The sequence below is a fragment of the Ascaphus truei genome, chromosome 4 (assembly GCF_040206685.1).
Source record: "Ascaphus truei isolate aAscTru1 chromosome 4, aAscTru1.hap1, whole genome shotgun sequence".
Lineage (NCBI taxonomy): Eukaryota > Metazoa > Chordata > Amphibia > Anura > Ascaphidae > Ascaphus > Ascaphus truei.
Window position 1 is genome coordinate 418,500,907 of NC_134486.1, and position 144,179 is coordinate 418,645,085.

A 144,179-nucleotide genomic window follows, 5' to 3' on the forward strand; every position below is an offset into this window, starting at 1 on the left:
TTTTTGGCTTAAATGTGAAACGTTATGTTTGGCAAAAACCAAAACTGCATTTAAACAGGAGAACCTCAACCCAAGCATCACGCATTGTGGGGGGAGTGTGATGGTTTGGGGCTGCTTTGCCAACACCTGGCTACTGTATGTAGCCAGGTCCCCTCTGGCTCCCCAGACCTCCGTTTTCACTCCCCTTACCTCCGTGATGCAGGGGAGTGTGACTGGCGACAGGATAGCCGGGGGCTCCGCCGGGCCCTCTCCAAAGGGCGCCGCCATTTTGTCTATGCACGCGGAGGCTTGTGCATGCGCAGAAGCATAGGCGGAGCAGTAGCCCCTGCACTAGGCCAGGTTATCCCCCTAGGCCCCAGTTAGTCCCCAATCCTATAACCTAGATTGTGGTTGTTACAGGGACAGGCCCTTAGGTAAGGACCCTGTCCCTTTAGTTATTTGCAACGTTCAGGGATACAGTTCATCTGCTGCACAGCCCTGATCATCATGTCTGGGGTCAGACCACCACTTAAGATAGAGACGATCTTCACGGTGGGATCGCCCAGTGGGATACCACCCCACGCGGAGGCGGATTCATCGTGGGATCAGCGGTTCCACGCTGTCTTCCTTTCCGCGCGCCTGGGTGTGGACACACCCGGAAGGTACTTTCCTCGCAACACGTGCACCAACCCCCTACTCAAACTAGAGTGCAGTGCTGTCTCACACTTGGGTGGGCTTGGGACACGGGGCTGGGGAATACGGTGTGGGGTTAGGGCCCTGTGAGGCCCAGTGTTAAAGGGGGACACTATTGTCATATGGTTATATTGTTATATGGTTCTGTGTGCATATAGTAAACTGTTTTATCCATACCCTGGTGTACGTGGTTACTGTATGTGGGTCCCGTGTCAGGGGTTATTCTACACTCTAGGATCCTGCACAGGTGGAGGCGCTGTAAGCACGTTCCAGGATACACCCCAGGCTCCCAGTGGCGGAGGTTCATTCCTCCTGTGAGCCTGACAGGTATTGCACCCACACCTGGTAATGCATGTAGATTTCCCCACATGGTCCCTATCTGCAATTTCGGGGGGTTGGTGGGGGGGGGGGGGGAGTGTATTACATGTATACAGTATAGTGTTTTATATGGTCTATGCATTATGCCGCTTGTTTGTACAGTATGTGTATCTTTATGTATATAGCGCTATCCATGTACAGGTGCAGCTACGAGTATCCGGACACTTGCTTTGGAAAATCTGGGGCAATCTCCCAGTAATGCTGCAGCATTTCTCTGACATTTCGGGAAGAAAGACTAATGGCCCGTCGGATTAACACAGCGGGGGTCCCTGGTCAGTTTGAATGGGACTGCTGGGGACCCCCGCTGTTTGGCTGCATCTTAATGTTTTTCATTTATATAGAAAAAGGACGCAGTATACGTTTGTCAGTAACAAAGTAGTGGTGCTGGTGGAGTGCGGGTGTAACTATAAAAGTAATGGTACTCTGGGATTAAGTAACGGTACTCTGGGATTAAGTAACGGTACTCTGGGATTAAGGAATGTTACTCTAGTTTTAAGTAATGGTACTCTGGGATTAAGTAATGGTACTCTGGGATTAAGTAACGGTAATCTGGGGTTAAGTAACGGTACTATGGGATTAAGTAACGGTAATCTGGGATTAAGTAACGGTACTCTGGAATTAAGGAATGTTACTCTAGTTTTAAGTAATGGTACTCTGGGATTAAGTAATGGTACTCTGGGATTAAGTAACGGTAATCTGGGGTTAAGTAACGGTACTATGGGATTAAGTAACGGTACTCTGGGATTAAGTAACGGTACTGTGGAATTAAGGAATGTTACTCTAGTTTTAAGTAATGGTACTCTGGGATTAAGCAATGGTACTCTGGGATTAAGCAATGGCACTCTGGGATTAATCAATGGTACTCTGCGATTAAGTAATGGTACTCTGGGAATATGCAATCATACTCTGGGATTAAGTAACGGTACTCTGGGATTAAGTAATGGTACTCTGGGATTAAGCAATGGTACTCTGGGATTAAGCAATGGTACTCTGGGATTAAGAAATGGTACTCTGGGATTAAGTAATGGTACTCTGGGAATATGCAATCATACTCTGGGATTAAGTAACGGTACTCTTGGATTAAGTAACGGTAATCTGGGATTAAGTAACGGTACTCTGGAATTAAGTAACGGTAATCTGGGATTAAGTAACGGTACTCTGGGATTAAGTAACGGTAATCTGGGATTAAGTAACGGTACTCTAGAATTAAGGAATGTTACTCTAGTTTTAAGTAATGGTACTCTGGGATTAAGCAATGGTACTCTGGGATTAATTAATGGTACTCTGGGATTAAGTAATGGTACTCTGGGAATATGCAATCATACTCTTGGATTAAGTAACGGTACTCTGGGATTAAGTAATGGTACTCTGGGATTAAGCAATGGTACTCTGGGATTAAGCAATGGTACTCTGGGATTAAGTAATGGTACTCCGGGAATATGCAATCATACTCTGGGATTAAGTAACGATACTCTGGGATTAAGTAACGGTACTCTGGGATTAAGTAACGGTACTCTGGGATTAAGTAACGGTTCTCTGGGATTAAGTAACGGTACTCTGGGATTAGATAATGGTACTCTGGGATTAAGTACTCTCCGGACCGGAACCGCGATCATTTCAGCTCCGGAGACCCCCTGTTTCCCAAGATAATTACCTCCTTTGGGGGTGCCGGTATCTCTGGTTTAAAGGTCTGTGTCACGCTGGCCAATAAGAAGCCGTGACATCATCCATTGTGTATTTCTATTGGCCCGCGTGACATGTAAACCCTCCCTATAACTCCTCCTATTACCCCATATAACCGCTCCCTATGACTCCATATAACCCCTCCCTATAACTCCTATTACTCCAAATAACCCACCCCATATAACTCCTCCTTTTACTCCATATAACCCCTCCCTATAACTCCTCCTATTACCCCAAATAACCCACCCCATATAACTCCTCCTACTACCCCATATAACTCCTCCCTTTACTCCATATAACCCCTCCCTATAACTCCTCCTACTACCCCATATAACTGCTCCCTATAACTCCTATTGCCCCATATAACTGCTCTTTACCATTCTTATTGCCCCATATAACTGCTCTGTATCATTCTTATTGCCCCATATAACTGCTCTTTATCATTCTTATTGCCCCATATAACTGCTCTTTATCATTCTTATTGCCCCATATAACTGCTCTTTATCATTCTTATTGCCCCATATAACTGCTCTTTGTCATTCTTATTGCCCCATATAACTGCTCTTTATCATTCTTATTGCCCCATATAACTGCTCTTTATCATTCTTATTGCCCCATATAACTGCTCTTTATCATTCTTATTGCCCCATATAACTGCTCTTTATCATTCTTATTGCCCCATATAACTGCTCTTTATCATTCTTATTGCCCCATATAACTGCTCTTTATCATTCTTATTGCCCCATATAACTGCTCTTTGTCATTCTTATTGCCCCATATAACTGCTCTTTATCATTCTTATTGCCCCATATAACTGCTCTGTATCATTCTTATTGCCCCATATAACTGCTGCATGTAACAATTGCTTTGTATTTGTGACTTTGCCTAATTCCTATTTTTTTTAAACTTTAAAACACGCTGGGTATATAATGACATGACATCTTTAAAACCCGTCTCCGGGCGCACCCCTCCCCAGGCTGTAATACTAATGCACTGCTGCATTTAATACTACACGTCCTTTTCCCACTTCCATCCGATACATGTCCTTCTAAACGTTCCTTTTGTTATGGGAAAGCAGTTTGAGTCGTCCTGGGGATAAAAGTGCCAAATAAAATTATTATTAGTGTGTCGACTTCAAGCCGGCTTAAGTCTAGAGACGGGATGTAGCAGAGTGATAAACGCATCGCACGTGCAATCACAGAGGTAGGCAAGGAATCTCCCCTTACATTACATGCGCTCAATGTCTCAGGGGGGCGTGCGCGCTAACGCAGACTAATAAAAAATAGCATTTTCTTCTGTCTGAAACGCGACATGTTTATAACTTGGATTTCTACCGTTGAAGAATTTAGCGCATTCTGCGCAAAAAAAAAAGACTTGCGTCACCTTTAAGGCGACGGAAAAAAAACCAGAGCAGAAAACCATCAAGAAAAGTAACGCTAGCCGCCGATATATTCAAACACAGACCTGCGCCACTATGCAAATGTGACTCCTCCACTAACTCCTCCCACTCGCTCCATACATCCCTCATCTTCGTCGCAGGCAGACGCAGATATACCCGGAAATGGCGCAGCTGGGATTAAAACATAGACGCTGCCTGGCGCAAGTTGCGACAAAATAATGACTTTTGGGCCGGAATTTGCCCTCTGAGCAATAAAACCCCTGTGTGTCAAAGAAAACAGCCTCGTTGAAATAAATGTGAATTTGTCGCTGATACAACGTCTGCCGTTTCTCCCGCCCCAGGACCGCGGCACTTTCGCCTTGAGACATAGATTATGTGTTCTGCGTTGGTGTGCAGGTCTCAGTCTGTATTCTGTATTCTGTATACATGGCTGTGATAGAGTAAAGAGCTGGCACTGAGCACTGCGTGTGACCTTAATGGTAACACATACAAGTCCGTCCCTGGGATAAATATTGTTTTACAGTTATCAACACATCCCCCTCTGCGTCGTTTCCTGGGGGTTGGGTGGCGGGGGCCTTCTGTATGCTAATTGTCTGTCTCGCAGTGGGGGAAATTAAGAGGTCACCCAGAGTTTAAAGGGAAACGGAACGATTATAAACAGAAACAATTCATGTCTCATAACTTTAGTAATCTAGTAATATCCACCTCCATCACTTTATTAATCTGACTCCTAAAAGAATATCCACCACCTAACCTAGGGATCTAACTCTAACCACGAAATCTGCCTCCTACTGTAACTGAGAGGTGCATTAATGCAACATTGGGGCAATTCTTGGACAATATACATGCCCTATATGTATCAAATAATAAAATCCTATTGAATTTATAGGATTTGTCCTTTGACACATCTGGTATACTTGGGGTCTACGTTCTTAGTGATGCAAATGGTATTTTTGGTGTAAGGTTGACACACTAAAATGTTTCTATTGATTGCGCTTGTGTCCCCTGCTTCCGTTCCATGTAAAAGAACGGGGGGGGGGGGGGGGTTGGGATGGATTGCTCCTCTGTGCGCTCCACGATGTCGCCGCTCCACGATGTCGCCGCTCCACGGCGTAACCATCACACCATGGACTTCTATCATGTGGTCATTCCATCACTTTACACCATGGCTTGTTTTCCATGAGAGATCGCGTTCCTCGTGGAGCGTTGAACTCTATTCCCATTCCGGAACCAGGAACCTACCACCAAATCGCAGGTAGGTGCCATTACCGGGTGTATGGTGCATATACCTGCTGGCAACAGGAGGGCTGAGTCGTCCGCCGGTGGTAGTGAGGACACAGGGACAGGCTTCTGGGGTTCATATTCATGTAGGTAAGCGGAACACGGTAAAACGACATCCAAAGCAGGATAAAGAGAATAAGAAAAAATGCCAGGCCAACTCCAAAATAAGCAGATCAATTTATTAGCAAGCTAATGCCAGAAACAGGGGCTTCACGAACGCACGTACGCGTTTGTGCAAGGAGCACTTTATCAAGGTGTTCTGGGGTTCATACCCCACATATCTCTTTAGCAGTGCAGCGCCTCCATCTGCCGCAGGCTCCAGGAACTGAAGGTGATCTCCCACGGTAGAATTAATTACCTCTCCACCAGTAAGGTCACGCACCAGGCAGGAGGTATAACAACAGGAATGGTTTATTCACTCTGTACAGCACAGTTACACGGCAGTCTTCTGCCGGATGTGGTACTCTCAGCTCTCACTGAAGGATGGTACCTGGACCGTCACTACAGGCCAAGGGCACCCGCAGCCGTTTTAGCTCTTTCCCACCTCCCTAGCAGAGGCAGAGGTATGGTCCACACTCACTCTCCCCCGGAGAGAAGAGAACACGGGAAGGCCCCAATCTCAGGCTCCCAGTTGAGTGACCTGCCTTCCTCCGAGGGGAAGGAACACTCCTAACTTTAGGGCGGTCCTGCCTTTAAGTACAGCCAGGAGGCTGGCACCCCGTTGTCCCAGCTACAACAGGAAGTACCACCCCCTGCAGTCACTCAAGTGCAGTACCAAAAGGAAGGGGGAAAACCCCATAACAACTACTGGCAACCTGATTGTACCAGGGTTTACTGCCAGCCCTAGGGCAGAATAGTAGCCATACCCAGCCATGGCTAAACTCTCCCTCTGGTGGATTTCCAACGACCCCGCTTGGGTCCTAAATTTTCGGGTACTATTGTCAAGTGAAACCTGAACAAACAAGATAACATTTCATAAAAATATCACATTAGTATGCATGATATACAGTTCTGTGAAAACAGCACGCCAATGTATTTGAATATACACATATAAAACGGCTGTCATAATTACATAGGTTCCTCCAACATGGAGAACCTTCTCATCAATAGTAACCACTGTTCCCGGTTGGCGTCAATTTCCCGCATTAACGGCTCGTGGACATATGGATACTCAAACCCATGAGAGTTCTGGTACTTCTGTACAACATGCCGCTCAGCACGGCTAATCTTAGTGAGCAGGCGACCCTCAGACTGACCTGGCTGAACCCAGTTCAATGGTTCTTGAACCGGGGCCACATAACTATCAGAGACATTACCCCTAGGCTGTATATTACCCGCCCTAATGTCTGCTTCTCTTCTCATTTCTCGAGCAGCCTCGTTGGGACTAAGCACTCCTATAGCCCATCAATCATCCACTATGGTCTCGTATTTGAGTAAGAACCTTGTGTGGTCCATAAAGGGAACATATCCCTGAAACCTAGGGTGCCACCATGGTAAAGACCCAGCGGGCCCTGTTACAGCAGACCCTGTGTGTGAGGAAGTGTTTGTGGATGTGGACACATCAGACGTGACAGACAAGTCATAATGACTAACACCACTATTTACACTGCACACATCATCTTCTACACATTCATCATCGATCAGCATCTCATTCCCATAAGACCAGTCCTTCCAGTCTGAAGAGTCTTAGAGGCCCGCAGGCTCCTCTTTTTGGAGCATCGTTCTCATGCAGCTCGATCAGCTTCCCAGGTGGAGCACCACCCTGGCGAGGGCCAGTAGGTACACTGTCCTTAGTGGGTCGCCAAGAAGGGGTGGTACTAGTCGACGGGTACTGGGCCTTAAAGTCTCGGTCAAAGTCCTATACAATGCGCCCATCCTGACTAGCCACCAGCGTTACACTGACCACGTGCGGTTCTACCACAGGCTTTGGTTTTGGCAGGTAGTCCTGACACTGGTTTAGAAACGCGGGAGTAGGGACTTTAGGCCACACCGAAGACATAGCTAGGTGCTCCCGGAGAGAGAGTCCATAAAGGCCTTCCCTTGAATAGAAGTTGGAGCAGTACTCACCGGAGCGGGAATCGATTCTGGTTCTTCCTCCGCTCCAGCGGTCTCTCCTCATAAGTTAGATCACCCATCTCCCCTCCCCCCATCCCTCTTATTTTCTCCCCTCCCCCATCCCTCTTATTTTCTCTCCTCCCCCCCCCCATCCCTCTAATGTTCTCTCTCTTACCCCCCTACAACATAATTATGTTGGAGTTTCTTTACTCAGGGAGTATTAACCCCATGTGGGGATTAAGATATTCTCCTCACATATATGAGTACTCCCCCATTTTTTAGTCCTACTCCATTGCCATTATTTTAAATTCCCCTGTATAAATTCCATATCCTGTGTGTGTTTTGCAAATAGGATTAAATGATTTTTTGTTTTTTCTACCCATCTCGACTGGTTATATAGGATATTATCCTGGATCAATGCTATCCTTGAAATAATTACTACACATGAGTGCAATTGTGAGGGATTCTTGTGGGGGTTGGACTTTCTTTAGTCCTTACCTCCAATGTGTATATAACATCCTTTTTAAGACCTGATCTGTCTCTAGCAGTGCACCAATTGTATCTAGTGACTGCCTGGTCTCACATGATCTTCCCCACAGAAAACTTTGCATCTTTGGTCCTCTTCTGCTGCACTGATGGCCATTTAGTGAACCCCCGAGCCGAATCTTCACCGATCGATCACAGGAGAACGGATTGATCGGCAACTTAGCTAATTACCTATCATTGTGTGGATTGTATTGATGCGCATATTAAAGGGGGGAAAAAAAAACAAAAAAAACCATGGCAGCTTGAAGTGCTGCAAATAGACACATGGAAATCTAATTTTACAATGCGCTATTTTGCGCCAATGTACTAACCCAATTTATTTCATTTTTCTATATGCACAGAAGGGCGGCGCTTGGGGTACACGCTTGGGGTACATATGTTAAGGGTATGCACTAATCAAAGATTTTTCTCTGCGCCAAAAAAAGTATTATGTTTGTTAAAATCGACCCCCAAATTGAGCCTGGCGTAAACCCTAAGGCTAAGGCCCCGGTCACGGCGCTGTAATGCGCGCCCGCGCTTTTGGCTGCGCGTTCCGGCGATTCCCCGGTCTGCAGCTCACTGCAGAAGCAGAGACCGGGGGGGGGCGTGGCGGAGGAGTAACGGGGGCGCGGCCATGAAGTCACCCGGCAGGTTCACCCTCATTGGCTGAACCGCCGGGGGGTGTGCCTAGCCGCTCGACGCGAGTTCCTGCTCTCAATTCTATTGAGAGCAGGAGTAGCTCTCGCGCGAGCGCTGCGGCCCCCCCTCGCAGCGGGCCCGGCGCCATTGCGGGGAGGGCTCTCGTGAGCGCAGCGTCCGCCACAGCGGACGCTGTAGCAGGCAGCGGGGGCAAGGCCTAAACCAGCGGCCAACTCCAGTCCTCAGGGGACACCAACAGGTCAGGTCTTCAGGAAATCCCTGCTTCAGCACAGGTGACTCATGAAATGTTTATTACTTTTTAGCACTAACATTTTGACGCATAATAAAGAAAAACAAATATGATTTTAGTCCAGTATGCCTCTTAGTTTCTTTAATTAGAACAGTGACACGCCGGCCATTGATTGAAAGTGTCAAACTGGTCTCGGATTTCACTTTCCCGTCTCTTTAAGGATCTGGGCTTGATGGGCACTTCAAGCTAATCCCTGGACATTCTTGGAATTGTCCAAAACTGTTCCTCTCTTCACACTCCTCCCCCCCCCCGCAAAAAAAAAGTTCCTATTATTATTTTATTCCCAGCTAAAATCTGCCGGAGACTCTGTATGGGAGTCAGCAATGAACGGGCACAGAACTGGGGCAAAGAATTGCACCAGGAAAAACTCCAACTGCTTTCAATGGGATTCTTTATTTGACACATCCAATTATAATCTGTGCTCCATGTAACTCTTCCTCTAACCCCTCCAATTAACACATTTTTCAAATCACAAGCTGATACAAAACAGGAGCAAAGTATCTTGAAGAATGAGTGCTAAGTGGTGAAACGGCAAACACCCCTTGTGTCAATTCCCACATTCCCAATAATAGGACTTGTGTCCTTCTAAAAATACACACATTGCCGAAAATGTAACAAAAAATAATGCAAAAAAACATTTAAAACAAACCCATTGATTGTCACTGTGGCTGCCCTGCCCCACACTGCAGGCTAGCAATGGGAGGGGGAGTTAACGAGCAACTACATTTAAAGTTGCTTTCTTGCTAGGAGATCCTTTCTTCTCCTTCCAGCCTTGGGTTCATGTCCACCTCCGTGGGCACCATCCTTCATTTGGATGAAATTTGGTGGACTTTAAGCAACATTTATTGTTAGTTACTTTACTAGTATTCACTGTATGAGTTCCAGACTTTGTTGATGCTTGTATGTGATCCTTAGGCTGCGCTTATAGTGTCGGCGACAGTGACGCAACGACGCGTCAAAACAAATGCATTGCCGCCGTCGCGTGCGCCTATAGTAAGCGTGACAGAGTGACCGAGCGACGGCTGGGTCACGATCACTGGATGTCATCTCTATTTGATTTCCCCAGTGACCGCAGCCTGACGTCGCGTCGCCATCGCCGGCACTATAAGCGCAGCCTTAACCTTGTTATCTGTAGGTGAAGCGTTGTTTCCCCTTGGGGGAGTTATCTCCTCCATGCTGTGTATTTACTTTTATATTACTGGGTCCTCTTGGCACAGCACGGTGCACAGCGGGGATTCCCCACCCTGCGTCTCAGCATCCTCGTTGCCACGGCAGCAGGAGACTCTTACCTCCGGGCGTCTCCGGTAGCCATGGCGACCTTCAGCCTGGGTCTCCGTCCAAATGCGTGGTGATGTCAGCATTCTGACGTCACACGAGGCGCCGTCGGCTCGAAGCTGCAGACGGCGTTTGGCGGGTAGATAATTGCGTATGGTATTTATTGGTGTGTCTCATTTGTGTGCTGTAGCCCTCACCTTGACAATGGCTGATATATGCAGCCGAAACGTTGTTTTTTTCCAGGCATAATACATTATTTTTGAGTAGCCAGTCCGTGTGCCTGTATCACTCGGATCTCTGCTACCACGGCCCTCTCAGAGGGAGCCTGGATTGCCACTGTGGCTATGAATGGCAAGCTGTAAGAAAAGGCCAGGGCCATCGCAGAAGACCTGTCATTACGCCCCATGGTACATCAACCAAGCTGCTTGATGCGATCCCCTCCATTTATTATGACACCGCGGATTTTGGTAACCAGGGGGAGCGTGGTTGGTAAAATCTGTGCTGTCATACATAGGACGAATCACATGGTACTGCCATCAGATTGGTTGATGTACCATGTGCCCCAATGACAATTTGCAGTATTTAGTCATTTTGGTGCCGGCCCCCGGTGCGATACCGCTGATTACTTTGCACCAAAAAAATACTACATTGTTTTTGCCTATAATACTGTGTTTTTGCCCTGACGGAGTTTGACAAGCCCAGGCCTTAATGCCTCAGCCAAACAACTGTCCTTGACAGACTCTTGGAGACTAACAAATCCTAATACAAGAGACAACTCTTCCTATTCACACCTGAACAATAACTTTTCTAGGATAGATCACATTCTTATTGACTACTGGTCAACTTACATACTACCTTCTGCGTAGTAACATCCCTGCACGGAAATAACTGTATTAGAAAGGCCTTTTCATCCAACATTGGTCCCTTAACAAACGTGTATTAATTAACCCTCAAACAATACAAGATATCACAAACTTCCAAACGGCTTAAAAATAAATTCTACCACCGGTGCTGTATCTCGAACTCCATCATTTGGGAGACACAAATCTAGCCAGCGAGGAGAATTCCTAGCTTTGTCACCCTGGAAGAATAAAAGAAAAGATTAAACAAATTAGTGCTGTATTTTAACCCAAGAATGAACCAGAGCTCGAATCCATGCACAAGTCAAACCCTCGTATTAAAGTATATAATACTATATATTAAAGTATATACGCTGACATTCTGAAAACATGGGGAGAAACTCATAGAAGTGTATTGCACTCACCAAGTTGAAATCTGGATGAGCATGAAGCATGAATGATCTTGTAGGTACATTTCGACTCCCTGCGTCGGAGCCGGAGGGCTAGGCATAGTACAGCCCCAGGACATGAGAGAGACAAACATAAATAGTGCAGGATCTGCTTTAATAATTAACAAAGCTGCACACTAATGCACCCACAAATGTAACATCTCTGGGGTAGATCCTCAGACGTTCGTTAACTACTTAATGAGATGTAAACTTCAGTTAATGCGCTAACGGGCATCTTCAAATCTCATTAACACGGCAAGAAGGCCCGCCGCTAATGTTTACGTACGCTTGTGTTAATGAAACGCAAGAGAGGTGGGACCAACGCTGGCTGGTACTGCGGGAACCGACGCGTTTATTTAGGAATTGCTAAACCAGGTGCTGGGAGCAGAACATTATTTGGCCTTGTACAGGGTTCTAAAGTTGGCAACGTATTGCCGTAGCAAATTTAGCTATGACTGGTGTAGTAACCCCTTGGAAGCCGTTATGCATGCCTTCATGCATGGGGACGGATTAACCCCTTCATTAACATAGTGGTGAACAGCTATGGTACTGAAGGGGGTTATTCATGTAATTTTTTTTTTATGTATAGTTTATATTTGAGGTTACCATTTATTACTAATGTGTAAATCTGCCCCCTCCCCCCCCCATTTAGAGGGCCTAGTTATCCACTGTGATAATCAGCGTTTTTAATGTGTATTTGAAATGATTATTTTTTATTTTTTAAAGTGTATATATATTTTTTTTAATGCGCAAAACCCGATTAACCACGTTTGGATAAAAGGGATCTTGGGCATTAGTTGGCGGGTGTGGGCGATGGGGGTAATTGCATGGGGAGGGTGGTTAGGCCTCCTGGTGGGGGGGAGGAGGGGAGGTCGCAGGACGGGTTAACCCCTTGTTACCTTGGCAATTAGTAAAGCATTACATGACACTAAGGTAGCCAACGGGGTTATGTAGTGTGGTGTTTTTAATGTATTAACCCCTTTGGTATACCTTGATAGCCACAGGCATCCAACGGGTTAATGTTATTTCTATCATTGGCATCTGTAATAATAGTTATTAGTGATAGAAATATGATCGCAATGCGGTATTAACGTATTTATTAATAGTCGGCCTTAAATCCTGCATCGCATCGCGATTTATCCCGAATATCGCGCCCAGTAAATTATTACTGCGCTGTTGATTTACCGCTACTTAACTTTGCGGTAAGAATGGTCAGAATATTAACTAAACGTAACCGAAGTTTGATGTATCCGGGTCTTCTTTTTTTCTACTTTATTTCTGCTAGGGACGCGTGTCACCTGCAACACCGCTAATAAATACGCACAAAGCCGAGGGAAATCCTGCGAGGGACGCGTGTCACCTGCAACACCGCTAATAAATACGCACAAAGCCAAGGGAAATCCTGCGAGGGACGCGTGTCACCTGTAACACCGCTAATAAATACGCACAAAGCCGAGGGAAATCCTGCGAGGGACGCGTGTCACCTGCAACACCGCTAATAAATACGCACAAAGCCGAGGGAAATCCTGCTAGGGACGCGTGTCACCTGCAACACCGCTAATAAATACGCACAAAGCCGAGGGAAATCCTGCGAGGGACGCGTGTCACCTGTAACACCGCTAATAAATACGCACAAAGCCGAGGGAAATCCTGCGAGGGACGCGTGTCACCCGCAACACCGCTAATAAATACGCACAAAGCGAGGGAAATCCTGCGAGGGACGCGTGTCACCTGCAACACCGCTAATAAATACGCACAAAGCCGAGGGAAATCCTGCGAGGGACGCGTGTCACCTGCAACACCGCGTGTCACCTGCAACACCGCTAATAAATACGCACAAAGCCGAGGGAAATCCTGCGAGGGACGCGTGTCACCTGCAACACCGCTAATAAATACGCACAAAGCCGAGGGAAATCCTGCGAGGGACGCGCGTCACCTGCAACACCGCTAATAAATACGCACAAAGCCGAGGGAAATCCTGCGAGGGACGCGCGTCACCTGCAACACCGCTAATAAATACGCACAAAGCCGAGGGAAATCCTGCGAGGGACGCGTGTCACCTGCAACAGCGCTAATAAATACGCACAGAGCCGAGGGAAATCCTGCGAGGGACGCGTGTCACCTGTAACACCGCTAATAAATACGCACAAAGCGAGGGAAATCCTGCGAGGGACGCGCGTCACCTGCAACACCGCTAATAAATACGCACAAAGCCGAGGGAAATCCTGCGAGGGACGCAACACCGCTAATAAATACGCACAAAGCCGAGGGAAATCCTGCGAGGGACGCGTGTCACCTGCAACACCGCTAATAAATACGCACAAAGCCGAGGGAAATCCTGCGAGGGACGCGCGTCACCTGCAACACCGCTAATAAATACGCACAAAGCCGAGGGAAATCCTGCGAGGGACGCGTGTCACCTGCAACACCGCTAATAAATACGCACAAAGCCGAGGGGAATCCTGCGAGGGACGCGTGTCACCTGCAACACCGCTAATAAATACGCACAAAGCCGAGGGAAATCCTGCGAGGGACGCGCGTCACTTGCAACACCGCTAATAAATACGCACAAAGCCGAGGGAAATCCTGCGAGGGACGCGTGTCACCTGCAACACCGCTAATAAATACGCACAAAGCCGAGGGAAATCCTGCGAGGGACGCGTGTCACCTGCAACAACGCTAATAAATACGCACAAAGCCGAGGGAAATCCTGCGAGGGACGCGTGTCACCTGCAACACCGCTAATAAATACGCACAAAGCCGAGGGAAATCCTGCGAGGGACGCGTGTCACCTGCAACACCGCGTGTCACCTGCAACACCGCTAATAAATACGCACAAAGCCGAGGGAAATCCTGCGAGGGACGCGTGTCACCTGCAACACCGCTAATAAATACGCACAAAGCCGAGGGAAATCCTGCGAGGGACGCGCGTCACCTGCAACACCGCTAATAAATACGCACAAAGCCGAGGGAAATCCTGCGAGGGACGCGCGTCACCTGCAACACCGCTAATAAATACGCACAAAGCCGAGGGAAATCCTGCGAGGGACGCGTGTCACCTGCAACACCGCTAATAAATACGCACAGAGCCGAGGGAAATCCTGCGAGGGACGCGTGTCACCTGCAACAGCGCTAATAAATACGCACAGAGCCGAGGGAAATCCTGCGAGGGACGCGCGTCACCTGCAACAGCGCTAATAAATACGCACAGAGCCGAGGGAAATCCTGCGAGGGACGCGTGTCACCTGTAACACCGCTAATAAATACGCACAAAGCGAGGGAAATCCTGCGAGGGACGCGCCTCACCTGCAACACCGCTAATAAATACGCACAAAGCCGAGGGAAATCCTGCGAGGGACGCGTGTCACCCGCAACACCGCTAATAAATACGCACAAAGCCGAGGGAAATCCTGCGAGGGACGCGCGTTACCTGCAACACCGCTAATAAATACGCACAAAGCCGAGGGAAATCCTGCGAGGGACGCGTGTCACCTGCAACACCGCTAATAAATACGCACAAAGCCGAGGGAAATCCTGCGAGGGACGCGTGTCACCTGCAACACCGCTAATAAATACGCACAAAGCCGAGGGAAATCCTGCGAGGGACGCGTGTCACCCGCAACACCGCTAATAAATACGCACAAAGCCGAGGGAAATCCTGCGAGGGACGCGCGTTACCTGCAACACCGCTAATAAATACGCACAAAGCCGAGGGAAATCCTGCGAGGGACGCGTGTCACCTGCAACACCGCTAATAAATACGCACAAAGCCGAGGGAAATCCTGCGAGGGACGCGTGTCACCCGCAACACCGCTAATAAATACGCACAAAGCCGAGGGAAATCCTGCGAGGGACGCGTGTCACCCGCAACACCGCTAATAAATACGCACAAAGCCGGGGGAAATCCTGCGAGGGACGCGTGTCACCTGCAACACCGCTAATAAATACGCACAGAGCCGAGGGAAATCCTGCGAGGGACGCGTGTCACCTGCAACACCGCTAATAAATACGCACAAAGCCGAGGGAAATCCTGCGAGGGACGCGTGTCACCTGCAACACCGCTAATAAATACGCACAAAGCGAGGGAAATCCTGCGAGGGACGCGCGTCACCTGCAACACCGCTAATAAATACGCACAAAGCCGAGGGAAATCCTGCGAGGGACGCGCGTCACCTGCAACACCGCTAATAAATACGCACAAAGCCGAGGGAAATCCTGCGAGGGACGCGTGTCACCTGCAACACCGCTAATAAATACGCACAAAGCCGGGGGAAATCCTGCGAGGGACGCGTGTCACCTGCAACACCGCTAATAAATACGCACAAAGCCGAGGGGAATCCTGCGAGGGACGCGTGTCACCTGCAACACCGCTAATAAATACGCACAAAGCCGAGGGAAATCCTGCGAGGGACGCGTGTCACCTGCAACACCGCTAATAAATACGCACAAAGCCGAGGGAAATCCTGCGAGGGACGCGTGTCACCTGCAACACCGCTAATAAATACGCACAAAGCCGAGGGAAATCCTGCGAGGGACGCGTGTCACCTGCAACACCGCTAATAAATACGCACAAAGCCGGGGGAAATCCTGCGAGGGACGCGTGTCACCTGCAACACCGCTAATAAATACGCACAAAGCCGAGGGAAATCCTGCGAGGGACGCGCGTCACCTGCAACAGCGCTAATAAATACGCACAAAGCCGAGGGAAATCCTGCGAGGGACGCGTGTCACCTGCAACAGTGCTAATAAATACGCACAAAGCCGAGGGAAATCCTGCGAGGGACGCGCGTCACCTGCAACACCGCTAATAAATACGCACAAAGCCGAGGGAAATCCTGCGAGGGACGCGTGTCACCTGCAACAGCGCTAATAAATACGCACAAAGCCGAGGGAAATCCTGCGAGGGACGCGCGTCACCTGCAACACCGCTAATAAATACGCACAAAGCCGGGGGAAATCCTGCGAGGGACGCGTGTCACCTGCAACACCGCTAATAAATACGCACAAAGCCGGGGGAAATCCTGCGAGGGACGCGTGTCACCTGCAACAGCGCTAATAAATACGCACAAAGCCGAGGGAAATCCTGCGAGGGACGCGTGTCACCTGCAACACCGCTAATAAATACGCACAAAGCCGAGGGAAATCCTGCGAGGGACGCGTGTCACCTGCAACACCGCTAATAAATACGCACAAAGCCGAGGGAAATCCTGCGAGGGACGCGTGTCACCTGCAACACCGCTAATAAATACGCACAAAGCCGAGGGAAATCCTGCGAGGGACGCGTGTCACCTGTAACACCGCTAATAAATACGCACAAAGCTGAGGGAAATCCTGCGAGGGACGCGCGTCACCTGCAACAGCGCTAATAAATACGCACAAAGCCGAGGGAAATCCTGCGAGGGACGCGTGTCACCTGCAACAGCGCTAATAAATACGCACAAAGCTTAGGAAAATCCTGCGAGGGACGCGTGTCACCTGCAACACCGCTAATAAATACGCACAAAGCCGAGGGAAATCCTGCGAGGGACGCGTGTCACTTGCAACAGCGCTAATAAATACGCACAAAGCCGAGGGAAATCCTGCGAGGGACACGTGTCACCTGCAACACCGCTAATAAATACGCACAAAGCCGAGGGAAATCCTGCGAGGGACGCGCGTCACCTGCAACACCGCTAATAAATACGCACAAAGCGAGGGGAAATCCTGCGAGGGTCGCGTGTCACCTGCAACACCGCTAATAAATACGCTCAAAGCCGAGGGAAATCCTGCGAGGGACGCGTGTCACCTGCAACACCGCTAATAAATACGCACAAAGCCGAGGGAAATCCTGCGAGGGACGCGCGTCACCTGCAACACCGCTAATAAATACGCACAAAGCCGAGGGAAATCCTGCGAGGGACGCGTGTCACCCGCAACACCGCTAATAAATACGCACAAAGCCGAGGGAAATCCTGCGAGGGACGCGTGTCACCTGTAACACCGCTAATAAATACGCACAAAGCGAGGGAAATCCTGCGAGGGACGCGTGTCACCTGCAACAGCGCTAATAAATACGCACAAAGCCGAGGGAAATCCTGCGAGGGCCGCGTGTCACCTGCAACACCGCTAATAAATACGCACAAAGCGAGGGAAATCCTGCGAGGGACGCGTGTCACCTGCAACACCGCTAATAAATACGCACAAAGCCGGGGGAAATCCTGCGAGGGACGCGCGTCACCTGCAACACCGCTAATAAATACGCACAAAGCCGAGGGAAATCCTGCGAGGGACGCGTGTCACCTGCAACACCGCTAATAAATACGCACAAAGCCGAGGGAAATCCTGCGAGGGACGCGTGTCACCTGCAACAGCGCTAATAAATACGCACAGAGCCGGGGGAAATCCTGCGAGGGACGCGTGTCACCTGCAACACCGCTAATAAATACGCACAAAGCGAGGGAAATCCTGCGAGGGACGCGTGTCACCTGCAACACCGCTAATAAATACGCACAAAGCCGGGGGAAATCCTGCGAGGGACGCGCGTCACCCGCAACACCGCTAATAAATACGCACAAAGCCGAGGGAAATCCTGCGAGGGACGCGTGTCACCCGCAACACCGCTAATAAATACGCACAAAGCCGAGGGAAATCCTGCGAGGGACGCGTGTCACCTGCAACACCGCTAATAAATACGCACAAAGCCGAGGGAAATCCTGCGAGGGACGCGTGTCACCTGCAACAGCGCTAATAAATACGCACAAAGCCGAGGGAAATCCTGCGAGGGCCGCGTGTCACCTGTAACACCGCTAATAAATACGCACAAAGCGAGGGAAATCCTGCGAGGGACGCGTGTCACCTGCAACACCGCTAATAAATACGCACAAAGCGAGGGAAATCCTGCGAGGGACGCGTGTCACCTGCAACAGCGCTAATAAATACGCACAAAGCCGAGGGAAATCCTGCGAGGGCCGCGTGTCACCTGCAACACCGCTAATAAATACGCACAAAGCGAGGGAAATCCTGCGAGGGACGCGTGTCACCTGCAACACCGCTAATAAATACGCACAAAGCCGGGGGAAATCCTGCGAGGGACGCGCGTCACCTGCAACACCGCTAATAAATACGCACAAAGCCGAGGGAAATCCTGCGAGGGACGCGTGTCACCTGCAACACCGCTAATAAATACGCACAAAGCCGAGGGAAATCCTGCGAGGGACGCGTGTCACCCGCAACACCGCTAATAAATACGCACAAAGCCGAGGGAAATCCTGCGAGGGACGCGTGTCACCTGCAACACCGCTAATAAATACGCACAAAGCCGAGGGAAATCCTGCGAGGGACGCGCGTCACCTGCAACACCGCTAATAAATACGCACAAAGCCGAGGGAAATCCTGCGAGGGACGCGCGTCACCTGCAACACCGCTAATAAATACGCACAAAGCCGAGGGAAATCCTGCGAGGGACGCGTGTCACCTGCAACAGCGCTAATAAATACGCACAAAGCCGAGGGAAATCCTGCGAGGGCCGCGTGTCACCTGTAACACCGCTAATAAATACGCACAAAGCGAGGGAAATCCTGCGAGGGACGCGTGTCACCTGCAACAGCGCTAATAAATACGCACAAAGCCGAGGGAAATCCTGCGAGGGACGCGTGTCACCTGCAACACCGCTAATAAATACGCACAAAGCCGAGGGAAATCCTGCGAGGGACGCGTGTCACCTGCAACACCGCTAATAAATACGCACAAAGCCGAGGGAAATCCTGCGAGGGACGCGTGTCACCTGCAACACCGCTAATAAATACGCACAAAGCCGAGGGAAATCCTGCGAGGGACGCGTGTCACCTGCAACACCGCTAATAAATACGCACAAAGCCGAGGGAAATCCTGCGAGGGACGCGTGTCACCTGCAACACCGCTAATAAATACGCACAAAGCCGAGGGAAATCCTGCGAGGGACGCGCGTCACCTGCAACACCGCTAATAAATACGCACAAAGCCGAGGGAAATCCTGCGAGGGACGCGCGTCACCTGCAACAGCGCTAATAAATACGCACAAAGCCGAGGGAAATCCTGCGAGGGACGCGCGTCACCTGCAACACCGCTAATAAATACGCACAAAGCCGAGGGAAATCCTGCGAGGGACGCGTGTCACCTGCAACAGCGCTAATAAATACGCACAAAGCCGAGGGAAATCCTGCGAGGGACGCGTGTCACCTGCAACAGCGCTAATAAATACGCACAAAGCCGGGGGAAATCCTGCGAGGGACACGTGTCACCTGCAACACCGCTAATAAATACGCACAAAGCGGAGGGAAATCCTGCGAGGGACGCGTGTCACCTGCAACACCGCTAATAAATACGCACAATGCCGAGGGAAATCCTGCGAGGGACGCGTGTCACCTGCAACACCGCTAATAAATACGCACAAAGCGGAGGGAAATCCTGCGAGGGACGCGTGTCACCTGCAACAGCGCTAATAAATACGCACAAAGCCGGGGGAAATCCTGCGAGGGACGCGTGTCACCTGCAACACCGCTAATAAATACGCACAAAGCCGGGGGAAATCCTGCGAGGGACGCGTGTCACCTGCAACAGCGCTAATAAATACGCACAAAGCCGAGGGAAATCCTGCGAGGGACGCGTGTCACCTGCAACAGCGCTAATAAATACGCACAAAGCCGGGGGAAATCCTGCGAGGGACGCGCGTCACCTGCAACAGCGCTAATAAATACGCACAAAGCCGGGGGAAATCCTGCGAGGGACGCGCGTCACCTGCAACACCGCTAATAAATACGCACAAAGCCGAGGGAAATCCTGCGAGGGACGCGTGTCACCTGCAACACCGCTAATAAATACGCACAAAGCCGAGGGAAATCCTGCGAGAGACGCGCGTCACCTGCAACACCGCTAATAAATACGCACAAAGCCGAGGGAAATCCTGCGAGGGAAGCGTGTCACCTGCAACACCGCTAATAAATACGCACAAAGCCGAGGGAAATCCTGCGAGGGACGCGTGTCACCTGCAACACCGCTAATAAATACGCACAAAGCCGGGGGAAATCCTGCGAGGGACGCGTGTCACCTGCAACACCGCTAATAAATACGCACAAAGCCGAGGGAAATCCTGCGAGGGACGCGCGTTACCTGCAACAGCGCTAATAAATACGCACAAAGCCGAGGGAAATCCTGCGAGGGACGCGTGTCACCTGCAACAGCGCTAATAAATACGCACAAAGCCGAGGGAAATCCTGCGAGGGACGCGTGTCACCTGCAACAGCGCTAATAAATACGCACAAAGCCGAGGGAAATCCTGCGAGGGACGCGTGTCACCTGTAACACCGCTAATAAATACGCACAAAGCCGAGGGAAATCCTGCGAGGGACGCGTGTCACCTGCAACACCGCTAATAAATACGCACAAAGCCGGGGGAAATCCTGCGAGGGACGCGTGTCACCTGCAACACCGCTAATAAATACGCACAAAGCCGAGGGAAATCCTGCGAGGGACGCGTGTCACCTGCAACACCGCTAATAAATACGCACAAAGCCGAGGGAAATCCTGCGAGGGACGCGTGTCACCTGCAACACCGCTAATAAATACGCACAAAGCCGAGGGAAATCCTGCGAGGGACGCGTGTCACCTGCAACACCGCTAATAAATACGCACAAAGCCGAGGGAAATCCTGCGAGGGACGCGTGTCACCTGTAACACCGCTAATAAATACGCACAAAGCCGAGGGAAATCCTGCGAGGGACGCGCGTCACCTGCAACAGCGCTAATAAATACGCACAAAGCCGAGGGAAATCCTGCGAGGGACGCGTGTCACCTGCAACAGCGCTAATAAATACGCACAAAGCTTAGGAAAATCCTGCGAGGGACGTGTGTCACCTGCAACAGCGCTAATAAATACGCACAAAGCCGGGGGAAATCCTGCTAGGGACGCGTGTCACCTGCAACACCGCTAATAAATACGCACAAAGCCGAGGGAAATCCTGCGAGGGACGCGCGTCACCTGCAACACCGCTAATAAATACGCACAAAGCCGAGGGAAATCCTGCGAGGGACGTGCGTCACCTGCAACACCGCTAATAAATACGCACAAAGCCGAGGGAAATCCTGCGAGGGACGCGTGTCACCTGCAACAGCGCTAATAAATACGCACAAAGCCGAGGGAAATCCTGCGAGGGACACGTGTCACCTGCAACACCGCTAATAAATACGCACAAAGCCGAGGGAAATCCTGCGAGGGACGCGCGTCACCTGCAACACCGCTAATAAATACGCACAAAGCGAGGGGAAATCCTGCGAGGGTCGCGTGTCACCTGCAACACCGCTAATAAATACGCTCAAAGCCGAGGGAAATCCTGCGAGGGACGCGTGTCACCTGCAACACCGCTAATAAATACGCACAAAGCCGAGGGAAATCCTGCGAGGGACGCGCGTCACCTGCAACACCGCTAATAAATACGCACAAAGCCGAGGGAAATCCTGCGAGGGACGCGTGTCACCCGCAACACCGCTAATAAATACGCACAAAGCCGAGGGAAATCCTGCGAGGGACGCGTGTCACCCGCAACACCGCTAATAAATACGCACAAAGCCGAGGGAAATCCTGTGAGGGACGCGTGTCACCTGTAACACCGCTAATAAATACGCACAAAGCGAGGGAAATCCTGCGAGGGACGCGTGTCACCTGCAACAGCGCTAATAAATACGCACAAAGCCGAGGGAAATCCTGCGAGGGACGCGTGTCACCTGCAACACCGCTAATAAATACGCACAAAGCCGAGGGAAATCCTGCGAGGGACGCGTGTCACCTGCAACACCGCTAATAAATACGCACAAAGCCGAGGGAAATCCTGCGAGGGCCGCGTGTCACCTGCAACACCGCTAATAAATACGCACAAAGCGAGGGAAATCCTGCGAGGGACGCGTGTCACCTGCAACACCGCTAATAAATACGCACAAAGCCGGGGGAAATCCTGCGAGGGACGCGTGTCACCCGCAACAGCGCTAATAAATACGCACAAAGCCGAGGGAAATCCTGCGAGGGACGCGTGTCACCTGCAACACCGCTAATAAATACGCACAAAGCCGAGGGAAATCCTGCGAGGGACGCGCGTCACCTGCAACACCGCTAATAAATACGCACAAAGCCGAGGGAAATCCTGCGAGGGACGCGCGTCACCTGCAACACCGCTAATAAATACGCACAAAGCCGAGGGAAATCCTGCGAGGGACGCGCGTCACCTGCAACACCGCTAATAAATACGCACAAAGCCGAGGGAAATCCTGCGAGGGACGCGTGTCAACCGCAACACCGCTAATAAATACGCACAAAGCGAGGGAAATCCTGCGAGGGACGCGCGTCACCTGCAACACCGCTAATAAATACGCACAAAGCCGAGGGAAATCCTGCGAGGGACGCGTGTCAACCGCAACACCGCTAATAAATACGCACAAAGCCGAGGGAAATCCTGCGAGGGACGCGTGTCACCCGCAACACCGCTAATAAATACGCACAAAGCCGAGGGAAATCCTGCGAGGGACGCGTGTCACCTGCAACACCGCTAATAAATACGCACAAAGCCGAGGGAAATCCTGCGAGGGACGCGCGTCACCTGCAACACCGCTAATAAATACGCACAAAGCCGAGGGAAATCCTGCGAGGGACGCGCGTCACCTGCAACACCGCTAATAAATACGCACAAAGCCGAGGGAAATCCTGCGAGGGACGCGCGTCACCTGCAACACCGCTAATAAATACGCACAGAGCCGAGGGAAATCCTGCGAGGGCCGCGTGTCACCTGTAACACCGCTAATAAATACGCACAAAGCCGAGGGAAATCCTGCGAGGGACGCGTGTCACCTGCAACAGCGCTAATAAATACGCACAAAGCGAGGGAAATCCTGCGAGGGACGCGTGTCACCTGCAACAGCGCTAATAAATACGCACAAAGCCGAGGGAAATCCTGCGAGGGACGCGTGTCACCTGCAACACCGCTAATAAATACGCACGAAGCCGAGGTAAATCCTGCGAGGGACGCGTGTCACCTGCAACACCGCTAATAAATACGCACAAAGCCGAGGGAAATCCTGCGAGGGACGCGTGTCACCTGCAACACCGCTAATAAATACGCACAAAGCCGAGGGAAATCCTGCGAGGGACGCGCGTCACCTGCAACACCGCTAATAAATACGCACAAAGCCGAGGGAAATCCTGCGAGGGACGCGTGTCACCTGCAACAGCGCTAATAAATACGCACAAAGCCGAGGGAAATCCTGCGAGGGACGCGCGTCACCTGCAACACCGCTAATAAATACGCACAAAGCCGAGGGAAATCCTGCGAGGGACGCGTGTCACCTGCAACACCGCTAATAAATACGCACAAAGCCGAGGGAAATCCTGCGAGGGACGCGCGTCACCTGCAACAGCGCTAATAAATACGCACAAAGCCGAGGGAAATCCTGCGAGGGACGCGTGTCACCTGCAACACCGCTAATAAATACGCACAAAGCCGAGGGAAATCCTGCGAGGGACGCGTGTCACCTGCAACAGCGCTAATAAATACGCACAAAGCCGAGGGAAATCCTGCGAGGGACGCGTGTCACCTGCAACAGCGCTAATAAATACGCACAAAGCCGGGGGAAATCCTGCGAGGGACGCGTGTCACCTGCAACAGCGCTAATAAATACGCACAAAGCCGAGGGAAATCCTGCGAGGGACGCGTGTCACCTGCAACAGCGCTAATAAATACGCACAAAGCCGGGGGAAATCCTGCGAGGGACGCACGTCACCTGCAACACCGCTAATAAATACGCACAAAGCCGAGGGAAATCCTGCGAGGGACGCGTGTCACCTGCAACACCGCTAATAAATACGCACAAAGCCGAGGGAAATCCTGCGAGGGACGCGCGTCACCTGCAACACCGCTAATAAATACGCACAAAGCCGAGGGAAATCCTGCGAGGGACGCGTGTCACCTGCAACACCGCTAATAAATACGCACAAAGCCGAGGGAAATCCTGCGAGGGACGCGTGTCACCTGCAACACCGCTAATAAATACGCACAAAGCGAGGGAAATCCTGCGAGGGACGCGTGTCACCTGCAACACCGCTAATAAATACGCACAAAGCCGAGGGAAATCCTGCGAGGGACGCGTGTCACCTGCAACACCGCTAATAAATACGCACAAAGCCGAGGGAAATCCTGCGAGGGACGCGTGTCACCTGCAACACCGCTAATAAATACGCACAAAGCGAGGGAAATCCTGCGAGGGACGCGTGTCACCTGCAACACCGCTAATATATACGCACAAAGCCGGGGGAAATCCTGCGAGGGACGCGCGTCACCTGCAACACCGCTAATAAATACGCACAGAGCCGAGGGAAATCCTGCGAGGGACGTGCGTCACCTGCAACACCGCTAATAAATACGCACAAAGCCGAGGGAAATCCTGCGAGGGACGCGTGTCACCTGCAACACCGCTAATAAATACGCACAAAGCCGAGGGAAATCCTGCGAGGGACGCGCGTCACCTGCAACACCGCTAATAAATACGCACAAAGCCGAGGGAAATCCTGCGAGGGACGCGTGTCACCTGCAACACCGCTAATAAATACGCACAAAGCCGAGGGAAATCCTGCGAGGGACGCGTGTCACCCGCAACACCGCTAATAAATACGCACAAAGCCGAGGGAAATCCTGCGAGGGACGCGTGTCACCCGCAACACCGCTAATAAATACGCACAAAGCCGAGGGAAATCCTGCGAGGGACGCGTGTCACCTGCAACACCGCTAATAAATACGCACAAAGCCGAGGGAAATCCTGCGAGGGACGCGCGTCACCTGCAACACCGCTAATAAATACGCACAAAGCCGAGGGAAATCCTGCGAGGGACGCGCGTCACCTGCAACACCGCTAATAAATACGCACAAAGCCGAGGGAAATCCTGCGAGGGACACGTGTCACCCGCAACACCGCTAATAAATACGCACAAAGCCGAGGGAAATCCTGCGAGGGACGCGTGTCACCCGTAACACCGCTAATAAATACGCACAAAGCGAGGGAAATCCTGCGAGGGACGCGTGTCACCTGCAACAGCGCTAATAAATACGCACAAAGCCGAGGGAAATCCTGCGAGGGACGCGTGTCACCTGCAACAGCGCTAATAAATACGCACAAAGCCGAGGGAAATCCTGCGAGGGACGCGCGTCACCTGCAACAGCGCTAATAAATACGCACAAAGCGAGGGAAATCCTGCGAGGGACGCGTGTCACCTGCAACAGCGCTAATAAATACGCACAAAGCCGAGGGAAATCCTGCGAGGGACGCGCGTCACCTGCAACACCGCTAATAAATACGCACAAAGCCGAGGGAAATCCTGCGAGGGACAAGTGTCACCCGCAACACCGCTAATAAATACGCACAAAGCCGAGGGAAATCCTGCGAGGGACGCGTGTCACCCGTAACACCGCTAATAAATACGCACAAAGCGAGGGAAATCCTGCGAGGGACGCGTGTCACCTGCAACAGCGCTAATAAATACGCACAAAGCCGAGGGAAATCCTGCGAGGGACGCGCGTCACCTGCAACACCGCTAATAAATACGCACAAAGCCGAGGGAAATCCTGCGAGGGACGCGTGTCACCTGCAACACCGCTAATAAATACGCACAAAGCCGAGGGAAATCCTGCGAGGGACGCGTGTCACCTGCAACACCGCTAATAAATACGCACAAAGCCGAGGGAAATCCTGCGAGGGACGCGCGTCACCTGCAACACCGCTAATAAATACGCACAAAGCCGAGGGAAATCCTGCGAGGGACGCGCGTCACCTGCAACACCGCTAATAAATACGCACAAAGCCGAGGGAAATCCTGCGAGGGACGCGCGTCACCTGCAACACCGCTAATAAATACGCACAAAGCCGAGGGAAATCCTGCGAGGGACGCGTGTCACCTGCAACACCGCTAATAAATACGCACAAAGCCGAGGGAAATCCTGCGAGGGACGCGCGTCACCTGCAACACCGCTAATAAATACGCACAAAGCCGAGGGAAATCCTGCGAGGGACGCGTGTCACCTGCAACACCGCTAATAAATACGCACAAAGCCGAGGGAAATCCTGCGAGGGACGCGTGTCACCTGCAACACCGCTAATAAATACGCACAAAGCCGAGGGAAATCCTGCGAGGGACGCGTGTCACCTGCAACACCGCTAATAAATACGCACAAAGCCGAGGGAAATCCTGCGAGGGACGCGTGTCACCCGCAACACCGCTAATAAATACGCACAAAGCCGAGGGAAATCCTGCGAGGGACGCGTGTCACCTGCAACACCGCTAATAAATACGCACAAAGCCGAGGGAAATCCTGCGAGGGACGCGCGTCACCTGCAACACCGCTAATAAATACGCACAAAGCCGAGGGAAATCCTGCGAGGGACGCGTGTCACCTGCAACACCGCTAATAAATACGCACAAAGCCGAGGGAAATCCTGCGAGGGACGCGCGTCACCTGCAACAGCGCTAATAAATACGCACAAAGCCGAGGGAAATCCTGCGAGGGACGCGTGTCACCTGCAACACCGCTAATAAATACGCACAAAGCCGAGGGAAATCCTGCGAGGGACGCGTGTCACCTGCAACAGCGCTAATAAATACGCACAAAGCCGAGGGAAATCCTGCGAGGGACGCGTGTCACCTGCAACAGCGCTAATAAATACGCACAAAGCCGGGGGAAATCCTGCGAGGGACGCGTGTCACCTGCAACACCGCTAATAAATACGCACAAAGCGGAGGGAAATCCTGCGAGGGACGCGCGTCACCTGCAACACCGCTAATAAATACGCACAATGCCGAGGGAAATCCTGCGAGGGACGCGTGTCACCTGCAACACCGCTAATAAATACGCACAAAGCCGAGGGAAATCCTGCGAGGGACGCGTGTCACCTGCAACACCGCTAATAAATACGCACAAAGCCGGGGGAAATCCTGCGAGGGACGCGTGTCACCTGCAACACCGCTAATAAATACGCACAAAGCCGGGGGAAATCCTGCGAGGGACGCGTGTCACCTGCACCGCTAATAAATACGCACAAAGCCGAGGGAAATCCTGCGAGGGACGCGTGTCACCTGCAACACCGCTAATAAATACGCACAAAGCGAGGGAAATCCTGCGAGGGACGCGTGTCACCTGCAACACCGCTAATAAATACGCACAAAGCCGAGGGAAATCCTGCGAGGGACGCGTGTCACCTGCAACACCGCTAATAAATACGCACAAAGCCGAGGGAAATCCTGCGAGGGACGCGTGTCACCTGCAACACCGCTAATAAATACGCACAAAGCCGAGGGAAATCCTGCGAGGGACGCGCGTCACCTGCAACAGCGCTAATAAATACGCACAAAGCCGAGGGAAATCCTGCGAGGGACGCGTGTCACCTGCAACACCGCTAATAAATACGCACAAAGCCGAGGGAAATCCTGCGAGGGACGCGTGTCACCTGCAACACCGCTAATAAATACGCACAAAGCCGAGGGAAATCCTGCGAGGGACGCGTGTCACCTGCAACACCGCTAATAAATACGCACAAAGCCGAGGGAAATCCTGCGAGGGACGCGTGTCACCTGTAACACCGCTAATAAATACGCACAAAGCCGAGGGAAATCCTGCGAGGGACGCGTGTCACCTGCAACAGCGCTAATAAATACGCACAAAGCCGGGGGAAATCCTGCGAGGGACGCGTGTCACCTGTAACACCGCTAATAAATACGCACAAAGCCGAGGGAAATCCTGCGAGGGACGCGTGTCACCTGCAACACCGCTAATAAATACGCACAAAGCCGAGGGAAATCCTGCGAGGGACGCGTGTCACCTGTAACACCGCTAATAAATACGCACAATGCCGAGGGAAATCCTGCGAGGGACGCGTGTCACCTGCAACACCGCTAATAAATACGCACAAAGCCGAGGGAAATCCTGCGAGGGACGCGTGTCACCTGTAACACCGCTAATAAATACGTACAAAGCCGAGGGAAATCCTGCGAGGGACGCGCGTCACCTGCAACACCGCTAATAAATACGCACAAAGCCGAGGGAAATCCTGCGAGGGACGCGTGTCACCTGTAACACCGCTAATAAATACGCACAAAGCCGAGGGAAATCCTGCGAGGGACGCGCGTCACCTGCAACACGCTAATAAATACGCACAAAGCCGAGGGAAATCCTGCGAGGGACGCGTGTCACCTGCAACAGCGCTAATAAATACGCACAAAGCCGAGGGAAATCCTGCGAGGGACGCGTGTCACCTGCAACACCGCTAATAAATACGCACAAAGCCGAGGGAAATCCTGCGAGGGCCGCGTGTCACCTGCAACACCGCTAATAAATACGCACAAAGCGAGGGAAATCCTGCGAGGGACGCGTGTCACCTGCAACACCGCTAATAAATACGCACAAAGCCGAGGGAAATCCTGCGAGGGACGCGTGTCACCTGCAACACCGCTAATAAATACGCACAAAGCCGAGGGAAATCCTGCGAGGGACGCGTGTCACCTGCAACACCGCTAATAAATACGCACAAAGCCGGGGAAATCCTGCGAGGGACGCGTGTCACCTGCAACACCGCTAATAAATACGCACAAAGCCGGGGGAAATCCTGCGAGGGACGCGTGTCACCTGCAACAGCGCTAATAAATACGCACAAAGCCGAGGGGAATCCTGCGAGGGACGCGTGTCACCTGCAACACCGCTAATAAATACGCACAAAGCCGGGGGAAATCCTGCGAGGGACGCGTGTCACCCGCAACAGCGCTAATAAATACGCACAAAGCCGAGGGAAATCCTGCGAGGGACGCGCGTCACCTGCAACACCGCTAATAAATACGCACAAAGCCGGGGGAAATCCTGCGAGGGACGCGTGTCACCTGCAACACCGCTAATAAATACGCACAAAGCCGAGGGAAATCCTGCGAGGGACGCGTGTCACCTGCAACACCGCTAATAAATACGCACAAAGCCGAGGGAAATCCTGCGAGGGACGCGTGTCACCTGCAACACCGCTAATAAATACGCACAAAGCCGAGGGAAATCCTGCGAGGGACGCGTGTCACCTGCAACACCGCTAATAAATACGCACAAAGCCGGGGGAAATCCTGCGAGGGACGCGTGTCACCTGCAACAGCGCTAATAAATACGCACAAAGCCGAGGGAAATCCTGCGAGGGACGCGTGTCACCTGCAACACCGCTAATAAATACGCACAAAGCGAGGGAAATCCTGCGAGGGACGCGTGTCACCTGCAACACCGCTAATAAATACGCACAAAGCCGAGGGAAATCCTGCGAGGGACGCGTGTCACCTGCAACACCGCTAATAAATACGCACAAAGCCGAGGGAAATCCTGCGAGGGACGCGTGTCACCTGCAACAGCGCTAATAAATACGCACAAAGCCGGGGGAAATCCTGCGAGGGACGCGTGTCACCTGCAACACCGCTAATAAATACGCACAAAGCCGAGGGAAATCCTGCGAGGGACGCGTGTCACCTGCAACACCGCTAATAAATACGCACAAAGCCGGGGGAAATCCTGCGAGGGACGCGTGTCACCTGTAACACCGCTAATAAATACGCACAAAGCCGAGGGAAATCCTGCGAGGGACGCGTGTCACCTGCAACACCGCTAATAAATACGCACAAAGCCGGGGGAAATCCTGCGAGGGACGCGTGTCACCTGTAACACCGCTAATAAATACGCACAAAGCCGAGGGAAATCCTGCGAGGGACGCGTGTCACCTGCAACACCGCTAATAAATACGTACAAAGCCGAGGGAAATCCTGCGAGGGACGCGCGTCACCTGCAACACCGCTAATAAATACGCACAAAGCCGAGGGAAATCCTGCGAGGGACGCGTGTCACCTGCAACAGCGCTAATAAATACGCACAAAGCCGGGGGAAATCCTGCGAGGGACGCGTGTCACCTGCAACACCGCTAATAAATACGCACAAAGCCGAGGGAAATCCTGCGAGGGACGCGTGTCACCTGCAACACCGCTAATAAATACGCACAAAGCCGGGGGAAATCCTGCGAGGGACGCGTGTCACCTGCAACAGCGCTAATAAATACGCACAAAGCCGAGGGGAATCCTGCGAGGGACGCGTGTCACCTGCAACACCGCTAATAAATACGCACAAAGCCGGGGGAAATCCTGCGAGGGACGCGTGTCACCCGCAACAGCGCTAATAAATACGCACAAAGCCGAGGGAAATCCTGCGAGGGACGCGCGTCACCTGCAACACCGCTAATAAATACGCACAAAGCCGGGGGAAATCCTGCGAGGGACGCGTGTCACCTGCAACACCGCTAATAAATACGCACAAAGCCGAGGGAAATCCTGCGAGGGACGCGTGTCACCTGCAACACCGCTAATAAATACGCACAAAGCCGAGGGAAATCCTGCGAGGGACGCGTGTCACCTGCAACACCGCTAATAAACACGCACAAAGCCGAGGGAAATCCTGCGAGGGACGCGTGTCACCCGCAACACCGCTAATAAATACGCACAAAGCCGGGGGAAATCCTGCGAGGGACGCGTGTCACCTGCAACACCGCTAATAAATACGCACAAAGCCGAGGGAAATCCTGCGAGGGACGCGTGTCACCTGCAACACCGCTAATAAATACGCACAAAGCCGAGGGAAATCCTGCGAGGGACGCGTGTCACCTGCAACACCGCTAATAAATACGCACAAAGCCGAGGGAAATCCTGCGAGGGACGCGCGTCACCTGCAACACCGCTAATAAATACGCACAAAGCCGAGGGAAATCCTGCGAGGGACGCGTGTCACCTGCAACACCGCTAATAAATACGCACAAAGCCGGGGGAAATCCTGCGAGGGACGCGTGTCACCTGCAACAGCGCTAATAAATACGTACAAAGCCGAGGGAAATCCTGCGAGGGACGCGTGTCACCTGCAACACCGCTAATAAATACGCACAAAGCCGAGGGAAATCCTGCGAGGGACGCGTGTCACCTGCAACACCGCTAATAAATACGCACAAAGCCGAGGGAAATCCTGCGAGGGACGCGTGTCACCTGCAACAGCGCTAATAAATACGCACAAAGCCGGGGGAAATCCTGCGAGGGACGCGTGTCACCTGCAACAGCGCTAATAAATACGCACAAAGCCGGGGGAAATCCTGCGAGGGACGCGTGTCACCTGTAACACCGCTAATAAATACGCACAAAGCCGAGGGAAATCCTGCGAGGGACGCGTGTCACCTGCAACACCGCTAATAAATACGTACAAAGCCGAGGGAAATCCTGCGAGGGACGCGTGTCACCTGCAACACCGCTAATAAATACGCACAAAGCCGAGGGAAATCCTGCGAGGGACGCGTGTCACCTGTAACACCGCTAATAAATACGCACAAAGCCGAGGGAAATCCTGCGAGGGACGCGCGTCACCTGCAACACGCTAATAAATACGCACAAAGCCGAGGGAAATCCTGCGAGGGACGCGTGTCACCTGCAACAGCGCTAATAAATACGCACAAAGCCGAGGGAAATCCTGCGAGGGACGCGTGTCACCTGCAACACCGCTAATAAATACGCACAAAGCCGAGGGAAATCCTGCGAGGGACGCGTGTCACCTGCAACAGCGCTAATAAATACGCACAAAGCCGAGGGAAATCCTGCGAGGGACGCGTGTCACCTGCAACACCGCTAATAAATACGCACAAAGCGAGGGAAATCCTGCGAGGGACGCGTGTCACCTGCAACACCGCTAATAAATACGCACAAAGCCGAGGGAAATCCTGCGAGGGACGCGCGTCACCTGCAACACCGCTAATAAATACGCACAAAGCCGAGGGAAATCCTGCGAGGGACGCGCGTTACCTGCAACACCGCTAATAAATACGCACAAAGCCGAGGGAAATCCTGCGAGGGACGCGTGTCACCTGCAACACCGCTAATAAATACGCACAAAGCCGAGGGAAATCCTGCGAGGGACGCGCGTCACCTGCAACACCGCTAATAAATACGCACAAAGCCGAGGGAAATCCTGCGAGGGACGCGCGTCACCTGCAACACCGCTAATAAATACGCACAAAGCCGAGGGAAATCCTGCGAGGGACGCGTGTCACCTGCAACACCGCTAATAAATACGCACAAAGCCGAGGGAAATCCTGCGAGGGACGCGTGTCACCTGCAACACCGCTAATAAATACGCACAAAGCCGAGGGAAATCCTGCGAGGGACGCGTGTCACCTGCAACACCGCTAATAAATACGCACAAAGCCGAGGGAAATCCTGCGAGGGACGCGTGTCACCTGCAACACCGCTAATAAATACGCACAAAGCCGAGGGAAATCCTGCGAGGGACGCGTGTCACCTGCAACAGCGCTAATAAATACGCACAAAGCCGAGGGAAATCCTGCGAGGGACGCGTGTCACCTGCAACACCGCTAATAAATACGCACAAAGCCGAGGGAAATCCTGCGAGGGACGCGTGTCACCTGCAACAGCGCTAATAAATACGCACAAAGCCGAGGGAAATCCTGCGAGGGACGCGTGTCACCTGCAACATCGCTAATAAATACGCACAAAGCCGAGGGAAATTCTGCGAGGGACGCGTGTCACCTGCAACACCGCTAATAAATACGCACAGAGCCGAGGGAAATCCTGCGAGGGACGCGTGTCACCTGCAACACCGCTAATAAATACGCACAAAGCCGAGGGAAATCCTGCGAGGGACGCGTGTCACCTGCAACACCGCTAATAAATACGCACAAAGCCGAGGGAAATCCTGCGAGGGACGCGTGTCACCTGCAACACCGCTAATAAATACGAACAAAGCGAGGGAAATCCTGCGAGGGACGCGTGTCACCTGCAACACCGCTAATAAATACGCACAAAGCCGAGGGAAATCCTGCGAGGGACGCGTGTCACCTGCAACAGCGCTAATAAATACGCACAAAGCCGGGGGAAATCCTGCGAGGGACGCGTGTCACCTGCAACACCGCTAATAAATACGCACAAAGCGAGGGGAATCCTGCGAGGGACGCGTGTCACCTGCAACACCGCTAATAAATACGCACAAAGCCGAGGGAAATCCTGCGAGGGACGCGTGTCACCTGCAACACCGCTAATAAATACGCACAAAGCCGAGGGAAATCCTGCGAGGGACGCGTGTCACCTGCAACACCGCTAATAAATACGCACAAAGCCGAGGGAAATCCTGCGAGGGACGCGTGTCACCTGCAACACCGCTAATAAATACGCACAAAGCGAGGGAAATCCTGCGAGGGACGCGTGTCACCTGCAACACCGCTAATAAATACGCACAAAGCCGAGGGAAATCCTGCGAGGGACGCGCGTCACCTGCAACACCGCTAATAAATACGCACAAAGCCGAGGGAAATCCTGCGAGGGACGCGCGTCACCTGCAACACCGCTAATAAATACGCACAAAGCCGAGGGAAATCCTGCGAGGGACGCGCGTCACCTGCAACACCGCTAATAAATACGCACAAAGCCGAGGGAAATCCTGCGAGGGACGCGCGTCACCTGCAACACCGCTAATAAATACGCACAAAGCCGAGGGAAATCCTGCGAGGGACGCGTGTCACCTGCAACACCGCTAATAAATACGCACAAAGCCGAGGGAAATCCTGCGAGGGACGCGTGTCACCTGCAACACCGCTAATAAATACGCACAAAGCCGAGGGAAATCCTGCGAGGGACGCGTGTCACCTGCAACACCGCTAATAAATACGCACAAAGCCGAGGGAAATCCTGCGAGGGACGCGTGTCACCTGCAACACCGCTAATAAATACGCACAAAGCCGAGGGAAATCCTGCGAGGGACGCGTGTCACCTGCAACAGCGCTAATAAATACGCACAAAGCCGAGGGAAATCCTGCGAGGGACGCGTGTCACCTGCAACACCGCTAATAAATACGCACAAAGCCGAGGGAAATCCTGCGAGGGACTCGTGTCACCTGCAACAGCGCTAATAAATACGCACAGAGCCGAGGGAAATTCTGCGAGGGACGCGTGTCACCTGCAACACCGCTAATAAATACGCACAGAGCCGAGGGAAATCCTGCGAGGGACGCGTGTCACCTGCAACACCGCTAATAAATACGCACAAAGCCGAGGGAAATCCTGCGAGGGACGCGTGTCACCTGCAACACCGCTAATAAATACGCACAAAGCCGAGGGAAATCCTGCGAGGGACGCGTGTCACCTGCAACACCGCTAATAAATACGCACAAAGCGAGGGAAATCCTGCGAGGGACGCGTGTCACCTGCAACACCGCTAATAAATACGCACAAAGCCGAGGGAAATCCTGCGAGGGACGCGTGTCACCTGCAACAGCGCTAATAAATACGCACAAAGCCGGGGGAAATCCTGCGAGGGACGCGTGTCACCTGCAACACCGCTAATAAATACGCACAAAGCGAGGGGAATCCTGCGAGGGACGCGTGTCACCTGCAGCTCCGCTAATAAATACGCACAAAGCCGAGGGAAATCCTGCGAGGGACGCGTGTCACCTGCAACAGCGCTAATAAATACGCACAAAGCCGAGGGAAATCCTGCGAGGGACGCGTGTCACCTGCAACACCGCTAATAAATACGCACAAAGCCGAGGGAAATCCTGCGAGGGACGCGCGTCACCTGCAACACCGCTAATAAATACGCACAGAGCCGGGGGAAATCCTGCGAGGGACGCGTGTCACCTGCAACACCGCTAATAAATACGCACAAAGCCGAGGGAAATCCTGCGAGGGACGCGCGTCACCTGCAACAGCGCTAATAAATACGCACAAAGCCGAGGGAAATCCTGCGAGGGACGCGTGTCACCTGCAACACCGCTAATAAATACGTACAAAGCCGAGGGAAATCCTGCGAGGGACGCGTGTCACCTGCAACAGCGCTAATAAATACGCACAAAGCCGAGGGAAATCCTGCGAGGGACGCGTGTCACCTGCAACACCGCTAATAAATACGCACAAAGCCGAGGGAAATCCTGCGAGGGACGCGCGTCACCTGCAACAGCGCTAATAAATACGCACAATGCCGAGGGAAATCCTGCGAGGGACGCGTGTCACCTGCAACACCGCTAATAAATACGCATAAAGCGAGGGAAATCCTGCGAGGGACGCGTGTCACCTGCAACACCGCTAATAAATACGCACAAAGCCGAGGGAAATCCTGCGAGGGACGCGTGTCACCTGCAACACCGCTAATAAATACGCACAAAGCCGAGGGAAATCCTGCGAGGGACGCGTGTCACCTGCAACACCGCTAATAAATACGCACAAAGCCGAGGGAAATCCTGCGAGGGACGCGTGTCACCTGCAACACCGCTAATAAATACGCACAAAGCCGAGGGAAATCCTGCGAGGGACGCGTGTCACCTGCAACAGCGCTAATAAATACGCACAATGCCGAGGGAAATCCTGCGAGGGACGCGTGTCACCTGCAACACCGCTAATAAATACGCACAAAGCCGAGGGAAATCCTGCGAGGGACGCGTGTCACCTGCAACACCGCTAATAAATACGCACAAAGCCGAGGGAAATCCTGCGAGGGACGCGTGTCACCTGCAACACCGCTAATAAATACGCACAAAGCCGAGGGAAATCCTGCGAGGGACGCGCGTCACCTGCAACAGCGCTAATAAATACGCACAATGCCGAGGGAAATCCTGCGAGGGACGCGTGTCACCTGCAACACCGCTAATAAATACGCATAAAGCGAGGGAAATCCTGCGAGGGACGCGTGTCACCTGCAACACCGCTAATAAATACGCACAAAGCCGAGGGAAATCCTGCGAGGGACGCGTGTCACCTGCAACAGCGCTAATAAATACGCACAAAGCCGGGGGAAATCCTGCGAGGGACGCGTGTCACCTGCAACACCGCTAATAAATACGCACAAAGCGAGGGGAATCCTGCGAGGGACGCGTGTCACCTGCAACACCGCTAATAAATACGCACAAAGCCGAGGGAAATCCTGCGAGGGACGCGTGTCACCTGCAACACCGCTAATAAATACGCACAAAGCCGAGGGAAATCCTGCGAGGGACGCGTGTCACCTGCAACACCGCTAATAAATACGCACAAAGCCGAGGGAAATCCTGCGAGGGACGCGTGTCACCTTAAAGGCTTTATGCGCCGTCCCTCCTTTGTGACGCTAAACCAAATAATGGAGACCACACAATGTTGGAAGAAAAGGTCACAGCTTTATTTTAACATCCGCTGTTAAAATCCTACCAGCCTGCCCGCCAGCCAAGTATGCTCCATGCAAAATGGGGGGGAGATCCTTGCCCAGACAGCCAGCAATTGGCCCGCTCCCTCCCCCCGCCCGTAGCATGTGAATGGGGGGGAGATCCTTGCCCAGACAGCCAGCAATTGGCCCGCTCCCTCCCCCCGCCCGTATCATGTGCATGGGAGGGAGATCCTTGCCCAGACAGCCAGCAATTGGCCCGCTCCCTCCCTCCGCCCAAAAGCACTGTAAAATGGGAGGGGGAGATCCTCATTCAGCCGATGTTGGGCTGCTTCCCTCCCCCTCCCGCCCCTAGGGTCAGCTTAGGCCCAGCCCTAAAGCTGGCGCCCAGCCTTTTACCAGCGTTGATTGGGCATAGGCCGGCCCGGCCCTACAGCCGGCGCCTCCAGCCTGCCGCGCTGTTCTAGGGGCTCCAGCTGAGGGACAGACCCTAAAGTCCTCGCCCTTTCTCCGTCTCGTGAGCTTGGCTGGCGCGGCAGCTCCGCTGTGACGAGGAGACAAACTGCTCCTGTGTGATACAAATCATGTTAATATAACAATCCAACCGCTCAATACCATAGCAAAACATTGGGGATGGGTGGGTGGGAATTCCGTTAGCTCTGTCTCTCACCCCTGGGGCCCCACTCTTTATACCCTCTCCCCCTCCCCCTGCATGGGAGGGGACAAGCAGCCTTCCCACTCCGTGTGGGAAGGGGGAGGGGGGTTAGCCGACCCCCCCCCCCCCCTACCAGCTCTCGCCAATCAGGACGTCGCAGCCCTTAAGGAGCCTACGACCCCATGCTGGGGCCTCTGCCTCTTCATAAAGGCTTTATGCGCCGTCCCTCCTTTGTGACGCTAAACCAAATAATGGAGACCACACAATGTTGGAAGAAAAGGTCACAGCTTTATTTTAACATCCGCTGTTAAAATCCTACCAGCCTGCCCGCCAGCCAAGTATGCTCCATGCAAAATGGGGGGGAGATCCTTGCCCAGACAGCCAGCAATTGGCCCGCTCCCTCCCCCCGCCCGTAGCATGTGAATGGGGGGGAGATCCTTGCCCAGACAGCCAGCAATTGGCCCGCTCCCTCCCCCCGCCCGTATCATGTGCATGGGAGGGAGATCCTTGCCCAGACAGCCAGCAATTGGCCCGCTCCCTCCCTCCGCCCAAAAGCACTGTAAAATGGGAGGGGGAGATCCTCATTCAGCCGATGTTGGGCTGCTTCCCTCCCCCTCCCGCCCCTAGGGTCAGCTTAGGCCCAGCCCTAAAGCTGGCGCCCAGCCTTTTACCAGCGTTGATTGGGCATAGGCCGGCCCGGCCCTACAGCCGGCGCCTCCAGCCTGCCGCGCTGTTCTAGGGGCTCCAGCTGAGGGACAGACCCTAAAGTCCTCGCCCTTTCTCCGTCTCGTGAGCTTGGCTGGCGCGGCAGCTCCGCCACCCGGAGGCCCCTCTGCCGGGCACTGGCTACCCTGGGGCCGACACGCCCACCCAAAGCTGCGACCTCTGATCTTAATTCTTCCCGCAAAAAACCCTTGATGTTACTTAAGAACACCTCCAACCCCTTTGGTGATAGATGCACGCAGTCCCTTCTGTGCCAGCTGCACTCCTTGGTGTCAGTCCCTCTGCACTTTAAGAGTTTTACCGCCGCTAGAGGATGAATTTTGCCCATGGCCTTATTTACCTTCCTCCTAGCTTTCTCTTTCCGTGGCCCTTTTAAAATTTGCTTTGGACTAATTACAGACCAAATGATTAAAACCTCACTCCACAGCGCCTTCAAGCGGGCGCGTTCCTGCCGTAACCGATAAATCAACTCTAGTGTTTTGGTGTTGGCTGGATCATTCCCCACGAGGTGTAGCAAACTAACATCCGGTTTCACCTGAAATTCTGCTCACTCCTTGTCAAGAGCCTGTTACAGATCAACCCAGCACCTTCCTCTCTTCCCAAGCCAACGCCAATTCACCCCCTCCCCCGTACACCACAGCTGCTGGCCGCACCGCTGATCCTTCGCCCATACGTGCGCCCACTGAACGAAAGGAATGTCCCATGATCCACACTTCCAGGGTGTTTTGTGCAGCTGTCTACTGAGAGGGAAAAACATGTTAATCTTCTTGCCTCCGCACGTTGCTGTGCCCTTAGGCCCTGATGTAACCCCCTATAGGCACTGGGTTTCCACCTCCCCGGTTACCACATTTGGTCCGGCACACAGCCGTTCTCAGCTACCGCTGTTGCGGCACCAATTCTAAAGCAATGGGTAACAAATACACTGGGATCCATCCCCCTTAGCAGCAAGGCACCGCCTAAAAACGCTTTGAAAATGGTACCTTGTGAGTGGTGTTGCGTCCTGATGGATGATGAAATTGCTCCCAACCTTGGGCCTGTGCCTTACGTACCCCTTACTCAACGCCACTGGGCAAACTTCTGTTATCCTCCATAGTGAGGTGGACCCACGCTCCCCTTCCCGCTTGGTCGGTTTCAGACCTGTGAATCTTGCATACCACTGACGTAGCATTGAGAATCATGCTCGCGAAAACAAGCCCGAACCCTGGATTGTTTAAGATGCCGCCACTAGCTCGCCAACCCTGGAGGCACCAAGAAAGCCACGGCAAATACTACTCTGAACAGTTCCCTTTTCCGCTGTACTGAAACATGGCTCTTTTGCTGCCATCATCAATACGTTGAAAAAGAACGCTGTGACGTTCGAAACGCATTGTATGGGTCTTTTGTCACATTAAAGTGCCCTTTTGTTTATTTATTGTTGAATCTGGGTCCTTCCTGCTCAGTTTTTGTGTGTGCGCTTTTGTTCTCCATTTTCCTGTTATACTGCATATCTGTAGCTGCACAGCCTGCCTACCGCTCCTAGGATGTGAGTATTACTTATGTTCAGGGGAACCTGCCAATGAGACTGAGGGTGAGTGGGCTTGTACCCTCTACCACCTGTCTTCAGGAGGATAGTACCCATACTATTGCATGTTAAGCACTATATCATATCATTTTATATACCTTGGCTTAGTGGTTTGGCTCACTTTATTTCATTATACCTGCATAGAGCGCTTTAGCCTATTATTCTATCATCAATACCTGAAGCCTGTCTGGCGTTATCGCCTCCTTACTGTCAGTTCACTTGGCTTCACCCCTATCCCAGCCTATTCTTAGGGTTCTCCTAACTATGAAATCCTTAGTTATGTCCTTGCAGATGTGCCATTTCAGAAAACCACAGTCCTGCCATCATGGCCCCAACCCCCAGCTGCCTTCTGGGCCTGTAGGAAGCTAATGATCCGCGCGCTGCTACCACGCTTACCCTCGACTCTGTCCTTTTGCTTGAATACTAGCCATGTGTGCCAAGCCTGGAGGTATATATAGAGGCGAATTTAAGATTGCGACTTGCGAGTGTGGTTACCAAATTCTAAACATATTCTTCCCACGATGTTCCCCAAATGTTTTATGTGTCGCATCTAAGGTCTATGTATTTAAGGACGTTCAGACCCTCTTCTGGGTGCTTCTCCAGCAGGCAGCTGGCTAACACAGGTAACCTCTTATCCAGTTGTCCATGATTTATACTTACTAGCTCTCTCCTCACCTGTAGCCTTCGCTTTTTCCCTGGCCTGAAACCCATCAGCAAAAGGTTGTGTACGTCCGTGAACTTTCCCTTTTATTATCTCACTTTGAGTGTAGATAGACGAATCCGTCTAGCTACTTCCAGAGCAAGCAGGTAAATAGTGGCTGAACCAGCCTGGGTGGTGAAGGATTGGTACTGGTCCCCCAGCGCCTCCTGCTTGGCGTCGCACCCAGAGCGGGTGTCTGGCTTCCCTCCTCGGCGTCCGTAGAATTGATCAGCAGTACTGCCGCTCCTATCTAGATCAAAACTCACCAGTGAAGGAATGAACAAATAATTTATTAAATTACCTAAACGGATACACCACAAACAGAAAAGAGAACCTCCTCCCACGCGTTTCAATTGAAATGGTCTTTCTCAAGGCGTGTATACCGACTGGAGAGAGGTCCTAGCGCCGGCGTAAGTGTCCTTCCCTTTACATTAAAGTGTAAGCTCTTCGGGGCAGGGACTCTACCTTAATGTTACTTTAATGCCTAAAGCACTTATTCCCATGATCTGTTACTTATATGATCTGATATTTATTTGGTTACCACGTGTATTACTACTGTGAAGCGCTATGTACCTTAATGGCGCTATATAAATAACGACATACAATACAATACAATTGCTGGTACTTACGCCGTCATCTTTAATTTTTGGGGCCTTGCTCTCCCGCGCTGCCCCCTGCGTTGCACCGCTTGGCCTAGCCTTAAGTGTAAAATATACTGGACACCTAACAAGCTCCTATTGAACCCCCAAAATAACCACAAAATATATATAAGCATATGAGTGTCAAGAGGAGTGCTACTGAGCATGGCAATATATATATTTAAAACCAGAGACAGCACCTAAAACGCAGACAAAGCTCAGTTTTAGCACATCCAGTGACACTCATACACGGTACAGTGCCTAAATATATATGTATAAATATCTAATAAGTAAAATGGTCTTTTAGTTTGACATCTTTGGCCAAAATTGTTGTAAGCCCCTGAGCCAACGGCACGGCAGACCACATATCAGGGGTCCCTAACGCTAATATAAATTCTTAATAACCTGTGTAATAACAGGAAGAATGATTTATAGTAAATCTGTCAATATTAGTAGCAAAGTTCTAAGTCTGACTGAAGCTTTTATTAACCTGTACATTACCAGGAAAAGCACTCTGTATTAGAGATGTCACAGCCAAACTGCAAGCAGGCCAGTTCCCCTGAGTGACTTAATAGATACCTGGCCTTAAGTGACCGGAGGATCACCGCTGTCTCTTTAGGAATTTATACAGACAGGTTTTGTGAAACGTCGCTGTCACTATCTGAGTCGCTATTACCCGTACTATACTAGGATTTATTTCCTTACCTGGAATCTCGTTGCTCGGGTTAGTACCCTGCGCTGACCTGGCCTGAAGCGCGGTGACTGGCCTCGGCGTCTGTCCCCCTCCTCGCCATGCGTCGGTGAAGGTGAGTAGCGGTCCTGGTCCACATTCCATGGGTGCAATGACCAGTCATTGGCCGTCGCTTCCTGCGAAAACTGAGAGGACCCCATGCAGGATCCCGGGGCTGGGTCGCCTTAAATCCTCTCCCCCCACCCCCGCCGGTGACAGAGCAGAACGCCCGTCTCTGCGCTGCAGTTAATCTGCCCGACACAGCGTGGCCCTTGGGTGGGAGGGGCAGGGGCCCCCGGTGGCTGGGGCGGTTATACACCAGACCGCCCGCGCCCCTGCCTGCTGGAGGTAAGTAGGTGGGGTGGTTGGGTATGGCGTGTGGTTATATGATATGTTGGTGCTTCACTGTAGTAACCCCGCTAACAGTCTGTCCTGTACTGTGAGGGGTAAGGTTGAGGTCGCCCTGAGGGGTGAACTTGAGGTCGCCCTGCAGTACCGCTAGGGGCCTCATGGTGGCGCTGCTGCAGAGGAGGGCCAAGGTAACAGCCAGCCTCTGAAGACCTGCCTGTGACCTCCTGTCTCTTTAATAAATATGGGGCGGGGCCCCTCCCCTTCTCACAGAAGCCCGGGAAGGGAGGGTGGAGCAGGGGGAAAAGGTCAGCCTGCAGCCCGCGCGCGGGAGAACAGCGCCCCTCGCTGCAGCACATTGGAGGGAGGTGAGTCATGGCGCCGAGGAGCCAGCAGCACCGCACGCAGGTTGGAGGGGTGAGTGGGATGGGGTGAGTGGGATGGGGTGAGTGGGATGGGGGCGCGGGACGGAGCCAGATTGTCCCTGTGGAGGAGGGGTGAGGAGGCTGTGTGGTGGGAGCCGGCGCGTGGCCACCCCCAGCAGAGGGGTAAGCGGCCTGTTTGCAGTGGGAGCCGACAGGCGCGCTCCCCGTGGGATAGCCCCTGCGGTCGGGAGAGGTGGTAGGGGGGGGACCTGGGCATCGGGCGCCCTGCTCGGCGCGCGGCCGTCACCTGCAGAGTGGTGAGCGGGCTGGCGGCGCTGGGGCTGGCGGCGGCAGCACAGGAGCGACCCACCCCCCTCCCTGCCGGGACTGCGCTTGGGCAGAGGGAGTAGGGCGCGGGCGGCGGGGCCTCGCCGAAGCACGAACCGGGAGGGGGGACAAAGCCTGGGAGCAGGGGAAGGAGGGGTGCGGGAATAGAGGCCGGGAGGCGCCGTGGCCCGGCGGGGGAATCAGTAGTGAGGGAGGGACCTTGCAGGGGAAAAAGCCGAGAGGTGGCGGGGCACAGGGTGGGGGGCGGATAGGGGGGCATAAGGCTGGAGGGGGCCCCAGGGTGGGCGCGGGAGCGTGGTGGGCTGCAAGCAGGCGCCTGCACTTGCCGGGGGAGCTGGGAGGGCTGTGGGATGGGGATCCCTACCTGCACCTCAGCGCTGGGATCTGCGCGGGCAGGGACACTTACCGGCCCCTCTGGTGCCGCAGCATCAGCGGCCTCCTCAAGCTCATGGTTGAGGCTGGCAGGACTCGGGGTCTTCATACAGCGGGGGCTGCTGTAGTCACTGCGGTCTTGAAATGGCAGCTCAGCAGCAGCAAGCGTTCCTGTAAGGTAAGGGGAAAATTCCGTTAGCTCTGTCTCTCACCCCTGGGGCCCCACTCTTTATACCCTCTCCCCCTCCCCCTGCATGGGAGGGGACAAGCAGCCTTCCCACTCCGTGTGGGAAGGGGGAGGGGGGTTAGCCGACCCCCCCCCCCCTACCAGCTCTCGCCAATCAGGACGTCGCAGCCCTTAAGGAGCCTACGACCCCATGCTGGGGCCTCTGCCTCTTCAGCAACACCGCTAATAAATACGCACAAAGCGAGGGAAATCCTGCGAGGGACGCGTGTCACCTGCAACACCGCTAATAAATACGCACAAAGCCGAGGGAAATCCTGCGAGGGACGCGCGTCACCTGCAACACCGCTAATAAATACGCACAAAGCCGAGGGAAATCCTGCGAGGGACGCGCGTCACCTGCAACACCGCTAATAAATACGCACAAAGCCGAGGGAAATCCTGCGAGGGACGCGCGTCACCTGCAACACCGCTAATAAATACGCACAAAGCCGAGGGAAATCCTGCGAGGGACGCGCGTCACCTGCAACACCGCTAATAAATACGCACAAAGCCGAGGGAAATCCTGCGAGGGACGCGTGTCACCTGCAACACCGCTAATAAATACGCACAAAGCCGAGGGAAATCCTGCGAGGGACGCGTGTCACCTGCAACACCGCTAATAAATACGCACAAAGCCGAGGGAAATCCTGCGAGGGACGCGTGTCACCTGCAACACCGCTAATAAATACGCACAAAGCCGAGGGAAATCCTGCGAGGGACGCGTGTCACCTGCAACACCGCTAATAAATACGCACAAAGCCGAGGGAAATCCTGCGAGGGACGCGTGTCACCTGCAACAGCGCTAATAAATACGCACAAAGCCGAGGGAAATCCTGCGAGGGACGCGTGTCACCTGCAACACCGCTAATAAATACGCACAAAGCCGAGGGAAATCCTGCGAGGGACTCGTGTCACCTGCAACAGCGCTAATAAATACGCACAGAGCCGAGGGAAATTCTGCGAGGGACGCGTGTCACCTGCAACACCGCTAATAAATACGCACAGAGCCGAGGGAAATCCTGCGAGGGACGCGTGTCACCTGCAACACCGCTAATAAATACGCACAAAGCCGAGGGAAATCCTGCGAGGGACGCGTGTCACCTGCAACACCGCTAATAAATACGCACAAAGCCGAGGGAAATCCTGCGAGGGACGCGTGTCACCTGCAACACCGCTAATAAATACGCACAAAGCGAGGGAAATCCTGCGAGGGACGCGTGTCACCTGCAACACCGCTAATAAATACGCACAAAGCCGAGGGAAATCCTGCGAGGGACGCGTGTCACCTGCAACAGCGCTAATAAATACGCACAAAGCCGGGGGAAATCCTGCGAGGGACGCGTGTCACCTGCAACACCGCTAATAAATACGCACAAAGCGAGGGGAATCCTGCGAGGGACGCGTGTCACCTGCAGCTCCGCTAATAAATACGCACAAAGCCGAGGGAAATCCTACGAGGGACGCGTGTCACCTGCAACAGCGCTAATAAATACGCACAAAGCCGAGGGAAATCCTGCGAGGGACGCGTGTCACCTGCAACACCGCTAATAAATACGCACAAAGCCGAGGGAAATCCTGCGAGGGACGCGCGTCACCTGCAACACCGCTAATAAATACGCACAGAGCCGGGGGAAATCCTGCGAGGGACGCGTGTCACCTGCAACACCGCTAATAAATACGCACAAAGCCGAGGGAAATCCTGCGAGGGACGCGCGTCACCTGCAACAGCGCTAATAAATACGCACAAAGCCGAGGGAAATCCTGCGAGGGACGCGTGTCACCTGCAACACCGCTAATAAATACGTACAAAGCCGAGGGAAATCCTGCGAGGGACGCGTGTCACCTGCAACAGCGCTAATAAATACGCACAAAGCCGAGGGAAATCCTGCGAGGGACGCGTGTCACCTGCAACACCGCTAATAAATACGCACAAAGCCGAGGGAAATCCTGCGAGGGACGCGCGTCACCTGCAACAGCGCTAATAAATACGCACAATGCCGAGGGAAATCCTGCGAGGGACGCGTGTCACCTGCAACACCGCTAATAAATACGCATAAAGCGAGGGAAATCCTGCGAGGGACGCGTGTCACCTGCAACACCGCTAATAAATACGCACAAAGCCGAGGGAAATCCTGCGAGGGACGCGTGTCACCTGCAACACCGCTAATAAATACGCACAAAGCCGAGGGAAATCCTGCGAGGGACGCGTGTCACCTGCAACACCGCTAATAAATACGCACAAAGCCGAGGGAAATCCTGCGAGGGACGCGTGTCACCTGCAACACCGCTAATAAATACGCACAAAGCCGAGGGAAATCCTGCGAGGGACGCGCGTCACCTGCAACAGCGCTAATAAATACGCACAATGCCGAGGGAAATCCTGCGAGGGACGCGTGTCACCTGCAACACCGCTAATAAATACGCATAAAGCGAGGGAAATCCTGCGAGGGACGCGTGTCACCTGCAACACCGCTAATAAATACGCACAAAGCCGAGGGAAATCCTGCGAGGGACGCGCGTCACCTGCAACAGCGCTAATAAATACGCACAAAGCCGAGGGAAATCCTGCGAGGGACGCGTGTCACCTGCAACACCGCTAATAAATACGTACAAAGCCGAGGGAAATCCTGCGAGGGACGCGTGTCACCTGCAACAGCGCTAATAAATACGCACAAAGCCGAGGGAAATCCTGCGAGGGACGCGTGTCACCTGCAACACCGCTAATAAATACGCACAAAGCCGAGGGAAATCCTGCGAGGGACGCGCGTCACCTGCAACAGCGCTAATAAATACGCACAATGCCGAGGGAAATCCTGCGAGGGACGCGTGTCACCTGCAACACCGCTAATAAATACGCATAAAGCGAGGGAAATCCTGCGAGGGACGCGTGTCACCTGCAACACCGCTAATAAATACGCACAAAGCCGAGGGAAATCCTGCGAGGGACGCGTGTCACCTGCAACACCGCTAATAAATACGCACAAAGCCGAGGGAAATCCTGCGAGGGACGCGTGTCACCTGCAACACCGCTAATAAATACGCACAAAGCCGAGGGAAATCCTGCGAGGGACGCGTGTCACCTGCAACACCGCTAATAAATACGCACAAAGCCGGGGGAAATCCTGCGAGGGACGCGTGTCACCTGCAACAGCGCTAATAAATACGCACAAAGCCGGGGGAAATCCTGCGAGGGACGCGTGTCACCTGCAACAGCGCTAATAAATACGCACAAAGCCGAGGGAAATCCTGCGAGGGCCGCGTGTCACCTGCAACAGCGCTAATAAATACGCACAAAGCCGAGGGAAATCCTGCGAGGGACGCGTGTCACCTGCAACACCGCTAATAAATACGCACAAAGCCGAGGGAAATCCTGCGAGGGACGCGCGTCACCTGCAACACCGCTAATAAATACGCACAAAGCCGAGGGGAATCCTGCGAGGGACGCGTGTCACCTGCAACACCGCTAATAAATACGCACAAAGCCGAGGGAAATCCTGCGAGGGACGCGTGTCACCTGCAACAGCGCTAATAAATACGCACAAAGCCGAGGGAAATCCTGCGAGGGACGCGTGTCACCTGCAACACCGCTAATAAATACGCACAAAGCCGAGGGAAATCCTGCGAGGGACGCGCGTCACCTGCAACACCGCTAATAAATACGCACAAAGCCGAGGGGAATCCTGCGAGGGACGCGTGTCACCTGCAACACCGCTAATAAATACGCACAATGCCGAGGGAAATCCTGCGAGGGACGCGCGTCACCTGCAACAGCGCTAATAAATACGCACAAAGCGAGGGAAATCCTGCGAGGGACGCGTGTCACCTGCAACACCGCTAATAAATACGCACAAAGCCGAGGGAAATCCTGCGAGGGACGCGTGTCACCTGCAACACCGCTAATAAATACGCACAAAGCCGAGGGAAATCCTGCGAGGGACGCGCGTCACCTGCAACAGCGCTAATAAATACGCACAAAGCCGGGGGAAATCCTGCGAGGGACGCGTGTCACCTGCAACACCGCTAATAAATACGCACAAAGCCGAGGGGAATCCTGCGAGGGACGCGCGTCACCTGCAACAGCGCTAATAAATACGCACAAAGCCGAGGGGAATCCTGCGAGGGACGCGTGTCACCTGCAACAGCGCTAGTAAATACGCACAATGCCGAGGGAAATCCTGCGAGGGACGCGTGTCACCTGCAACACCGCTAATAAATACGCACAAAGCGAGGGAAATCCTGCGAGGGACGCGTGTCACCTGCAACATCGCTAATAAATACGCACAAAGCCGAGGGAAATCCTGCGAGGGACGCGTGTCACCTGCAACACCGCTAATAAATACGCACAAAGCCGGGGGAAATCCTGCGAGGGACGCGTGTCACCTGCAACAGCGCTAATAAATACGCACAAAGCCGAGGGAAATCCTGCGAGGGACGCGTGTCACCTGCAACACCGCTAATAAATACGCACAAAGCCGGGGGAAATCCTGCGAGGGACGCGTGTCACCTGCAACAGCGCTAATAAATACGCACAAAGCCGGGGGAAATCCTGCGAGGGACGCGTGTCACCTGCAACAGCGCTAATAAATACGCACAAAGCAAGGGAAATCCTGCGAGGGACGCGTGTCACCTGCAACAGCGCTTATAAATACGCACAAAGCGAGGGAAATCCTGCGAGGGACGCGTGTCACCTGCAACACCGCTAATAAATACGCACAAAGCGAGGGAAATCCTGCGAGGGACGCGTGTCACCTGCAACAGCGCTAATAAATACGCACAAAGCCGGGGGAAATCCTGCGAGGGACGCGTGTCACCTGCAACACCGCTAATAAATACGCACAAAGCCGAGGGGAATCCTGCGAGGGACGCGCGTCACCTGCAACAGCGCTAATAAATACGCACAAAGCCGAGGGGAATCCTGCGAGGGACGCGTGTCACCTGCAACAGCGCTAGTAAATACGCACAATGCCGAGGGAAATCCTGCGAGGGACGCGTGTCACCTGCAACACCGCTAATAAATACGCACAAAGCGAGGGAAATCCTGCGAGGGACGCGTGTCACCTGCAACACCGCTAATAAATACGCACAAAGCCGAGGGAAATCCTGCGAGGGACGCGTGTCACCTGCAACACCGCTAATAAATACGCACAAAGCCGGGGGAAATCCTGCGAGGGACGCGTGTCACCTGCAACAGCGCTAATAAATACGCACAAAGCCGAGGGAAATCCTGCGAGGGACGCGTGTCACCTGCAACACCGCTAATAAATACGCACAAAGCCGGGGGAAATCCTGCGAGGGACGCGTGTCACCTGCAACAGCGCTAATAAATACGCACAAAGCCGGGGGAAATCCTGCGAGGGACGCGTGTCACCTGCAACAGCGCTAATAAATACGCACAAAGCAAGGGAAATCCTGCGAGGGACGCGTGTCACCTGCAACAGCGCTAATAAATACGCACAAAGCGAGGGAAATCCTGCGAGGGACGCGTGTCACCTGCAACACCGCTAATAAATACGCACAAAGCCGAGGGAAATCCTGCGAGGGACGCATGTCACCTGCAACAGCGCTAATAAATACGTACAAAGCCGAGGGAAATCCTGCGAGGGACGCGCGTCACCTGCAACAGCGCTAATAAATACGTACAAAGCCGAGGGAAATCCTGCGAGGGACGCGTGTCACCTGCAACAGCGCTAATAAATACGCACAAAGCCGAGGGGAATTCTGCGAGGGACGCGTGTCACCTGCAACACCGCTAATAAATACGCACAATGCCGAGGGAAATCCTGCGAGGGACGCGTGTCACCTGCAACACCGCTAATAAATACGCACAAAGCGAGGGAAATCCTGCGAGGGACGCGTGTCACCTGCAACACCGCTAATAAATACGCACAAAGCCGAGGGAAATCCTGCGAGGGACGCGTGTCACCTGCAACACCGCTAATAAATACGCACAAAGCCGGGGGAAATCCTGCGAGGGACGCGTGTCACCTGCAACACCGCTAATAAATACGCACAAAGCCGAGGGAAATCCTGCGAGGGACGCGTGTCACCTGCAACACCGCTAATAAATACGCACAAAGCCGAGGGGAATCCTGCGAGGGACGCGTGTCACCTGCAACACCGCTAATAAATACGCACAAAGCCGGGGGAAATCCTGCGAGGGACGCGTGTCACCTGCAACACCGCTAATAAATACGCACAAAGCCGAGGGAAATCCTGCGAGGGACGCGTGTCACCTGTAACACCGCTAATAAATACGCACAAAGCCGAGGGAAATCCTGCGAGGGACGCGCGTCACCTGCAACACCGCTAATAAATACGCACAAAGCCGAGGGAAATCCTGCGAGGGACGCGTGTCACCTGCAACACCGCTAATAAATACGCACAAAGCCGGGGGAAATCCTGCGAGGGACGCGTGTCACCTGCAACACCGCTAATAAATACGCACAAAGCCGAGGGAAATCCTGCGAGGGACGCGTGTCACCTGCAACACCGCTAATAAATACGCACAAAGCCGAGGGGAATCCTGCGAGGGACGCGTGTCATCTGCAACACCGCGTGTCACCTGCAACACCGCTAATAAATACGCACAAAGCCGAGGGAAATCCTGCGAGGGACGCGTGTCACCTGCAACACCGCTAATAAATACGCACAAAGCCGAGGGAAATCCTGCGAGGGACGCGTGTCACCTGCAACACCGCTAATAAATACGCACAAAGCCGAGGGAAATCCTGCGAGGGACGCGTGTCACCTGTAACACCGCTAATAAATACGCACAAAGCCGAGGGAAATCCTGCGAGGGACGCGTGTCACCTGTAACACCGCTAATAAATACGCACAAAGCCGAGGGAAATCCTGCGAGGGACGCGTGTCACCTGCAACACCGCTAATAAATACGCACAAAGCCGAGGGAAATCCTGCGAGGGACGCGTGTCACCTGCAACACCGCTAATAAATACGCACAAAGCCGAGGGAAATCCTGCGAGGGACGCGTGTCACCTGCAACACCGCTAATAAATACGCACAAAGCCGAGGGAAATCCTGCGAGGGACGCGTGTCACCTGCAACACCGCTAATAAATACGCACAAAGCCGAGGGAAATCCTGCGAGGGACGCGTGTCACCCGCAACACCGCTAATAAATACGCACAAAGCCGGGGGAAATCCTGCGAGGGACGCGTGTCACCTGCAACACCGCTAATAAATACGCACAAAGCCGAGGGAAATCCTGCGAGGGACGCGTGTCACCTGCAACAGCGCTAATAAATACGCACAAAGCGAGGGAAATCCTGCGAGGGACGCGTGTCACCTGCAACACCGCTAATAAATACGCACAAAGCCGAGGGAAATCCTGCGAGGGATGCGCGTCACCTGCAACACCGCTAATAAATACGCACAAAGCCGGGGGAAATCCTGCGAGGGACGCGTGTCACCTGCAACACCGCTAATAAATACGCACAAAGCCGAGGGAAATCCTGCGAGGGACGCGTGTCACCTGCAACACCGCTAATAAATACGCACAAAGCCGGGGGAAATCCTGCGAGGGACGCGTGTCACCTGCAACACCGCTAATAAATACGCACAAAGCCGAGGGGAATCCTGCGAGGGACGCGTGTCACCCGCAACACCGCTAATAAATACGCACAAAGCCGAGGGAAATCCAGCCAGGGACGCGCGTCACCTGCAACACCGCTAATAAATACGCACAAAGCCGAGGGAAATCCTGCGAGGGACGCGCGTCACCTGCAACACTGCTAATAAATACGCACAAAGCCGAGGGAAATCCTGCGAGGGACGCGTGTCACCTGCAACACCGCTAATAAATACGCACAAAGCCGAGGGAAATCCTGCGAGGGACGCGTGTCACCTGCAACACCGCTAATAAATACGCACAAAGCGAGGGAAATCCTGCGAGGGACGCGTGTCACCTGCAACACCGCTAATAAATACGCACAAAGCCGAAGGAAATCCTGCGAGGGACGCGTGTCACCTGCAACACCGCTAATAAATACGCACAAAGCGAGGGAAATCCTGCGAGGGACGCGTGTCACCTGCAACACCGCTAATAAATACGCACAAAGCGAGGGAAATCCTGCGAGGGACGCGTGTCACCTGCAACACCGCTAATAAATACGCACAGAGCCGAGGGAAATCCTGCGAGGGTCGCGTGTCACCTGCAACACCGCTAATAAATACGCACAAAGCCGAGGGAAATCCTGCGAGGGACGCGTGTCACCTGCAACACCGCTAATAAATACGCACAAAGCCGAGGGAAATCCTGCGAGGGACGCGTGTCACCTGCAACACCGCTAATAAATACGCACAAAGCGAGGGAAATCCTGCGAGGGACGCGTGTCATCTGCAACACCGCTAATAAATACGCACAAAGCCGGGGGAAATCCTGCGAGGGACGCGTGTCACCTGCAACACCGCTAATAAATACGCACAAAGCCGGGGGAAATCCTGCGAGGGACGCGTGTCACCTGCAACACCGCTAATAAATACGCACAAAGCCGAGGGAAATCCTGCGAGGGACGCGTGTCACCTGCAACACCGCTAATAAATACGCACAAAGCCGGGGGAAATCCTGCGAGGGACGCGTGTCACCTGCAACACCGCTAATAAATACGCACAAAGCGAGGGGAATCCTGCGAGGGACGCGTGTCACCTGCAGCACCGCTAATAAATACGCACAAAGCCGAGGGAAATCCTGCGAGGGACGCGCGTCACCTGCAACAGCGCTAATAAATACGCACAAAGCCGAGGGAAATCCTGCGAGGGACGCGTGTCACCTGCAACACCGCTAATAAATACGCACAAAGCCGAGGGAAATCCTGCGAGGGACGCGTGTCACCTGCAACACCGCTAATAAATACGCACAAAGCCGAGGGAAATCCTGCGAGGGACGCGCGTCACCTGCAACACCGCTAATAAATACGCACAAAGCCGAGGGAAATCCTGCGAGGGACGCGCGTCACCTGCAACACCGCTAATAAATACGCACAAAGCCGGGGGAAATCCTGCGAGGGACGCGTGTCACCTGCAACACCGCTAATAAATACGCACAAAGCCGAGGGAAATCCTGCGAGGGACGCGCGTCACCTGCAACACCGCTAATAAATACGCACAAAGCCGAGGGAAATCCTGCGAGGGACGCGTGTCACCTGCAACACCGCTAATAAATACGCACAAAGCCGAGGGAAATCCTGCGAGGGACGCGTGTCACCTGCAACACCGCTAATAAATACGCACAAAGCCGAGGGAAATCCTGCGAGGGACGCGTGTCACCTGCAACACCGCTAATAAATACGCACAAAGCCGAGGGAAATCCTGCGAGGGACGCGCGTCACCTGCAACACCGCTAATAAATACGCACAAAGCCGAGGGAAATCCTGCGAGGGACGCGTGTCACCTGCAACACCGCTAATAAATACGTACAAAGCCGAGGGAAATCCTGCGAGGGACGCGTGTCACCTGCAACAGCGCTAATAAATACGCACAAAGCCGAGGGAAATCCTGCGAGGGACGCGTGTCACCTGCAACACCGCTAATAAATACGCACAAAGCCGAGGGAAATCCTGCGAGGGACGCGCGTCACCTGCAACACCGCTAATAAATACGAACAAAGCCGAGGGAAATCCTGCGAGGGACGCGCGTCACCTGCAACACCGCTAATAAATACGCACAAAGCGAGGGAAATCCTGCGAGGGACGCGTGTCACCTGCAACACCGCTAATAAATACGCACAAAGCCGAGGGAAATCCTGCGAGGGACGCGTGTCACCTGCAACACCGCTAATAAATACGCACAAAGCCGAGGGAAATCCTGCGAGGGACGCGCGTCACCTGCAACAGCGCTAATAAATACGCACAAAGCCGGGGGAAATCCTGCGAGGGACGCGTGTCACCTGCAACACCGCTAATAAATACGCACAAAGCCGAGGGGAATCCTGCGAGGGACGCGTGTCACCTGCAACAGCGCTAATAAATACGCACAAAGCCGAGGGGAATCCTGCGAGGGACGCGTGTCACCTGCAACAGCGCTAATAAATACGCACAATGCCGAGGGAAATCCTGCGAGGGACGCGTGTCACCTGCAACACCGCTAATAAATACGCACAAAGCGAGGGAAATCCTGCGAGGGACGCGTGTCACCTGCAACACCGCTAATAAATACGCACAAAGCCGAGGGAAATCCTGCGAGGGACGCGTGTCACCTGTAACACCGCTAATAAATACGCACAAAGCCGAGGGAAATCCTGCGAGGGACGCGTGTCACCTGCAACACCGCTAATAAATACGCACAAAGCCGGGGGAAATCCTGCGAGGGACGCGTGTCACCTGCAACAGCGCTAATAAATACGCACAAAGCCGGGGGAAATCCTGCGAGGGACGCATGTCACCTGCAACAGCGCTAATAAATACGCACAAAGCGAGGGAAATCCTGCGAGGGACGCGTGTCACCTGCAACAGCGCTAATAAATACGCACAAAGCGAGGGAAATCCTGCGAGGGACGCGTGTCACCTGCAACACCGCTAATAAATACGCACAAAGCGAGGGAAATCCTGCGAGGGACGCGTGTCACCTGCAACAGCGCTAATAAATACGCACAAAGCCGAGGGAAATCCTGCGAGGGACGCGTGTCACCTGCAACAGCGCTAATAAATACGTACAAAGCCGAGGGAAATCCTGCGAGGGACGCGCGTCACCTGCAACACCGCTAATAAATACGCACAAAGCCGGGGGAAATCCTGCGAGGGACGCGTGTCACCTGCAACACCGCTAATAAATACGCACAAAGCCGAGGGAAATCCTGCGAGGGACGCGTGTCACCTGCAACACCGCTAATAAATACGCACAAAGCCGGGGGAAATCCTGCGAGGGACGCGTGTCACCTGCAACACCGCTAATAAATACGCACAAAGCCGAGGGAAATCCTGCGAGGGACGCGCGTCACCTGCAACACCGCTAATAAATACGCACAAAGCGAGGGAAATCCTGCGAGGGACGCGTGTCACCTGCAACAGCGCTAATAAATACGTACAAAGCCGAGGGAAATCCTGCGAGGGACGCGTGTCACCTGCAACAGCGCTAATAAATACGCACAAAGCCGAGGGGAATTCTGCGAGGGACGCGTGTCACCTGCAACACCGCTAATAAATACGCACAATGCCGAGGGAAATCCTGCGAGGGACGCGTGTCACCTGCAACAGCGCTAATAAATACGCACAAAGCGAGGGAAATCCTGCGAGGGACGAGTGTCACCTGCAACACCGCTAATAAATACGCACAAAGCCGAGGGAAATCCTGCGAGGGACGCGTGTCACCTGCAACACCGCTAATAAATACGCACAAAGCGAGGGAAATCCTGCGAGGGACGAGTGTCACCTGCAACACCGCTAATAAATACGCACAAAGCCGAGGGAAATCCTGCGAGGGACGCGTGTCACCTGCAACACCGCTAATAAATACGCACAAAGCCGGGGGAAATCCTGCGAGGGACGCGTGTCACCTGCAACACCGCTAATAAATACGCACAAAGCGAGGGAAATCCTGCGAGGGACGCGTGTCACCTGCAACACCGCTAATAAATACGCACAAAGCCGAGGGAAATCCTGCGAGGGACGCGTGTCACCTGTAACACCGCTAATAAATACGCACAAAGCCGAGGGAAATCCTGCGAGGGACGCGTGTCACCTGTAACACCGCTAATAAATACACACAAAGCCGAGGGAAATCCTGCGAGGGACGCGTGTCACCTGCAACACCGCTAATAAATACGCACAAAGCCGCGGGAAATCCTGCGAGGGACGCGTGTCACCTGCAACACCGCTAATAAATACGCACAAAGCCGAGGGAAATCCTGCGAGGGACGCGTGTCACCTGCAACACCGCTAATAAATACGCACAAAGCCGAGGGAAATCCTGCGAGGGACGCGTGTCACCTGCAACACCGCTAATAAATACGCACAAAGCCGAGGGAAATCCTGCGAGGGACGCGTGTCACCTGCAACACCGCTAATAAATACGCACAAAGCCGAGGGAAATCCTGCGAGGGACGCGTGTCACCTGCAACACCGCTAATAAATACGCACAAAGCCGAGGGAAATCCTGCGAGGGACGCGTGTCACCTGCAACACCGCTAATAAATACGCACAAAGCCGAGGGAAATCCTGCGAGGGACGCGTGTCACCCGCAACACCGCTAATAAATACGCACAAAGCCGGGGGAAATCCTGCGAGGGACGCGTGTCACCTGCAACACCGCTAATAAATACGCACAAAGCCGAGGGAAATCCTGCGAGGGACGCGTGTCACCTGCAACAGCGCTAATAAATACGCACAAAGCGAGGGAAATCCTGCGAGGGACGCGTGTCACCTGCAACACCGCTAATAAATACGCACAAAGCCGAGGGAAATCCTGCGAGGGACGCGCGTCACCTGCAACACCGCTAATAAATACGCACAAAGCCGAGGGAAATCCTGCGAGGGACGCGTGTCACCTGCAACACCGCTAATAAATACGCACAAAGCCGAGGGAAATCCTGCGAGGGACGCGTGTCACCTGTAACACCGCTAATAAATACGCACAAAGCCGAGGGAAATCCTGCGAGGGACGCGTGTCATCTGCAACACCGCTAATAAATACGCACAAAGCGAGGGAAATCCTGCGAGGGACGCGTGTCACCTGCAACACCGCTAATAAATACGCACAAAGCCGAGGGAAATCCTGCGAGGGACGCGTGTCATCTGCAACACCGCTAATAAATACGCACAAAGCCGAGGGAAATCCTGCGAGGGACGCGCGTCACCTGCAACACCGCTAATAAATACGCACAAAGCCGAGGGAAATCCTGCGAGGGACGCGTGTCACCTGCAACACCGCTAATAAATACGCACAAAGCGAGGGAAATCCTGCGAGGGACGCGTGTCACCTGCAACACCGCTAATAAATACGCACAAAGCCGAGGGAAATCCTGCGAGGGACGCGTGTCACCTGCAACACCGCTAATAAATACGCACAAAGCCGGGGGAAATCCTGCGAGGGACGCGTGTCACCTGCAACACCGCTAATAAATACGCACAAAGCCGAGGGAAATCCTGCGAGGGACGCGTGTCACCTGCAACAGCGCTAATAAATACGCACAAAGCCGAGGGAAATCCTGCGAGGGACGCGTGTCACCTGCAACACCGCTAATAAATACGCACAAAGCCGAGGGAAATCCTGCGAGGGACGCGTGTCACCCGCAACACCGCTAATAAATACGTACAAAGCCGAGGGAAATCCTGCGAGGGACGCGTGTCACCCGTAACACCGCTAATAAATACGCACAAAGCCGAGGGAAATCCTGCGAGGGACGCGTGTCACCCGCAACACCGCTAATAAATACGTACAAAGCCGAGGGAAATCCTGCGAGGGACGCGTGTCACCTGCAACACCGCTAATAAATACGCACAAAGCCGAGGGAAATCCTGCGAGGGACGCGTGTCACCTGCAACACCGCTAATAAATACGCACAAAGCCGGGGGAAATCCTGCGAGGGACGCGTGTCACCTGCAACAGCGCTAATAAATACGCACAAAGCGAGGGAAATCCTGCGAGGGACGCGTGTCACCTGCAACACCGCTAATAAATACGCACAAAGCCGAGGGAAATCCTGCGAGGGACGCGTGTCACCCGCAACACCGCTAATAAATACGCACAAAGCCGAGGGAAATCCTGCGAGGGACGCGTGTCACCTGTAACACCGCTAATAAATACGCACAAAGCCGAGGGAAATCCTGCGAGGGACGCGTGTCACCTGCAACACCGCTAATAAATACGCACAATGCCGAGGGAAATCCTGCGAGGGACGCGTGTCACCTGCAACACCTCTAATAAATACGCACAAAGCCGAGGGAAATCCTGCGAGGGACGGGTGTCACCTGCAACAGCGCTAATAAATACGCACAAAGCCGGGGGAAATCCTGCAAGGGACGCGTGTCACCTGCAACAGCGCTAATAAATACGCACAAAGCGAGGGAAATCCTGCGAGGGACGCGTGTCACCTGCAACACCGCTAATAAATACGCACAAAGCCGAGGGAAATCCTGCGAGGGACGCGTGTCACCTGCAACAGCGCTAATAAATACGCACAAAGCCGAGGGAAATCCTGCGAGGGACGCGTGTCACCTGCAACACCGCTAATAAATACGCACAAAGCCGAGGGAAATCCTGCGAGGGACGCGTGTCACCTGCAACAGCGCTAATAAATACGCACAAAGCCGGGGGAAATCCTGCGAGGGACGCGTGTCACCTGTAACACCGCTAATAAATACGCACAAAGCCGAGGGAAATCCTGCGAGGGACGCGTGTCACCTGCAACACCGCTAATAAATACGCACAAAGCGAGGGAAATCCTGCGAGGGACGCGTGTCACCTGCAACACCGCTAATAAATACGCACAAAGCCGAGGGAAATCCTGCGAGGGACGGGTGTCACCTGCAACAGCGCTAATAAATACGCACAAAGCCGGGGGAAATCCTGCGAGGGACGGGTGTCACCTGCAACAGCGCTAATAAATACGCACAAAGCCGAGGGAAATCCTGCGAGGGACGCGTGTCACCTGTAACACCGCTAATAAATACGCACAAAGCCGAGGGAAATCCTGCGAGGGACGCGCGTCACCTGCAACACCGCTAATAAATACGCACAAAGCCGAGGGAAATCCTGCGAGGGACGCGCGTCACCTGCAACACCGCTAATAAATACGCACAAAGCCGAGGGAAATCCTGCGAGGGACGCGCGTCACCTGCAACAGCGCTAATAAATACGCACAAAGCGAGGGAAATCCTGCGAGGGACGCGTGTCACCTGCAACACCGCTAATAAATACGCACAAAGCCGAGGGAAATCCTGCGAGGGACGCGTGTCACCTGCAACAGCGCTAATAAATACGTACAAAGCGAGGGAAATCCTGCGAGGGACGCGCGTCACCTGCAACAGCGCTAATAAATATGCACAAAGCCGAGGGAAATCCTGCGAGGGACGCGTGTCACCTGCAACACCGCTAATAAATACGCACGAGGGAAATCCTGCGAGGGACGCGTGTCACCTGCAACACCGCTAATAAATACGCACAAAGCCGAGGGAAATCCTGCGAGGGACGCATGTCACCTGCAACACCGCTAATAAATACGCACAAAGCCGAGGGAAATCCTGCGAGGGACGCGCGTCACCTGCAACACCGCTAATAAATACGCACAAAGCCGAGGGAAATCCTGCGAGGGACGCGCGTCACCTGCAACACCGCTAATAAATACGCACAAAGCCGAGGGAAATCCTGCGAGGGACGCGCGTCACCTGCAACACGCTAATAAATACGCACAAAGCCGAGGGAAATCCTGCGAGGGACGCGTGTCACCTGCAACACCGCTAATAAATACGCACAAAGCCGAGGGAAATCCTGCGAGGGACGCGTGTCACCTGCAACACCGCTAATAAATACGCACAAAGCCGAGGGAAATCCTGCGAGGGACGCGTGTCACCTGTAACACCGCTAATAAATACGCACAAAGCCGAGGGAAATCCTGCGAGGGACGCGTGTCATCTGCAACACCGCTAATAAATACGCACAAAGCGAGGGAAATCCTGCGAGGGACGCGTGTCACCTGCAACACCGCTAATAAATACGCACAAAGCCGAGGGAAATCCTGCGAGGGACGCGTGTCATCTGCAACACCGCTAATAAATACGCACAAAGCCGAGGGAAATCCTGCGAGGGACGCGCGTCACCTGCAACACCGCTAATAAATACGCACAAAGCCGAGGGAAATCCTGCGAGGGACGCGTGTCACCTGCAACACCGCTAATAAATACGCACAAAGCGAGGGAAATCCTGCGAGGGACGCGTGTCATCTGCAACACCGCTAATAAATACGCACAAAGCCGAGGGAAATCCTGCGAGGGACGCGTGTCACCTGCAACACCGCTAATAAATACGCACAAAGCCGAGGGAAATCCTGCGAGGGACGCGTGTCACCTGCAACACCGCTAATAAATACGCACAAAGCCGGGGGAAATCCTGCGAGGGACGCGTGTCACCTGCAACACCGCTAATAAATACGCACAAAGCCGAGGGAAATCCTGCGAGGGACGCGTGTCACCTGCAACAGCGCTAATAAATACGCACAAAGCCGAGGGAAATCCTGCGAGGGACGCGTGTCACCTGTAACACCGCTAATAAATACGCACAAAGCCGAGGGAAATCCTGCGAGGGACGCGTGTCACCCGCAACACCGCTAATAAATACGTACAAAGCCGAGGGAAATCCTGCGAGGGACGCGTGTCACCCGCAACACCGCTAATAAATACGCACAAAGCCGAGGGAAATCCTGCGAGGGACGCGTGTCACCTGTAACACCGCTAATAAATACGCACAAAGCCGAGGGAAATCCTGCGAGGGACGCGTGTCACCTGCAACACCGCTAATAAATACGCACAATGCCGAGGGAAATCCTGCGAGGGACGCGTGTCACCTGCAACACCTCTAATAAATACGCACAAAGCCGAGGGAAATCCTGCGAGGGACGGGTGTCACCTGCAACAGCGCTAATAAATACGCACAAAGCCGGGGGAAATCCTGCAAGGGACGCGTGTCACCTGCAACAGCGCTAATAAATACGCACAAAGCGAGGGAAATCCTGCGAGGGACGCGTGTCACCTGCAACACCGCTAATAAATACGCACAAAGCCGAGGGAAATCCTGCGAGGGACGCGTGTCACCTGCAACAGCGCTAATAAATACGCACAAAGCCGAGGGAAATCCTGCGAGGGACGCGCGTCACCTGCAACACCGCTAATAAATACGCACAAAGCCGAGGGAAATCCTGCGCTAATAAATACGCACAAAGCCGGGGGAAATCCTGCGAGGGACGGGTGTCACCTGCAACACTGCTAATAAATACGCACAAAGCCGAGGGAAATCCTGCGAGGGACGCGTGTCACCTGCAACACCGCTAATAAATACGCACAGAGCCGAGGGAAATCCTGCGAGGGACGCGTGTCACCTGCAACAGCGCTAATAAATACGCACAAAGCCGAGGGAAATCCTGCGAGGGACGCGTGTCACCTGCAACACCGCTAATAAATACGCACAAAGCCGGGGGGAATCCTGCTAGTGGAGGGGTCGCCAGCTCCTGTCCCCTACGACCACCAAAAAAATCAGGTATCAAGAGATATCCCTGCTTCAGCACAGGTGGCTGAATTAGTGGCTCAGTCAATGACTGGCCAACTGCAGTCCTCAAGGGCCAACAACAGGTCAGATTTTCAGGCTAGCCCTGCTTCAGCACAGGTGGCTCGGTGTTTGAACACCTGTCCTGTTGGTGGCCCTTGAGGACTGGAGCTGGCCACCTCCATGCCAGTGAAATGTTACGAATAAAAGCCCTGGGAGGATTTGAAGGACGGGACACGTGCTGAGGTGGCCTCCACCGCCCAGCATGAGTATAATAACGGCTTGGCATGCCCCCCCCCTGGGAATCGGGCAGACCTGGTCTGGGGCACGTTGCTGCATTTGGTAAAACATGATGTCATCTGCCCCCTTGATGCTGCCGGAGGTCAGGAGCACACGGTTCTGTAATCCCCGACGGCAAAACATTCCATCCACATATAGCCCGCATCGGAGAAGTCATCGCCTCATGGATGGCCCGCAGCTCATATTTCCATACATGCCCTTAAGTCATAGACACTACATACAATCCGATGTGTTACTGAGACGTAGTGTTAAACAAAGTACTGTAGGGCTGCGCATGGCATTTGGGATCTGTGAGTTTATTTCTTTTATTTATACAATGTGTTACCGGGAAGTAATACAGTGAGAGTTACCTCTCGTTTCCAAGTATGTCCTGGGCACAGAGTTATGATGACAAATACATGGTTACAATAAGTGAGCAGGGTTATACATTATATTAACAGACATTTCATGATCAGTTAGAGATAATGTTATGGGCGTATGTAACAGTTGCAGACCAGATTAAAATGTGAGACAGTGGAAGTCTTGAAAGAACTTAAGCTGGTGGTGGATGTGAGAGTCTCTGGTAGGTTGTTCCAGTTGTGAGGTGCACGGTAAGAGAAGGAGGAACGTCCGGATACTTTGCTGAGCCTTGGGACCATGAACAGTCTTTTGGAGTCTGATCTCAAATGATAAGTTCTGCGTGTGGTAGGGGTGAGGAGCTTGTTCAGATTTATTTTATTTATTTATAAACGTTTTTCCAGGACGTAATACATTGAGAGTTACCTCTCGTTTTCAAGTATGTCCTGGACATAGTTAATATGACAAATAATACAAATACAGTTACATAAATGAACAGGGTATACATTATAGATAGACGGGTAGCTTGCCCAGAAAGTATTTGAAGAAAAGACAGGGAAAATGTACTTTGTGTTTGGACCAAAGTGACGGCCAATCCAGTTCTTTGAGCATTTCACAGTGATGTGTGTTATAGTTACATTGTAGGACAGAGCGGCATATTGAGTTGTAGAGGGTGTGTAGTTTGGTAAGGTGAGTTTGGGGTGCTGTACTATATACTACCGGTATGTTCCCATAGTCTATAATTGGCATTTCACCAGATGTGGGCTGATCAAAGGGTTTTTCAACCTTGCATGTCCAGAGACCTTGGCTATGCTTTAAAACACCTTTTAATGCTTGCAGTTTACACGTATACATTACTGGGTTTAATACAACATGCTGGCCACATGAGCCACAGGTAGATGGATGTACAAGGCAACCCTGGATAGGGGGCCATAGACTGGGCTTAACCTTTAATATGCTGGCCTCAGGGCCACTACCATCACCGTGCTAACTTACTTAACACAAGGCAGTACTAATTTCACCTAACATGAAGCCTATGACAATAAGATATGTAACGGATGCCGTTTCTCCATATAATTACCTTTGTGGATATGTGCTAAACTCGGAAAATCTGTAACATCTGACGTCCCATATATACGGGATTGTCCTGGAAAGGTCTGTCGGAACACATCATTGTCCCATATTTTAGCCCCTCGACGGGAAATGCCTGAGCTTAAAATTACCGAGGTAGAAATCGATCACGTTTTTATAACCGATTTCATTAGTGTAATAGTTCCTGTTCAGAAAGATGTCGCCTTGCTATATTAAAAAGATGTTAGCACACTGCCTGGTCATCCCCTAATACCCTGACACCCGCAATTACAGGCGTTACTTTTTCTCCCGTCGCTATGTGTTAGGTCGGCGCGCGTATTTCCCCCGCCCGACCAAGAGCATAGACAATAAAAACCAGAGAATATAACGGTCACGCGGGAGATACTATACAGCTCAAAGCGTTTGCAAATCATTCCTCTTTCATTATGATGTCACACGTCCGCGCTGGGTTCGTGAGTCCCATATTATAAAATCTGTAATGTGTGCGACCCTGTCCCTATCTGATCCTGGTGAATCTCCCCACAGAGCTGATTGCCTTTGTGATTTTGCAGAGGAGAAAAGGTCAGACTAGACGGCTCACGTGGCACTTATCCGATTTCTGTGCCTAAGTCCCTCGTTATTTTGTAATGCGATCTTTGTCTCCGGTGCCCTCGCTCGCTCTATCTTGTACGTGCATCAGGAGAAGGAAGGGCCAGAGAATAACTGTGTGTCTAACATTTCAACCAGAGCATAGACATATAAAAAAACATTTGAATTTAAAGTTACTTTTATTATTCATTTGAACAGTTTTAAAGAAAACGATGGTACAGTATGAATGACAGCCAGATCTGCCAGGCGCCCTGATATAACATGGACAATGAATATAATATAATTCTGTATACACGATAGTGGGGAGCTTACCCGAGTCATATATTTTCAGGGCTTTCTCAACTCAAGTCCTCAAGAACCCCAACAGGTCAGGTTTACAGGATATCCCTGCTTCAGCACAGGTGGCTCAATCAGTCCCTGCTTCAGCACAGGTGGCTGAGCCACTGATTGAGCCGCCTGTGTTGAAGCAGGGATATCCGGTAGTTGAGAACCCCTGATGTAACGTAGTAGAATCATTAGGGACATGAGATGTACAGAGATCGTGCTGCAAATCAGTCTGTTTAAAGACAGAAGTTCCCATCACTTCTGGCATTAGGCTGTCTCCCGTTGCGAACTGTTCCAGATCACTTTGCAGAGGAACATGTACCCGCATCATTTAAGAAATCTGCAACAAACATGCTTATTGTATATTTTTGGTCCTTTTAGTAACCTAAGTGAACCCTTTCAACCCTCTCAAACTTCGCCAAAGCCCCCAAAGGTGTTCCCAGCTGTATGAGCACATTTTGGGAGATCGTGAGAGGTTGTTTTGTGGATCAAGACTGTAGAGATCGTTTGTGACTGTGAGCATATACGTTTCTTACTTCATATACTTCTAATTCAGCTTGTACAGTATGTATCTTCCCCAGGGCTTCCCTCGCCTCTCACTAAATGTAAAAAAAAAGGGAGTGGTCATCAGACGCGGAGGGAGTTATTCATTAAACTGCGATAGTGCCAAGTGGGATTCTATCGCACAAATTCTCCCATTCAAGTCCATGCCCAAACGACACAATTGCACGTTAATAAATAACCCCTTAGTGTTATGTCTGCACCCAGAATGCACGATGCCAACGTTTGGGCCCATGCTGGCCTTCATTAGTGATAACAAAATATATGCCAATACATTCTGAAGACATAACATAATGTTATCCACAGCACACGTATTGACATAATGCCACTGACCTTCATCAGGGCTTCTAGCTGCATAGTCACGAATTCAGAAACCCTGGCATAGGTCAACAGTGGCCCACATAGCACCATGCCACGTTAGTGATACAGCAGCGTGGCGGGGTCTTCACATAGGAACAGCATTTTTCCAGCAAGCTTTTTTTCATTCAAAAGAGATAAGTGAAAGTAGCCTTTCTGCTAACGGGGGTCTAACAAAACATCGCACGACCTTGAGAGAATCCACATAGCGATTAATTAACACACGGTGACCTCCGGCTGATAGGAAGCCTGGAATTCTGCGCCGCTGCATAGCAGGCTGCGTAATCACTTGGCAACGCAGCCAGTTGGGATGGAAGGAAAGGGGCACATCACCCACTGGGCCACGCGAGAAGCCCGTGTACCATATCTACTGGGTGTCTCGTTTCTGGGGCAGTGGAATGGACCACGCAGCCTGCAAAGAATCCGGAAATAAAGGACTTTCTGACCAGGGCGATGAGGACAACAACCATGAGGATAATCAAGAAGAATACATGAAAGGTGTGTAACAGTGGGGAAAGGAATCAGAGCTTCAAAACGGGACCAAAAGAGCACCCCATTATCAAATAAAATAAAACCCTATTGATTTCAATAGGATTTTTTTCTTTTCTTTGATAAATGTGTTTTTGCTCCCATTCTTCCCCTCATTTTGCAGCCAAGAAACTTTGACCCATAGCTTCCAACGGATTCTATGCATCAAGGAGGAGCAACCAGGGGGGGGGGGGGGAAGTTCATAAAACAACACCAGATTCATCCAATAAGAAAAGCCCATTGGTTTTTCTAGTATTGTTTCTCCGTCATAATTCTGGTGTTTTGTCAGCTCCCGCTTTGTTAAATAAGTAGCCCCGAAAATTCATCTCAAGACACATCTATGGGTCTATGGGAGTTACTGGCTACAGTCTCACAGCTTAAAAACCAGGGCAAAACCTGTGCAAAATAATGTACCGGAAGGAAAAACTCCAGCTGCCTGCAGCAGTGTCAGACCTCTATTTATTTAAGCGCAAAAAAATAAGGGTCTCTCTGCGTTATCGCAGCGAGCTCGGGAAGGGTCTGCGCCTCATTTCTCAGAATGAATACCCTGAAAGTGTTAAGGTTTCTCGCACACGTCATATTGTAGCTAAAAATAATCTTTTTCTGCCTATATGGAATAAAACGTAATTTGGGGATAAAATGGGGCGTGCCGGCGGACATTCAGCCCGCGCGAGTGACCCCCACATTCAGCCCGCGCGAGTGACCCCCACAACGCTTGCATTGCATTTGTATTACGAGCCACTAGTTCTATAAAGAAAACACGCAGATCGCGCGGGAAGACGCGAGAGTGCCGGCAAAGAGGAGACTTTCTGGGGGGACGGGGGGGGGGGGGGGGGGAAACCGCGGCACATGTGTTAAAGGAAATGCCTTTGCAAGCTACAGGATTTTCCCATTGATACATGTGAAGCAGGGCGGGGCAACTCCAGTCCTCAAGGGCCACCAGCAGGTCAGGTTTTAAGGATATTCCTGCTTCAGCACAGATGGCCACTGATTGAGCCGCCTGTGCTGAAGCAGGGATATCCTTATAAACTGTTCTGCTGGTAGCCCGTAAGAACTGGAGTTGCCCCGCTCTGATCTGGGGAAATGGTTCAGCTTCAGAACTGCACCACATTTGTCTTCATACATACGCCCAATAGTCTAAAACAGGGGGTTCTGCTGCGCACCGTGACACAGGGCCTCTCATCACCTCAACGCTGCTGGGCTGTGACCCCCACATACCCAGATGTAGCATGCTAACTCAGGGCCATCTTAACAACATTAGGGGCCCCGGGCAAAGCAGTGCACGGGGCCCGGCCTACACTGCCGCTCCCAGACTCCCACGCGCTCGCTAGCAGCAGCAGGCACCGGAAGTGCTGCACTGCTAGGCTGCGAGCGGCTGTGACGCGAGCTGGGGTGCCGGGCGGGCGGAGAGCGAGCGGAGCCGGGCGGGGGGAGAGCGAGCAGAGCCGGGGTGCCAGGCGGGCGGAGAGCGAGCGGAGCCGGGCGGGGGGAGAGCGAGCAGAGCCGGGGTGCCAGGCGGGCAGAGAGCGAGCGGAGCCGGGCGGGGGGAGAGCGAGCAGAGCCGGGGTGCCAGGCGGGCGGAGAGCGAGCGGAGCCGGGCGGGGGGGAGAGCGAGCAGAACCGGGGTGCCAGGCGGGCGGAGAGCGAGCGGAGCCGGGCGGGGGGAGAGCGAGCAGAGCCGGGGTGCCAGGCGAGCGGAGAGCGAGCGGAGCCGGGCGGGGGGAGAGCGAGCAGAGCCGGGGTGCCAGGCGGGCGGAGAGCGAGCGGAGCCGGGCGGGGGGAGAGCGAGCAGAGCCGGGGTGCCAGGCGAGCGGAGAGCGAGCGGAGCCGGGCGGGGGGAGAGCGAGCTGAGCCGGGGTGCCAGGCGGGCGGAGAGCGAGCGGAGCCGGGCGGGGGGAGAGCGAGCAGAGCCGGGGTGCCAGGCGGGCGGAGAGCGAGCGGAGCCGGGCGGGGGGAGAGCGAGCAGAGCCGGGGTGCCAGGCGAGCGGAGAGCGAGCGGAGCCGGGCGGGGGGAGAGCGAGCTGAGCCGGGGTGCCAGGCGAGCGGAGAGCGAGCGGAGCCAGGCGGGGGGAGAGCGAGCAGAGCCGGGGTGCCAGGCGAGCGGAGAGCGAGCGGAGCCGGGCGGGGGGAGAGCGAGCAGAGCCGGGGTGCCAGGCGAGCGGAGAGCGAGTGGAGCCGGGCGGGGGGAGAGCGAGCAGAGCCGGGGTGCCAGGCGAGCGGAGAGCGATCGGAGCCGGGCGGGGGGAGAGCGAGCAGAGCCGGGGTGCCGGGCGAGCGGAGAGCGAGCGGAGCCGGGCGGGGGGGAGAGCGAGCAGAGCCGGGGTGCCAGGCGAGCGGAGAGCGAGCGGAGCCGGGGTGCTGGGCGGGCAGAGAGCGAGTGGAGCCAGGGTTCCACTTCTGGGCAGGGGAGATCGAGCAGTGCCGGGCGCCGCGGCGGGGGAGAGCGAGCCCTCCTAGCTAGACTTAGAACGGAGATTTTACATTTTTAGCATTGGTGGGTAGGGTTGCCAGATGGCTTGTCCAAAAATACTGGACACAATGGTAAAAGTTGTGACGCCCCCAATACATATATATATATATAGCAACTGTAAATATTACTGTATGTTCATTTGCATGTCTTAGGCAGGTCTGCAACCCCGCCTTTCATCATTATCACCCAGCACACAGCACTTCCACTGCAGCAAGGGATTCTGGGGAATGACATGCAATTGAGCACACAGTGTCACCTTTTATCTCAAGCTCCTATTACAGAGCAACCCTTGAGCCAATGCATGCTGCTTTAAACACAGCTTTTAAGCAAAGGCTGGGGTGAGATGCAAAGCCAGTAAACCCACTCACAGACATGTTTTTGTCACTTTTTTTACCCACCATAACCTTAATAAGTGTGATATATATATATGTAGCCATGTGTAAAATTGGTGTACATATCTCTTTCTCATGCTGGCAGTAAACCTGGTAAGTATGCAGGAATGCCAGTAGTTATCATGGAGGTTTCCCTCACACCCTGGTGAGGTGTCATACTGCTGCGGCACAGTTTATTCGAGCATTTGCCCGTTCTGTGCCGCAGCAGTAGCCTGGCGCGCGCCCGAGTGTGACGGGCGCGCGCCGAAGCAGCGGAAGAGCGCCCTCCGATCGGGGCGCTCTCCCTACCGCTGCCGGGTCCGCCGGGTCCCCCGGAACCCCCTGCCGCTGTCCCGCGATCGCGGGACACCAGGGCTCCCTCGGGGAGCCCCTGGACACGCGTGCAGGGGGCGCACGCTCCCGATGACGCGTGACCGCGCGTCTATGACGCGCGGCACGCCGAGGGGCGGCCACTAGCAAGCCGGGAGATTTCCTGGCTTGCGGTACCGACCACACTTCAATAAAGTGTGTCGGTAGTGTATGTCCCATAGGAAGTGACAACATGCTGTGTGTCCACGGTTAGTGACATCAGAGATGTGCCTGTTCCTAAGTGATATAAGACACAGCACTGCCTAAAGTTAGTAGAGTTCCTGTCAGTTGAGTTCCTGTTGCTGTGCTGCCTCTGTCAGTAAGAGGCACATGGAGGTCTGCAACATTGTTGCAGTAGTCTGATGCAGAGCTGTGAGTCTGGCAGCACAAGGCAGACAGAGACAAGCTGGTGAATCTTCCTTAGGGGAGAGGTGGAAGCAACTCCATTAGAAAAGGAGGAACCTTTCAGAGGGAAGCAGCTGAACCATGGAGGGCTGAATACAACCCATTGTGGAGGGCAGTTGGCCCACCGTGCAAATAAAGATGCATCTGATTAACAACACTCTCGTGTGCAAGTGTGAAGTCATTGCACAGAGAGGAGCACCACAGAGGAGTTCCTCATCAGACTCATCCCCAAGCGGACGCCGGGATCCTAATGAGGTGGAGGCGCTGCACTGGATCTAGGTAGGACTCTGCACACTACCTCAGCTGCCTGTCTGGACGGGTCATCCCCACACACCATCATGCGGGAGACTCAGGAGTCCTGTTGCCAACAGGTGCACCACCAGGCACTACCACACTGTAATGGGGACTGGTTAGACCACAGGGGCCAATATGAGATTGGGGGGGTCAGACCGGTTCACAAAAACCGTTACATATATATATATATATATAAAAAACAAACACACGCTCCCGAATACATATAAAATATAGCCCCACCTCCCCAATACATATAAAATATAGCCCCACCACACCCATACATATAAAATATACCCCTACCACCCCTATATATATATATTACATATCCCCCCACCGCCCCCATATATATAAAATATCCCCCCACCTCCCCAATTCATATAAAATATACCCCACCTCCCCAATTCATATAAAATATACCCCCACCTCCCCAATTCATATAAAATATACCCCCACCTCCCCAATTCATATAAAATATACCCCACCTCCCCAATTCATATAAAATATACCCCTACCACCCCATATATATTAAATATACCCCTACCATCCACATATATATTAGATATAGCCCCACCACCCACCCCCATATATTAAATATACCCCTACCTCCCCATACATATAAAATATACCTCTACCACCCAAATACATATAAAATATGCCCCCACCACCCCCATATATATTAAACATACTCCTATCACCCTCATATATTAAATATACCCTCACCACCCCCATATATATTAAATACCCCCCACCTCCCCATTACATATTAAATATACCTCCACCACCCCATATATATTAAATAAACTCCTACCGCCCCAATACATATAAAATATACCCCCACCACCCCCATGTAAATATTAAATATACTCCTACCGCCACAATACATATTAAATATAGCACAGAACTTGTCTCTGGCCCGCCGGGGTGTGGGCTCCGCCCCCGCTGTCCTCTGGTTGGCTGTCCTCTCCTCCAATCAGGGACAGCACACCAGTCCTCCTTGCTCTGCCCAGCCACCGTCCCGGCCCGCCCTCCCTCTCACTGACTCCGCCCGCCCTCTTAGCCCTCGCCACTGACCATGCCTGCCCTCGCCACTGACCATGCCTGCCCTCGCCACTGACCATGCCTGCCCTCGCCACTGACCATGCCTGCCCTCGCCACTGACCGTGCCAGCCCTCGCCACTGACCATGCCTGCCCTCGCCACTGACCATGCTTGCCCTCGCCACTGACCATGCCTGCCCTCGCCACTGACCATGCCTGACCTCGCCACTGACCATGCCTGCCCTCGCCACTGACCGTGCCAGCCCTCGCCACTGACCATGCCTGCCCTCGCCACTGACCATGCTTGCCCTCGCCACTGACCATGCCTGCCCTCGCCACTGACCATGCCTGCCCTCGCCACTGACCATGCCAGCCCTCGCCACTGACCATGCCAGCCCTCGCCACTGACAATGCCAGCCCTCGCCACTGACCATGCCAGCCCTCGCCACTGACAATGCCAGCCCTCGCCACTGACCATGCCAGCCCTCGCCACTGACAATGCCTGCCCTCGCCACTGACCATGCCTGCCCTCGCCACTGACCATGCCAGCCCTCGCCACTGACCATGCCAGCCCTCGCCACTGACCATGTCAACCCTCGCCACTGACCATGCCAGCCCTCGCCACTGACCATGTCAGCCCTCGCGCTGCCACTGCCGCAACAATGTTATACCGGAGGACAGGCAGCGGAATTACCGGCCTGTCCGGGTGAAAACCGGACATCTGGCAACCCTATGGTGGGCACGCATGGGCCGGGCGCGTGGGGCCCCCCTCTGCTGTGGGGCCCCCGGGCAACTGCCCAGCGTGCCCTGTGCTAACTCTTACCTTATTGGGGTACACCCAGGCATACTGCAGTATTGTGCTGCAGCATTACAGCAGTCGCCCTGGCGGCACCTCGTCTTACGATATGCAGCCTGTGAGTGGCTTTAATGAGAGATAATTACCTACGCTGCCGATCGATCCCTTCTCCTGTGATCAATCGGTTGAATATCCTCTTCCCTGGGCTTTCGAAATGGCTGACTTGTGACGGTGCTGCAGTATGAGAAATGATACAGCTGCAATGTAACACTATACATAACACATTATTGTTATAGCATTCAGCTTCGCAATAAACAGGCTGCTGTTGGAAACAATGAAACCGATATTTGTGATACTTTGTTGCCAAAGGGCAAGGCTCAAAAAGGTATGCGTGTGAGAGCCGGTTTCAAAAGATTAAGTGGAGGTGACTTTCTAAATGGTTGCAAAAGCAGTCAAAGCATGCTCAGTACAGTATTAAAACTCATTAAAAAATGCATTAGAGTTGGAGTTTTAATGCAGTAGGTATTATCTAATAGTACAACCCTGATTTATTAAAAAAAACAGCAAAAGACTTGCTGCATTAACATTGAATCCTATGGAAACGCTGTGATAATCTGAGGCATGCCTAGGTATATTGAGGTACTGTTACGTCAGGACACCCTTTGATATGAGACCACTCAAATTTCCCAATAGATGACTCCCCAAAGAGGTCTCCCCATCATGCTCCCCCTTCACTCTTCCTGTCCACTAAACCAGCATGGACAGGGATAATTTAATCAAAAAAAGGACAGACAGCTTGAAAACCCCTAAATTCTTCACCTTCTCCTCTCCCAGCCCGCACCCCCCCCCCCATTTCTGCAAGGTGGGTCTACCCACATATCTGCTAAATATCTATGGACATAACACCTGAGTCACCCCAAATGCGACAGTCAAATTTCTCTGTTGCAATCTGAAACTCACCAGCCCTCATCCACTGTATCCAATGTTTCTACTAACCCTGCCTACAGATTGTAAGCTCGTTGAGGTAGGGCCTCTTCCACAGCACATTGCAGGCCTATCCTACCTCTCCTAACATAGCACATTGCAGGCCTATCCAACCTCTCCTAACACAGCACATTGCAGGCCTGTCCTACTTCTCCTAACACAGCACATTGCAGGCCTGTCCTACCTCTCCTAACACAGCACATTGCAGGCCTATCCTACCTCTCCTAACACAGCACAATGCAGTCCTGTCCTACCTCTTCTAACACAGCACATTGCAGGCCAGTCCTACCTCTCCTAACACAGCACATTGCAGCCTATCCTACCTCTCCTAACACAGCACATTGCAGGCCTATCCTACCTCTTCTAACACAGCACATTGCAGGTCTGTCCTACCTCTCCTAACACAGTACATTGCAGGCCTGTCCTACCTCTTCTAGCACAGCACATTGCAGGCCTATCCTACCTCTCCTAACAGAGCACATTGCAGGCCTACCCTACCTCTTCTAGCACAGAACATTGCAGTCTATCCTACCTCTTCTAACACAGCACATTGCAGGCCTGTCCTACCTCTCCTAACACAGCACACTGCAGGCCTGTCCTACCTCTCCTAACACAGCACATTGCAGGCCTGTCCTAACTCTCCTAACACAGCACATTGCAGGCCTATCCTACCTCTCCTAACACAGCACATTACAGGCCAGTCCTACCTCTCCTAACACAGCACATTGCAGGCCAGTCCTACCTCTCCTAACACAGCACATTGCAGGCCTTTCCTTCCTCTCCTAACACAGCACATTGCAGGCCTGTCCTACCTCTCCTAACACAGCACATTGCAGGCTTGTCCTACTTCTCCTAACACAGCACATTGCATGCCTATCCTACCTCTTCTAGCACAGCACATTGCAACCTGTCCTACCTCTTCTAACACAACACATTGCAGTACTGTCCTACCTCTCCTAACACAGCACATTGCAGGCCTGTCCTAACTCTCCTAACACAGCACATTGCAGGCCTATCCTACCTCTCCTAACACAGCACATTACAGGCCAGTCCTACCTCTCCTAACACAGCACATTGCAGGCCAGTCCTACCTCTCCTAACACAGCACATTGCAGGCCTTTCCTTCCTCTCCTAACACAGCACATTGCAGGCCTGTCCTACCTCTCCTAACACAGCACATTGCAGGCTTGTCCTACTTCTCCTAACACAGCACATTGCATGCCTATCCTACCTCTTCTAGCACAGCACATTGCAACCTGTCCTACCTCTTCTAACACAACACATTGCAGTACTGTCCTACCTCTCCTAACACAGCACATTGCAGGCCTGTCCTACTTCTCCTAACACAGCAAATTGCAGGCCTGTCCTACCTCTCCTAACACAGCACATTGCAGGCCTATCCTACCTCTTCTAGCACAGCACATTGCAACCTGTCCTACCTCTTCTAACACAACACATTGCAGTACTGTCCTACCTCTCCTAACACAGGACACTGCAGGCCTACCCTACCTCTCCTAACACAGCAAATTGCAGGCCTGTCCTACCTCTCCTAACACAGCACAATGCAGGCCTATCCTACCTCTTCTAACACAGCACATTGCAGGCCTATCCTACCTCTCCTAACACAGCACATTGCAGGCCTATCCTACCTCTCCTAACACAGCACATTGCAGACCTTTCCTACCTCTCCTAACACAGCACATTGCAGACCTATCCTACCTCTTCTAACACAGCACATTGCAGGCCTATCCTACCTCTCCTAACACAGCACATTGCAGGCCTATCCTACCTCTTCTAATACAGCACATTGCAGGCCTGACCTACCTCTCCTAACACAGCACATTGCAGGCCTATCCTACTTCTCCTAACACAGCACATTGCAGGCCTATCCTACTTCTCCTAACACAGCACATTGCAGGCCTATCCTACCTCTCCTAACACTGCACATTGCAGACCTATCCTACCTCTCCTAACACAGCACATTGCAGGACTGTCCTACCTATCCTAACACAGCACATTGCAGGCCTGTCCTGCCTCTCCTAACACAGCACATTGCAGGCCTATTCTACTTCTCCTAACACAGCACATTGCAGGCCTGTCCTACCTCTTCTAACACAGCACATTGCAGGCCTATCCTACCTCTCCTAACACAGCACATTGCAGGCCTGTCCTACCTCTCCTAACACAGCACATTGCAGGCCTGTCCTACCTCTCCTAACACAGCACATTGCAGGTCTGTCCTACCTCTCCTAACAAAGCACATTGCAGGCCTATCCTACCTCTCCTAACACAGCACATTGCAGGCCTATCCTACCTCTTCTAACACAGCACATTGCAGGCCTTTCCTACCTCTCCTAACACAGCACATTGCAGGCCTGTCCTACCTCTCCTAATACAGCACATTGCAGGCCTATCCAACCTCTCCTAACACAGCCCATTGCAGGCCTGTCCTACCTCTCCTAACACAGCACATTGCAGGCCTATCCTACCTCTCCTAACACAGCACATTGCAGGCCTGTCCTACCTCTCCTAACACAGCACATTGCAGGCCTGTCCTACCTCTCCTAACACAGCACATTGCAGGCCTGTCCTACCTCTCCTAACACAGCACATTGCAGGCCTATCCTACCTCTTCTAACACAGCACATTGCAGGCCTTTCCTACCTCTCCTAACACAGCACATTGCAGGCCTGTCCTACCTCTCCTAATACAGCACATTGCAGGCCTATCCAACCTCTCCTAACACAGCCCATTGCAGGCCTGTCCTACCTCTCCTAACACAGCACATTGCAGGCCTATCCTACCTCTCGTAACACAGCACATTGCAGGCCTGTCCTACCTCTCCTAACACAGCACATTGCAGGCCTGTCCTACCTCTCCTAACACAGCACATAGCAGGCCTATCCTACCTCTCCTAACACAGAACATTGCAGGCCTATCCTACCTCTCCTAACACAGCCCATTGCAGGCCTATCCTACCTCTCCTAACACAGCACATTGCAGGCCTATCCTACCTCTCCTAACACAGCACATTACAGGCCTTTCCTACCTCTTTTAACACAGCACATTGCAGGACTATCCTACCTCTTCTAACACAACACATTGCAGGCCTATCCTACCTCTCCTAACACAGCACATTGCAGGCCTGTCCTACCTCTCCTAACACAGCACATTGCAGGCCTGTCCTACCTCTCCTAACACGGCACATTGCAGGCCTATGCTACCTCACCTAACACAGCACATTGCAGGCCTGTCCTACCTCTCCTAACACAGCACATTGCAGGCCTGTCCTACCTCTCCTAACACAGCACATTGCAGGCCTCTCCTACCTCTTCTAATACAGCACATTGCAGGCCTATCCTATCTCCTCTCCTAACACAGCACATTGCATGCCTGTCCTACCTCTCCTAACACAGCACATTGCAGGCCTATCCTACCACTCCTAACACAGCAAATTTCAGGCCTATCCTACCTCTTCTAACACAGCACATTGCAGGCATGTCCTACCTCTCCTAACACAGCACATTGCAGGCCTGTCCTACCTCTCCTAAACAGCACATTGCAGGCCTATCCTACCTCTCCTAACACAGCACATTGCAGGCCTGTCCTACCTCTCCTAATACAGCACATAGCAGGCCTATCCTACCTCTCCTAACAAAGCACATTGCAGGCCTATCCTACCTCTCCTAACACAGCACATTGCAGGCCTGTCCTACCTCTCCTAACACAGCACATTGCAGGCCTATCCTACCTCTCCTAACAAAGTACATTGCAGGCCTGTCCTACCACTTCTAACACAGCACATTGCAGGACTATCCTACCTCTTCTAACACAACACATTGCAGGCCTATCCTACCTCTCCTAACACGGCACATTGCAGCCTGTCCTACCTCTTCTAACACAGCACATTGCAGGCCTTTCCTACCACTTCTAACACAGCACATTGCAGGACTATCCTACCTCTTCTAACACAACACATTGCAGGCCTATCCTACCTCTCCTAACACGGCACATTGCAGCCTGTCCTACCTCTTCTAACACAGCACATTGCAGGACTATCCTACCTCTTCTAACACAACACATTGCAGGCCTATCCTACCTCTCCTAACACGGCACATTGCAGCCTGTCCTACCTCTTCTAACACAGCACATTGCAGGCCTATCCTACCTCTCCTAACACAGCACATTGCAGGCCTGTCCTACCTCTCCTAACACGGCACATTGCATGCCTATCCTACCTCTCCTAACACAGCACATTGCAGGCCTGTCCTACCTCTTCTAACACAGCACATTGCAGGCCTATCCTACCTCTCCTAACACAGCACATTGCAGCCTATCCTACCTCTCCTAACACAGCACATTGCAGGCCTATCCTACCTCTCCTAACACAGCACATTGCAGGCCTATCCTACCTCTCCTAACACAGCACATTGCAGCCTATCCTACCTCTCCTAACACAGCACATTGCAGGACTATCCTACCTCTTCTAACACAGCACATTGCAGGCCTATCCTACCTCTCCTAACACAGCACATTGCAGGCCTATCCTACCTCTCCTAATACAGCACATTGCAGGCCTATCCTACCTCTCCTAACACAGCACATTGCAGGCCTCTCCTACCTCTCCTAACACGGCACATTGCATGCCTATCCTACCTCTCCTAACACAGCACATTGCAGGCCTGTCCTACCTCTCCTAACACAGCACATTGCAGGCCTATCCTACCTCTCCTAACACAGCACATTGCAGCCTATCCTACCTCTCCTAACACAGCACATTGCAGGCCTATCCTACCTCTCCTAATACAGCACATTGCAGGCCTATCCTACCTCTTCTAACACAGCATATTGCAGGCCTATCCTACCTCTCCTAACACAGCACATTGCAGGCCTATCCTACCTCTTCTAACACAGCACATTGCAGGCCTGTCCTACCTCTTCTAACACAATTGTAATCCTGTCTGTAAATGTTACATACAGTATGGTTAAGGGTCTATCTCGGACTGCCCATGACATGTCTGAAAATTGAATGCATAACCTCTGTTCATTTAATGTAGCCATGTATTATTATAAATGCAAATAAAAAAGAGAGAGCGCAAAAAAGGGAAAAACACAACCAATAAAGATAATAACCTTTACATCAAACTTAAAAATGCATAATAAAATTCACTTCATAAAATAAGGATTCACATGAACCCACAATTCCATAATAACAGAGCACTAGCGGGGGGTCCCTGAATCAAAAGTCCCTTGGTCCAATGATGAAACAAAGTCCTGTGTTGTTATTGATTGATTTTGATATAAATGTTATTATCTTTATTGCTTGTGTTTTTCCCTTTTTTTGCGCTCTCTCTTTTTTATTTGCATGTTTCGTATCCACCCCGCTGATCACGGGAGAGTGAAAGCTGCAGAGGGAGATCGCCTATTCTGGATCAAGGGGAATTATTAAGACTGCGCGCATTTTCTCTACTATGTATTATTATAACCCTGGCTTTTCCTGTCTGACTCTGGTGTAACAAAATAATTGTATTTAATTGTAGTTGTTCTCAAAATGACTGTAAAGTATTGCAATGCCCCCTTATGAGGAGGCCTGTATTTACTTAAACAAATAAATGATGATGATGATGATGACGGTGATGTTGATGACGATGATGATGATGATGATGATGATGATGATGAATCAGGGCCTGGAGAACAGTGAAGTTCGCTACATCTGTAGATTTGTTGTTGACTCAATGCAGACAAAAGCGCTGTTTCCTAATGAAGGAGCGTTGGATTAGAACTCGGTTAATTGTAGGAATGCCGGAGGTTCTGATGCCTGCACGGAATAGTCTGTCAGGAATAACGTCGGAGCGCTGGGATCCTAGGAGGGCCCGTGTGCGTTTTCTACAGTGTCACCAGATTCTGAACAAGAGATGAGTCTAATAGAAGGTGACATGGCTTAATATAGCATCGACCCATCCAACAGTCGCAGCAAAGGTTACCAGGGTTCGGCAGTCAAGTGACCGCGGGCAGACTCCAGGGAAGGGGAGAAGGCAGGGGAGCCGGGCATGGTAAAAATGCCTCTCATTTCAGGTGATACAATCTGTGTCTGTGTCTCTCCAATACCCTAATAAAAAGGCAAGGAATAACCGTGCAACGCACAGTGATTAATAACGCTGAATGACACCGTCACGGAATAACAATCCCTTATCCTGGGGAGTAGAATTACTATGATTAAAACAAAATAAAGAGATAGACAGCACATAAGAAAATATACGCTGATGATAATGGCCGGAGGGTGCTCAAGGGAACAGGGAGGAACCTTTTCCCTCCAGAAAATATCAAAGAACAAGGGGGTTACCAGCACTCACTGATGAAAAATGAATACAGAGATGTGGATATGCCAAATCCAAAATTTAATGATAGAAGCACAAGACTATAATAATGGAACCATGTCATAAAGCAACTGTCACGGGAGACCAGAACTTTTAACGCCAAAATTGCCCGGATCCTTTGATTGAGCAAAGCAAGAGATAAAATAAATTGTAATTTATTTACACAATGAACATACACAGCTTGATTTACAAAATACTACGAAAATACAGTTTCTGGGACGGGACAAAACAAAATCTTCTATTTCCAGAACGAAATCTTTTGAAACAGAGTCTCTAGGCACAATTTCCCAGGAGCGGGAGCTGTGCACAAATAAAGCCGAAACAGTTTTTGGATAGGGGCGCCACTCGCAACCCCGATTTCTCCGCCGGTACTGCTTGCGTCGTTCTTCCACCGTAGAATTGGTTTGGAAGTCCTTAGTTCTTACGAACTTTAGAAGCTGGATACAAATCTTGGTTACGATGTTACAACTTTGAATCACATTGAATCTTTGATGGAACTCAGATGGAACCACTCCCGATCGGCTGCAGGGATTTTTAAACAGTCAAAATGCCTATCTTTAACCTCTGCAGCCAACCGCTGCGTGGGAACTAACTAACCCACCTATCCCCAGGTTGCCAGTACCTCCCAGCATCGGGCACAGGGGCTTCTTAGCACCTTCGCCGCTTAGCATACCATACCAAGCCCCCTTTCCTGGCGACATTTTGTCTAATTCGCCCGGACACCTGGACATCTGCTAGGATGAGGATACTTGTAATTACCCCTCCCCGCTTAGCACCTTACGATGTCGGAACCTTTTTAACTCCGGATTTTTCCAGACATCCTGGAACCATGTCTACGGGATGTCTTACAAGTCCGGGGCTAAATTATGCATGACTCACTCCCAGGAATGTCCTACTATACATTTCTAACGTACTGTATGGTACTTATAATTAAGTGTTTCCGCTGTCCCGGCTGCCTAAATGAAAAACCCCTCACTCCTATAATGTTAGCACAATTAAAAGAGGGGGACTTTCATTCATCAATTTCCCTATAACTTTATAACAATTGCGGCATAACCTTTTTAATGATTTTACTCCAGCAGCGCTCACCACAAAACTCAGCGCTCTAGGACCTTCCAACCAAATGTAGGTAAACGCTATGCGCTGTGCTGTAAGCTGCTGCTTTTTAAAACCATTATTCCTTTGTGCGGGTTACAGGGAAACATGGGCACAATAGCACATACATTTAAATCATGATATTATTATCATCATCTTATACCTGGTGGGAATTGGTTCCCACGATCTGATTGGCTGAAATACCATGTGACGCCGGCCATCTTGGATTTAGTGACGTCATCTTAAAGGCAAATGAAGCACTGCCATTCTGATTGGCTGGCATCATTCCCTTTAAGTGATGTCATTTAAAAAAAAAATTAAAGTCGGAACATGGTTTTTTTCAACAAAAAGTTTTTTATTGGGACATGGTACAGATCAAACATTGTCTAACAACACATTGTCGTACATTAGTGTCCATGTTCCCTTTTTCTCTCTTTTCCCACTTTAAACAAATTAGAACGTGCAGGGAGGGACGACAGACAGACAGGACAGACAAGACGAACACCGGGGGGGGGGGGGGGGGAGGCCGAGCAAGGGGCATCTCCTGGTTGTTTTCTTCTTCCTCCGGTACTATCTCTATTCAGTGTGGGACCTCGTTCGGAAGCCCTAATTTCGTCTATCGTCATCCCTACCAGTACCCCTCCTCGTTATTGTCAGTGCCGCTGCTTCAGTGGAGAATGCATCTCGGACTATCAAAGCAACATTGACCCCGGGGATGTCTGATTGAGCCAGCCACGGGGCCCAGACTTTTAGGAAATTTGTGCTGGTGTCATTGACCAGACTCGTCAATTGCTCCATCCGGCAAACATACCAAATCCTGTTCCGAATTTTCAGAATTGTGGGTAAATCTGGTTGCTTCCACAATGCTGCGATTTCACACCTCATGGCTGTTGCAAAATGTGCAATCAATTTCTGCGCTGGTCTGCTCAGCCCCCGGGTGCGCCTGCCCAGCAGGAACAGCCAGGGATCCAAGGGGACCGCCAGTCCGAGAATTCTCTGTAGCCAATTTTGGATTTCCCCCCATAAAGGAGCCACTTTGGTGCAACCCCACAGCATGTGCAGCAGGTCTGCGTGTTCCCCACATTGTTTGGGGCACAATGGGGGGTAATCTTTTACAAACTTTGGCAATCTCATTGGGGTAAGGTACCACCTCATTAGGATCTTATATGCATTCTCCTTCAAAGTAGTGCATATAGAGCTTTTGGCTGCCGCCAGCACTATTGAGTCCCAGTCTTCGTCTTCTAATGTCTCCCCTAAGTCCGATTCCCATTTGTGTCTATAACTCAGTTTAATGTTGTCGTCTGTTCCAGGACAGACCACCTCTCTGTATATCCGAGAAGTAAGTCCTGTGGTGTCCGTTCCTCTCGAACACAGCTGCTCAAAATTTGTATGCCGGGGGCGTTGTGGTATCTTGTTGTAGAATGCTCTTATCTGGAGGTATCTAAAAAATTCAGAATTTGGTATCCCGCTTTCTGATTTAATTTGATCAAAGGATTCATTAATGGACTCCCCTCCAGATGTAATAATTTCGTGAGGCCCTTTGTTTTCCAGGCTACTAGGTTCCTGCTTGGCAGGCCCGGAGCGAAATCAGGGTTCCCTACACACTGGGTCATGAGCGTGTGCTGGGCAGTAAGAGCACACCTATATCTGGTATCCTCCCAGGTCGCCAACGAGTTCCTTAGTGCAGCCAACGGGTCTCCTATAGTCCTGTGGACCTTTTTTGGTAGCCAGATTAAGTCCTGTAAATCTACAGGGGCGCTGCATGCTTTTTCTAACTCAACCCACCTACGGAGGCTAGTTGGCATGTGCCACTGTATAATTTGGGTTAATTGGGCCGCTCTGAAATAGGCTATCAAGCAAGGTACCCCTAGTCCTCCTCTTAGTGTTGGTCTGATTAACGTACTCAATTTGATGCGGGGTTTTTTATTATCCCAGACAAATTTCACCATGGAGGACTGTAACCGGAGGATGTCGTCCCATGCCACTTGTACCGGGAGGGTCTGAAAAAGGTACAAGATTCTGGGGAGGAGGTTCATCTTGAGGCTCTGGATCTTGCCGATCCATGAAATTGCATAGACTGACCAGAGCCTGAGATCCTCCGTCAGAGTCCTTATCAGCCTGGGGTAATTGGCCTTATATAGGGCGCTATAGTCTTTGGTGATATTTATCCCGAGATATTTAATGGAGGAGGCTTGCCATTTAAAGTTAAAATTTAGTTCAATTAATTTTTCAGTGACCTTTGGCAGGTTTATATTTAAGGCTTCTGATTTAGTTTGGTTAATTTTGAATCCCGAAATCTTATTAAATTCATCCAGCAAGCTAAAAACATTCGGCAGAGAGGTAAGGGCTTTGACATCAGTAGGATGATGTCATCTGCGTACAGGACCACCTTGTGTGACTGGTCTTGTATTTGGATTCCTGCTATGTCTGGGCTGTTACGAATGTGTGCCGCCAAGGGCTCTATGCATAATGCGAAAATAAGTGGGGACAGGGGACACCCCTGCCTGGTGCCACTCCGTATCGGGAATTCTTCCGAAGGGAAGCCCTGGTGCCTGACCCTCGCCTTTGGTTCCCGATAGAGAGCTAGAATGGCGCCCAACATTCTCCCCCCTATGCCAAACTCCCCAAGCGTCTCTCTGAGGTAGGGCCAATCAATCTGGTCAAAGGCTTTCTCGGCGTCCAGACTAAGTGCCATAGACTGGATATTTTGTCGTTGCTCCAAATCAATTAAATCTATGATCCGTCTAGTATTATCTGCCGCCTGCTTCGCGCAGATGAACCCTTCTTGATCTGGGTGGACCAGCCGTGGCATAACCTTGTTTAGGCGGTTAGCCAACAGTTTAGAGAAGATTTTAGTGTCCGAATTGATTAGTGAGATTGGGCGATAACTTTTGCAATCTGCTGGGTCCTTCCCTTGTTTGGGGATCACTGATATAGACGCTTGTAGCATTTGGCCAGGTATAGGGGCACCCTCTAGGAATGAGTTAAACAGTCTGACCAGGTGAGGTACCAAGATTTTCCAGAATTTTTTGTAGTATAGATTAGAGAAGCCGTCGGGGCCTGGGGCTTTTGACGGCTTCAGTGCTTTGATTACCTCTGATATTTCCTCACCTGAGAAATCTTCCTGCAGCGCGTCCCTTTCCTCTCTGCCCAGTCTGGGTAGGTTCGCTCCCTTTAAGAATGCCTTTAGCTGCGTGTGGGTGGTCTCACAATGGGAGACCTTAGCCCCCTCATAGAGGGCCCCGTAGTAGGTTTTAAACTCTTCTACGATTTGTTTAGGATCAGAAGTGAGCTTTTCCTGTTCGAATCGCCTGGATATGAAAATTACGGTTTATGTTCCTAAGTTTATTGGCAAGTGGGGTATCTGGCTTGTTTGCTCGTTCGTAAAATTTCCGCCTGGACCAAGTCATCTCCTTCTCAGCTCGGGAGGACATCAGTAAATTTTGTTTCGTTTTAGTGTCCAGCCAGGCCTTAAGGGTCTGTGCCTGCTTATTGTTTTTATGTAGGGCGGATAGGGCCGTCAATTCGGATTGTAAGGTATTAATCTTTTGCTCCCTTTCTTTCATCCGCCAACTCGCAATCCCAATGAGTTCGCCTTATTGGCCTCCCAAAGGGTAGATTGAGACGTCATGCTACCAACGTTCTCAGTAAAATAGTCCCTGATTTTCCCCCCTACTGTTTGTTCAATCTCGGGGATTTTGATTAGTAACTCATTGAGTTTCCAGGTCGCTCCTGGCCTGTCTAGTCTAAAATCGGTGCACCGCAGCTCTACAGGTGCATGATCAGACCACGAAATATCGTGGATTCCCATGTGGGAGATCTGCGAAACCATTCTGTTGGACACAAAGAGGTAGTCTATCCTGCTGTAGCGGTCGTGTGGATGTGAATAAAATGTGTATTCTTTTTCGCCTGGGTGCTGCTCGCGTCAGATGTCTACCAGTCTATTGGCTTTGAGGCCTCTGGTCCAAGCCGCTCTGCTTTGCGGGTTTTTAAGCCCGCCTGAAGTGCATCTGTCTGGGTGTGGGTCCAACGTGTGGTTGAAGTCCCCCCCTAGTATTATGCCGCCTTGCGCTACTCTATGTAGGGTCGTGAAAAATCTATCGAAAAAGGTATCGGCACGGTCACTGGGAGCATAGACGTTTGCTAAGGTGAGGGGTTGCCCATGGATGGACCCCACCACAATGATGAACCGGCCATTAGCATCCTTCTTAGTGAGTTTAATGTCCAGTGCCAGACGGTTGAGTACCAGGATCGCGAACCTCTCTTTTTTTTGTTGGCTGCCACTGCTACCCAGGTTTGGTACCTGCTGTCTATATATTTTGGGGAGTTATTTTTAGAAAAATGTGTCTCCTGTAGTAGGATAATGTCAGGGTTTGTTTTTTTGTAATCAGTCATGGCCAAGCGTCTCTTATGGGGGCTATTAAAACCTTTCACGTTGTGTGAAATGACAGTGAGTTCCCTACCGATTGGTGCGTTCCGGATATCGCTCTGTGATGGAGGCTTGTGTGTCGACCTTGGTTCCTCCAGGTTTCTGCTGGTACCGAGGGTTCCTGATGCTTTCACGTACTCCTCTGGCCTGTGTGCGGGGGGAACAAGAGGGTACATAAACGGGGAACACAGGGAAGACGACAATACAAAAACAAATAGAACGTTCAGTGTTCCACTGGGGTTGAGTCCCCGTGGCCACCTGAATTGCCCCTCCTGGGGATCCGGTCTGGGCCTGTCTTGCTCTGGTCTTAATAGCTAGCTCCTGGCCCATGGTTACCGGCCCAGCGGGGTCTTCCATGGGCCCCCTGGGGACTGCTCCCCAGGTACCCACGTGGAGTCCCATGCCGACGGTGGGCGTAGAGCTTCCCGTCCCCGCCTCTGAACACAAAAAAAAACCAATGTTAACATCAACATCCGCATTGTCAACGCCGCCTCGCCTCACCACTCCCCACTCGCCTGTGCTACTCCCCTGGTCTACTGTAAGCCCGTCCACCTTTCCTGTCAGCCAGCCCTCAGTGTTTGTCAGTGTTTGTCCGTCCCCCCTGTCTCCTCTCTTGTTACGTTATTGTTTTGATTGGTAGTCATGTTTGGCTAGGGAGCATCTTTTCTCCTCCTTTTTCTCTTTTTGTTCTCTCTCTCTCTTCCCCCTTCTCTCCCCTTTCCCTTGTATGCTGGTGTCACGGGAGACGCGCTTAATAACACATTTATATTTCGTGGGTCCTGATTGAGCAGAACAGGTTGAGCAAAATAAACTGAGATTTATTCCCTTGATAGGCAAACACACGACAACTGCAGAATAAGCTTAATAATTACACTCACGGGTAGAGAAACAGAGGATAATGTCCAGAAAGGTGCCAAAGCACCAGAAGATTGTTCTTTAAAATGTAGTCCATTTGCAAATTGCCAAATGAATAGCCCCTGTCCAATCCTTCTGTGAATGGGCAAAGTCTTTTCTGGTTCTCTGGGATTTGCTGGAATCCCCAGGGCTAACGAAATCCTGAAGCAGGGCAAGTTTCCTTGTTGCAATGTTTTTAACCCCTTGCGTTCTGGAATCATAGCCGCTGTACTTAGGTCTTATCCGCTTGAAGAAATCAGGTAACAGCAACAGCAACAACACAGGAATCACACAGGAATGAGGGGTACAGGCCTTTTTAAAGACAAGGGCCTGTGAAGGGATACATTAGCCTCATCCCATTGGCAAGGAATTATCTTCCTCCTATCAGAACCTGCCAGGTCACATGGGCCAGTCCTACAGCCAGCTTATGTATCTCTGAGCATGCTCAGTAAGCAGCTTGGTAACACTGCTAAGTAAAAAGGGGCCACTCATTTCTGGGGACGCAATGTCTGAAGTTTGGGTCCCGAGGTGTGAAATATCCAGGAGGAGTAACAGGATCTGCTACTCAGAAACATCCTGATTAAGTGACACTTTACGAATCTGGGATCTTTCATCCCAACAAGGGGCTCCTGTATGCATAACATTTGGTCCTTACTGCCTTACAAAGGCAGGCAGACAAAAAAAATAGCACCTTGCATGTACATTTTAAAACAGAAACAGAAAGGCACTTCACTGCAGGTAGAGATTAGCATGCAAACTGGGGACAGCCATGCATATAGAATTAACCCCTTCATCCCCAACGCGAAATAGGGGTAACCAGCTGAGCCCACTGCCTTTATTAATGCGCTGATTACCCCCATTTTCGCCACATCTCCCCCACTCAAAGCCCAAGGTTTGCCCTGGCCACCTCCTCTGGTGGTTGGGCTGACCTGAGGGTTTTTGAAGTCATTAGGTCTTGGGGATTGTCCTGCCGGGAGAGGCCATCAGCGTTCCCATGCTCACTGCCTTTCTTGTGCTGAATGGTGAAGTCACATTCTTGCAAGGCCAGGCTCCAGCGCAAGAGCTTGGCATTCTCTCCCGACACCCTCTGCAACCAACTTAGGGGGTTATGGTAAGTGATAACAGTGAAGTGTCTGCCATAGAGATAAGGCTGTAACTTCTTGAGAACCCATACTATGGCCAGACACTCCTTCTCAATAGTGGCATAGGCCACTTCTCTGGGCAGCAACTTGCGGCTCAGGTAAACCACGGGATGCTCACTACCCCCGTCCCCCACCTGGCTGAGCACCGCCCCAATACCGAAGTCTGAGGCATCAGTCTGCACCAGAAACTTTTTGGAATAATCTGGAGCGGCCAGTATAGGAGCGCTGGCTAGGGCAGTCTTCAAAGCCTGAAATGCATCTTCACAGGCAGGAGACCAGACTACCAGAGCAGACTGTCGCTTCTGGATCAAGTCAGTCAGGGGTTTGGCAATGGCACTATACTGGGGAACAAACTTCCTGTAGTAGCCTGCGGTGCCTAGAAACGCCATGACCTGCTTCTTGGTTTTGGGAGTGGGCCACTGCACTACTGCCTCTACCTTAGCTGGTTCTGGCTTGAGGTGCCCTCCACCCACCCTATGCCCTAGGTATAAGACTTCAGCCATCCCTACTAAGCACTTGGTGGGTTTTAAGGTGAGACCTGCCTCCCTAATCCTGGCTAGCACCGCAGCTACATGAATTAAGTGTGATTCCCAGGAGTTACTGAACACAGCAATATCATCCAGATAAGCCCTTGCAAACCCTTGCATGCCCTCTAGCAAACGATTGACCAGGCGTTGGAAGGTAGCCGGTGCATTCTTCATCCCAAATGGCATCACTAAGAACTCATAGAGGCCACTTGGGGTGATGAACGCCGACTTCTCCCTAGCCTCCTGGATCAAAGGGATCTGCCAGTACCCTTTACTGAGATCCATAGTGGTCAGATACCTTGCCCCCGCGGGTTCATCTAGCAACTCATCCATGCGGGGCATGGGGTAGGCATCTGAAACCGTCCCTGCATTGAGCTGCCGGTAGTCCACACAGAACCGGGTGGTCCCATGCTTCTTAGGCACTAGGACTACCGGACAAGCCCAAGGGCTCTGGGATGGTACAATTACCCCTAGGGCCAGCATCTCCTCCACCTCCCTCTCTATACTGCCCTTCACCTCTGCTGACACTCTATAAGCGTGCTTATGCAGAGGTCTCAGATCCCCTGTAAGCACTGGGTGCTCAGTGATGTGTGTCCTCCCTGGCTTGTCCGTGAACAGAGCCCTATACTGCTCTAGCATAGCCCTGGCATCTGCCCTCTGCCTGACACTCAGCTGAGACCCTATCTCAACCTGCTCTACGGTACCCTCCTGCCTAGCTTTCCCTAGGAGATCTGGCAGAGCTATGTCCTCCTTGAGCATATGGATGTGATCGACTTTGGTCCTCCCTGTCTCCCTAACCCTGGCTAGCACTGCTGCTACCTGTCCTGGAGACAAACCACAGATCTGCATGAAGCCAACTATCCTCTCCCTGTATGTCCCCACATACCTCTGCACTCTCTCTGGTGCCCTCTTGACCAGGCAGTGGGAGGTAGCCAGAGCATTCCTCATCCTGAATGGCACCCTGAAAAACTCACAGAGGCCATTCTGAAGGCTGAAGACTGACTCCCCCTTTGCCTTCCTCTCTACCCTGTCTGCCACCTCTGCTGATACTCCATAGATATTCTTATGCAGAGGATGCAGATCCCCTGGGAGCACAGGCTCATCTGTACTATGTGCCCTGCCCAGCTTGTCTGAGAACAGGACCCTAGGCTGCTCTACCCTAGCCCCAGCTTCTGCCCCTGCCTGCCTACCTCCCAGGGCCCCTAGCTCAACTAGGACCCCCTAGGAAACCCTATCCTACCTAAGAGGCCTGGCACTGCCTGGGCTACTTCCTGAAACATGTTCCCCATTCCTGGTAACAGGTTCAGGAGCATCTGCACATAATCACCCGCTTTACCCTCTGGCTGGCAGGCGTCCCAGGGATGGCCAAAGTCTGCCACTGCCCCTGCTGCCTCCGGCCAGAAGTAAGGCTGCAACAGCTGGGTTCTCATGTGAGTGACCCCCTGATGCCCCACTAGTGGACTGGGGAAGGCTACCTGCAACACTTGCTGCCGACCCTCCCTGGGTCCCACTAACAGTCTTCTACCTGTCCAGCCCCTGGCTAACCCGGTAGAACCTGGCTCCCTACCCCAGAGCCCGCGGTGCCTCAGCCTGTGGTCTGACCCCCCGCTTTCCCAGGACTCGGACGCCCGCAGTCCCATACCTTCTAAGCTGGGGTCAGCTTTCACCGCATCCTTATCTGCTGTCCCTAATTCTAACCACCCACCCTTAGTCTCTAAGTCAGGGGTAACAGGGACAGGTAAAGGGAACAGTAAGTCAGTCACTGGTCGCGACTCAGTAGTCTGGCTTACCTGTCTGGTCTCCGCAGAGGCCACTGGAACCGTAGGTCCCAAATGCAGGGGGACAGGGGCTGCTTCTTCTGTGATCTCTGATGACAGGCTCTTAGGAATCGCCGCAACAGCAGGCAATTCCCCAGCAACCACACAGATCACAGGCTCCAGGTTATTGCTAAGGCGCACCTCAGCAGTTTCCCTGGACAAAACCCCCACCTCCCTCATGCCATGATTGGCACCCCCATCCAAAATGATCTGGGCACCCTGTAAGGACCGCAGCCCTCCATCAGGCATGGTTCTTTGCATCCCGGTGTCCGGGAGCAAATCTTCTGGCTGCTCCAGAATAACAGCAGCACCCAAATCTGGCAAGCTCCCTGCTTGCCGGTCACCAAAGGTAACCCTCCGTGGGTGCCTGCTCAGGACATCAGCAGGCTGCATCTCGACTGATGCACTTGGACATCCTCTGCTCACTGCTGCTGGCTCCAAGATGACAAAAGCAGCATCTGCCTGGGACATCCCTCTTGGTTGTGGCTCCATGGCTGTGCTCTGTTCCTCTGTGTGGGCCAGCCCAATCTGGGTTACTGGCCCTGCAGCTTGTGAACGTTGCCCCTGATGGGGTCCCCCAGACCGCTCACGGTCCGGGCAATGTGGCCGGATGTGGCCCACCTTGTGGCAATGATAGCACCGTCTCTCAAGCTTGAACTCCCCAGTATAGGGTGTGTTGCTGCCCACTGTATGTTTGGGAGTCCGCTGAGGTGCAGACAGGTCCCCTCTAGCCAGAATGGCTGCCTCTCTGGGGACTGCTGTGTTGCTCACCAAGGCTCTGCTGGTTACATATTCATTTGCTGGCTCTGCTGCGTCCACAGCAGTTACTCTGGGAACGTCATGTTCCCCGCTGACCAGGTGGGAGTGAGGGGGCCTTCCAAGCGCTGTCGACAGGAGCTCAAGTCGCTGTTCATAGCTAAGCCCTTCTCCCCAGGCGGTGAGTAGTGCAATGAGTCCAGAGGTAGCAAGTCCGGCCGCCGCAGCGACTGATCCATCTGCACCGCCTGGCCCCACGCCACCCTCTTCCAGGCGGTCACTGACATCCTGCACTCCGGGCTGAGTACTGTCTGCTAGCGGGGCCATCCTGTCCTCATATTCTTCTAAATCCTCCTCCAGCTGACTCTTGGAACGACCGTCTGTCGTGAACCCGTACCCCACACATCTCTCCACTATCTGCGCCCGGTTCCAGGTACAAAACCTTCCTGAGCGTGGACTCATGGTGCCACTGGGGTATAGGTCCAGAGACCAGTGAATTATCTCGTGCTTCTTTGGAAGTGTGTGTAAGTTGCCACTTGTCTGAGGAGCTTGCAATCTACAAGGTCCTCACTATATTACAGAACACTGCAATATAGGCTCAATCAGTATCTCACCAGCTGCCACCAGTATTAAACGCTTGTCACGGGAGACGCGCTTAATAACACATTTATATTTCGTGGGTCCTGATTGAGCAGAACAGGTTGAGCAAAATAAACTGAGATTTATTCCCTTGATAGGCAAACACACGACAACTGCAGAATAAGCTTAATAATTACACTCACGGGTAGAGAAACAGAGGATAATGTCCAGAAATGTGCCAAAGCACCAGAAGATTGTTCTTTAAAATGTAGTCCATTTGCAAATTGCCAAATAAATAGCCCCAGTCCAATCCTTCTGTGAATGGGCAAAGTCTTTTCTGGTTCTCTGGGATTTGCTGGAATCCCCAGGGCTAACGAAATCCTGAAGCAGGGCAAGTTTCCTTGTTGCAATGTTTTTAACCCCTTGCATTCTGGAATCGTTGCCGCTGTACTTAGGTCTTATCCGCTTGAAGAAATCAGGTAACAGCAACAACACAGGAATCACACAGGAATGAGGGGTACAGGCCTTTTTAAGGACAAGGGCCTGTGAAGGGATACATTAGCCTCATCCCATTGGCAAGGAATTATCTTCCTCCTATCAGAACCTGCCAGGTCACATGGGCCAGTCCTACAGCCAGCTCAGGTATCTCTGAGCATGCTCAGTAAGCAGCTTGGTAACACTGCTAAGTAAAAAGGGGCCACTCATTTCTGGGGACGCAATGTCTGAAGTTTGGGTCCCGAGGTGTGAAATATCCAGGAGGAGTAACAGGATCTGCTACTCAGAAACATCCTGATTAAGTGACACTTTACGAATCTGGGATCTTTCATCCCAACAGGGGGCTCCTGTATGCATAACATTTGGTCCTTACTGCCTTACAAAGGCAGGCAGACAAAAAAATAGCACCATGCCTGTACATTTTAAAACAGCAACAGAAAGGCACTTCACTGCAGGTAGAGATTAGCCTGCAAACTGGGGACAGCCATGCATATAGAATTAACCCCTTCATCCCCAACGTGAAATAGGGGTAACCAGCTGAGCCCACTGCCTTTATTAATGAACTGATTACCCCCATTTTCGCCACAGCTGGCCCTCCCTCTCTCCGCTGGATACCATGCGTTAATGCTGGTCGCTAGCCTCATTTATTTATGGGGGTTTGACCATTCGATGCCCGTCCCTGTGCCTGCCCTTTTCCCTAATGCCCTGTGCTCCAGTGAGGCTCGTGGTGTATGGCCTTATGAAAGTCAACCTGCGGCCATGATATTGCTTATCCGGGGCCCAGCCGGGGATCATTCCTAATATCGGGGGGCCTATTGCCTCCCTTCATTCTGGGGCGTCCCGCTGCGTTGCGCGCTGCCAATGGACCCCTCGGAGTGTTCTCGTGCCCGCCCCCCCCTAATCCACTGGTGCCATGGCCGCCCCGCTGTGTCCGCCATCCACGTCCGGTTTCGACTGTAGTTTGCCACATCCAAGATGGCCGTCCTTCCATATCCGGTTTCCCTCATTCAGCCACCAGACGTCCTCGGCAGCGGATGTCTTCTGGCCCAGTCTTCCCGCGCAAAGTGCTCCTGCATCCGGCGAAGGTCTGTAATCCCGCCAAACCTTCGGGCGCCTCCATCTTCTAGTGTGTGCGTTCCACGACTTGCTTCTGGGGTCCCGTCCTTCTCCGTCAACCGGATTCCCAGGTAAGCACAGGGGCGGCAGTGCTGTGCAGGTTACCGCTGTCTTTGCCATTTGTCGTAGCATCGCTGGGACAACAAGGGGGTCACCTAGAACCGGCTGTGACCTTATAGACCATTGCACTGAACATCAAGGGGTGGTAGCGCCATTTGGAGAATAACTTGCGCCGCAACTTCGGCAACTGAACCGGGGTAAAAGTCACTTTATTGATTTATTTAGAGGTTGTACGACCCTTCACTCCTTCTCCATCTCCGTTGTTCCTCGGTTTTTTTTGGAGGTGGAAGCTTGCTGCCAGTCTGTGTCTGGCTCCGGGTCTCGTCGGGGGGGCCAGCGCTGGGCCCTCCTTCACTCCCAGCTTTTGGAGGAAGTCAGAGCCCTCCTCAGGCTCCTTTATGGAGATGGCCTTCCCATTCCTTATAACCAGCAGGCCGAATGGGAAGGTCCATCGGTAGCGGATGGCTCTGTCACGTAGGATCTTGGTAACTGGCTGTAGTTTCTTGCGCAGGGCCAGGGTTATGGGAGAGAGGTCTTGATACAGTTGGAGGCAGGCCCCCTCACCCCTAGCTGTTTGGAAGATCGCTTCCGGCGTGCGGAAGTAATGCATGCGGGCAATGACGTCCCGTGGTTGCTCGCTAGCCGCCGGCCTGCTCCGGAGGGCCCGGTGGCAGCGGTCCATCATCAGCTCCGCCGCGGGAACTTCTGGGAGCAGGGTGGTCATCCAGCGGGTGATAAAGTCCACAATCTCTGTGACCTCCTCCGGGATGCCGCGTATGCGTATGTTACTGCGGCGATCCCGATTCTCAGAGTCCTCCTGCCAATCCGCGAGCTCCGAGATCTGGGCCTGTAGGTAGGAGGTCCGCTTCTCTGATTTTCGGATGTTGGTGAAAACAACCGCCATCTTATCTTCCAAAGACCCGTGCGCTCTCACAGTCCCTGTACCTTTTTCTTGAGTTCCTGAATCTCTGCGCGGAAGAGCGTCTTCATACCATTGTATAGGCGATCGAAGTCGCATCTCCGCACGGGTAGCTGCTCCGGTGCATCCTCCATATCCTCCTCGCGGTCTGACTCAGAGCCCGCAGCTGAGCTCTGCGCCATTTCGGCTCCGGCTCCCCTCGTCGCCGCGCGGCTCAAATATTTGCGCAGATCGCCAGTGTTTTTCTTTTTCGTGGACTGCGGGTCCATCTCTGGTTGTTCTCTGACTTATGTGGGGGAATTGCGGTGAAAAATGTAGGCTTTAATGTGGATATAAATGCGTTATTCTATCGGCGGGGGCAGGAGCTCACAGCTTAAGCAGCTATCCACCACACCATCGCGCATGCGCCTCCACGGAACATGGTTTTAACAGCCAATCAGGTGGCTGTTAATCATTTTGAGGCTAAATGTGACGTCACAAGCCCTATTTAAGGCCGTGACGCCTCATTTGAGCCCAAGAAGACGACAAGACAACATCGGTTGGGATTTACCATGTGGCTTTTTCGATTGACAGATGAAGAAAGAAGATAAAGAAGATCAAGAAATGGTGACAGATGAAGATAGAAGAAGGTGATAAAAGAAAGAAAAAAGATTTGGGTACCTGATCCGGATCTTCATGGCGGATGGCATCGGATGCTGTTGGAGGCCTTCAAGGTACGTGAGCTTCCCGTTACCCCGGGAGTCGGAGGGCCACCGCTTCTAATGGTAAGTAATATATTCAATGTTTGTAAATGTCTCTTTTTACAGTTTTTTTTCATTGGATGTGTTTTTTGTTATTTTTGGGGGGAGGCACAATGACTGATAATATATTAATCTGTACCACTTTAGGGTACAGATTAATACATTATTATGACAATATTTGGGGGGCATTTGTGGCTTGGTATTGCTGTTGGTTTTTTTAATGTCAGTTTCTTATGTGGATGTCATTGTTTGTTTTTTTTCCTGCTTAATGGTAATACAATGTTTGCGATTGGTGTTCGTTTTTAGTTAATGTTGTATTATGTTAGCTAATGCGTTTTATGGTTATTTCAGATATTGTTTGAATTTATTTCTTTGTATTTTAATGTTTACATTAATTCATGAATGTTGTAGTAATTAATTGGTTTCATTGGTTAGTGTTACTATTGATTTTGAGTTGGTTTAGTCGTAATGTGGTTGGATTGGTTACTTTATAAAATAATTCGGAGTTGTTTTAGGAATTAATTGTTTTGATTGGTTAATGGTTTAATTAATTCATTGTTGATGTTGTTATTGCTTGTATTCATTGGATTAGCTGGCTACTGTTTTTATTTAGTGAAGTGTTTTTTTTTGTAGTTTAGTTATGTTTTATTATTGTGTGTCTTGTGTATTAATGTATTGTAATTAGGGTGCCCATTGAGTGCTATAGAGGCTTATCATGCCCATATTATTATTATATGGGTATGATGTACCACTATACTGATGTAGCCAGGTCCCCTTGCCGGCCCCCCTTTGCTGTATTACCTTTCCTCTTGCTGGTGCGCGAGCCGCGCGGTACTAAGGGTTGCGGCCGGTTGCCGGGGACGCGATCGGGCCGTCGTTAAGGCCGCGATCGCGTTGCTGTGGTTCCGTCGGTTTGCGGAGCAGGACGCCGCCATTGTTAGGGGCGTTGCGCATGCGCAAGGGCTAGGAGCACTGGGAGGACTGCAGGGAGCTCGCGCCTGTGCAGTGAAGGTCTAGAAAGCCCGCGAAGGACTAGCGGAGGGCTCTGTAAGAGGACTTCAAGTCCCATGAGCCTTTGGAACGGCCCCGTGACGCTAGGGAGCCAATAGGGCTGGAGGAGCTCTGTTGGCAACATAGAGATACATTTCGCGTGCAGGAACCACGACAGGAGTTTGCGACTGGAGCTGCTAGGGGTAAGAGGTAGGGTGCTGGAGTCAGTGACTCCCGACACTAGGCCAGTACTCCCCTAGGCCCCAGATAGCCCTGAGTCACCCTAGCAGAGTGTGATAAGGACAGGCCCTAGGTTAGGGACCCTGCCCCTATATCTCTACGCTAGTTAGGAATCCAGCGGACGTTGTGCTTCCGCCGAAAGGTTGGGGTCTAAGCTTGGCCTCTAAGAGACTGCCAGACTATAATTACGGAGACCCAGTACGGATTGACTGCGGCCTGTGGACACCAGTCCGGTTCTCGTCAAGGTACAGACGGTGGGAAGAAACGGTGATATTATCCACGCCGGAATTCACCCCAACTTTGGAGGACACCCCAGCGATTCCCTCGTGGTATAGCAGTACCCGCGGATGGAGCCCGGGCAGGTAACGCACCTATTCACGTGCACCAACAAGGCCTATCATCTGACATAGTGACTGCGCAGTCACACACATATACACACGCTGGTCTATGCATTGGGAGTGCGAGACTTTGGGTGGGATTCACTGGACTTGAGGGTGGGACCATTGTGTTGGGATCGTAGCGTCCGCCGTGACGCATAAAGTGTGGACACCCGCCGTGGTGTCCGTTAGCGTTAACCTCAGGGAGACGTTGAGTCAGGTTACCTTTAGAAAGGGACACCTGTTATTACTTGTTGACCTTGCATGTTTCTAGTCACAGCAGTAAAAGGTATTCGTTCTTATCCAATCAGTTGTATGTGGTTATTGGGTATTGTCCTGCGAGGAACCACTCCCCCTCTGGCGGGAGCCATCGCAGGTGGAGGCGCTGCATCATTGTAATTGTATATGCTAGTATACTGCCCCAGGTTCCCCGTGGCGGAAGCTCAGCCCTCCTGTGAGCCAACAGGTACTGCACCACCCCGAGTATGGACAGGGAATAGTTCCGTGGGCGCCTATAAAATTTTACCACTATAAAGGATATACGAAAACCAAGCCTGTTGGTTGTGAAGATTGTTGATCCTCACGGTGGGCTTGAAAACAAAGAGAAAGCACAACACATAGCGTAATACTGTTGAAACATTAAACAAACAACATATAAGACAACATATAACAGCTGAATACTGAAATGGTATTTTTAGGACAATAAAATCATTTAATAACAATTAATATTTACTATAATGCACAATTTGCATGGACACATAGATTTAAGCAATTAAAAATCTGAATAGGTGGTTCAACTGCTCCGTAGCACCAATGTTGATGATAGCAATGCCTACTCACCAGATGGAATAGGTTTGCAGGCAGTGGATATTTTAGAGAGTATCCCCTCTCATCTGTGTGCTGCTCTCTGCTTAGCTGGCTTCTCTGTCGGCTCGTGGGTGCAGCTCATCAGCAGGGACTCCTGCAGCTCCAGGAAGCACGTCTGAGCAGATGGAACTCAGCTGCAGCTGATTCAGCACGATGTCAGCCACAGGTCACCGTGAGCTCGTCTATCTGCTGCTCACTGCTAGCTGGCGTCTCTATCCGCTCGTGGACGCAACTTGTCAGCAGGTACTCCTGCAGGGCGCCAAGCAGGGCGCTTGAATAATGGAAAACCGCAACAGCTGGTTCAACTCGTCGGCGGCTATAAGAGATGGTTAGCTGGCAGCTCACGTTGATTCACCGATGTACGGGGGTACTACACCAATGTGTGCGGGGCTTGAACCTCCACCCTATGTGGAGTGGAGGTTCAAGCCCCGCACACATTGGTGTAGTACCCCCGTACATCGGTGAATCAACGTGAGCTGCCAGCTAACCATCTCTTATAGCCGCCGACGAGTTGAACCAGCTGTTGCGGTTTTCCATTATTCAAGCGCCCTGCTTGGCGCCCTGCAGGAGTACCTGCTGACAAGTTGCGTCCACGAGCGGATAGAGACGCCAGCTAGCAGTGAGCAGCAGATAGACTAGCTCACGGTGGTCCGTGGCTGACATCGTGCTGAATCAGCTGCAGCTGAGTTCCATCTGCTCAGACGTGCTTCCTGGAGCTGCAGGAGTCCCTGCTGATGAGCTGCACCCACGAGCCGACAGAGAAGCCAGCTAAGCAGAGAGCAGCACACAGATGAGAGGGGATACTCTCTAAAATATCCACTGCCTGCAAACCTATTCCATCTGGTGAGTAGGCATTGCTATCATCAACATTGGTGCTACGGAGCAGTTGAACCACCTATTCAGATTTTTAATTGCTTAAATCTATGTGTCCATGCAAATTGTGCATTATAGTAAATATTAATTGTTATTAAATGATTTTATTGTCCTAAAAATACCATTTCAGTATTCAGCTGTTATATGTTGTCTTATATGTTGTTTGTTTAATGTTTCAACAGTATTACGCTATGTGTTGTGCTTTCTCTTTGTTTTCAAGCCCACCGTGAGGATCAACAATCTTCACAACCAACAGGCTTGGTTTTCGTATATCCTTTATAGTGGTAAAATTTTATAGGCGCCCACGGAACTATTCCCTGTCCATACTGTTTTCCTGACCAGGGGGTCAGGCTTTGTGTCCTAGGCAGCCCCTTATGTATAGTTTTAATTAATATATAAGGTAATAGTTACTACACCACACACATTGCGGTTAGCGCTACCTGTTTTGTTGTTTATGTGCACCACCCCGAGTAACAATATATGTTTCCTGCACCCCCACACTATATCTGCGATTGGGGGGGGGGGAAACCCGTTACACTACTCAATGGGTACAGTGTGGGTATAGCCAGTCAGGGGTGGGTTGTTAGGCCTCCCGGGTTTATATCGGGTCAGGGTGGGTTAACCCCTTAATGAATATAGCGGTTAGTAACCGCTAAGGTGATCAAGGGGTTAGGGGCCATTAGAATGTCTTTATTATGTACTGTATACTGCATATGCTTTCTTGCTACGGAGGACAGAGGGACCTGCTGTTGTGGTAAGTATAACTGTATTTATTTACATGATTTATGTATGCTAATGCAATGTTTAATAATGGGCAAATAATCTATTATCCATATCTGGATAATAGTTATTTTGCCCATTACTGTACTGTATGGGTTTGGGCGGAGGGGGGGGGGATGTATTGATGTTTATTAAAATGTTTTTAAATATAAATTTCTTTCATAGTGTAGATGTGCAGGGGGTCTCCAGAGCTAAACCACATTGGTTTCAGGTCCAGGGACCCCCTGCTTCCCAAGATACAGGCCCCTTTATGGGGTGCCGGGATCCCTCTACATTTCCTTGCATAGGAGATACCGGCACCCCATAAAGGTGCCTGTATCTCGGGAAACAGGGGGTCCCCGGACATAAAACCAACGCGGTTCAGCTCCGGAGACCCCCTGCACATCTACACTATGAAAGGAATGTATATTTAAATAAATAACCGAGCCTTTCTGAATACCGTGATAGCAACACCCATAAAAACGTCATTTTAAATGCCCTGGCGATAATTTTTATCAACCTTCTCTGAATGAGGCCCTAATACTATCCAAGCCCCTGTTACAAGTTTTAAATACTTGGGCATATGATTAGGGTGACCAGGTGTCCCGTTTTAGCCGGGACAGTCCCGGTTTTTTAATGGCTGTCCCGGCTGCTTCGCATTTTTTTAAATGTCCCGTTTTTTTGTCGCTGTTCCGGATTTGGCCATCAGAGCAGGGGGGGCAGCAGAGAGCACTGAATGCGGGCAGGAGGAGAGCAGAGGCCGGTCTGACTGCAGAGGGTGGGGGCGGGGTTAGATGCAGGGGGTGGGGGCGGGGTTAGCTGCAGAGGGTGGGGGCGGGGTTAGCTGCAGAGGGTGGGGGCGGGGTTAGCTGCAGAGGGTGGGGGCGGGGTTAGCTGCAGAGGGTGGGGGGTGGGGTTAGCTGCAGAGGGTGGGGGGCGGGGTTAGCTGCAGGGGGTGGGGGCGGGGTTAGCTGCAGGGGGTGGGGGCGGGGTTAGCTGCAGAGGGTGGGGGCGGGGTTAGCTGCAGAGGGTGGGGGGCGGGGTTAGCTGCAGAGGGTGGGGGGCGGGGTTAGCTGCAGGGGGTGGGGGCGGGTTAGCTGCAGAGGGAGGGGGCGGGGTTAGCTGCAGAGGGTGGGGTTAGCTGCAGAGGGTGGGGGCGGGATTAGCTGCAGAGGCTGGGGGCGGGGTTAGCTGCAGAGGGTGGGGGCGGGGTTAGTGACAGCGGAGCCTCAGCAGTGAGAGCCGGAAGTGAGGTGTCTGCTGCCAGTCAAGATGGCTTCTCCCCACATGCTCCACAGTGACAGGTAGGACAGAGAGAGAGTGAGTGTGAGTGGTTCTGTGTGTGTGTCACTGGTTCTGTGTGTGTGTGTGTGTCACTGGTTGTGCGTGTGTCTGTGTGTGTCTGTGTGTCTGTCACTGGCTCTGTATGTGTCACTGGTTGTGTGTGTGTGTGTCACTGATTGTGTGTGTGTGTGTGTGTCACTGGCTCTGTGTGTGTGTGTGTGTCACTGGCTATGTGTGTGTGTGTGTGTGTGTGTGTGTGTCACTGGCTCTGTGTGTGTGTGTGTGTCACTGGCTCTGTGTGTGTGGGTCTGTGGCTCTGTGTGTGGGTGTGTGGCTCTGTGTGTGGGTGTGTGGGTCAGTGGCTCTGTGTGTGTGGGTCTGTGGCTCTGTGTGTGGGTGTGTGGGTCAGTGGCTTTGTGGGTCAGTGGCTCTGTGTGTGTGGGTCAGTGGCTCTGTGTGTGGGTGTGTGGGTCAGTGGCCCCGTGTGTGTGGGTGTGTGGGTCAGTGGCTCTGTGTGTGTGGGTCAGTGGCTCTGTGTGTGTGGGTCAGTGGCTCTGTGTGTGTGGGTCAGTGGCTCTGTGTGTGTGGTTCAGTGGCTATGTGTGTGTGTGGGTCAGTGGCTGTGTGTGTGTGTGGGTCAGTGGCTCTGTGTGTGGGTGTCTGTGTGGGTCAGTGGCTCTGTGTGTGTGGGTCAGTGGCTCCTTGTGTGTGGGTCAGTGGCTCCTTGTGTGTGGGTCAGTGGCTCCATGTGTGTGGGTGTGTAGGTCAGTGGCTGTGTGGGTCAGTGGGTGTGTGGGTCAGTGGCTCTGTGTGGAGATAACATTTTTTTAGATCTATTTATTATATATATATTTATCTTGCCTTTGGCTGTATCCTCCCCTCCAAATTCCGATAACATGGCTGCGCGACGTCACGTAATACACATTGCCATAACAACGAGCTGCTCCGTGACGTCACGCGGCATCAAGTTGACATGACAATGGAATGCATTATGGTGACGAGGCATCACGTGATGCCACATTGTCATGGCAACATGTCACCGCCTGACGTCAGTGTCTCGTTGTCATGGCAACGGGGTGCATCATGTGATGTAATTTGTTTTAGAAATAATTTTTTTAAGTGCCCCGGTTTTTCATTTTGAAAATCTGGTCACCCTACAAGTGGTTTGACTCTCATTTAACATTCGGGATGCACATTGATACCCTGACATCAAAAACATATGCCAAACTAGGTGTACTTTATAGGAACAAATCCTCCCTATGCCTGCTGGTCAGAAAGCGCATCGCACAGCAGATGCTAATGCCAATTATTGACTATGGAGACATAGTATACGGCTCAGCACCCCAAACCCACCTTAGCAAACTTGATGCCCTCTACAATTCAATATGCCGCTTTGTTCTCTAATGCAACTACAACACACATCACTGCGAAATGCTCAAAGAACTAGATTGGTCATCACTTGAGTCTAGGCGCAAAGTTCACCTTTCCTGTCTTGCCTTCAAATACTTTCTGGGCAAGCTAGCCGTCTATCTGAACAAGTTCCTCACCCCTACCACACGCAGCACTTATCACCTGAGATCTGACACTCAAATACTGTTCATGGTCCCAAGGTTCAGCAAAGTATCCGGCCGCTCCTCCTTCTCTTACCGTGCACCCCAAAACTGGAACAACCTACCGGAGACTCTCACATCCACCGCCAGTTTAAGTTCTTTCGAAACTAAAGCTGTCTCACATTTTAACCTGGTCGGTAACGGTTACATACGCCCATAATATATATTATCTGTAACTGTGCGCGCAATGTCCTGTATATAATGTATAAGGCCGCGATTATTGCACGCGCCGCCAAAACAAATACCTGAATCCAATGAAGCTGCAGATAGTGCGCGCGACCACACGGAAGTGCGACGGAACGGCTGTATCCAGAGACGAAAAAATCATTTATTTTGAAATGCCACGGCCGCGTCACGTTACCGTCGCGCACGCCGTTGCCGGCACTATAATCGCGTCCTAACCCTGCTCACTTAATGTAACTATGTATTTGTAACCATCTATTTGTCATCATAACTCTGTGTCCAGGACATACGTCAAAACGAGAGGTAACTCTCACTGTATTACTGCCTGTAACATGTGTTATAACTCTGTGCCCAGGACATGCGTGAGAACGAGAGGTAACTCTCACTGTATTACTGCCTGTAACACATGTTATAACTCTGTGCCCAGGACATGCGTGAGAACGAGAGGTAACTCTCAGTGCATTACTTCCTGGTAACACATTTTATCAATAAATAAACATCCAATATAACAATTTGTGAATGAATAATCTAGCCACTTGTAGCCCTGTGTAATTTGGGGGTTGCATGCCTCTCTCCTCCTGTGCAGTAAACCCTGTTAAGAGGGCAGGTTTGCCAGAAGTAATCATGAGGTTTGCCCTCATCCCCTGTGATGTGTGATGTGTAGTGAAGGAAGTGACATCATGCTCTGTGTCCACTGACAGTGACACAGGGGTGGTGCCTACTGGAGCTATATATTACGCATCACTTCCTAAATTTAGGGGAAGTAAGAAAGAGTTGCAGAGGGTCTGACTATCTGACCCAACACAGTGCCAGGGCTCTCCCTTAGAGGAGAGGTGGGCAACTATTCCCCTTACTCTATTAGAGAGTAAGGGAAGAGCAAGGACAGCTTTTAGGGCCCTGACTAGGAGTGGTGTCCAGGGACTTCCTTGAGGTGGGCAACCCTGAATATGATGTGCAGCTAAAGACCGCCCGTAATGATGGGCAGTCTGCCAGTTAAGATGTCAATAAAGATTGCCCTGTTTGAAAGAACCTTCTTGCCTGAGACTGGAGTCTGGAGTACCAAGGGGTTCTCTTCCAGAGACTCCTCCCTGCTGTCGTGGGGACCTGGAAGAGATGGAGGCGCTGTACCAAAAGTGAGTGGTTCTCAGCATTACCTCACGAGCCAGACCCTATACCATCAAGCGGGAGACTCAGGAGTCCTGTAAGCCAGCAGGTGCACCACACTACATTACATGTAACTGGGACCGTTTCCTCACATAGGGGCCAATATGAGATTGGGTGGGGGTACAACCGTTACACATTATTTCCCCCCTTCCTCCTCCTCCTCCACTATTAACCTTCCTAACTTTTCCTTAATTACCCCGTCTCCTTCCAGCTAATTCCACTCACCCCTCTCCGTGCCAACTTTGTAGTAGTAAATATTATGCAAGCTGCAATGTAAAGTAGTAGGAAGTGTTCCAGCCTTTGTTCCCTGGCGCCCGACCTGTGTGGCGCTCTATTAATTATATACCTATCATTTTTTGATTTGAAGGAGGAGGAGACCAATGATGTAACACATAATATCAACCCATTACTTATATATACAGAAGAAAGAACAAAGGGGGGGGGCATCATCCAACATAGTATATGAAGGAGTCTTAACAGTGATTAAATGATGCAGTCCAACTATCTTTCCATGGGGTTCCCACCCAGTATCGCTGTACCCATCAGTCTGGTCTGGGAATCTGCTCAATGACTGGCCTGCAGGACCTTAATATACTGTAGATTAGCTGTGTATTCCGGTGACTGACCCAAATATAGACCATGGCCCGCTCCTCTCCTCTCGTTGTGCTGCACAATTATGAGTCGGATCTGAACACCTCTGAAATTGACCTTGAGATATACAGTATAGACAAAGTTTATTTACACTACAGGGGATTTCCCCTCTTTTTCTGTTTTTTCCCCCCTCCTGGTCAATGGAGGTTAAAGTTGTGCGAAAACCAAGACACGCATAACCAATTACCCTCGGAAAAACAGTATAATAGACCGCAAATGTGGGGGTTCTTTATTAAGTAAGATGCAAAGCCCCCAAAATGTTTGATAAGTATGAAGGCTCCTCGGCTCCTTATCAGTGCGGCACTGACACGGATCGTAGCCAAGCCCCGTTACCCGGCAGCGGGCACTAAGAACTTTGCCCGGAAATGTTTCTTATCCCATGTTAACAGTCCAGGCGTGTGTTTAGTTCTGCATGGGATACTACATCTGTTCTCCTCATCACTTGGTGAGAGTGACGGCCTCGGAGAGACCCTCCAAGCCGAGCCTCACAGACGTAAATATCAGCTCCGACAACAGTGGCACGTGAACTACTGCCTACATCGTCCTCCACTCCGGATGCCTTGGGCTTCCCTGTGGGCCTACCTTGGTCCAGCCCGTCTTCTCCTTCGTCGGGCCTGACCCGCCATTATGCACAGTTGTCGGCGACCTGGGACACAGACCTATCATCACCTGGAAGGGGGGTGCTTCATCCGGATCTTTAATGGTGATCTTGGCTCCATCCTTTATTGAGATGAGGCGGAATAGTGTGCATGTCCGGTTTAGTCACACATGGATACAAAGATATGTTGGACTCATTTCCTAGCCGTCCCTGTAGCTAGCGGTACGTGTCTAGTTATTCCCCAGGTAGGCTTGTATACACTACTGATGTAGTGCATATCCTCTCTACTCAGAATCAGACATCCTGGGACAGAGATGAGGTGAGAAAGTGTAGAAAGGTGCGCTCAAGATTAAATTGTGATATGTGACAATGTTGTAGAGTGATTAATGGCTTTAATAAATAACCCAATTGCTCGGAGCAAGTGCTCTGATTTGGAAGGTGCAGCTAGTAAATAAATGTTAGCTCAAGAACATCAAGGTAGAACTGGTAAAGTAAAATACCAGCGCAAACTTCATAAAGATTCTTTAGTAAGAGATAAAATAATAAACACACAATAAAACGTCCCATAACCAAGTGCTACAAGGGAAATTGGCAGTGATACATTATTGCCAGGCACCCAGAGACATCCCGAGATGGAGTGAGGTTTCTAGAGAAAAACGCCAAGCTTGAGTGGAGGATTGTAAGTATACACATATACAGATGGTGTAGCGGGTAGGGAACGCACCCGCTCCCGGCTGGGTATAAGGAACACTCCCGTTACAGATGGTGGAAAGAGGCGCAAGTCCAGCCTCACGACTCACGATCACTCCGTCAGGGGAGACACTCAGCGCGGCAGATAAAGATCAGCTCTGGTAGATCTGCTGAGCATAGATTGGTGAGGACAGAATCCCCGGTACTGCCTCCGCAGCGGACATAGTATAGCTCAAGGCAGCAGTGTTGCTTGGACAGCCGGCAGCCAGAAAGGCAATTGATACCGGATATAGCTAATCAGCAACAATAAAGCGATAGAAATAAACTGATGGAAATTTATTCCAACGCGTTTCGTAGCTGTTGATATTTCATTAGGGAAAGGGAGAGGGAAAAGAACGGAGCACTATCTCCAGTGCTGTAAAAAACAGCCAATAAACCACAGGGTATGCGTTCCCAAAATAAAGCTATTTAATGGATCAAAAAATCAGTAACAAAGCACACCAACGCGTTTCAGACCTTAATGGTCCTTTATCAAGGTGAATACACAATTTTTAAAAAGAGTGTGATTTATACTTACCCCAAAGCCGCGCGGACCAGTCGCGAAGACTTCCGGGTGCGTCACGTGTCACGGGTGCTGACCCCGCGACCTGCGTCACACGCACTGTAACTTCCAGGCCGAGGGAGGAGGAGCATTGGCAGTTCTTGTGGACAGTTACACAGACGCCATGCTCCCCCCACACGAGCCTATGCGTAGTGACGTCACGCGCCTGGTGCAGCTATGCAGCTATGTCAGCATCCGTGACACGTGACGCACCCGGAAGTCTTCGCAACTGGTCCGCGCGGCTTTGGGGTAAGTATAAATCACACTCTTTTTAGAAATTGTGTATTCACCTTGATAAAGGACCACTAAGGTCTGAAACGCGTTGGTGTGCTTTGTTACTGATTTTTTGACCCATTAAATAGCTTCATTTTGGGAACGCATACCCTGTGGTTTATTGGCTGTTTTTTTACAGCATTGGAGATAGTGCTCCGTTCTTTTCCCTCTCCCTGTCTGTGAAGATTTCTACAACGGAGGCACATTCAACCTGGAGGTGCTGGATATCTATAAGGACTTTCTGCTCATCGTGGAATCTGCTTTCCCAAGTGAGTCCATTCCAGCTTTGCCTCAATCAATATCCAGGGATCATCAACTGGTAACTATCCTTACCTCATTGCCTTGTGGGATAGCTTATTACCTGATCCAATAGGACATATTTATATGAACAGGTTGTCTTCCAATTTATTGCATATTTTTTTCAAACTACACATTTGTCTTGAGAGCATCACACATTTTTTCTTCTGATATTTCATTAGGGAATGATTGAGAGTGAGAGTGTGCTATCTAAACCCAAAAAGGATAATGCATTGTGCAAAGAACAGGTGCACATCATTGGAAGTAGAAAGCCCCACATGCATGCATTATGATTCATTTAAATTTCAGGTGGATTTAACAGAGGTCCAAGAGTAGAGAAAGTGATCCGAGTGACTGCAAAACTTGCAAACAGCGGAACTCACCAGCCTGGCTTATATTATCTAGATACATAATAATGCCACAGTTAGAGGTCTGCAGATAAAGATCTCACTAGTAAAGAGAAATGACATCCAAATCTCCATTTAACCCCAAAGTGACTATAGTATTAAGTTGAATGATCCAGTAACTCTCTTGTTTAGAGAGTATTTTGATGCGATCGCCCCCCCACCCCACCCCACCCCCCTAAGATACAAGCCATTCAGTCATCGTACTGCTCCCAACCGCACGACCACTCCACTGGCATCATGTCACAATGTCATTAAAACCCGACGCGCGTTTCACATCTCTTGCACGCTTCTTCAGGGGCGGAGTCCATCTGTGTATCGGATATTGTTAAATGTCCTAAAAAGTCAGAGAGGATCCATCCTAATCTGTCATTGGATACAATACGGGTAATTTTTAAGAATCCGCACTCGTGTGACCCCCCCGGCATAATTTGACTCCGTATTACCATGGCGACGCGTTGCCAGAAACCGCCGCAGACAAGGTAAGGGACATACAGAGGCCTCAGGTACTCCCCCAGCATTTAATTTAAATGTTGTGGGGAAGAGCGCGAGGCCTCTGTAAGCGCCGCCCCCCCCCCCCCCCGAAAAATATGCGACCCCTGCTCTTATCGGATGTTTAACAATTTTTGCGGCCAGCACCATGGGACATTTTAAGAAGTTATTAAAAATGTTCAATACATAGTTGAATGAATGAGGCTGAATTCTCCCCCAGCACGGCAGAGACAGAGTAAGGGCCAAAGATTCTCATCTAACCCTTGGGGCCCAGGGAATAATAAAGGCTCTGATGAAGGGGATAGAAGCCAGGTTTCAGAGTCACTGAGAGTCAATAGCACCCTGCAAATATGTATATAGGAGAAGGGTTACTGCTTCTGTGTGCCGGATAAAGATCACTCTGCAAGGGCACCTCGAGGAGTAGCTGTGATGCCTGATACAAATGCTTGGTAGCTTGCTATTAATAAGAGTCATGTAATGTGGTGTCACAGCAGTAATGAGACTGCATGTGAGGAGCAGCAGTGAGAGACTGCCCGCTGACTATACTGTGTGTGTATGGCCTATATATAGAATGTATGCTCTGTGTGTGTGAGGTGCAGCAGTGAGAGACTGCCCGCTGACTATACTGTGTGTGTATGGCCTATATATAGAATGTATGCTCTGTGTGAGGAGCAGCAGTGAGAGACTGCCCGCTGACTATACTGTGTGTGTATGGCCTATATATAGAATGTATGCTCTGTGTGTGTGAGGTGCAGCAGTGAGAGACTGCCCGCTGACTATACTGTGTGTGTATGGCCTATATATAGAATGTATGCTCTGTGTGAGGAGCAGCAGTGAGAGACTGCCCGCTGACTATACTGTGTGTGTATGGCCTATATATAGAATGTATGCTCTGTGTGTGTGAGGAGCAGCAGTGAGAGACTGCCCGCTGACTATACTGTGCATCTATGGCCTATATACAGAATGTATGCTCTGTGTGAGGATCAGCAGTGAGAGACTGCCCGCTGACTATACTGTGCGTGTATTGCCTATATATAGAATGTATGCTCTGTGTGAGGATCAGCAGTGAGAGACTGCCCGCTGACTATACTGTGCGTGTATGGCCTCCTATATATAGAATGTATGCTCTGTGTGAGGAGCAGCAGTGAGAGACTGCCCGCTGACTACTGTATACTGTGCATGTATGGCCTATATATAGAATGTATGCTCTGTGTGAGGAGCAGCAGTGAAAGACAGCCCGCTGACTATACTGTGCATGTATGGCCTATATATAGAATGTATGCTCTGTGTGTGAGGTGCAGCAGTGAGGGACTGCCCCGCTGACTATACTGTGCATCTATGGCCTATATATAGAATGTATGCTCTGTGTGTGAGGAGCAGCAGTGAGAGACTGCCCGCTGACTATACTGTGTGTGTATGGCCTATATATAGCATGTATGCTCTGTGTGTGAGGAGCAGCAGTGAGAGACTGCCCGCTGACTATACTGTGCATGTATGGCCTATATATAGAACGTATGCTCTGTGTGAGGAGCAGCAGTGAGAGACAGCCCGCTGACTATACTGTGCATGTATGGCCTATATATAGAATGTATGCTCTGTGTATGTGAGGAGCAGAAGTGAGAGACTGCCCGCTGACTATACTGTGCATGTATGGCCTATATATAGAATGTATGCTCTGTGTGAGGAGCAGCAGTGAGAGACTGCCCGCTGACTATACTGTGCATCTATGGCCTATATATAGAATGTATGCTCTGTGTGTGAGGAGCAGCAGTGAGAGACTGCCCGCTGACTGTACTGTGCATGTATGGCCTATATATAGAATGTATGCTCTGTGTGTGTGAGGTGCAGCAGTGAGAGACTGCCCCGCTGACTATACTGTGCATGTATGGCCTATATATAGAATGTATGCTCTGTGTGTGTGAGGTGCAGCAGTGAGAGACTGCCCGCTGACTATACTGTGTGTGTATGGCCTATATATAGAATGTATGCTCTGTGTGTGTGAGGTGCAGCAGTGAGAGACTGCCCGCTGACTATACTGTGCATGTATGGCCTATATATAGAATGTATGCTCTGTGTGTGTGAGGTGCAGCAGTGAGAGACTGCCCGCTGACTATACTGTGCATGTATGGCCTATATATAGAATGTATGCTCTGTGTGAGGAGCAGCAGTGAGAGACTGCCCCGCTGACTATACTGTGCATGTATGGCCTATATATAGAATGTATGCTCTGTGTGTGTGAGGAGCAGCAGTGCGAGACTGCCCGCTGACTATACTGTGCATGTATGGCCTATATATAGAATGTATGCTCTGTGTGTGAGGAGCAGCAGTTAGAAACTGCCCGCTGACTATACTGTGCATGAATGGCCTATATATAGAATGTATGCTCTGTGTGAGGAGCAGCAGTGAGAGACAGCCCGCTGACTATACTGTGCATGTATGGCCTATATATAGAATGTATGCTCTGTGTATGTGAGGAGCAGAAGTGAGAGACTGCCCGCTGACTATACTGTGCATGTATGGCCTATATATAGAATGTATGCTTTGTGTGTGAGGTGCAGCAGTGAGGGACTGCCCCGCTGACTATACTGTGCATCTATGGCCTATATATAGAATGTATGCTCTGTGTGTGAGGAGCAGCAGTGAGAGACTGCCCGCTGACTATACTGTGCATGAATGGCCTATATATAGAATGTATGCTCTGTGTGAGGAGCAGCAGTGAGAGACTGCCCGCTGACTATACTGTGCATGTATGGCCTATATATAGAATGTATGCTCTGTGTGAGGAGCAGCAGTGAGAAACTGCCCGCTGACTATACTGTGCATGTATGGCCTATATATAGAATGTATGCTCTGTGTGTGAGGAGCAGCAGTGAGAGACTGCCCGCTGACTATACTGTGCATCTATGGCCTATATATAGAATGTATGCTCTGTGTGTGTGAGGTGCAGCAGTGAGAGACTGCCCGCTGACTATACTGTGCATGAATGGCCTATATATAGAATGTATGCTCTGTGTGAGGTGCAGCAGTGAGAGACTGCCCGCTGACTATACTGTGCGTGTATGGCCTATATATAGAATGTATGCTCTGTGTGTGTGAGGAGCAGCAGTGAGAGACTGCCCGCTGACTATACTGTGTGTGTATGGCCTATATATAGAATGTATGCTCTGTGTGAGGAGCAGCAGTGAGAGACTGCCCGCTGACTATACTGTGTGTGTATGGCCTATATATAGAATGTATGCTCTGTGTGTGTGAGGAGCAGCAGTGAGAGACTGCCCCGCTGACCATACTGTGCACGTATGGCCTATATATAGAATGTATGCTCTGTGTGTGTGAGGAGCAGCAGTGAGAGACTGCCCCGCTGACTATACTGTGCGTGTATGGCCTATATATAGAATGTATGCTCTGTGTGTGAGGAGCAGCAGTGAGAGACTGTCCGCTGACTATACTGTGCATCTATGGCCTATATATAGAATGTATGCTCTGTGTGTGTGAGGTGCAGCAGTGAGAGACTGCCCGCTGACTATACTGTGCATCTATGGCCTATATATAGAATGTATGCTCTGTGTGTGTGAGGAGCAGCAGTGAGAGACTGCCCGCTGACTATACTGTGCATCTATGGCCTATATATAGAATGTATGCTCTGTGTGTGTGAGGTGCAGCAGTGAGAGACTGCCCGCTGACTATACTGTGCATCTATGGCCTATATATAGAATGTATGCTCTGTGTGTGTGAGGTGCAGCAGTGAGAGACTGCCCGCTGACTATACTGTGCATCTATGGCCTATATATAGAATGTATGCTCTGTGTGTGAGGTGCAGCAGTGAGAGACTGCCCGCTGACTATACTGTGCATCTATGGCCTATATATAGAATGTATGCTCTGTGTGTGTGAGGAGCAGCAGTGAGAGACTGCCCCGCTGACTATACTGTGCATGAATGGCCTATATATAGAATGTATGCTCTGTGTGAGGTGCAGCAGTGAGAGACTGCCCCGCTGACTATACTGTGTGTGTATGGCCTATATATAGAATGTATGCTCTGTGTGTGTGAGGAGCAGCAGTGAGAGACTGCCCCGCTGACTATACTGTGCATGAATGGCCTATATATAGATTGTATGCTCTGTGTGAGGAGCAGCAGTGAGAGACTGCCCGCTGACTATACTGTGCATCTATGGCCTATATATAGAATGTATGCTCTGTGTGTGTGAGGTGCAGCAGTGAGAGACTGCCCGCTGACTATACTGTGCATCTATGGCCTATATATAGAATGTATGCTCTGTGTGTGTGAGGAGCAGCAGTGAGAGACTGCCCCGCTGACTATACTGTGCATGAATGGCCTATATATAGAATGTATGCTCTGTGTGAGGAGCAGCAGTGAGAGACTGCCCGCTGACTATACTGTGCGTGTATGGCCTATATATAGAATGTATGCTCTGTGTGTGTGAGGTGCAGCAGTGAGAGACTGCCCGCTGACTATACTGTGTGTGTATGGCCTATATATAGAATGTATGCTCTGTGTGAGGAGCAGCAGTGAGAGACTGCCCGCTGACTATACTGTGCATCTATGGCCTATATATAGAATGTATGCTCTGTGTGTGTGAGGAGCAGCAGTGAGAGACTGCCCCGCTGACCATACTGTGCACGTATGGCCTATATATAGAATGTATGCTCTGTGTGTGTGAGGAGCAGCAGTGAGAGACTGCCCCGCTGACTATACTGTGCACGTATGGTCTATATATAGAATATATGCTCTGGGATCTATGCACTAAGCGCCAGGAAAAAAAGCGCCGGGATGTTTAAATCGCCAGTTTTGACAGCGCTGCTATCACGGTGCAGAAAGCCCAGAATACCAGTGATAGCAACATTTGCAAAACGGGCGAGTAGCCGGCGACGTGATGATCGCCCGTCTGAAAAGGGCTCACTCGGCGAGTTCTTTCTGCAGCAGAGAGAGAGAGCCGCCTCTCCCTGCGCAACTCTCGCCAGACAAACATTTTTAATATAAAATGTAATACTAGTACATTGTAGCAGGGGGTCTCCGGAGCAGAACCTCGTTGATTTGAGGTCCGGGGACCCCCTGCTTCCCGAGATACAGGTCCCGTTATGGGCTTTCATCGGCGACTTATCGGGACTTACGGAATAGCAGTAGGCTTTTTGGCGAAAAGGCCTCGATAAGTGGCTTATCGGCGCTTGGTGCATAGGCCCCATTATCGGACGCGGAAGCACGGATTTTACCACTGGTTTGTGAATGGGCCCCTAAGTATCCGACAATATTCAGCTACAATCCCACACTCGGGTGTGTGGTCTCCACTGGAACACACAGGCGCAGTCAGGCCCTACGACGTCATCGGATGGTGGCGAGGAGGCGAACAACCGACAGAGCGTGCTGAGGCTTCGGAGTCTGCTTACCCTCTGATCCGGCTTAATGATCAAGCGGCATTCATAGACATCTTACCTACTGCGGTACCGGGTTATATCCCACAATGCTGCGTTACTTTGCCAGATTGTAAGTGGAATTTTATTCTTTATACTAAGGGGATTCTTTAAGTCAGAAGGGACAGAGACATCGTATCAGAATTTTAAGCAATGTAACAAAAATTGCAAAAGGGCAATCAAATTAGCAAAAATGGATAATGGAAAAAGGATTGCAATAGAAAGTAAGGTCAACCCAAAAAAGTTCTTTAGGTACCTTAATTACAAAAAAATGAGGAAAGAAAATATAGGACCCTTTCAGTGTGAGATGGGCAGGCAGATTATTGGAGATAAGGAAAAAGCTGAGGTATTAAACAAATTCTTTGCCTCTGTGTTTACCAGGGAAGAATCAAGTTCAATAGTAGTGCCGCAGGAGGAAGCCACAACCTCCATATTAATGAACAATTGGTTAACTGAGGAAGAAGTTCATAAGCGGCTTCAAAAATAAAGTACATAAGGCACCTGGCCCCGATGGCATACATCCAAGAGTTCTCAAGGACTTAAGCTCAGTAATAGCCAAACCATTATATTTAATATTCAAGGACTCCATTTCCACAGGCTCAGTACCACAAGATTGGCGTAAAGCAGATGTGGTGCCTATATTTAAAAAGGGAGCTAGAGGAGGCGCATGCGTGACGGGAAGGAGCATGGTCGCATAAGATAAGTGCTCCGTGCCTCGCTAGAATATATTGATAGCAAAAACCTAATAAATCCATCCACTCAACGGATCATTTTACTAATAAAGCCCCACAGTGTCCCGCAATGTCAAGGAAAACCCCCAAAATAGCCAAAATGAAGGGGTTACCAGAATATTTCGGCCGAGCGGGATCGAGCGGTGCAGAGGGAGAAATGGCGCCACATTCGAATGCCGGATCGGAGACTGAGCCGGACGGGGAGGGAGAGGAGCGAGATAACCCTGCATTGCGCCCAGTGAGACAATGCGACCTGGATAAACTTTACGAAAATCTGAAAGTATTGCTGCAGGCTGAGCTTAAGGACCTAAAGAAAGAGGTTACCGGGCTGGGGGAGAGGACGAACGTCCTAGAAAATAAAGTGGACCAGTCGATCAGGGCCATAAAAAGGCAAGACCGCAAGTATACCAGTCTCCAAGAACAAATAAATGAGCTGCGGGACCGCCAAGAGGACTCAGAGAACAGGGACAGGCGTAATAACCTCCGGATTAGGGGGGTCCCTGAAACTGTCCTGGACAGTGAGGATTTTATACTGAAATGGCTAGAGTCTCTGCTCCCTGACACCCCTAAAGAATACTTAGCCCTTGACAGGTGTCACAGAGCCTTGCGATCCAAGCCTCTAATGCATGAGCAGCCACGGGACATTGTGCTCAGAATGCACTATTACCGCTCAAAAGAAGCGGTACTACACAAAACGAGACCCCTGCCAGCAGTGGAGTATGAGGGAGTGCGAATGTCTATCTTTAAAGACTTGTCCCCAGAGACACTGGCTCGCCGAAGGGCCCTGCTGCCTCTCACCAAGACCCTGAGAGATAAAGGGGTAAGGTACAGGTGGACCTTCCCCTTCGGCCTGCAGGTAACAAGGGGAGGCAAAACTACCACCCTTCGAGGACCAGAAGAGGGGCCAGCTTTCCTCCATAAGCTGGGCCTAGGTGAAGCTCCGGCAGCGGAAGATCCAAATATCGACCTCCCAGAACCTGTATGGGAACAAAGGACAAGATCCCCCAGAGAGCAAAGGGGCGCAGCACCAACCTAAAGATCTCAGATGAACACTAAGAATAAAAAAGTTCAATGTTCAATGTTGAAGAAGTTCCGTTACTAAATTTACCCGAGGTCTGGTCCCCGGCCACGGTGAAGCTGTCAACAAATAAAGAAACTCACCCCCGAGTGAAAGAGGGGTGAGCCCCGACACCCCAACTACAGATGTCCTGTGATCAAGAAACCTGTAGTGAAACAGAATCCCTGGTGAGAAAATTTGCGGCCTACCTTTCTGATGATGCAGCTGTAGAAGGCGGGAATCCACGGTGAGCCGCAGGAGCAGGAAGAGAGCGGTGAGCGGGAAGCAGGAGCAGGCGCACGCACCTCCGCACTGGTGAGAGACGTCTTCCAAAATGGCCGCCTCCCGGATACGCGTCACAGCTGTGCCCCGGAAGGAGCGGCGCCATCTTGGAGGTGGCGCGGAGCTAGATCCCACCGGCGCGGCCAGATGACGTCACCAGCAAGACTGAGGACAGCCGTAAGCCCATCAAGGCGTCCAGAAAGCGCCGGACGGCCCGCGCAGGCCTAGATTAGTCACCTAACCGGCCCGACGCGGGCTTTTTGAATTTTAAAATATAGGAAGAATAGAAAACATACGGGAAGGGAATTAGTATAGCGTAGTCGCGGAAGAACCATTAAAGGAGCAAGGGCAGGGTAAGTGCTATCAAGGGAGTTAGTAAGAGGATAAAAGCAAGTAGATGAGAGGGAACAAGCAGAAGTGGAGATATTTAAGGAGACAAGGCTATAAGAATGAGAAAGGAAGTAGACTTGAATTTAAAGTTGGGTAGGGATGTAGCAAGTAGGAAGGAAGTAGTAGAGGGGAGTGCAAGGAGGAGAGTAAGTAGGGAGCTAGAATGAAAGAAGAATAAATATCGAGAAGTGAGGAAACCAGAAAGCTATAGAATTGTGCAAGCTAGATAGTGGGAGTGGTGACTGGAAGTAGAGTGTAAGGGGACGTGAAGTAGGAATTGATAGGTTAGGTATCAAAGGAGATAGAGAAGTGTTAGTAGGTTGGTGAAGACAGGTTGAGTGGGAAAGGAGAAGGGAAGTAAGGAGTAGGGCGACACAAGGTTTAGAGAGACAGATGAGATAGCTGGGGAAGGCGGAAATCAAAAGAAAGGGGAACGAGAACTGGAGGAGAAGCAAATAAACACAGGTTGCTGAGGCCATGACACCGATAGATTAGCCTGATACTTTACAGGGGTGAACAAAGCTGGGACAGACTCTAGTTAAGCATAATTAATGTTAGGTTTTATTAATTCAAGCTCAGGAAGAGCGAGGCAGGAGAGGGAGGGAGTGACCTGCTTCAAAAATCCGCATGGGCCACGCACTAGGGGGGAGGAGGGTGGATCTCCTGGGCCCTAGTGAAGTCCTTTGGGACTGGGCGAGTGAACTTCATCCCACGTTTCCTCCGGACGGTTGGAGGGGAGTCCAGCTTCCCAAAGGCGGTGATCTCGTCAAGGAGGCGGCGTCGCCAAGACGACGAGAATTCTATTGTCTTTTGTCTTGTCTAGTGTTTGATGTCTCCCCCCAGGTGTACCCTCTTGTGTGCTCCCCCTTGTGTATCTCTGTAGGTGGTGAAGTGAGGTATCGCAGTTCAAGAAGGAGAGGAGGTCGGGATTCTGGCCCAGGTGCATCAAGCAGGAACAGATATCGGCAGCAAAGTCACCTCATACTCTTAAATGAGTAAGGAACTCAGGCTAGTATCACATAACATTAAAGGGTTTAACAGCCCAGCCAAACGCAGAATCGCCTTCCAAGATTATAAGCGTAAAGGGGCAGAAATTCTGTTTCTGCAAGAAACACACTTCTCTCAAGACAACTACCCCAAATTCCTGGATAGGGACTACCCGACACACTTTTTGTCTTCCGCGAAAGTCAAAAAAAAAGGGGTGGCTATACTAATTCATAAAAGAATACCGTTCGTACCCGATAGGACTTTCAAAGATAAAGAGGGCAGATTCCTCATAGTAAGAGGTGCAATCCAAGGGTTCACAATTACTCTAGCAACAATATATGCCCCTAATGAGACGGCCCCAGGTTTTTTTCTCTACCTTCTTTGGGAAACTCAACAAAGTGGCCAGAGGTAATATCATTGTCGCTGGAGACCTGAACAGGGCACTACGGGAGGACCTTGACAGATGTTCATCCACTAATATTACACACAGATCTGACATACTAACAATTAAAAAAGGGCTACGCGACTGCCAACTACTCGACATATGGAGGGAACAACACCAGAGACTGAGAGAATACACCTTCTACTCGCACCCACATGACACATATAGCAGGATAGATTACTTCCTTGTGTCCAACAGAATGGTCCCTGGGGTCTCTCACACCGAGATCCATGACATTTCATGGTCTGACCATGCATCCATTGAGCTGCGGTGCACACTAATCCCACTAGACAGACCTAGAGCGAACTGGAAACTAAACGAAATCTTGCTGAAAATCCCAGCCCTACAGCTAGAAATTGGGAAAAAGATCACACAATACTTCGAGGTGAATGAGGGGAGTGTGGCAACGCACTCCACACTGTGGGAGGCCCATAAGGCTACCCTCAGGGGGGTCATTATGAATCTGGCCGCTAAGCGGAAAAGGGAGCGGGAAGGAAAGATTTTGAAGCTAGAGGAACAGCTAGCGGAGCTTTCCTCCCTTCATAAAAACAATAAAAATGCTCACACATTAACTCAAATACTAGCCACTAAAACTAGCCTTAATCTCCTCCTCTCCGCCCAGGCTGAGAAGGAATTGACCTGGTCCAAGCGGAAATTTTATGAAAAAGCTAACAAGCCGGACACACTACTTGCCAACAAGCTAAAAAATAAGCTTCCAAATTATCACATTCACGCGATTCGAAACCAAGATGGGGACCTTACCTCCATCCCAGCGAACATAGCAGGGGAATTCAAAAAGTATTACGAAATATTATACAATGGAGATAAGGTAACCCAGAACCCAAAAACAAAGGAAGACTTACGGACCTTCTTAAAAGAGGCACATTTACCCATTTTGAAGAGATGCGACAGGGAGGCACTCCAGTCGGATTTCACGATGGAGGAACTCTCTGGGGTCATCAAAGCACTAAAACCGGCTAAAGCCCCAGGGCCAGATGGCTTTTCAAACTTATATTACAAGAAATATTTAAAAATACTAGCCCCCCACATGTTAAAGCTATTCAACGAAATCTTAGCAGGGGCCTCATTCCCAGCACAAATGCTCCAAGCCTCAATATCGGTGATCCATAAACCCGGAAAGGACCCGGCAGACTGTAAGAGCTACCGGCCCATTTCACTGATTAACTCGGACCTCAAAATATACTCTAAACTTATAGCCAACAGGGTGGGTAGTGTTCTTCCCGGGTTAATACACACGGATCAAGTAGGGTTTATCGGAGGTAGACAAGCGGCAGATAACACCAGGAGAATTATTGACCTAATTGTTCTGGCCCAAAAAGAAAAAATTCACTCCATGGTGTTAAGTCTGGACGCTGAGAAAGCTTCCGATAGAATAGATTGGCCCTACCTAGACACTGAGAGCATTTGGCTTTGAGGGACGCCTCCTGCAGGCCATCCTGGCGTTGTATAAAAACCCAGCAGCAAGAGTGAGATATCAAGGCTTCCCCTCAGAACAGTTTGAAATCAAAAGCGGAACACGTCAAGGATGCCCGCTGTCGCCACTACTGTTCGCCTTATGTATAGAGCCTTTGGCGGCACACATCAGAAATAACCCAGATATCTCTGGTATCCCTGTGGGAGACCAAATGCACAAAGCCGCTCTTTATGCGGACGATGTCATTCTCACATTAGCCAAACCTCTCACATCTCTCCCAAATTTATTCAACATACTGGGCAAATTTAACCAAATTTCGGGATTTAAGATCAATCAGTCTAAATCAGAAGCCCTCAATATTAATCTACCAAAAGAAGTCGAAAAACTGATTGACCTCAATTTTCAGTTCAAATGGCAACCCTCCGCTATCAAATATTTAGGGGTTTATCTCACAAGGGATTACAAAACTTTATATAAAGCAAATTTCCCCAGGATCATAAAGACGCTGGGGGAGGATCTTCGAACCTGGATGAAGGGGAGCATCTTCATGGATTGGGAGGATACATAGCGTGAAGATGAATCTCCTCCCAAAGATGCTATATCTTTTCCAGAGTCACCCTATCCCTTTGGTACAGGCGGACATCCTCTCCCTCAAGTCAAAAATTATGAAATTTATCTGGAACAGGAAAAACCCAAGAATTGCTAAAGGAATTTTAAAATGTCCCACATCATGCGGAGGGTTAGCGGTGCCTTGCTTGCAGGCCTACTATAAAGCAGCCCAATTAGGGCAGATTTTCCAATGGCACACAGACCCAAGCCTACGGAGATGGGTCGAGTTGGAGAAGAGTTGCTGTGCACCAATTGAAATCCGAAATGTAATCTGGCTACCCAGAGAAGGGGTACGCAAGATGACCAATCCGCTACAGACCATGGTCAATTCGTTAAAAGTCTGGGAGGCCACGAAGTTTAAATGTAACCTGACAACCAAAACATCATTAATGACACCAATAGTGGGCAACCCAGACTTCGCTCCGGGCCTGAATAGCAAAAATTTCTTGATATGGACTCAGAAGGGATTCTCCCGCCTAAAAGATCTGGAGGGCATAACGACCATACAAACATTTGACCAAATTAAATCCTCTAAGAATATCCCAAACAGTGAATTTTTTAGGTACCTCCAGATCAGAGATTTCTACAATAAAACGCCAATTCGACCGGCGCGAACAAATTTTGAGCAGCTGTGTTCCAGAGATACGGACACTAGGGGACTCACGTCTAGAATGTACAGGGAAGTGATCTGCCAGAAGTCGCCCATTGACAATAGACTGAGTTACATGAGACACTGGGAGTCAGACCTAGGAGAGACTTTAGAGGACGACGAATGGGACAGAATTATTCAGGCGGCGGCGAAAAGCTCAATCTGCACCACATTAAAGGAGAACGCATATAAAGTCCTTATGAGATGGTATTACACGCCGACGCGCTTAGCGAAATTTGTAAAAGGCTACTCCCCTCTCTGCCCTAAACAGTGTGGGGAAGCAGCTGACCTCCGACATATGCTGCGGTCTTGCACTAAGGTGGCCCCTATTTGGGAACAAATCAGAGATTGGATTCAGCGGATTCTCGATTTGGAGATCCCCCTGGACCCGTGGCTGTTCCTATTGGGCAGGCGGATCCAGGGTCTGTCAAATGCGTCGCATAAATTAATCGCGCATTTTGCTACTGCCACAAGGTGTGAGATCGCAGCATTATGGAAACAGCAGGAGATACCAATTATTCCTAAAATCAAAAACAGAATTTGGTATGTCTGCCGGGTGGAACAATTAACGAGTTTAGTTAATGACTCCGGCACAAATTTTCTAAAAGTCTGGGATCCATGGTTGACCCAGGTAGACATCCCAGGAGTGGAGGCCTCCTCAATCTTCAGCTAATCTTTAGTCTCAGCTAACAGACCTTCCTGTAGTCATAGAATTGGGAAAAACAAATGAAAGAGAGAAACCTCAGAAGAACCTGTCCCAGTTAAATTCCTTAGCGAGTGCCTAAAAAGTTGAACAAGAGATATCTCCATACCTAAACCAGAGCCTGGCAACCTACCACCTCCCCCCCCCCCACACCCCCCGCCCTATCCTCTTTCCCTGTCCCCTTGTCAAGTTCGTCTGGTCTTGTTTGTAAAGTGTTAAGTGGATACGTCTTCTAGGCGTCACTACATGTGTTTGACAAAACTGGAAATGTAATAATGGGCTGTGGAACTTTGGCTGTATTTGTACTTTCCAATAAAAAATTTAAAGTTGAAAAAAAAGGGAGCTAGATCACTACCGGGAAATTACAGACCTGTAAGCCTGACTTCAATAGTAGGGAAACTACTTGAAGGTTTAATACGGGATAATATTCAGGAATACCTAATGGAAAACAAATTTATTAATAATAGTCAGAATGGATTTATGAAGGATAGATCTTGCCAAACTAACCTTATTAGTTTCTTTGAGGAGGTAAGTAGGAATTTAGACCAGGGTAATGCCGTTGATGTGGTCTACTTAGATTTTGCAAAGGCTTTTGATACGGTTTCACACAAGAGGTTGGTGTACAAAATAAAGAACATTGGACTCAGTAATAATATATGCACCTGGATTGAAAACTGGTTAAAGGACAGACAACAGAGGGTTGTTATAAATGGAACTTTTTCAGGTTGGGCTAAAGTTGTGAGTGGAGTACCTCAGGGATCGGTACTGGGACCCCTGCTTTTTAACTTGTTTATTAATGACCTTGAGGTTGGCATCGAGAGGAAAGTCTCCATCTTTGCTGATGATACTAAATTGTGTAAGGTAGAAGAATCAGAGCAGGATGTAATTTCTCTTCAGAAGGACTTGGAGAGACTGGAAACGTGGGCAGGTAATGGCAGATGAGGTTTAATACAGATAAATGTAAGGTTATGCATTTGGGAAGCAAGAATAAACAGGCGACTTACAAGTTAAATGAGGAGAATCCTTGATGGAGAAAGATTTAGGAGTTCTTGTAGACAGCAGGCTTAGCAATAGTGCCCAAAGTCATACAGAAGCTGCAAAGGCAAACAAGATCTTATCTTGCATTAAATGGGCAATGGATGGAAGGGAAGTAAACATAATTATGCCCATTTATAAAGTGTTGATAAGTCCACACCTCCAGTATGGAGTACAATTTTGGGCACCACTCCTTAGAAAAGACATTATGGAACTAGAGAGAGTGCAGAGAAGAGCCACCAAATTAATAAAGGGGATGAACAATCTAATTTATGAGGAGAGGCTAGCTAAATTAGATGTATTTACATTAGAAAAGAGGCGTGTAAGAGGGGATATGATAACTACATACAAATATTTCCGGGGACAGTACAAGGAGCTTTCAAAAGAACTATTCATCCCACGGGCAGTACAAAGAACTCGGGGCCATCCCTTCAGGTTGGAGGAAAGGAGATTTCACCAACAACAAAGGAAAGGGTTCTTTACAGTAAGGGCAGTTAAAATGTGGGATTCATTACCCATGGAGACTGTGATGGCAGATACAGTAGATTTGTTAAAAAAAAAAAAGTTGGACATCTTTTTAGAAAGGAAAGGTATACAGGGATATACCAAATAACCAAACATGGGGAGGGCGCTGACCTAGAGATTAATCCTATTGCCAATTCCTGGAGTCAGGAAGGAATTTATTTTCCTCTTATGAGATATCATTGGATAATGTGTCACTGGGGTTGTGTGTTTGCCTGCCTCTGGATCATTATACTGTAAGTACGGATATAGGATATAGGATAAAGTATCTGTTGTCTTAATTTAGCATAGGTTGAACTTGATGGACGTCTGTCTTTTTTCATCCTCATCAACTATGCAACTATGTAACTATGTAACTATGTAACTATGTAAAAATGAATAAATAATAAAAAAATTAAAAAAAGAAGAAAAGCAGGGCAGCTAGCAGACGTATATACCTAAGATTTTCGGCCAGCGATACCAGTCCAGGTGCCTAATGGTATACTATATGCCATTAATGCATGTACAGAATGTGAATACATTGAGTACATGTTTGTTTATTATAAATATGATATTTTGATCTGCACTGTGTCTGTTTCTTCTCCTTAACGCTGAGGGAAACCTACACACTGTACACAAGGAGGAATACTGTACCACAGCCACAGCTTGGAGACAGGCTTTATTTACACTTACACACTGTAAGTACAACATCCTTATGAGCCAAGATCCCATTCGCCCACCAACCTGTCACAATAGTGCGCACTGTATTGTTTTGTTTTATTTTGGGGTTGATCCTGCTCCCTCTGGATTTTGTGGAGAGCTTTTGTTTACCCACCATAACTTTTATTTTAATGCCCAGTAATTTATCGAAACCAATTATCACAGCCAGAGAAATACTAAACGTTACTCCGTATTATGTATTTACACCGCACCACACATGTAACAGAAATAGCCGTCCATAATTGCAGGTCCTCTATATACCCAATGTCAGGGACGTATAAATAGAAGTAATGCACAGGGATGGAGCAGAATAATGAGGCTTGGGCCTTCCCGGAATAGTTCTGCGTTAACGTGACAGCGTTTTACATTAGCACGCAGAGCTGCAGTGGGAAATAACTTGTTACACTAGCACACACTATTTACACATTGCTCTCTAGAAATAATAACCTTTATTTAGACATAACTAGTTAACGTGTGTGCATGAGCTGAATTACGTGAGGTGTTCGTGCGGTGACAGATGTAGTGACACTTCCTGTCTCCCACGCTGAGGTCCCAAAAAAAATCCACGGCTCTGGAAACGGTGTCTGCCGTGGGGGTCCATGCTTCCGGATCGGACCCCGCCCCTCCCCCGCAGCGTTTTATTTCTCTGGTGCCGGGCCGCTGTGCCACGTGACCGCGGCGTGTCCTGGTGCCACGAACCGCTAGTCTTGTTACGTCTGTAATTGGGCTCAGGGAATATTAAGTAAGGAATTATCATTCATCCGGTTTTGCTCATTAGCATAGAGTTACCTAGTTATATAGTTACATACTGTAGTTACATAGTTACATACTGTAGTTACAAAGTTACACAGTAGATGAGGTTGAAAAAAGACATACAGTACGTCCATCAAGTTCTCTCTGGACATAGTGACCTGACCAGCTGACCGGCTGACCGGCTTTGAGGGCCAAATGATTTCCCCGAGCAGGGTGAGAGCAGAGCAATTTCTAAGGGGTTGGGCAGCTTCCTGCATCCTGATTGGCTGCTGATGGCTAACGCAGCCAATCAGCAACAGGTGTCAGGAGCCTGGGGGTGGGACCAACGAGAGGAGGAACAGCATGGAGCAGAGAGAGGTGAGAGGGTGTGTGTGTGTGTGCATGCGTGCCTGTATGCGTGCGTGCGTGCGTGTGTCAAGCATGTCACACATTTCATCATTGTGACCGGTATTATTGGAGAAGAAACCTGGCAACCCTACTTATTACATGTGTAATTTTATTTGAAATCACACGCTGGCTCTTCCCCCCCCTCCCCCCCATCCTGAGGGGAAAGGAGAGAAGGGGGAGAGAGAGGAGAGAAGGGGGAGAGAGAGGAGGGAACGGGGGAGAGAGGAGGGAAAGGGGGGAGAGAGAGCAGGGGAGAGGGGCTGGGAGAAAGCAGGGGGGGAGAGAGCAGGGGGAGAGAAAGAGGGGGGGAGGGAAGGGAGGGGATATATATATATATATATATGTAAAATGAATATTTACCAGATGAAGGTCCGGGTAAAAGAGACAGCACACAGCCAGGTAAGTACAAAAGAACTGTATTCACATAAGAAATACACGGCACTGCATCCAACGTTTCGGTCAGCAAGATGTGACCTTCCTCAGGGATGTGCAATGAAAGAGTGCCGGTGACACCACATATATACCCAAACCAATCAACAAAATATTACACTCACCACAGTGGGACCCCACAAAGCCCGCGAAACCGCGCGTGTGTACCGCTACCAGACCCTTTACCCCAGTAATTCCAACTGCGCGTCTGCAGCCATGCCGTGCGATGCTGCTCATACGCACAATGCGACCTCTAGCGTCCAAGTGTTGTCACGGCAACGCGGGCAAAGGTCCCAAGAGGCCAGGATGCCTAAATAATGTCAGAACTACCAACAAATTGCAATACTATACTGGGCTGTAGGTAGAGGCAGTGCTGGGCTGTAGGTAGAGGCAGTGCTGGGCTGTAGGTAGAGGCAGTGCTGGGCTGTAGGTAGAGGCAGTGCTGTGGTGTAGGTAGAGGCAGTGCTGGGCTGTAGGTAGAGGCAGTGCTGGGCTGTAGGTAGAGGCAGTGCTGGGCTGTAGGTAGAGGCAGTGCTGGGCTGTAGGTAGAGGCAGTGCTGGGCTGTAGGTAGAGGCAGTGCTGGGCTATAGGTAGAGGCAGTGCTGGGCTGTAGGTAGAGGCAGTACTGGGCTGTAGGTAGAGGCAGTGCTGGGCTGTAGGTAGCGGCAGTGCTGGGCTGTAGGTAGAGGCAGTGCTGTGGTGTAGGTAGAGGCAGTGCTGGGCTGTAGGTAGAGTCAGTGCTGGGCTGTAGGTAGAGGCAGTGCTGGGCTGTAGGTAGCGGCAGTGCTGTGGTGTAGGTAGAGGCAGTGCTGGGCTGTAGGTAGAGTCAGTGCTGGGCTGTAGGTAGAGGCAGTGCTGGGCTGTAGGTAGCGGCAGTGCTGGGCTGTAGGTAGAGGCAGTGCTGGGCTGTAGGTAGCGGCAGTGCTGGGCTGTAGGTATTGGCAGTGCTGGGCTGTAGGTAGAGGCAGTGCTGGGCTGTAGGTAGAGGCAGTGCTAGGCTGTAGGTAGAGTCAGTGCTGGGCTGTAGGGAGAGGCAGTGCTGGGCTGTAGGTAGAGGCAGTGCTGGGCTGTAGGTAGAGGCAGTGCTGTGCTGTAGGTAGAGGCAGTGCTGGGCTGTAGGTAGAGGCAGTACTGGGCTGTAGGTAGAGGCAGTGCTGGGCTGTAGGTAGCGGCAGTGCTGGGCTGTAGGTAGAGGCAGTGCTGGGCTGTAGGTAGAGGCAGTGCTGGGCTGTAGGTAGAGGCAGTGCTGGGCTGTAGGTAGAGGCAGTGCTGGGCTTTAGGTAGAGGCAGTGCTGGGCTGTAGGTAGAGGCAGTGCTGTGGTGTAGGTAGAGGCAGTACTGGGCTGTAGGTAGAGGCAGTGCTGGGCTGTAGGTAGAGGCAGTGCTGGGCTGTAGGTAGAGGCAGTGCTGGGCTGTAGGTAGAGGCAGTGCTGGGCTGTAGGTAGAGGCAGTGCTGGGCTGTAGGTAGAGGCAGTGCTGTGGTGTAGGTAGAGGCAGTGCTGGGCTGTAGGTAGAGTCAGTGCTGGGCTGTAGGTAGAGGCAGTGCTGGGCTGTAGGTAGAGGCAGTGCTGGGCTGTAGGTAGAGGCAGTGCTGGGCTGTAGGTAGAGGCAGTGCTGGGCTGTAGGTAGAGGCAGTGCTGGGCTGTAGGTAGAGGCAGTACTGTGGTGTAGGTAGAGGCAGTGCTGGGCTGTAGGTAGAGGCAGTGCTGGGCTGTAGGTAGAGGCAGTGCTGGGCTGTAGGTAGAGGCTGTGCTGGGCTGTAGGTAGAGGCAGTGCTGGGCTGTAGGTAGAGGCAGTGCTGGGCTGTAGGTAGAGGCAGTGCTGTGGTGTAGGTAGAGGCAGTACTGGGCTGTAGGTAAAGGCAGTGCTGGGCTGTAGGTAGAGGCAGTGCTGGGCTGTAGGTAGAGGCAGTGCTGGGCTGTAGGTAGAGGCAGTGCTGGGCTGTAGGTAGAGGCAGTGCTGGGCTGTAGGTAGAGGCAGTGCTGTGGTGTAGGTAGAGGCAGTGCTGGGCTGTAGGTAGAGTCAGTGCTGGGCTGTAGGTAGAGGCAGTGCTGGGCTGTAGGTAGAGGCAGTGCTGGGCTGTAGGTAGAGGCAGTGCTGGGCTGTAGGTAGAGGCAGTGCTGGGCTGTAGGTAGAGGCAGTGCTGGGCTGTAGGTAGAGGCAGTGCTGGGCTGTAGGTAGAGGCAGTGCTGGGCTGTAGGTAGAGGCAGTGCTGGGCTGTAGGTAGAGGCAGTGCTGGGCTGTAGGTAGAGGCAGTGCTGGGCTGTAGGTAGAGGCAGTGCTGGGCTGTAGGTAGAGGCAGTGCTGGGCTGTAGGTAGAGTCAGTGCTGGGCTGTAGGTAGAGTCAGTGCTGGGCTGTAGGTAGAGGTAGTGCTGGGCTGTAGGTAGAGGCAGTGCTGGGCTGTAGGTAGAGGCAGTACTGGGCTGTAGGTAGAGGCAGTGCTGGGCTGTAGGTAGAGGCAGTGCTGGGCTGTAGGTAGAGGCAGTGCTGGGCTGTAGGTAGAGGCAGTGCTGGGCTGTAGGTAGAGGCAGTGCTGGGCTGTAGGTAGAGGCAGTGCTGGGCTGTAGGTAGAGGCAGTGCTGGGCTGTAGGTAGAGGCAGTGCTGGGCTGTAGGTAGAGGCAGTGCTGGGCTGTAGGTAGAGGCAGTGCTGGGCTGTAGGTAGAGGCAGTGCTGGGCTGTAGGTAGAGGCAGTGCTGGGCTGTAGGTAGAGGCAGTGCTGGGCTGTAGGTAGAGGCAGTGCTGGGCTGTAGGTAGAGGCAGTGCTGGGCTGTATGTAGAGTCAGTGCTGGGCTGTAGGTAGAGGCAGTACTGTGGTGTAGGTAGAGGCAGTGCTGGGCTGTAGGTAGAGGCAGTGCTGGGCTGTAGGTAGAGGCAGTGCTGGGCTGTAGGTAGAGGCAGTGCTGGGCTGTAGGTAGAGGCATGCTGGGCTGTAGGTAGAGGCAGTGCTGGGCTGTAGGTAGAGGCAGTGCTGGGCTGTAGGTAGAGGCATGCTGGGCTGTAGGTAGAGGCATGCTGGGCTGTAGGTAGAGGCAGTACTGGGCTGTAGGTAGAGGCAGTGCTGGGCTGTAGGTAGAGTCAGTGCTGGGCTGTAGGTAGAGGCAGTACTGTGGTGTAGGTAGAGGCAGTGCTGGGCTGTAGGTAGAGGCAGTACTGGGCTGTAGGTAGAGGCAGTGCTGAGCTGTAGGTAGAGGCATGCTGGGCTGTAGGTAGAGGCAGTGCTGGGCTGTAGGTAGAGGCAGTGCTGGGCTGTAGGTAGAGGCAGTGCTGGGCTGTAGGTAGAGGCAGTGCTGGGCTGTAGGTAGAGGCAGTGCTGGGCTGTAGGTAGAGGCAGTACTGTGGTGTAGGTAGAGGCAGTGCTGGGCTGTAGGTAGAGGCAGTGCTGGGCTGTAGGTAGAAGCAGTGCTGGGCTGTAGGTAGAGTCAGTGCTGGGCTGTAGGTAGAGGCAGTGCTGGGCTGTAGGTAGAGGCATGCTGGGCTGTAGGTAGAGGCAGTGCTGGGCTGTAGGTAGAGGCAGTGCTGGGCTGTAGGTAGAGGCAGTACTGTGGTGTAGGTAGAGGCAGTACTGGGCTGTAGGTAGCGGCAGTGCTAGGCTGTAGGTAGAGGCAGTGCTGGGCTGTAGGTAGAGGCAGTGCTGTGGTGTAGGTAGAGGCAGTGCTGGGCTGTAGGTAGAGGCAGTGCTGGGCTGTAGGTAGAGGCAGTGCTGGGCTGTAGGTAGAGGCATGCTGGGCTGTAGGTAGAGGCAGTGCTGGGCTGTAGGTAGAGGCAGTGCTGGGCTGTAGGTAGAGGCAGTGCTGGGCTGTAGGTAGAGGCAGTGCTGGGCTGTAGGTAGAGGCAGTGCTGGGCTGTAGGTAGAGGCAGTGCTGGGCTGTAGGTAGAGGCAGTACTGTGGTGTAGGTAGAGGCAGTACTGGGCTGTAGGTAGCGGCAGTGCTAGGCTGTAGGTAGAGGCAGTGCTGGGCTGTAGGTAGAGGCAGTGCTGTGGTGTAGGTAGAGGCAGTGCTGGGCTGTAGGTAGAGGCAGTGCTGGGCTGTAGGTAGAGGCAGTGCTGGGCTGTAGGTAGAGGCAGTGCTGGGCTGTAGATAGAGGCATGCTGGGCTGTAGGTAGAGGCAGTACTGGGCTATAGGTAGAGGCAGTGCTGGGCTGTAGGTAGAGGCAGTGCTGGGCTGTAGGTAGAGGCAGTGCTGGGCTGTAGGTAGAGGCAGTGCTGGGCTGTAGGTAGAGGCAGTGCTGGGCTGTAGGTAGAGGCAGTGCTGGGCTGTAGGTAGAGGCAGTGCTGGGCTGTAGGTAGAGGCAGTGCTGGGCTGTAGGTAGAGGCAGTGCTGGGCTGTAGGTAGAGGCAGTGCTGGGCTGTAGGTAGAGTCAGTGCTGGGCTGTAGGTAGAGTCAGTGCTGGGCTGTAGGTAGAGGTAGTGCTGGGCTGTAGGTAGAGGCAGTGCTGGGCTGTAGGTAGAGGCAGTACTGGGCTGTAGGTAGAGGCAGTGCTGGGCTGTAGGTAGAGGCAGTGCTGGGCTGTAGGTAGAGGCAGTGCTGGGCTGTAGGTAGAGGCAGTGCTGGGCTGTAGGTAGAGGCAGTGCTGGGCTGTAGGTAGAGGCAGTGCTGGGCTGTAGGTAGAGGCAGTGCTGGGCTGTAGGTAGAGGCAGTGCTGGGCTGTAGGTAGAGGCAGTGCTGGGCTGTAGGTAGAGGCAGTGCTGGGCTGTAGGTAGAGGCAGTGCTGGGCTGTAGGTAGAGGCAGTGCTGGGCTGTAGGTAGAGGCAGTGCTGGGCTGTAGGTAGAGGCAGTGCTGGGCTGTAGGTAGAGGCAGTGCTGGGCTGTATGTAGAGTCAGTGCTGGGCTGTAGGTAGAGGCAGTACTGTGGTGTAGGTAGAGGCAGTGCTGGGCTGTAGGTAGAGGCAGTGCTGGGCTGTAGGTAGAGGCAGTGCTGGGCTGTAGGTAGAGGCAGTGCTGGGCTGTAGGTAGAGGCATGCTGGGCTGTAGGTAGAGGCAGTGCTGGGCTGTAGGTAGAGGCAGTGCTGGGCTGTAGGTAGAGGCATGCTGGGCTGTAGGTAGAGGCATGCTGGGCTGTAGGTAGAGGCAGTACTGGGCTGTAGGTAGAGGCAGTGCTGGGCTGTAGGTAGAGTCAGTGCTGGGCTGTAGGTAGAGGCAGTACTGTGGTGTAGGTAGAGGCAGTGCTGGGCTGTAGGTAGAGGCAGTACTGGGCTGTAGGTAGAGGCAGTGCTGAGCTGTAGGTAGAGGCATGCTGGGCTGTAGGTAGAGGCAGTGCTGGGCTGTAGGTAGAGGCAGTGCTGGGCTGTAGGTAGAGGCAGTGCTGGGCTGTAGGTAGAGGCAGTGCTGGGCTGTAGGTAGAGGCAGTGCTGGGCTGTAGGTAGAGGCAGTACTGTGGTGTAGGTAGAGGCAGTGCTGGGCTGTAGGTAGAGGCAGTGCTGGGCTGTAGGTAGAAGCAGTGCTGGGCTGTAGGTAGAGTCAGTGCTGGGCTGTAGGTAGAGGCAGTGCTGGGCTGTAGGTAGAGGCATGCTGGGCTGTAGGTAGAGGCAGTGCTGGGCTGTAGGTAGAGGCAGTGCTGGGCTGTAGGTAGAGGCAGTACTGTGGTGTAGGTAGAGGCAGTACTGGGCTGTAGGTAGCGGCAGTGCTAGGCTGTAGGTAGAGGCAGTGCTGGGCTGTAGGTAGAGGCAGTGCTGTGGTGTAGGTAGAGGCAGTGCTGGGCTGTAGGTAGAGGCAGTGCTGGGCTGTAGGTAGAGGCAGTGCTGGGCTGTAGGTAGAGGCATGCTGGGCTGTAGGTAGAGGCAGTGCTGGGCTGTAGGTAGAGGCAGTGCTGGGCTGTAGGTAGAGGCAGTGCTGGGCTGTAGGTAGAGGCAGTGCTGGGCTGTAGGTAGAGGCAGTGCTGGGCTGTAGGTAGAGGCAGTGCTGGGCTGTAGGTAGAGGCAGTACTGTGGTGTAGGTAGAGGCAGTACTGGGCTGTAGGTAGCGGCAGTGCTAGGCTGTAGGTAGAGGCAGTGCTGGGCTGTAGGTAGAGGCAGTGCTGTGGTGTAGGTAGAGGCAGTGCTGGGCTGTAGGTAGAGGCAGTGCTGGGCTGTAGGTAGAGGCAGTGCTGGGCTGTAGGTAGAGGCAGTGCTGGGCTGTAGATAGAGGCATGCTGGGCTGTAGGTAGAGGCAGTACTGGGCTATAGGTAGAGGCAGTGCTGGGCTGTAGGTAGAGGCAGTGCTGGGCTGTAGGTAGAGGCAGTGCTGGGCTGTAGGTAGAGGCAGTGCTGGGCTGTAGGTAGAGGCAGTGCTGGGCTGTAGGTAGAGGCAGTGCTGGGCTGTAGGTAGAGGCAGTGCTGGGATGTAGGTAGAGGCAGTGCTGGGCTGTAGGTAGAGGCAGTGCTGGGCTGTAGGTAGAGGCAGTACTGGGCTGTAGGTAGAGGCAGTGCTGGGCTGTAGGTAGAGGCAGTACTGGGCTGTAGGTAGAGGCAGTGCTAGGCTGTAGGTAGAGGCAGTGCTGGGCTGTAGGTAGAGGCAGTGCTGTGGTGTAGGTAGAGGCAGTGCTGGGCTGTAGGTAGAGGCAGTGCTCGGCTGTAGGTAGAGGCAGTACTGTGGTGTAGGTAGAGGCAGTGCTGGGCTGTAGGTAGAGGCAGTGCTGGGCTGTAGGTAGAGGCAGTGCTGGGCTGTAGGTAGAGGCAGTGCTGGGCTGTAGGTAGAGGCAGTGCTGGGCTGTAGGTAGAGGCAGTGCTGGGCTGTAGGTAGAGGCAGTGCTGGGCTGTAGGTAGAGGCAGTGCTGGGCTGTAGGTAGAGGCAGTGCTGTGGTGTAGGTAGAGGCAGTGCTGGGCTGTAGGTAGAGGCAGTGCTGGGCTGTAGGTAGAGTCAGTGCTGGGCTGTAGGTAGAGGCAGTGCTGGGCTGTAGGTAGAGGCAGTGCTGGGCTGTAGGTAGAGGCAGTGCTGGGCTGTAGGTAGAGGCAGTGCTGGGCTGTAGGTAGAGGCAGTGCTGGGCTGTAGGTAGAGGCAGTGCTGGGCTGTAGGTAGAGGCAGTGCTGGGCTGTAGGTAGAGGCAGTGCTGGGCTGTAGGTAGAGGCAGTGCTGGGCTGTAGGTAGAGGCAGTGCTGGGCTGTAGGTAGAGGCAGTGCTGGGCTGTAGGTAGAGGCAGTGCTGGGCTGTAGGTAGAGTCAGTGCTGGGCTGTAGGTAGAGTCAGTGCTGGGCTGTAGGTAGAGGTAGTGCTAGGCTGTAGGTAGAGGCAGTGCTGGGCTGTAGGTAGAGGCAGTACTGGGCTGTAGGTAGAGGCAGTGCTGGGCTGTAGGTAGAGGCAGTGCTGGGCTGTAGGTAGAGGCAGTGCTGGGCTGTAGGTAGAGGCAGTGCTGGGCTGTAGGTAGAGGCAGTGCTGGGCTGTAGGTAGAGGCAGTGCTGGGCTGTAGGTAGAGGCAGTGCTGGGCTGTAGGTAGAGGCAGTGCTGGGCTGTAGGTAGAGGCAGTGCTGGGCTGTAGGTAGAGGCAGTGCTGGGCTGTAGGTAGAGGCAGTGCTGGGCTGTAGGTAGAGGCAGTGCTGGGCTGTAGGTAGAGGCAGTGCTGGGCTGTAGGTAGAGGCAGTGCTGGGCTGTAGGTAGAGGCAGTGCTGGGCTGTATGTAGAGTCAGTGCTGGGCTGTAGGTAGAGGCAGTACTGTGGTGTAGGTAGAGGCAGTGCTGGGCTGTAGGTAGAGGCAGTGCTGGGCTGTAGGTAGAGGCAGTGCTGGGCTGTAGGTAGAGGCAGTGCTGGGCTGTAGGTAGAGGCATGCTGGGCTGTAGGTAGAGGCAGTGCTGGGCTGTAGGTAGAGGCAGTGCTGGGCTGTAGGTAGAGGCATGCTGGGCTGTAGGTAGAGGCATGCTGGGCTGTAGGTAGAGGCAGTACTGGGCTGTAGGTAGAGGCAGTGCTGGGCTGTAGGTAGAGTCAGTGCTGGGCTGTAGGTAGAGGCAGTACTGTGGTGTAGGTAGAGGCAGTGCTGGGCTGTAGGTAGAGGCAGTACTGGGCTGTAGGTAGAGGCAGTGCTGAGCTGTAGGTAGAGGCATGCTGGGCTGTAGGTAGAGGCAGTGCTGGGCTGTAGGTAGAGGCAGTGCTGGGCTGTAGGTAGAGGCAGTGCTGGGCTGTAGGTAGAGGCAGTGCTGGGCTGTAGGTAGAGGCAGTGCTGGGCTGTAGGTAGAGGCAGTACTGTGGTGTAGGTAGAGGCAGTGCTGGGCTGTAGGTAGAGGCAGTGCTGGGCTGTAGGTAGAAGCAGTGCTGGGCTGTAGGTAGAGTCAGTGCTGGGCTGTAGGTAGAGGCAGTGCTGGGCTGTAGGTAGAGGCATGCTGGGCTGTAGGTAGAGGCAGTGCTGGGCTGTAGGTAGAGGCAGTGCTGGGCTGTAGGTAGAGGCAGTACTGTGGTGTAGGTAGAGGCAGTACTGGGCTGTAGGTAGCGGCAGTGCTAGGCTGTAGGTAGAGGCAGTGCTGGGCTGTAGGTAGAGGCAGTGCTGTGGTGTAGGTAGAGGCAGTGCTGGGCTGTAGGTAGAGGCAGTGCTGGGCTGTAGGTAGAGGCAGTGCTGGGCTGTAGGTAGAGGCATGCTGGGCTGTAGGTAGAGGCAGTGCTGGGCTGTAGGTAGAGGCAGTGCTGGGCTGTAGGTAGAGGCAGTGCTGGGCTGTAGGTAGAGGCAGTGCTGGGCTGTAGGTAGAGGCAGTGCTGGGCTGTAGGTAGAGGCAGTGCTGGGCTGTAGGTAGAGGCAGTACTGTGGTGTAGGTAGAGGCAGTACTGGGCTGTAGGTAGCGGCAGTGCTAGGCTGTAGGTAGAGGCAGTGCTGGGCTGTAGGTAGAGGCAGTGCTGTGGTGTAGGTAGAGGCAGTGCTGGGCTGTAGGTAGAGGCAGTGCTGGGCTGTAGGTAGAGGCAGTGCTGGGCTGTAGGTAGAGGCAGTGCTGGGCTGTAGATAGAGGCATGCTGGGCTGTAGGTAGAGGCAGTACTGGGCTATAGGTAGAGGCAGTGCTGGGCTGTAGGTAGAGGCAGTGCTGGGCTGTAGGTAGAGGCAGTGCTGGGCTGTAGGTAGAGGCAGTGCTGGGCTGTAGGTAGAGGCAGTGCTGGGCTGTAGGTAGAGGCAGTGCTGGGCTGTAGGTAGAGGCAGTGCTGGGATGTAGGTAGAGGCAGTGCTGGGCTGTAGGTAGAGGCAGTGCTGGGCTGTAGGTAGAGGCAGTACTGGGCTGTAGGTAGAGGCAGTGCTGGGCTGTAGGTAGAGGCAGTACTGGGCTGTAGGTAGAGGCAGTGCTAGGCTGTAGGTAGAGGCAGTGCTGGGCTGTAGGTAGAGGCAGTGCTGTGGTGTAGGTAGAGGCAGTGCTGGGCTGTAGGTAGAGGCAGTGCTCGGCTGTAGGTAGAGGCAGTACTGTGGTGTAGGTAGAGGCAGTGCTGGGCTGTAGGTAGAGGCAGTACTGTGGTGTAGGTAGAGGCAGTACTGGGCTGTAGGTAGAGGCAGTACTGTGGTGTAGGTAGAGGCAGTGCTGGGCTGTAGGTAGAGGCAGTACTGGGCTGTAGGTAGAGGCAGTACTGTGGTGTAGGTAGAGGCAGTGCTGGGCTGTAGGTAGAGGCAGTACTGGGCTGTAGGTAGAGGCAGTGCTGGGCTGTAGGTAGAGGCAGTGCTGGGCTGTAGGTAGAGGCAGTGCTGGGCTGTAGGTAGAGGCAGTGCTGGGCTGTAGGTAGAGGCAGTACTGTGGTGTAGGTAGAGGCAGTGCTGGGCTGTAGGTAGAGGCAGTGCTGGGCTATAGGTAGAGGCAGTGCTGGGCTGTAGGTAGAGGCAGTACTGTGGTGTAGGTAGAGGCATGCTGGGCTGTAGGTAGAGGCAGTGCTGGGCTGTAGGTAGAGGCAGTACTGGGCTGTAGGTAGAGGCAGTACTGGGCTGTAGGTAGACGCAATACTGGGCTGTAGGTAGAGGCAGTACTGGGCTGTAGGTAGAGGCAGTGCTGGGCTGTAGGTATAGGCAGTACTGTGGTGTAGGTAGAGGCAGTGCTGGGCTGTAGGTAGAGGCAGTACTGTGGTGTAGGTAGAGGCAGTACTGTGGTGTAGGTAGAGGCAGTACTGGGCTGTAGGTAGAGGCAATGCTGGGCTGTATGTAGAGGCAGTGCTGGGCTGTAGGTAGAAGCAGTACTGTGGTGTAGGTAGAGGCAGTGCTGGGCTGTAGGTAGAGGCAGTACTGTGGTGTAGGTAGAGGCAGTGCTGGGCTGTAGGTAGAGGCAGTGCTGGGCTGTAGGTAGAGGCAGTGCTGGGCTGTAGGTAGAGGCAGTACTGGGCTGTAGTTAGAGGCAGTGCTGGGCTGTAGGTAGAGGCAGTGCTGGGCTGTAGGTAGAGGCAGTGCTGGGCTGTAGGTAGAGGCAGTGCTGGGCTGTAGGTAGAGGCATGCTGGGCTGTAGGTAGAGGCAGTGCTGGGCTGTAGGTAGAGGCAGTGCTGGGCTGTAGGTAGAGGCAGTGCTGGGCTGTAGGTAGAGGCAGTGCTGGGCTGTAGGTAGAGGCAGTGCTGGGCTGTAGGTAGAGGCAGTGCTGGGCTGTAGGTAGAGGCAGTACTGTGGTGTAGGTAGAGGCAGTGCTGGGCTGTAGGTAGAGGCAGTGCTGGGCTATAGGTAGAGGCAGTGCTGGGCTGTAGGTAGAGGCAGTACTGTGGTGTAGGTAGAGGCATGCTGGGCTGTAGGTAGAGGCAGTGCTGGGCTGTAGGTAGAGGCAGTACTGGGCTGTAGGTAGAGGCAGTACTGGGCTGTAGGTAGACGCAATACTGGGCTGTAGGTAGAGGCAGTACTGGGCTGTAGGTAGAGGCAGTGCTGGGCTGTAGGTAGAGGCAGTACTGTGGTGTAGGTAGAGGCAGTGCTGGGCTGTAGGTAGAGGCAGTACTGTGGTGTAGGTAGAGGCAGTACTGTGGTGTAGGTAGAGGCAGTACTGGGCTGTAGGTAGAGGCAATGCTGGGCTGTATGTAGAGGCAGTGCTGGGCTGTAGGTAGAAGCAGTACTGTGGTGTAGGTAGAGGCAGTGCTGGGCTGTAGGTAGAGGCAGTACTGTGGTGTAGGTAGAGGCAGTGCTGGGCTGTAGGTAGAGGCAGTGCTGCGCTGTAGGTAGAGTCAGTGCTGGGCTGTAGGTAGAGGCAGTACTGGGCTGTAGTTAGAGGCAGTGCTGGGCTGTAGGTAGAGGCAGTGCTGGGCTGTAGGTAGAGGCAGTGCTGGGCTGTAGGTAGAAGCAGTGCTGGGCTGTAGGTAGAGGCAGTACTGTGGTGTAGGTAGAGGCAGTACTGGGCTGTAGGTAGAGGCATGCTGGGCTGTAGGTAGAGGCATGCTGGGCTGTAGGTAGAGGCAGTTCTGGGCTATAGGTAGAGGCAGTGCTGGGCTGTAGGTAGAGGCAGTACTGTGGTGTACAGTAGGTAGAGGCATGCTGGGCTGTAGGTAGAGGCAGTGCTGGGCTGTAGGTAGAGGCAGTACTGGGCTGTAGGTAGAGGCAGTACTGGGCTGTAGGTAGACGCAATACTGGGCTGTAGGTAGAGGCAGTACTGGGCTGTAGGTAGAGGCAGTGCTGGGCTGTAGGTAGAGGCAGTACTGTGGTGTAGGTAGAGGCAGTGCTGGGCTGTAGGTAGAGGCAGTACTGTGGTGTAGGTAGAGGCAGTACTGTGGTGTAGGTAGAGGCAGTACTGGGCTGTAGGTAGAGGCAATGCTGGGCTGTATGTAGAGGCAGTGCTGGGCTGTAGGTAGAAGCAGTACTGTGGTGTAGGTAGAGGCAGTGCTGGGCTGTAGGTAGAGGCAGTACTGTGGTGTAGGTAGAGGCAGTGCTGGGCTGTAGGTAGAGGCAGTGCTGGGCTGTAGGTAGAGGCAGTGCTGGGCTGTAGGTAGAGGCAGTACTGGGCTGTAGTTAGAGGCAGTGCTGGGCTGTAGGTAGAGGCAGTACTGGGCTGTAGGTAGAGGCAGTACTGTGGTGTTGGTAGAGGCAGTGCTGGGCTGTAGGTAGAGTCAGTGCTGGGCTGTAGGTAGAGTCAGTGCTGGGCTGTAGGTAGAGGCAGTGCTGGGCTGTAGGTAGAGGCAGTGCTGGGCTGTAGGTAGAGGCAGTGCTGGGCTGTGGGTAGAGGCAGTGCTGGGCTGTAGGTAGAGGCAGTGCTGGGCTGTAGGTAGAGGCAGTGCTGGGCTGTAGGTAGAGGCAGTACTGGGCTGTAGGTAGAGGCAGTGCTGGGCTGTAGGTAGAGGCAGTGCTGGGCTGTAGGTAGAGGCAGTGCTGGGCTGTAGGTAGAGGCAGTGCTGGGCTGTAGGTAGAGGCAGTGCTGGGCTGTAGGTAGAGGCAGTGCTGGGCTGTAGGTAGAGGCAGTGCTGGGCTGTAGGTAGAGGCAGTGCTGGGCTGTAGGTAGAGGCAGTGCTGGGCTGTAGGTAGAGGCAGTGCTGTGGTGTAGGTAGAGGCAGTGCTGGGCTGTAGGTAGAGGCAGTGCTGGGCTGTAGGTAGAGGCAGTGCTGGGCTGTAGGTAGAGGCATGCTGGGCTGTAGGTAGAGGCAGTGCTGGGCTGTAGGTAGAGGCAGTGCTGGGCTGTAGGTAGAGGCAGTGCTGGGCTGTAGGTAGAGGCAGTGCTGGGCTGTAGGTAGAGGCAGTGCTGGGCTGTAGGTAGAGGCAGTGCTGGGCTGTAGGTAGAGGCAGTACTGTGGTGTTGGTAGAGGCAGTACTGGGCTGTAGGTAGCGGCAGTGCTAGGCTGTAGGTAGAGGCAGTGCTGGGCTGTAGGTAGAGGCAGTGCTGTGGTGTAGGTAGAGGCAGTGCTGGGCTGTAGGTAGAGGCAGTGCTGGGCTGTAGGTAGAGGCAGTGCTGGGCTGTAGGTAGAGGCAGTGCTGGGCTGTAGATAGAGGCATGCTGGGCTGTAGGTAGAGGCAGTACTGGGCTATAGGTAGAGGCAGTGCTGGGCTGTAGGTAGAGGCAGTGCTGGGCTGTAGGTAGAGGCAGTGCTGGGCTGTAGGTAGAGGCAGTGCTGGGCTGTAGGTAGAGGCAGTGCTGGGCTGTAGGTAGAGGCAGTGCTGGGCTGTAGGTAGAGGCAGTGCTGGGCTGTAGGTAGAGGCAGTGCTGGGCTGTAGGTAGAGGCAGTGCTGGGCTGTAGGAAGAGGCAGTACTGGGCTGTAGGTAGAGGCAGTGCTGGGCTGTAGGTAGAGGCAGTACTGGGCTGTAGGTAGAGGCAGTGCTAGGCTGTAGGTAGAGGCAGTGCTGGGCTGTAGGTAGAGGCAGTGCTGTGGTGTAGGTAGAGGCAGTGCTGGGCTGTAGGTAGAGGCAGTGCTGGGCTGTAGGTAGAGGCAGTACTGTGGTGTAGGTAGAGGCAGTGCTGGGCTGTAGGTAGAGGCAGTACTGTGGTGTAGGTAGAGGCAGTACTGGGCTGTAGGTAGAGGCAGTACTGTGGTGTAGGTAGAGGCAGTGCTGGGCTGTAGGTAGAGGCAGTACTGGGCTGTAGGTAGAGGCAGTACTGTGGTGTAGGTAGAGGCAGTGCTGGGCTGTAGGTAGAGGCAGTACTGGGCTGTAGGTAGAGGCAGTGCTGGGCTGTAGGTAGAGGCAGTGCTGGGCTGTAGGTAGAGGCAGTGCTGGGCTGTAGGTAGAGGCAGTGCTGGGCTGTAGGTAGAGGCAGTACTGTGGTGTAGGTAGAGGCAGTGCTGGGCTGTAGGTAGAGGCAGTGCTGGGCTATAGGTAGAGGCAGTGCTGGGCTGTAGGTAGAGGCAGTACTGTGGTGTAGGTAGAGGCATGCTGGGCTGTAGGTAGAGGCAGTGCTGGGCTGTAGGTAGAGGCAGTACTGGGCTGTAGGTAGAGGCAGTACTGGGCTGTAGGTAGACGCAATACTGGGCTGTAGGTAGAGGCAGTACTGGGCTGTAGGTAGAGGCAGTGCTGGGCTGTAGGTATAGGCAGTACTGTGGTGTAGGTAGATGCAGTGCTGGGCTGTAGGTAGAGGCAGTACTGTGGTGTAGGTAGAGGCAGTACTGTGGTGTAGGTAGAGGCAGTACTGGGCTGTAGGTAGAGGCAATGCTGGGCTGTATGTAGAGGCAGTGCTGGGCTGTAGGTAGAAGCAGTACTGTGGTGTAGGTAGAGGCAGTGCTGGGCTGTAGGTAGAGGCAGTACTGTGGTGTAGGTAGAGGCAGTGCTGGGCTGTAGGTAGAGGCAGTGCTGGGCTGTAGGTAGAGGCAGTGCTGGGCTGTAGGTAGAGGCAGTACTGGGCTGTAGTTAGAGGCAGTGCTGGGCTGTAGGTAGAGGCAGTGCTGGGCTGTAGGTAGAGGCAGTGCTGGGCTGTAGGTAGAGGCAGTGCTGGGCTGTAGGTAGAGGCATGCTGGGCTGTAGGTAGAGGCAGTGCTGGGCTGTAGGTAGAGGCAGTGCTGGGCTGTAGGTAGAGGCAGTGCTGGGCTGTAGGTAGAGGCAGTGCTGGGCTGTAGGTAGAGGCAGTGCTGGGCTGTAGGTAGAGGCAGTGCTGGGCTGTAGGTAGAGGCAGTACTGTGGTGTAGGTAGAGGCAGTGCTGGGCTGTAGGTAGAGGCAGTGCTGGGCTATAGGTAGAGGCAGTGCTGGGCTGTAGGTAGAGGCAGTACTGTGGTGTAGGTAGAGGCATGCTGGGCTGTAGGTAGAGGCAGTGCTGGGCTGTAGGTAGAGGCAGTACTGGGCTGTAGGTAGAGGCAGTACTGGGCTGTAGGTAGACGCAATACTGGGCTGTAGGTAGAGGCAGTACTGGGCTGTAGGTAGAGGCAGTGCTGGGCTGTAGGTAGAGGCAGTACTGTGGTGTAGGTAGAGGCAGTGCTGGGCTGTAGGTAGAGGCAGTACTGTGGTGTAGGTAGAGGCAGTACTGTGGTGTAGGTAGAGGCAGTACTGGGCTGTAGGTAGAGGCAATGCTGGGCTGTATGTAGAGGCAGTGCTGGGCTGTAGGTAGAAGCAGTACTGTGGTGTAGGTAGAGGCAGTGCTGGGCTGTAGGTAGAGGCAGTACTGTGGTGTAGGTAGAGGCAGTGCTGGGCTGTAGGTAGAGGCAGTGCTGGGCTGTAGGTAGAGGCAGTGCTGGGCTGTAGGTAGAGGCAGTACTGGGCTGTAGTTAGAGGCAGTGCTGGGCTGTAGGTAGAGGCAGTGCTGGGCTGTAGGTAGAGGCAGTGCTGGGCTGTAGGTAGAAGCAGTGCTGGGCTGTAGGTAGAGGCAGTACTGTGGTGTAGGTAGAGGCAGTACTGGGCTGTAGGTAGAGGCATGCTGGGCTGTAGGTAGAGGCATGCTGGGCTGTAGGTAGAGGCAGTGCTGGGCTATAGGTAGAGGCAGTGCTGGGCTGTAGGTAGAGGCAGTACTGTGGTGTACAGTAGGTAGAGGCATGCTGGGCTGTAGGTAGAGGCAGTGCTGGGCTGTAGGTAGAGGCAGTACTGGGCTGTAGGTAGAGGCAGTACTGGGCTGTAGGTAGACGCAATACTGGGCTGTAGGTAGAGGCAGTACTGGGCTGTAGGTAGAGGCAGTGCTGGGCTGTAGGTAGAGGCAGTACTGTGGTGTAGGTAGAGGCAGTGCTGGGCTGTAGGTAGAGGCAGTACTGTGGTGTAGGTAGAGGCAGTACTGTGGTGTAGGTAGAGGCAGTACTGGGCTGTAGGTAGAGGCAATGCTGGGCTGTATGTAGAGGCAGTGCTGGTCTGTAGGTAGAAGCAGTACTGTGGTGTAGGTAGAGGCAGTGCTGGGCTGTAGGTAGAGGCAATACTGTAGTGTAGGTAGAGGCAGTGCTGGGCTGTAGGTAGAGGCAGTGCTGGGCTGTAGGTAGAGGCAGTGCTGGGCTGTAGGTAGAGGCAGTGCTGGGCTGTAGGTAGAGGCAGTGCTGGGCTGTAGGTAGAGGCAGTGCTGGGCTGTAGGTAGAGGCAGTGCTGGGCTGTAGGAAGAGGCAGTACTGGGCTGTAGGTAGAGGCAGTGCTGGGCTGTAGGTAGAGGCAGTACTGGGCTGTAGGTAGAGGCAGTGCTAGGCTGTAGGTAGAGGCAGTGCTGGGCTGTAGGTAGAGGCAGTGCTGTGGTGTAGGTAGAGGCAGTGCTGGGCTGTAGGTAGAGGCAGTGCTGGGCTGTAGGTAGAGGCAGTGCTGGGCTGTAGGTAGAGGCAGTACTGGGCTGTAGTTAGAGGCAGTGCTGGGCTGTAGGTAGAGGCAGTACTGGGCTGTAGGTAGAGGCAGTACTGTGGTGTTGGTAGAGGCAGTGCTGGGCTGTACTGTAGGTAGAGTCAGTGCTGGGCTGTAGGTAGAGTCAGTGCTGGGCTGTAGGTAGAGGCAGTGCTGGGCTGTAGGTAGAGGCAGTGCTGGGCTGTAGGTAGAGGCAGTGCTGGGCTGTAGGTAGAGGCAGTGCTGGGCTGTAGGTAGAGGCAGTGCTGGGCTGTAGGTAGAGGCAGTGCTGGGCTGTAGGTAGAGGCAGTGCTGGGCTGTAGGTAGAGGCAGTGCTGGGCTGTAGGTAGAGGCAGTGCTGGGCTGTAGGTAGAGGCAGTGCTGGGCTGTAGGTAGAGGCAGTGCTGGGCTGTAGGTAGAGGCAGTGCTGGGCTGTAGGTAGAGGCAGTGCTGGGCTGTAGGTAGAGGCAGTACTGTGGTGTAGGTAGAGGCAGTGCTGGGCTGTAGGTAGAGGCAGTGCTGGGCTATAGGTAGAGGCAGTGCTGGGCTGTAGGTAGAGGCAGTACTGTGGTGTAGGTAGAGGCATGCTGGGCTGTAGGTAGAGGCAGTGCTGGGCTGTAGGTAGAGGCAGTACTGGGCTGTAGGTAGAGGCAGTACTGGGCTGTAGGTAGACGCAATACTGGGCTGTAGGTAGAGGCAGTACTGGGCTGTAGGTAGAGGCAGTGCTGGGCTGTAGGTAGAGGCAGTACTGTGGTGTAGGTAGAGGCAGTGCTGGGCTGTAGGTAGAGGCAGTACTGTGGTGTAGGTAGAGGCAGTACTGTGGTGTAGGTAGAGGCAGTACTGGGCTGTAGGTAGAGGCAATGCTGGGCTGTATGTAGAGGCAGTGCTGGGCTGTAGGTAGAAGCAGTACTGTGGTGTAGGTAGAGGCAGTGCTGGGCTGTAGGTAGAGGCAGTACTGTGGTGTAGGTAGAGGCAGTGCTGGGCTGTAGGTAGAGGCAGTGCTGGGCTGTAGGTAGAGGCAGTGCTGGGCTGTAGGTAGAGGCAGTACTGGGCTGTAGTTAGAGGCAGTGCTGGGCTGTAGGTAGAGGCAGTGCTGGGCTGTAGGTAGAGGCAGTGCTGGGCTGTAGGTAGAAGCAGTGCTGGGCTGTAGGTAGAGGCAGTACTGTGGTGTAGGTAGAGGCAGTACTGGGCTGTAGGTAGAGGCATGCTGGGCTGTAGGTAGAGGCATGCTGGGCTGTAGGTAGAGGCAGTGCTGGGCTATAGGTAGAGGCAGTGCTGGGCTGTAGGTAGAGGCAGTACTGTGGTGTACAGTAGGTAGAGGCATGCTGGGCTGTAGGTAGAGGCAGTGCTGGGCTGTAGGTAGAGGCAGTACTGGGCTGTAGGTAGAGGCAGTACTGGGCTGTAGGTAGACGCAATACTGGGCTGTAGGTAGAGGCAGTACTGGGCTGTAGGTAGAGGCAGTGCTGGGCTGTAGGTAGAGGCAGTACTGTGGTGTAGGTAGAGGCAGTGCTGGGCTGTAGGTAGAGGCAGTACTGTGGTGTAGGTAGAGGCAGTACTGTGGTGTAGGTAGAGGCAGTACTGGGCTGTAGGTAGAGGCAATGCTGGGCTGTATGTAGAGGCAGTGCTGGTCTGTAGGTAGAAGCAGTACTGTGGTGTAGGTAGAGGCAGTGCTGGGCTGTAGGTAGAGGCAATACTGTAGTGTAGGTAGAGGCAGTGCTGGGCTGTAGGTAGAGGCAGTGCTGGGCTGTAGGTAGAGGCAGTGCTGGGCTGTAGGTAGAGGCAGTACTGGGCTGTAGTTAGAGGCAGTGCTGGGCTGTAGGTAGAGGCAGTACTGGGCTGTAGGTAGAGGCAGTACTGTGGTGTTGGTAGAGGCAGTGCTGGGCTGTACTGTAGGTAGAGTCAGTGCTGGGCTGTAGGTAGAGTCAGTGCTGGGCTGTAGGTAGAGGCAGTGCTGGGCTGTAGGTAGAGGCAGTGCTGGGCTGTAGGTAGAGGCAGTGCTGGGCTGTAGGTAGAGGCAGTGCTGGGCTGTAGGTAGAGGCAGTGCTGGGCTGTAGGTAGAGGCAGTGCTGGGCTGTAGGTAGAGGCAGTGCTGGGCTGTAGGTAGAGGCAGTGCTGGGCTGTAGGTAGAGGCAGTGCTGGGCTGTAGGTAGAGGCAGTGCTGGGCTGTAGGTAGAGGCAGTGCTGGGCTGTAGGTAGAGGCAGTGCTGGGCTGTAGGTAGAGGCAGTGCTGGGCTGTAGGTAGAGGCAGTGCTGGGCTGTAGGTAGAGGCAGTGCTGGGCTGTAGGTAGAGGCAGTGCTGGGCTGTAGGTAGAGGCAGTGCTGGGCTGTAGGTAGAGGCAGTGCTGGGCTGTAGGTAGAAGCAGTGCTGGGCTATAGGTAGAGGCATGCTGGGCTGTAGGTAGAGGCATGCTGGGCTGTAGGTAGAGGCAGTGCTGGGCTGTAGGTAGAGGCAGTGCTGGGCTGTAGGTAGAGGCAGTGCTGGGCTGTAGGTAGAGGCAGTGCTGGGCTATAGGAAGAGGCATGCTGGGCTGTAGGTAGAGGCATGCTGGGCTGTAGGTAGAGGCAGTGCTGGGCTATAGGTAGAGGCAGTGCTGGGCTGTAGGTAGAGGCAGTGCTGGGCTGTAGGTAGAGGCAGTGCTGGGCTATAGGTAGAGGCATGCTGGGCTGTAGGTAGAGGCATGCTGGGCTGTAGGTAGAGGCAGTGCTGGGCTGTAGGTAGAGGCAGTGCTGGGCTATAGGTAGAGGCAGTGCTGGGCTGTAGGTAGAGGCAGTGCTGGGCTGTAGGTAGAGGCAGTGCTGGGCTATAGGTAGAGGCATGCTGGGCTGTAGGTAGAGGCATGCTGGGCTGTAGGTAGAGGCAGTGCTGGGCTGTAGGTAGAGGCAGTGCTGGGCTGTAGGTAGAGGCAGTGCTGGGCTGTAGGTAGAGGCAGTGCTGGGCTGTAGGTAGAGGCAGTGCTGGGCTGTAGGTAGAGGCAGTGCTGGGCTGTAGGTAGAGGCAGTGCTGGGCTGTAGGTAGAGGCAGTGCTGGGCTGTAGGTAGAGGCAGTGCTGGGCTGTAGGTACAGGCAGTGCTGGGCTATAGGTAGAGGCAGTGCTGGGCTGTAGGTAGAGGCAGTACTGTGGTGTACAGTAGGTAGAGGCATGCTGGGCTGTAGGTAGAGGCAGTGCTGGGCTGTAGGTAGAGGCAGTACTGGGCTGTAGGTAGAGGCAGTACTGGGCTGTAGGTAGACGCAATACTGGGCTGTAGGTAGAGGCAGTACTGGGCTGTAGGTAGAGGCAGTGCTGGGCTGTAGGTAGAGGCAGTACTGTGGTGTAGGTAGAGGCAGTGCTGGGCTGTAGGTAGAGGCAGTACTGTGGTGTAGGTAGAGGCAGTACTGTGGTGTAGGTAGAGGCAGTACTGGGCTGTAGGTAGAGGCAATGCTGGGCTGTATGTAGAGGCAGTGCTGGTCTGTAGGTAGAAGCAGTACTGTGGTGTAGGTAGAGGCAGTGCTGGGCTGTAGGTAGAGGCAATACTGTAGTGTAGGTAGAGGCAGTGCTGGGCTGTAGGTAGAGGCAGTGCTGGGCTGTAGGTAGAGGCAGTGCTGGGCTGTAGGTAGAGGCAGTACTGGGCTGTAGTTAGAGGCAGTGCTGGGCTGTAGGTAGAGGCAGTACTGGGCTGTAGGTAGAGGCAGTACTGTGGTGTTGGTAGAGGCAGTGCTGGGCTGTACTGTAGGTAGAGTCAGTGCTGGGCTGTAGGTAGAGTCAGTGCTGGGCTGTAGGTAGAGGCAGTGCTGGGCTGTAGGTAGAGGCAGTGCTGGGCTGTAGGTAGAGGCAGTGCTGGGCTGTAGGTAGAGGCAGTGCTGGGCTGTAGGTAGAGGCAGTGCTGGGCTGTAGGTAGAGGCAGTGCTGGGCTGTAGGTAGAGGCAGTGCTGGGCTGTAGGTAGAGGCAGTGCTGGGCTGTAGGTAGAGGCAGTGCTGGGCTGTAGGTAGAGGCAGTGCTGGGCTGTAGGTAGAGGCAGTGCTGGGCTGTAGGTAGAGGCAGTGCTGGGCTGTAGGTAGAGGCAGTGCTGGGCTGTAGGTAGAGGCAGTGCTGGGCTGTAGGTAGAGGCAGTGCTGGGCTGTAGGTAGAGGCAGTGCTGGGCTGTAGGTAGAGGCAGTGCTGGGCTGTAGGTAGAAGCAGTGCTGGGCTATAGGTAGAGGCATGCTGGGCTGTAGGTAGAGGCATGCTGGGCTGTAGGTAGAGGCAGTGCTGGGCTGTAGGTAGAGGCAGTGCTGGGCTGTAGGTAGAGGCAGTGCTGGGCTGTAGGTAGAGGCAGTGCTGGGCTATAGGAAGAGGCATGCTGGGCTGTAGGTAGAGGCATGCTGGGCTGTAGGTAGAGGCAGTGCTGGGCTATAGGTAGAGGCAGTGCTGGGCTGTAGGTAGAGGCAGTGCTGGGCTGTAGGTAGAGGCAGTGCTGGGCTATAGGTAGAGGCATGCTGGGCTGTAGGTAGAGGCATGCTGGGCTGTAGGTAGAGGCAGTGCTGGGCTGTAGGTAGAGGCAGTGCTGGGCTATAGGTAGAGGCAGTGCTGGGCTGTAGGTAGAGGCAGTGCTGGGCTGTAGGTAGAGGCAGTGCTGGGCTATAGGTAGAGGCATGCTGGGCTGTAGGTAGAGGCATGCTGGGCTGTAGGTAGAGGCAGTGCTGGGCTGTAGGTAGAGGCAGTGCTGGGCTGTAGGTAGAGGCAGTGCTGGGCTGTAGGTAGAGGCAGTGCTGGGCTGTAGGTAGAGGCAGTGCTGGGCTGTAGGTAGAGGCAGTGCTGGGCTGTAGGTAGAGGCAGTGCTGGGCTGTAGGTAGAGGCAGTGCTGGGCTGTAGGTAGAGGCAGTGCTGGGCTGTAGGTACAGGCAGTGCTGGGCTGTAGGTAGAGGCAGTGCTGGGCTGTAGGTAGAGGCAGTGCTGGGCTGTAGGTAGAGGCAGTGCTGGGCTGTAGGTAGAGGCAGTGCTGGGCTGTAGGTAGAGGCAGTGCTGGGCTGTAGGTAGAGGCAGTGCTGGGCTGTAGGTAGAGGCAGTGCTGGGCTGTAGGTAGAGGCAGTGCTGGGCTGTAGGTAGAGGCAGTGCTGGGCTGTAGGTAGAGGCAGTACTGGGCTGTAGGTAGAGGCAGTGCTGGGCTGTAGGTAGAGGCAGTACTGGGCTGTAGGTAGAGGCAGCGGTAAACAAGAGCACTAACAATAAATAAATAAATAAATAAATAAAAAGTGCACGTGTGTGTAACTAGTCACAGTACCTATAGGTAATACCAGAGACAACAACAACACATATATAATAGCATAATACATCATCTATTTTGTGCAATGTGCATATTATTGTAAGAAAAATATCTGTTGCCAGATGTTACCTTATAGTAGATAGAACTTTGTTTGTTACTATAACAACTTTATGACATAATTGTTTCTATATTTCCTGTCAAAAGTACAGTATTATAACAAGATGTGTTGCCTTTAAGGTGATATTCAATAGTTAGTATTTTGTGGCATCCTATATGAAGAAAAGAAAAAATGTAATGTAATATATTGTAACGTTATATCAAATAGGAAGTATTAATTTTCCTTAGGTACTCCACAGAATGAATTGCATAACATGATTGTCTAAACAAGTCATAGCCTCACTATCATCACAAGGATGCTTATTTGTTTTTACACGAGTATATTGCATACTTCATTTTTTTATATGTTTTGTTATATATTTTTAAATAATAAATGTGTATGTTTTGGTATTGTTGTCACTGGCTGCCCAGTGTTGCTATATATTTTAAATTTAGACAACTCAACCACGATCTGAGTTGATTTATCAGCTCATAGAGGCTCTCTATTAGGCTTATACATCGGTCTATTATTGCTTATTTAATTCACTTTAATCTATATATTTTTATTTATATTTCATTCCAGCACAGGTGTGTACCGTATGAATGAGGGATTATGCACCCTGTGTCAGATTTCATCACTCTCCTGTGGGGCGTCCCTTCAAGGATGATGTGTGGGCTGACATATGGATGGTCCCTCCCCCATGTCAGACGGGGGACACATGCGCTGTGGTAGGGTTAAATTAGAAATTGTTCATGTATTGGAGATATTATGCTCGTAGTCTTTGCACCTTTATTATCTCGAGCATGCGCATGGAGGCAGGGTGGGGGCGGATACAGCCATTGTAATGTCCATCCTTCCCTTTGGGGCACTCCCCTATGGGCGTTCCCTATGAGTGGATGTGAGGACTGCATTATGGCCAGTCACTCCCCCACGCTGGACCTCAGAGCGCATGCACTAGATGGCAAGTTTTCATTGGCCGCGGTTGAGCTGTGACGTCACAGATATCGCGAGATTTGGCAGCCATTGCTATTTAAATGTTCTGTATATCGTGTGAAAGCTATACACAAAGAAAAACCCGCACAGCTGATGCTAACCACAGTGAGGTGCTGACTGGATGGAGACTGATTGTATCATATGGGAGAAAAAAGAACCCAGTCTTCCAGCACTCAATCACAACAAATGTAGAATTGTAAATTTAAAATACTTTATTAATAACCAAGAATAAAAAAAGGGGTGTTAAAACGTAATTAAACGGTGTATTACAACAGCACGTGACTGTGTCCAAATATAACCCACCTAGGGCTGGGTGGGTGGATGTAGTAATAAAATCCCTTATAGATATTCGGGATTAGACTGCTATATGTTATAGCTTCCTAAAAGGTATAGGAGAGGAGCCTATAAAAACTCACCCAGAAGATATTGTCAATGTTAGTGTATCCGGGCATGTGGTTCACACTCAGATGATACACTAATGGTGCAAATGTTCTGTAGTATAGTATGCAAGGTCAGACCGTATCCACCCCTATTGTGAGAATAAACTGCTTCCTGCGTGTTATCTCCAGCGTAATCGGCGCTAGGTCTATT